Raw genomic sequence first — 144179 nt, forward strand, 5'->3', positions numbered from 1 at the left:
TATTAGCATACTCAATTGAGTCTACTTTCTTACATTTATTTGCATACTGAACTGCATGCACTTCCTTGCAAATATTTAACCATTTATAGCCACCTTTACACTTTGCAGTGACCATGTGATTATACTTGTGTGCAGCTGACTGAAAACAAGATGTGTGCTGAATGTCATGACAGCGGAAAAACGACTCTGACGCAGCATTCCATTTACACAGATCCAAATCTTAATATCTAAGCTTACCTAGAACTTTAACACTTCTTTTTTCCTGCCTTTTAAGCAATGCTAAATCCTTCAAGAAATGCAGATCTAGTTAAGATTATGAAGGCATGGTTATGATGCTTCATTCTAGCACAGGAACCCTTGCCCTGGTCCACCTCTCCCTCCCAAAGCAGCCATATTTATGGTCCACCTGGGATTCAGCAATGAGAGATGAAGTGGCCTCAACATGAATAAGGGATGGGCTTAAGACCTCTCCTTTTTCCAAGGTGATGCTTGCTTTCCCTCCTCATGGCTCCAATGACTCTCCTCTTGAGAAGTGGATGATTTGTTTAATCATCAACATATTTATTTGTCCGCTTGGACCCTTCGTGAAATTGATTCCCCCCAGGAGAGTGCTGGATTTGACCTATCAAGTGCTTCCAGAAAACCTCCTCTGCACTATCACTGGCATATCAGTTTCCTGGAGAGATCAGACCAGACATTGTGCTTGTGAGTCACAAGAGGCCTTGTCCAAAGCCCTGCCCCATTTCTTCCAAGTTCCTGCCAACCTGATCAGCCTCAAATCTGATAAACCTTAGCGAGAGGAAGAAATGACTCAGTGTTGTGTTCTTTATGGCTGGATAGGGAGTTCAACACTTTCCCTAAATCTATTAATTAATCTAAAGTCTGCAAGAGGTTTATAGAGTGGGGGTGATGGGGCTTAGGACTGAGCGGTACTGGCTCTTGCTCAGAAAACTGGACTTAAAGGTTGAATTAGGAGTTTGCTAAATACGTTGCTGGGAAAGGTAAAGAGATGTGTTATGCCAATGAGTGTCATGAATCCCGCCTCTGTAGTTCCTTCCACTCACCACCTGAGGGCTCCATCACCTGAATATTGACTTTCACACTCTGAACTCCATTTCCCATAACCCCCATACCAGGCATTGATTACCTGCTCACCTGTTCCTCATCTACTCTGCTACTTAAGTCTCATTCTCACTGTTATCACTCTCACTCGCTATATCGTTATTGCTAAGTCTTGTTTTGCCCTGGCTGACATCTCTGAGCATTATCTAAGTTTATTGTATTTACTGTGTATGACCCTGGACTGTTTACCCTGCTCTGACCCATTGCTGCCTGTCTACTATTACTGCCTTGTTTACCTGGATATAACCTGTGATTGTCTGCTGCCTGCCCTGAACTCTTGCCTGTTTATTGACTACCCCTCTGGATTATTTTGGATATTACTGTTGCTGGTGATTGACCCCTACCTTTCTACATTAACTGTTATTAAAGCTGCACATGGATCTCAACTCTGTTGACTCTTCATTACAATGAGCCTCTCACTTTTGCCATCTTGTACTAATTTGGGCCAGTTTTGCCATATCTATTTATAACAGTAGAAGTCAACATTTATTTAAAGACTTCACCTAGAAAAGCTAAAACTCTGTAATCTTCAAGTGCGAGTCACGCACCTTGGCAGTTTCATCTGCTAATAGTCATTGATGCAGAAGGTATGATTCAGCACCAGGGAAATAAAGTCCATCTGTATGGTTACTAGGGATCAGAGATGACTGGGTGAATCACAGAGAGGTGCATGCTTTAATTTCACTTTCTCATGCCACTGCGTGCCAACCAGCCCCTTGTTTTTCAGCTGACACACAGGAAAGGGTTACTGACTTCCCAAAAATGATGTGATTCTAGTCTGGCAGAATAGAGGAAAAAATAGCCTGTACAAGGACAATAACAACATTTTGTTCAAATCAATGAGTTATGATCTCAATCAGTTTAGCAAATAAAGGTTTTGGGCTAAAATGTTCTGTGATATGTTTGTAATAGTAAAATCTCCTCTTTGAGTTACAATTAATACTGAACATTAATAAAAAAAAAAAGCATTCAGAACATCTGAAAGTTAGGCCAAAATATAAAAAATCTAAGTGAAAATTCTGCTTGCTTATTCCAGCTGATTCAACACATTAAAAAAAAAGGAGAAAGAATAATGAAATGGTATATAATAAGTGTTACATTATAAATATAATTTGACTAATATTGGAATCTTTAGTATTGTTCTTTTATGTACATTCCAAAGTAATAAATAAAATGAAAAAAAGGTGAAATAAAAAAGACCAATATAGTCTCATGACAATTCGTAATAATTTGTATGAGATGGCAAAATCTTAAAATATCGTACGACTTGGCTCGTACGAATAGGTAAGACTTTTATTCCCATTGAGACCAACCAATCAACAAACAGAATTTAAAATTGATACAATACAGGCATTCAATTTTAGCAAGCCTCCAATCCATCACTTTTTAGACTTAGTGGTTAGGTTTAGGTTAGGGATTAAATTTAGGAAAAAAATGTAAGAGCATCATCCATTGGTTCGTTTATTATTCTCTATGGGTGTAAAAAGTCATACATGTTTGTTCAAGACAACTTTTACGATTTCGCCATCACAGACTTTGTCATTAGACCAGGTTGAAAAACATTTTATTTATTTTGACAATTGTAATTTTAACAGAGAAAGCTGAAAGTGACAGGAAACAAAAGGGGGAAGAGGAGGGAATGTACACTTCCCTTATGTAAAGTAAGTACTATGCCCACCAAGCCATCTCCAACATGAATGTTTTTTTTTTTTTTTTTTTTTTTTGGTGAAGTGGGTTTACAAAAATAAAAATGTCTGTAAATGAGAAGGAATATCCTATGTTGGGTTGCTGATATGGACCAAACCATGTGGTTCAGGGCCTCCAAAAACAAACATGATTAAAAATCATAAAACAACAGAAAAAAAATATCTGTGTCTGTTTATGAGATAGAGGGTGGACCTATCATCATAACGGCGGGGGTTGAATCTGTTCTGCACTGATTAATTTAGCAATGAGCATTAATATCAAGCAGAGGAAGGGGAAATTGTTTCTTTGATTTAAAGCATCATATAACTTTGAGAGGTTGGCTTGGTAAGTATTATTACACATATGTCTAAAATACTTCATTCTGATTAGTCAATTGAGGGACTCTGCGATCATATATTTTTATACAATGACCAAGCTAAACTTTATATTTGACTGTTGTCCCTGTCAGCAAATCTCCTACACTGTGCTATAATTATGTCTCTCTTATAGCACTCTGTGTTGTCTTTACTAAAATCAGTCAACACAGATCAGTATTTTATGTCCGTTTATTTACTTGTTTGGTAAGTAGTTGTGTATGAAGTGGGATAGTGTACAGCCATTCAGTCATTATAAAATAAACCACTTCAGGATGATTCAAGACCTCTACACTTCAGGTTGGGGTCCTGACAATATTTTACGAAAATAACCAGATGATCTGTGTGAGACTACCAGTCTGTAACTTAAAGCACTTTGGAACATATTAAGGATAAAACTTGAATGAAAAGGGGAAAGTTAGTGTAAATACGTTTTTGCTTTTAAGTATGCAATTTTTAGCTTTAATCAGACAGGTTTTTTTAAATGTGCCATACATGCATTGATACTGGCTGACCCAATAGACTCTGTCTCTCTCTCTTTCTGCCTATCTCTGGTCTAATCCAGTATACTGTATATCCCTTCTTTGAGGAGGTATTACTAGCTGGCAGGAGAGGAGAGAAAGAGATGGAATGCATTAAGAACATGGATGCAGTGTCCGGGAGACAAGCATAAACTCAAAACACGCAGTATCCTTATAAGGGCATCACCATTGTGATTATAGCTTTGCTAACACATTTGCTCAAGATATGAACTGAGCTGGGTTTTCCAGGATGGATTCCTCATGTGGAGCCCTGCATAATGACAGAGTGTGTCTTGACGGTTTATCCAAAGTGAATGCTAGAATGTTCTAGTGGTTTATAATTTGGGAACAGTCACAGTTTACACATGAGAGGTATTTTTGCATGTGCTTGGCATGTGTGTGGAGATTTTGACTGTCTATGCGAGCTACAACACCTTGTCTTTTTTAGAGTAATGTTAAAATTAAAGTGTGTAATTCAAACATTTTCAATGTTAAAATATTTCATTCTATGCCCAGTTCATTAGGCAGAGGCTATTTTAAATAAGTGATTTGTGATTTGTGCTTTGTGGTGCTATCAAAACATTGCTTCATTTGTTTTAGCCTCCCCTGTTTTAGCCACAGCAAGACTGGCTCAACCAATGGCGTTAGTTTAGGGTGGGAATGATCTGTTTGCCCAACCAATGGAAGACGAGGGGAGTGTTTTGGGAAACCTGAAAACCATTATTAATTTTTCAGTTCTGTTCAGTGATGCTAGTGGTGCAGAAATTATACACTTCAGTTTTAACTTAAATTAGTATTTCTGGTTCAATACAAATTAAGCTCAATCGACAGTATTTGTGACTTAATGTTATTACCACAAAAAATTATTTCAACTTGATTCTACTTTTCAATAATAAAAAATAAAATAAATAAATAATAATAATAATCTTGGATTCACTGAGGCCCTTGGAAGTGAATTGGGGCCAATCTGTAAATATTAAAATACTCACTGTTTCAAAGGTATAGCCACAAGGCATAAACACAATATGCGTGTTAACATGATTTTAGCATGATAAAATAGCTTACTAACCTTTTCTGTGTAAAGTTACTGTATATCCAATTTTGTTGCCATGAAGACATAACTCTGTAAACCTTAAAACTATGTAAAAATGACTAAACAACTATACAGCTCAAATAATACACAAGTTTTAAGTGAATAATTAATGTAAGTGCTTTATAAAATTATAAGTTTCACATTTATGCCTTTCAACCCTTAAAAAAACTGGTCCTATTCACTTGCATTGTAAGTGCCTAAGAAAAGGAGGGACGGTGATCAACATTATGCCACAAATGCTGTCGACTGAGCTCTCTTTTGAACCCTGAAATATTCCTTTAATAAATGTGGTTGTTTCACAAAAATTTTACTTGTCAATCATGATGTTGAGATGCAAAATAAAATAACGATAAGAGACGTACTGTATCTGTCTTTGTGAATACGACAGTAAAAAGCTTACACAGGCGTATGTACCCCATTCCCTCATGTTTTCAATGTCAAGCCACTGTTTGTAGCAATAGGTGCAGTAGACCAAACACTGTATTCTCAGTATTCAAAGTTAAACAATATGAAATAGATCCATCAAAGTCTACTTTACAAGCTGTTTCAAAGGCCTGTGAATAAACAGGGGGCCTATTATAAATGATCACTCAACAAACTTGTGTTTGGCCCGTAAAACTTAGCTTCACACAACAGTGGCTAGTTTTCCCGGAGTGTGCCCTTTTTATGATTGTCCATAAAGAGCAGGTGGGTTTAGGCAATGAGTGAATGCTGACTGGATGGGAAATGTCTAAATCTAGATGATTTATATACTCCGTGTTTAGGCGAATAGCTGTGGGTGCAAACAACCAAAGAGGCTAGCCATTATTCACTTACAGGTGTTCACACGTTATAAGAGAGGAACTTTGACTGACCTTATGGAGGCACTCAGGGCAGCATGCTGTGCCTCCCTTCAAAACCCAAATCACCGAGGGTCCCTGTAACTATTTGACTCCCTCACGGGTCAAAGTTCATCCCCTTGCATTTATTTATCCCTACATCTTTCAGAGCGCAGTTCCGGATCAAATGACACTGGAGAGGAGTGCTCTGGAATAGTTATTTGTTTTTGTGTGAGTGCGTGTTTTTTTAGAGAAAGAGGTTTGTCGTTTTAAGAGGGGCTAAGGGAATGTTTGCTCACCCTCTTAATGACTTTGTTAAGGTACACCATCCATCTTTTTCTCTGCATATTATACGACTGAACCCCAGGAGGTGATTGGCCTTCCAGATACACAGTTTGCTTGGAACAGTGCTGAAACAAGGTAAGGTAAAGTCAGAACATCACGTGTTTTTCTATCATGGCGGGGACTTCCTTTTGACTTCTACTGTTGTATATACAGAGCTAATAATATTTTCTACCCCCTACCCCTAAACCTCACAGAAACTTTTTTTTTTTTTTTAATTTGTGAAGTTGTGTCTCAATTAATGTCTGCCTGGTCTTGTAGAATTACGTTACTATACCTTCATTTTTGCAAAATACTTTTTACATGACTTGTACGTATCACTGCAATTTCCTGGTGAAATGAACACTTTACAGTCTACAACAACGACTTTTTTTCACATATTCCCTGTTGTTTGTTTTGACTTTTATGTTGAAATTCTGGTTTAGTTCCCTGTTCCTGTTTCCTGTTAGTTTTGTAGTCCTTTGTAGTTTCTTTTCATGATTGGTTTTCCCCTGATTGTTTCCTCAGATGTTCCTCATTCCCTTGTTTTCCCTTGTGTATTTAAGCCCTTGTTTTCCCCTGTTTTTTTTTTGTTTGTTTTTTTGTCTTCATCTGTATTATGCTGTGCTTTGTTCCCTGTGTTTTGTTTCATTATGTTTTGAGTTACCTGGTTTACTTTAGTTTTATTAAAAAAGGCTGCATTTAGATCCTCATTCCTCTCTTGTCTCGTCACAGAAAGACTGCACGAGAAATGGATCTAGCGGCCGTCAGGATTCTACTCCTTCAGCAAGGGGACCGTCCAGTTTAAGATCACGCCTGTGAGTTTTTAGAGCTGGCAAACGTAGGGCACTATCCAGACTGCTCTCTGGTGGTTTTCTTCCGGGCTGGTCTGAATAGTGTACTGAGGGAACTCATGCCTCCAGCTGATCCTCACTGGTCGCTTGTCGATTATGTGGAGAAGCCTCTGGAACTTAGCGGTTCCCCTTATACAGTGGATTATGGCGGGAACCCCGGGCCAAAACCTGCCTTCCACGGCCCCTGTCTCGAAGCCTTCCACAGCCCCTGTCTCAAAGCCGTATGATCTGCCACTGATGTCGGTGTGTAGGTCCATGAAGACCCTACCTCAAAAATTGTCTGCACCCACGCCTGCCACGGTCTGACTGGCACCAACTCCAAGAAGCGAAAATATGCCACTTAAACGTATATATCCTTCTTGTTGATGGAGCTTTAGCATTTAGAATAGTATCAACCACAGCGGTGGATAAACCATCATTCAAAAGATCGCCCCGTTGAGTGGAAACACCCATAACTTCCATAAACGCGCATCGATGCCTAGCAGTGCCAAAGGCGAGAGAGAAAACCATAGGGGACAGTGCGACGTCTTGCTCAAAGCGAACAGGTCCAATTCCGCTCTGCCAAACTTCCTCCAGATTTGTTCCACAATCTGAGGATGTACATCCAACAGCTATCTGAAAATAGTGATATCCATACTGTCATTGAAAAATCAAGCAAAGATAGCAGTGCATGTTTCTTCTCTTGCCAGAACACCCACGTGATCCATGAAACTGGCGAAAGAAAAAACGAGAGAATAATGGCACCGACGAAGCACTCCGCCCGTTGGTTCACCATCACTTAGTTGGGGAATATTCTCTTATTCCAGCCCCCTCGTTCTGTGGCAGGGCTCACCGGTCCATGCATGATCCCCTCCTCCACAAGCAGCATTTTTGATACAGCGCTTTTAATGGCGATGGCTCACAACACCCATGGTCTCACGCACGTTTTGTTCGTCAGAAAATGGCTGCCGAGCTTGGCCTCAGAGCATGTCCGATGAGACTCACGCTTTCAATCAGGGGGAGGGTGAGAAACACGAGGAGGATTCCAGTGTCCATTCGCATTCCTATCTTCTGTCACAAAACCAAAATCCCAAACGGCTCCAGCACGCGGACCTCCAAATCTGGAGGCCGTAGAACTAGAACAAGTGGTGAGAAATTGCGAGCCTCGACAAAGCACTGTTGTCCTCGTCGGCCCCTTGTAATGTTTGGAAAAAACACATTGAAATTGTTTTGAAATTTATGATGACGTCCTTACGCGTTTGCCACTCAAAAGGGAGAAAAATAATCCTCACTTCAACATGAGCCGCTAGAACAAGCATTGGCTTAGACAATTCGTGCACTGAAGAACAGAAAATCTGACTCAATGGCACGAAAGCAAGCGCCTTAATGGAGCCCGTGATGTAGCTCACTAGGGGGTGTCGCTTAAGCGCCATCAGCCAATAAACTGGTGTGATTGTATAAGGGCTTCAGACCACATGACACTCGGATGGTGTCGCATAGCGATCATATACAGTTCGAGATCCACGAAAGGGAACTAATGTTTTTTTAACAACACAAAAGCATTTGCTGTTTATCAGTTGAGAGAAATTACATTTCAAACACACGTCCTCCCATTAGCTTTAGCACATTAGCTAACCAGAGTCCAATTCGATTCAAGTGCCATGATATATAGTATATATGTACAGTATATAGTACAGACAAAGACACACAACATGGGATGATGGTAAAGCATCTACTCAAATTTGTGGTGCTGTCTTTTCAACATAAGTTCTGGTAGTTGCTACGTCTACTATCTTCACAACTTTGTCAGGCCAGCACTGCAGCAATGTGTAATGGCTGCAGGCCTGAACTTAACCCTTACAAAAATCGAGAGTTATGGCAAATTTGCAACAAACATGCCACAACTTCGCCACAGATTATTTTCACATATAAATGATCTTTGTGGCAAACTCTTCATTGTTGCCACAAATTTGCCACAGAAGTTTTTGTCGGTAGCAGCAAATTGTCTATTGTTACCTAAGGTTTGCTGCAGGTTCACCACGACAGGTGAAGAGCTGCAAACGTCTGGCAAACATTTGTGGCAAATCGCAATCTCATTTGCATGTGAAAATGAGTAGCAAATTTTCAACAAAAAAAAAAATTGTAAGGGTACAAAAACTTTTTACCACTTTTTACTTAACTTTCTCATTTGATTCATTTGAAATGATAATATAAGGATATGGCGATGCAATAATGCCTGATGGTAGATGCCGCTTGTCAGTGAGTCGACATAAATGTGGCTGATCCTAGGGTACTGAAACTCTTGGAAACAACATGCCGACAATTACCTTGTGATCATGGAAAGGATCAGGACAGGCTAGTAAGTTTTGATCATTTCACAGTATTACGAGGCTTTGCTAAAATGGCAATCCCACGTATTATGGCTTCAAAATCAGCAATTACACGGCTCTTGATTCTGATTGGTCAATTGCAGGATTCTGCACTCAAACATTTTTTGCACAATGACTGCTAAACAAAACTGACTGTTGTTTCAGGCAACCAATTTCCTAAACAGCTCTGCTAGTTTCATGTCCCTCACATCACTCCACAGTCTCTTTCTACTCGCATAATAATAAAATCAATTCAGCTTACTCAATATTTCATGTCATTTTATTTATTTATTTATTTATTTCATAAGTAGCCATGTAATAAGCAACATAATGTTTACTCTGCCACTTATTCACTAGTCATTACCACAAAATAATTACAGTACCTTAAGGGTGATACAAGACCATTATTTTTGAATATCAACCAGCTGACTGTACATTATCTTTTACATGCAAAACTCTCAGTAAGCATAAAAATGTAGATTTCAGATTTTGGTTTCAGCCTTAGGTCTTGATTGAAACTTCACTGAAAGTGAAATGGTAAAGTGATGTCAGACACAAAAACACACTAATCTTGTTTTCAGTGGCGAGGCCAGAAATCTCCAAGTAGGTGGACCAAGTGTTAATCTAATGAAGCTTTCCTCAGCCGTTATATATTCACTCATTTACACAGCTTAATACTCATAGTTTCATAATTACTGACAATAAAAATACTTAATTGTTTTTGAACAATTATTAAGTTTAAAAACAGTAATTTACCTTAATGGGTCATATTGATGCGATGAAAAATGAAACGGCCATAGAAAAAAATACACAAAATTAATATAAGAGATTAGATGCAATACACATTATATTAGCAATTAATATAATTTTATAATATTTTAATTTAATATAATTTGCTAATCATAATAATATAATTAGCAAAACTAATGTGTTCATTTCATTCCCTGCCCAAATGCCAAACCACAAAAACACACTCCCACGTAAAAAGAGATAATATGTAATAAACTATATTTTCAGTCCTCCTGCTGTGCAAAGGTGTTGGCTATTTCCACAAAGATTGAATCTTTAATTAAGCTGACAAACTCTCTCCTTTGGATGACGTTCTGAGCTTCGTGGAGCTGCTGCAGTGTCGGAAAATATAGTAGCCTATGTAAAATAAGAGGTCTGGGTGAGTTGTGAATCAGATGTTCTATTTAACAGCTGTCGTATGGAGTTGGGGAATGTTACATTATTTTGCTGCTGATAATTGTTAGATCATTACTTTGTATGGAAAACAGCACATCATTATTTGTTAAAATTGCTTTTTTCCTCACGATCACTGTACTTGGGTGGGAGCGCTCTCCTTTTCAGTGTTAGGTTCTTATCAAAGCATTGGCAGCTTAGAAAGGAATTGCATGCAAAGAAAACAGTGCAAAAACAAACACGGTGCAAAACAACATTCAGAAATTAAGAGAAATGTCAAGAGATAAAGCTCTCTCGCTCCTTCACACACTGTGCACATGAGAGATGCAACGTAAAGATGTTATGTATAGCTAGCGGAACAGAAGCACTAGGTTTAAATGGCTTTTAATGGCAATATGCAGACAGAGAATGTATCTACACTATATTGCCAAAAGTATTCGCTCATCTGCCTTTAGACGCATATGAACTTAAGTGACATCCCATTCTTAATCCATAGGGTTTAATATGACGTCGGCTCACCCTTTGCAGCTATAACAGCTTCAACTCTTCTGGGAAGGCTTTCCACAAGGTTTAGGAGTGTTTTTATGGGAATTTTTGACCATTCTTCCAGAAGCGCATTTGTGAGGTCAGACACTGATGTTGGACGAGAAGGCCTGGCTCGCAGTCTTCACTCTAATTCATCCCAAAGGTGCTCTATCGGGTTGAGGTCAGGACTCTGTGCAGGCCAGTCAAGTTATTCCACACCAAACTCGCTCATCCATGTCTTTATGGACCTTGCTTTGTGCACTGGTGCGCAGTCATGTTGGAACAGGATGGGGCCATCCCCAAACTGTTCCCACAAAGTTGGGAGCATGGAATTGTCCAAAATCTCTAGGTATGCTGAAGCATTCAGAGTTCCTTTCACTGGAACTAAGGGGCCAAGCCCAGCTCCTGAAAAACAACCCCACACCATAATCCCCCCTCCACCAAACTTCACAGTTGGCACAATTCAGTCAGACAAGTACCGTTCTCCTGGCAACTGCCAAACCCAGACTCGTCCATCAGATTGCCAGATGGAGAAGCGTGATTCGTCACTCCAGAGAACGCGTCTCCACTGCTCTAGAGTCCAGTGGCGGCGTGCTTTACACCACTGCATCCGACGCTTTGCATTGCACTTGGTGATGTATGGCTTGAATGCAGCTGCTCAGCCATGGAAACCCATTCCATGAAGCTCTCTACGCACTGTTCTTGAGCTAATCTGAAGGCCACATGAACTTTGGAGGTCTGTAGCGATTGACTCTGCAGAAAGTTGGCGACCTCTGCACACTATGCGCCTCAGCATCCGCTGACCCCGCTCTGTCATTTTACGTGGCCTACCACTTCGTGGCTGAGTTGCTGTCATTCCCAATTGCTTCCACTTTGTTATAATACCACTGACAGTTGACTGTGGAATATTTAGTAGCGAGGAAATTTCACGACTGGACTTGTTGCACAGGTGGCATCTTATCACAGTACCACGCTGGAATTCACTGAGCTCATGAGAGCGGCCCATTCTTTCACAAATGTTTGTAGAAGCAGTCTGCATGCCTAGGTGCTTCATTTTATACACCTGTGGCCATGGAAGTGATTGGAACACCTGAGTTCAATTATTTGGATGAGTGAGCGAATATTTTTTGCAATATAGTGTATATGAAAACTAAGCCAAATGAACCCCGGACATTTTAAGGCAATTTAGAAATCCCGGCCATATGCTCCAACAGAAGTCCGAAAAAGAAGGACCAGTTCAGGAAAAGACGATGCTTTTGTGGCTGTTTTTGTGAGTTGTGTTACCCCACATGCAGAGTATGAAATAAACTTTTTTGCCCACCAACCACATTGGCAGGGGTAACTGCCCAATTTCAATTTTCAATATATATATTTTAACAATGTTATTTTAGAATTAAAAATATAACATTTAATTCCAGGCTATTATTATTATCATTAAGATCATTTTCCAATATTCAAATGGAGTCTAAAGAGTGGACAAGCACAGAAGAGAAACTTCTTGTTCAAGAACCATTTCTGAGGTTGTACTGAATTCACCTGTAGTCCCGATGTTGTTGCATCCAAAGATGGTCTGAAATTACATGCAGCATTCTAATAGACGAAACTACATATTCTTGCAAATTGTTCCCAGATGACTGACAGAGCAGAAATAGTGAGAATTATATGTGCATGTTCGTGAAACATGCTCACGCTGCACGTGTGAGCACCAAAGCTCTAATAAATCTCTGAACACATGGCGAGTCAGACATGCACATTGACAGATTTTCTTTTGTCTGTCCTTGCAAATATAATCAAGTGTGCTTCTTCAAATGCTCGTCTTTGTGTCTAACGGCATTTCTTGTCATTTGTCACTCTGAGATGTCTTACAGGTAGCCTGCTACAGTGGCAGGTGGATGAGCAAATTGAATGTGCTAATTTCATACCCTGCCCGCATGCCAAACCACAGAAATACCACAGAAATCATCTACAGAAACATCTAACACACTCCCACATAAAATAATGATAATAATAATAATAAAATAAATTAAGTGAGGCAAAATGTGGATAAATTATCTTGGTGCTGAGCGGATCCGTTATAGGCATGACTGAAGCATTGCACAGACCAGAAAACATGAGCCAGAAAACAGGAGCCGTGACCCATTTCAATTCACCATAACCATATCAAAGTTTTCTTATTTGAAATAAAAACACATTTTTCTTATTATATTTATAACAGAAATATTATGATTATCTAGCATGTGAGCTATTTTGAGTGTGACAAAATGCAGTTTTGACTGGGTGGACCAGCCGTCAATCTGAGTGGACCAGTGTCACACTGGCCCTTATGTGGCCTCGCCCCTGTTTGCTTTCACTCAACCTTTTCATACTTGAGTGTCGAGAGACAATTTATTGATGGATCTCACAGGAAACTCCTATATTCACAGCTGTAAATCTGCTCTTACACACACCAAGGTTCTCACAGTACAAACAAATCACACCTACTATATGAATTCTTCCTTGTAGCATGCATGTGTGTGTTGTACAAAAATTAATTACAGATCTCTGATGGTAAAGACTTTTTGATGGTGAATTAAGTCATTTTGGACTTGATTTTGGTCTTTGGATATGGTAATTTAGGGGAAACAATTAGATTTCTTGGTCAGGAGAAACTCCATGGAGAAAACAAACAGGCTCGCTGCAGCTGGCCGCTGTGTTGCGTGTGAGCACTCTGTCACTAAGAAATCACTCACAAACACACACATGCATATATACACTACTTCTCCAGCTACGCTCACAGTGAGGAGCTCCATACTGAGGAGGGCGAAGCCACAGAGACTTTTACCCCATGGTGGTTGGAACAAAGCGAGAGTTCAGGGCTTCTAAGATACAACTGTTCTGTTACTGATTTAGCTTTGTGGTTTGAATGCCTTGGCAGTAGATTAGTGGCCTTTTTAACATATTTTGGCATCGGTTAGCCAACCAAGTCCCGTTAAATGTGTGAAAGTGAAAAATTTTCAAGCCATCCTTGTCACATTTGACATCAAACAGGGAATTGTAGGAAGGTGTGATTGCTAAATGGCCTCAGACTGATCACTCTGTGAATTCGATGACAAGATGGTCTGTGCTTACCAAAATTCAACCCCAGTCAGGGTCGTAACCAGGGTTTGAAAATGAGTGAGGTCCACAGTGAGGTGTCAAGACTTTTACCAGAATTACACCTACAAATGCAACATATTCTATATATAAAAATTAAATATAAAAATTAAAGGACAGAAACCAATAATAATACTGAAATTATTTTTTTATCTCAAATGCAGTTTCAATATTAATACTGAATTTTGTGATTTTTGTCACATAGAAATGCACATTTGACAATAAAGCATTGATTTTGAGTTAGGCAGCAAAATGTACTCATAATAACTACAGAAAAATCAGCAAAAGTTAATTAACAACTGATTTATCTAGGGCTATGTTAACTCTGTTACATATTAATATTATCCAAAACAATCAATTGCTTTCCTTTGCCAGACTCTTAATTATTTAAAGGTGCACTCAGTAATTTTTCCCCCTTTAAAAAGTTTTACTCCTAAAGAAATTAATTGTAATTTTGAAGCATATGTATAAAATCATGAGCACTAACATGAGATGAGGACTCTAGTTATATCAGTAACCTTATAAAAGCTGTTTTATTCTACATGGGGCAGGGGCACCCTCATGGGGGCTGCCATTTTAGAATCACATGACCAGCTGAGTACTGCTCACTTAATCTCACTAGCCATCTTGATATTGGACAATTTCACTCTTGGATTAAATTAATCATGGCTGATTGTGAATAGTGAATTTCTATAATGTCAACTGTAACCGAAAACTATTGATTTTGAATGATGCTGCATCCACACCACTAGGTGTCACTGTAAGTTCAAGATGACACAAACAAAAAGTTACTGAGTGTACCTTTAATTCAGTCCTTTTCAATTAAAGTCCATTAGAACTGAACATATTTACAAAGGAGAAAAAGTCATAACTTCATCCTTAATTCATGAGTGTCTAGGCTTTAAAGCTTTTTTGTTAAATTCTGCTTTGTAGTTGCCTTTATGACAATTTACAATTGTTTGTGCAAAGTATCCAGAGTTTAACTATGGTATTAGTAAGATCATGATAATTACAGGAAGAAAAAAAAGAAAGAAAAAAAAAAATCACCATGGTTAGATGTTGTTATGATTTGTAAACAATAAAATAAAAATAAAAATAAAACATCTATGGAATTTGTCATGAAAAACAATATCCTAATCACATGTAGAAGTAATAAAAACAACCTCCATAAAAGTGACTTTTATTGCCCTAATATGCAATATTTAATATTTTTTTAGGCTAATAATATTAACATTTATTATAAATATATACACTATTTCTGGCAAAATAGTTAATACTAGCATAGTTAATACTACAGTTAATGTTACTACAGTAACTGTCAGGTATATTTCTATAAGGGTGCTGATCTGTGGAATGAAAAGCCTGTAATTACCACTGTGAATGGAACAATGTTTTCCTGTTTACCTCGTCACTGTAGTTTAAAATGACGGGCTGTTTTTTGTTTTGTTTTTTTTAATCCCCTTTTCTCCCAGTGTTGGAATGCCCAATTCCCACTACTTTAGTAGGTCCTTGTGGTGGCGCAGTTACTCACCTCAATCCGGGTGGTGGAGGACAAGTCTCAGTTGCCTCCTCTTCTGAGCATGAGTCTCACAACATGTGGAGGCTCATGCTAAACTCTGCGATCCACGCACAAATTACCACGCACCCCATTGAGAGTGAGAACCACTTAATTGCGACCACGAGGAGGTTACCCCATGTGACTCTACCCTCCCTACATTTCCATTTCCACTTATTCATTTGGCAGACGCTTTTATCCAAAGCGACTTACAAAAGAAGTAAGACTCCCTAGCAACCAGGCTAATTTGGTTGCTTAGGAGACCTGGCTGGAGTCACTCAGCACACCCTGGATTCCAACTTGTGACTCCAGGGGTGGTAGTCAGCATCAATACTTGCTGAGCTACCCAATGACGGGCTGTTTAATCTTGTTTCAACTAGCTTCAGCACAGAGCCTTTAAGTGTCTCATATCAGATGGGTTCATAACAGAGAATTTTGTGTCAAATTCAAATTGGTCATACGTGACTCGCACTGTTAACCTCGGGACAGCACGTCACAAGCGGTCCCAGTCCCGCTTTTACTCTGCTCTGCCTGGCAAATGCGCTGCGCAGCTTCAGGTAGCGCCAATTCGTCACACTCTTGTAGTATTTGTGGACACTAAAGAATCCAGCCAACTGTCTAAACTAAATTATACATACATGCAGACACTCAAAGGAGTTTTCAACTGCTTATTTTTTTTATTCAATTTATTTTTGAATATGAAATATTTACCGAGGTCCAGACCTTGGTGACCTCATAGCTGGTTACGGCCATGCCCCCAGTGGCTGGAGCTGGAAGTATTGTTGACCAGTTTCCAGGTGCAATGTCCACAGGGTGGCACCAAAAGTGAACTGTATTTTCAGCTGCAAATTATGTTATACAAACAGAAATTTAAATTGTATTAATCCTACACCCTAACCCTAAATCTAATCATCAGTGGAGTAAAAATGTAATTTTAGAGCGAAAATGCAACTTTCGAATTGCGTTCATTATTTTTTTTTTATTTTTATTTTTTGTGAACGTGATTACTTCCTGGTTTCCACATGAACAAAACCCTTGTCTTGGTCAGTAGAACCATAGGGATAGGTAAACTCATCTGAATCGATGTAAAAATGTTGATGAAGGTTGGCATGTGCCAGTAATTCAGCTGAATGGGGTCGATTTCAGGGTAAATGAACATTCGGAAGCAACATGTTGATTTCCTGTGTGATCACATTGCAGATGTTAGATGCTGTAAATCAAATCTCAGGGTTTAGAGATTAAGTACATTTGATTATATTAATAATATACGGTATATACTAATCAAATATTTTTCAAAACTGATTCATTATCATCAGTTATTATTGTATTATTGTATTAGCAGCTCAGAACTTTTCGATATAATGTGGGCCAGAGAAATTAACCACAGGAGACTCATCGACGGCCGGCTCTGACTTATGAAGACAAACTGTTATTAAGCCTCTCAGGGGAGCTGGTTTGGATCAGTCAGCAGCCTCTGATGAACCATGTCTCTGTGCTCTCTGAAGGCTGATTTGGGCCAAGAGCGGTGGGCTGAGAGTATGGGGCTCATGCAGCTGCTTTTAGTTGTTTCTTTGTGCACATACATACACGTGTTCATGCACATAGAGTATGTACATAGCTTCTCTAAATGGCATCTGGTTCCTCGTGAAAGATATGGAGGTGGGATGTTGGGGTCATCTGTTTAGCTAGAAGTGCAGTTTGGTACTTAATCTCATAAACATGACTCTGGATTCTTCATGAGTGATGGCAGCATTCCAGAGCTGATCCCATAGGCTTCTGTAGTGCTCAGCATCCAAGAATCAGTCATCTGTCCTTTGGTCCAGACCCAAGTAACAAGAACCATTAGACATTAAAGGGGGATCCAGCACATCCACAAGGTTGCTTGTATTCTCTTGTGCTTTGCCCCTGTCTTTGTGCTGAACTGATACAAGTTTGTGCATGTAACAACAGTGTTTTCCTATTACACATACAAAAAAAAATGCTATTTATTCTCTGATAAACAAGATACTGTTCTGAAAAACAGTTGATGTCAACACAGAATCTTTTCATGCTGGCAAGCCAGTTGTACATCTCACGCAATAGTCTATCGCAGACAGTTAGTCAGGGCCAGAATCAGAATCAGGGGCTGTATTAATTTATTTTAAAGGGATAGTTCATACAAAAATGAAAATTCTGTCATCATTTACGTACCTTCATGTTGTTCCAAACACATTTGACATTTTCAAGTTCGACAAGTTCAAGTTAGGATCTAAACAGATTAGAAATGATTCAGAGTTAGAATGTTTGTGTAATACAGACTCAGGATCTCATCAGTGACCTTACTTTAAAACTGTTTTTTACCGAGTGCATTGATGAGAGAGTTAGTCCGAACCAGAGAGTTAATCAAAACCAGAGTATGTTCTATGTTGAAGCAATGGCTCTATCAGGATCTCATTAGAGAGCTTACATTAAAGCTGTTTTATTCGGAGTTTAATGATGAGAGACGTTAAGAATTTGGCAGTGTGAGAAGTACAAATCATGCAGTGCTTATGTGTAAGGGATATTGTAAGGACCGTTACGTGAAAAGGGTATTGTAAGCACTTTGTATGGGAACTGTAATGGACAGATTTTGCCTGCTATGACGTTCATACATCCGATCATTGACTAGCAAAAGTCAAACTCACGGACAAGTCACCCCTCTAGACAAATGTATCCACTTAAAAGTGAAAGAGTTACAGAGTGATGGTGTCCAGTTTTCCCTGTTACAGCTTTCAAAACAGCTCAGCATCCACCTTCCCATGCAATTGTTAAGACTCATCTTCAAAGGTAACAGCTCCATCAAGTGGTGCATGTGAGGGTTAATGACAAATAAAGATGTCTGAGAAAAAAAAAAATCATGAAGTTTTATTGGAGTTATACCAATTGACATTTGACAACTTGAACTAAACTTGCTATCTCATAAATGGTCAAATTATCTGATAATTTTAATATGTCAGATGTCCTCTGTAATAGTATCATTTCCTGTTTTAATGACTTTCTGCATGTCAGTTACACCATACTGACTTTGATTTGGTCGACAAAAGTTTTTAAAGGTATAACTAGAAGAATATACTAACCTTTTTAAACTAAATTCACTGTTACCTAATAAAGTAACTTCAAGAATTTCAGCCTTTTAATTAGACATTTTGTAACAACTAATAACTCTTTTGTAGCCTGTTTTATGTGTGTTTTGACTGTGGGTAGGTCAGTTTGCATATGAGCAATGTTTATAACACCACTGCATGTGCATATAGATTGTTAAAGGGATAGTTCACCCAAAAAATTTAAATTCTCATAGAATTTACTCACCCTCATGCCATCCCAGATGTGTATGACTTTCTTTCTTCTGCAGAACACATTTGAAGATTTTTAGAAGAATATTTCAGCTCTGTAGGTCCTCAAAATATAAGTGAATGGTGATCAGACCTTTGTAGCTCCAAAAATCACATAAAGGAAACATAAAAGTTATCCATATGACTCCAGTGGTTAAATCAATATCTTCTGAAGCAATATGATAGATGTGGGTGTGAAACAGAACAATATATAAGTCAATTTTTCTCTAAATCTCCACTTTAACTTTCATTTTCAGATGTGAAAGTGAAACTAAACAGGCACCACATGTGACTTTCAGATGTAAAAGTGAAAGTGGAGATTTATTGTATATATATATATATATATATATATATATATATATATATATATATATATATATATATATAAAGGATTACATTTTGATCTGTTTCTCACCCACACCTATCATATCACTTCTGAAGATGTGGATTTAACTACTGGAATCTTGTGGATTACTTCTACAGTACGATTCCTATATGTGATTTTTGGAGCTACAAAGGTCTGACCACCATTCACTTGCATTGTATGGACCTACAGAGCTGAAATATTCTTCTAAAAAAAAGAATTTTGTATTCTGCAGAAGAAAGAAAGTCATACACATCTGGGACGGCATGAGGGTGAGTAAATGATGAGAAAATTGTCATTTTTGGCTGAACTATCCCTTTAAGCACAAAGTCATACGTGCAAGCTCCACATTACAGAGCTGTTTCACCCCTTTTAAACTGCGGTGCTACATAAACTAACAAAATGTATAATAGGAAAAAGTAAAATAGTAAAAGCTCAAAATTGGCAGCTGAAGGAATCTTCCAAAACCCCTCGAAAGAATGGCAGGTTGTCCTGTTAACAGCCTTCACCTGCCAACTTAGGTAGCTGCTTTTAAAAAACACATTAGGAAATGCCTTTACATGTTGCTGTCAAGGCCAACAACTGTATATTGCATTAATAACCGTAAATATCCCTTTATGTTGTGGATGGCTGTTTCTAATTTGATTCAATCTGTGAAGTTAATATAAAATGCAGAGCTCCCCTGCTGAGATACTGAGGCAGCTGCGGACCACCATGAGGCTGCTAGCCTGAGGTTTGGTGACAAAATCTCATCATAAGGTCTGTTCCACAGAGGTTCTCACAGCACTTTGAGTGAGAAGCTGTGAGAAAGAGTGTGTGAATGAGTGAGCATGTGTATGTGTGAGATAATTGGAATGAGAAATAAGTGGGCATATAATGACAGTTTTAACATTCTGAGTGAAAGACTAAGTAAGAGCAAATTCGAATCTATATCTCATCAAAATCTATTTATGGAATTTATATTGCAAAGATACCACCCATAGCCATTCTAAAAGATGTGATTTTATTTTTTTATTTTTTTGCATCAGTTAAACAGAAAGCGGGTGCAGAGGTCAGAAGAAGAGAAGAGACAGGCATAAGTGGAGGAAGTGAGTTTCATGGAAGAGAATGTGAGGGGTGTCACAGCCAGAGAAAACTGTCCGCTTTTTCCAGAAAAGCTGATTAAATAACAGACCCTGGCTCCTTGCACCAGGGTAATTATGACTGTCCCAAAGTAGCCGGCTTTGTTTCATTGCTTCTGTGGGTGTAGATAGTTGAAGCCAACAAAAACTATTTAAAAAGTACTATAAATTCTCTCAAAAGAAAATAATTTGGTGAAAAAATATTATGTATCATTGTATTATATTATCAGTAATGAAAAAGAAACAGACTCGCTGTGCTTTATTAACCTATAAAGCCATTTTATCTAAACATCGTTGATATTAGGAATGTATCTATTTTGCTGATGCATTATGGTTTTAGATTACTTGCATAATACTTAGATAGGGGGCTCGTCCAAAAACCACGGACAGTGCAGTTTATTTCAGATGTAATATTAAGAGCAGAAAATCTAAATGAACGCCAGTGTCCTCATGACCACTCTGATAACAAACAAATTTGTATCGTTTGAAAACAGAGACTACAAAAGAATAAACTGAAACAAGTAAAGTTCAGACAGCAAAGCCTAAAATGTATTTGTTTTCTGATCGTCAAAAGTCAGAATGTCAAAATGATTGAGATGAGAGTATAGGGACCATCTGTGTCAGGCATCTTTGACTGGTTTGCTTTAAACTGACTCTTAGTCTTCACCCATTTTATTCAGTATATTGAGTATATGACTTGAGTTAATGAAATTTGCTTATCACCTCGCCCCGTCTTAAAAGGATAAATATTGCAAACTAAATAAACTTTGACTATGACTGTGCTTAAAACGATGTCTGAGTCAGTAAGTTAGTCTGAGACAAGGTAAGTTGTGGTCTGTGAGTAATATAAAGATCAAAGGTGTCAGGTTGTTTTAGTCTTACGAACATTTTGTTTTTCTTCATTCCTACTGCTTATAGTTATTGGAAGAAATGAGTCAAGAGACATTAACAGACTTTTACTAACTTTTGTTGTTGTGCAAAAAAATAAATAAAATAAAATAAAAAGTCCTGATACATTACATTTTGGATGAATAAGGTGTGTAATGTAACTGGCTGCTTTTAGGTATGAGTAGAAAAAATAAGGCTTTTCTTATATCATACTGCCACCCTCTGATCAACGGAGGGATTAGCAGTCCAAACCCTTAAAGGAATAGTTCACCAAAAAAATTTAAATTCTCTCATCATTTACTCACTCTCATGCCATCCCAGATGTGTATGACTTTTTTCTTCTTCTGAACACAAACAAAAATTTTTAGAAGCTCCAAAAATCACATTATGGCAGTATAAAATAATCCATAAAACGTATTCCATGTCTTCTAAAGTGATATGATAAGTGTGGGTGAGAAAAATATATATATATTTACTATAAATTCTCCTCCCTGCCCAGTAAGTGGCAATGTGCATAAATTATGTGAATCGTGTTTCTCAGCCACACCTATCATATCGTTTCTGAAGTCATGGATTTAACCACTGGGGTAGTATGCACTTTTGTATGCTGGGATAGTCTTTTAAAAATCTCAGGAGAAGAAAGTCATACACATCTTGGATGGCATGATGGTAGGTAAATTATGAGAAAATTTCAATATTATTGTGGAGGCGGGGGTGTGGTCAGCGCCGATCTGTGGAGAGTGAGGCCAGGAAAGCTGAGTGGTTAAGGATTTACACATGTGCTAACAGCTGTTTGTATTTTCAGTGAGCTGTGGTGGAGTTAAAAGGGGAGGAGATGGCGGCAGACGAGAGAGAGAGTCGCGCTTCAACCACCTGTGTGTGTGTGTGCGTGTTTTGAGTGTTTGCTGAAAAGCAACAAGCATTTTGTAAATAAAGACTTATTCATTTTTAAGGAGTACGCCACCTCCTGCTTCCTCATTCCCTGGAACGAAGGAATTTGCTACAGTGGTGCCGAAACCCGGGAATCGAGGGAGATCGCCATCATGGAGTCCTCGCCGCTGGCCGAAATCATCAAAACCCTCACCGGTATCCACCAAATGCAACATCAGGCCCTCCTGGAGCTGTTGTCGGAATAGGAGCAATGGTTCCAGGTCATGATGCAAGCTCAGGCGGAGGACTGACAGTTGATCCGGAGCTTGCTGCCACAGGCGGGTACTCCAGCAGCGACCCCGACCAAGCCCATTGTTCCTCAGATCACGTTGGTGAAAATGGGACAACAGGATGACCCCGAAGTCTTTATCAAACTTTTTGAGCATGCCGCAGAGGGGTCGGGGTGGTCCCGAGCGCAGTGGGCAGTCCGTTTATTGCCGCTGTTGTCTGGGAAGGCTCAGCTTGCGGCCCAACAGCTACCTGTCGCAAGTCTGCTGGAGTACTCAGACCTAAAATGATCTTTCCAGCAACGGGTCGGCCATAACCCAGAACAGCACCGTCAATGCTTCCGGGCGCTGACATTGGTTGAGTTCGGCCGCCCTTTCGCCTTCACCCAACAGCTCCGTGACGCCTGTCAGAGGTGGTTGCTGGCTGAGGACTGCAACGCCGATGGAGTCGTCAACCTGGTGGTACTGGAGCAGTTCATCGACCATCTGCCAAAGGGAACAGCGGAGTGGGTCCAGTGCCATTGTCCAGTGTCACTGGAAGAGGCAGTCCAGCTGGAAAAGGACCACTTGGCGGCATATCCAGGAGCCAGTGAATCCTTTTCTCTCTGTCCAGCTCTCTCTCTCCCTCTCTCTCTCTTCCCCTTCTCCATCCCATACTGTTCCTGTCCCTACCCCCCGGCGATGGGGGTTCATTTCCCCGAAACTTGCTCCCTAGACCCAGAGACCCAGGGCGTTTCTAGTGCTCCGACCCTCTGTTTCTCTGTTCCCATTTCTCGCCAGTTTGGTGAATCCAAGGCGGGTGATGGATGTGGGGGCGTGGGTCCGTTTCCCCGATGTGTCACAAGCCACCCCCGATCGAGCAGGGACATACCGTATACCAGTGAGTATCCAAGGTGGTACATACCAAGCCTCGGTGGATTCGGGTTGTAATCAAACTTCGATTTACCAAACTTGGTTCAAGGTGAGGCTTTGGGTACAACACGCCGGGTGAAGGTGAGATGTGTGCATGGGCATATACATGAATACCCTTTAGTGCCTGTTATTGTTCAGTTCCAGGGAAAAAACATAGAACAGAGACGGCGGTTAGTCCCTGCCTCACCCATCCACTGATTTTAGGTATGAATTGGCCAGCATTTCAGACATTATTGAGGGTAATGTATGCGGAAGGGTCCTGCAATAGTGTAATTCGGTGTGGAATTTGTGCAGCGCTGACTGGAGAAGCATTGCCTGAGCCATTGACGTCAGATCCATGTCGGAAAACCCAGAGGAAAGTGAGGGCTCCGCCCCTCCAGTCCTCCGGGAAATCCCCATGGGGGATTTCCTTCTGGAGCAGACAAGAGACGAGTCTCTCAGGCATGCCTTTGACCAAGTGAGAGTAATTGATGATCAAAAGCTTCAGCCTGGTGTTGCGCTCTCTTATCCCTACTTTCAATTATTAAAGATAGGTTGTATCAAGTGACGCAGGATGCTCAAACAAAAACAGATACAACCCAGTTGTTAATTCTGAAAAGCCGCCGGGAAATGGTCTTCCAGGTGGCACATTATAATCCGATAACGGGACATTTAGGGCAAGATAAGACACTGAACCATTTTATGGCCCGCTTGTTTTGGCCAGGCATTCATGGGGATGTACACAGTTGGTGTGCTACATGTCGTGAATGTCAGTTAGTGAATCCCCCGTCCACCCCAAAAGCGCCATTGTGCCCTCTTCCATAGATCGAGGTCCCCTTTGAAAGAATTGGCATGGACCTTGTCGGGCCATTAGAACGGACGGCACAGGGGCATCGCTTTGTATTTGTCTTGGTGGATTATTCAACGTGATACCCTGAAGCAGTGCCCCTGCACAACATTTCAGCACGCAGTGTTGCGGAGGCACTCTTCAAAATTATCTCCTGAGTTGGGATTCCAAAAGAGATCCTAACTGATCAGGGCTCCTCGTTTATGTCACGCATACTCCGCGAACTTTATGAACTATTGGGGATTAAGTCAATGGGGGTAATAGAGGAGTCCCACAGTGACTGGTCTAGTCCAGTGGTCTTGGTCCCTAAGGCCGACGGATCGGTCCGGTTTTGTGTGGACTACAGAAAAGTTAACGCGATGTCTAAATTCGATGCGTACCCAATACCTCGCATTGACGAACTGCTCAATCGGTTAGTTGTGGCTCGCATTTATTCGACACAGGATTTAATGAAAGGATATTGGCAGATCCCCTTGACTCCTATGTCCCGAGAAAAAAACAGCCTTTTCCACTCAGTTTGGCTTACACAAATTTGTTACCCTTCCATTCGGTTTGTTTGGGGCCCTGGCTACGTTTCAGTGACTCGTGGATTCTCCGCCCACATGCTGCGTATGTCGCTGCCTATCTGGACAATATTATCATTTATAGCAATGATTGGCTGAGGCATATCCAGCATCTGAGGGCTGTCCTGAGAGCACTGAGATGATCTAGACTCACAGCGAATCTGAGGAAGTGTGCAATTGGATGGGTGAAAGTATGGTATCTGGGTTTCCACTAGGGTCATGGACAAGTGCATCACCAAATTGATAAGACAGCAGCTATTGCGGCATGTCGGAGACCCAAGACCAAAAAGGAGGTGAGACAGTTTCTGGGGCTGGCTGGCAATTATCGTGGGTTTGTACCTAACTATTCAGATGGTACCAGCCCGCTGACTGATCTCACTAAAAAGGGAACACCAGATCCGGTCCAGTGGACGGAGCTGTGCCAACAGGCATTTACACAAGTAAAAGCTGCATTCTGTGGTGGGCCACTCTTGCAATCTCCTGACTTCTCTCTCCATTTTGTTACAGACGGAAGCATCGGACAGGGGGCTTGGGGGCCATATTATCCCAGGTACTGGAGGAGCACCCCATGCTGTACATTAGTCAGAAGCTCTTGGTGCAAGAGACGAAGTACAGCACGATAGAGAAGGAGTGTCTGGCCATCAAATGGGCAGTACTCACCCTCCGGTACTACCAAATTGGGTGGGCCTTCACCCTCTGTTCGGATCATGCCCCACTCCAATGGCTTCATGAAGGATACCAACGCACGGATCACTCTTTGGTATTTGGCATTTCAGCCCTTTAAGTTTGAGGTGGTCCACAGGCCGGGGGTGCAGATGGCTGTGTCCGATTTTCTCTCTCAGAATGGGGGGAGGGGGAAGTCGGTGGCAGGCCAGACAGCTCCCCGGCCTGAGTCGGCCAGTGTGAGTATGTGGAGGCGGGGGTGTTGTCGAGTGCCGATCTGTGGAGTGTGAGGCCGGGAAAGTTGAGTGGTTAAGGATTTACACCTGTGCTAACAGCTGTTTGTATTTTCAGTGAGCTGTGGTGGAGTTAAATGGCGAGGAGAGGGCGGCAGACGAGAGAGCGTCGCGCTTCATCCGCCTGTGTGTGTGTGCGTGTTTTGAGTATTTGCTGAAAAGCAACAAGCATTTTGTAAATAAAGGCTTATTCATTGTCAAGGAGTATGCCGTCTCCCGCTTACTCATTCCCTGGAATGAAGGGATTTGCTAAAATTATCAATAAAACAATATTATTGATTGCTATTATTGTAGCTTTTTGTGTGTGTGTGTGTGTGTGTGCTTAATTTGGTTCTACTGTAAAGAAATTAGTTTATTTTATTTTGTGGAATTTTAGTATTTTTTTCTCTCCCATTTTAACAAGTAGGGGATTACATTGCACACCAAAATTATTAAAGTAGCAGACAATATAACATTAGAAATGTATTACATACATTGAAAAAGAAGATCAGAAGAAATATTAAAAAATAAAAAAAATACATAATCTGTGAATCACCTGTCACGTTCTTGTCACACTTTCATAGTGCTTGTGCACGCGCTAAAACAATTAAAAGGCTCCATATAACAATATTTTAGGCATGTGTCAGAAAGCATATAGATAACCATAGTCTGAAAGATACCCTTAGGTGTTAAGCTACTGGTAGAGAATGGTGCTTGCAACACTAAAAGCTTGGTTTGATTCCCAGGAAACATATAAGCTAATGAAAATGTATCTTGGGTGCTCTGTAACTCGCATTGCCAAATGTAATTTTGCCAGAATGTTTTTACCTCTTTACATTATTATTATTATTGCCTTCTCTGTATTTTTATTTTTATTAATTGGGTCGTCTTCTCTTAGCTGATCGTACAGTGACAGGTGCATATCGGTTCCAGTTTTCCCTTCTCATCATGGCTTCATCCCCGCTCCAACTATGTATTCCACGTTGAACAGAGGAAGGTCGGCGCTTGTCGTCAGATCCGCACAGCATTTTGGTCTACAGGAGGCTGATTCGCCCAATAATACAAACAAGCCGCCGTTGGACATAGTGGCATTGGCTGAACACGCGAAAAGCCGCTTGTTAATAAATTAACATAAATTCAGTACCCATGCATGCATTCTTTTTTTATTTCCCCAATCGTTTCGAAGTGTCAATGTTTGAATGCGCATGAACTGGGATACAATAGCCTGCACGCTTGTCAGAAAGCTAATCCTAGAATAGGAAACGGCACAGGTAAGATAAACATTTATAATTCTTGATCTTTTTTTTAACATGCAATCCGTCTCGCTCTTAGCAAACGTTGAAATAAGAGTTTATAATGTGCATAATGGTAAAATACAAAACGGTAAACAATTACTCTTTTTCTTTTACTAGCGAGCATACTGGCCAAGTGTGTTGTGTACGTCCCGATGCACGAAAAGCGATTTTTTTTTTTATGAAAGGCCCTTAGGTGAAATGGACCGTCACTTGGACCTTTAATGCTCGAGCCAACCGACTGTACATTATGACTGTAAACATTATGTGAAATAAAATGCCTACGCGCTTCAAGGTTGAATGAGAATAAGGTCAGTAATGTGATACGATCTAATTCAGAAGTAAATATGAAGTAAATATCGTGTGCTTTTTATGAAAAGACGGTAGGGGTTTTATTTCCCCGAGGTTGCACAGTAAAATGTGTTGTAGGTAAAATGGCACGAACCCACAGTCACCTGTCGTACCTGTTTTGTTGCGACACCACATTCCGCCAGTGCACACATATAAGAAATACTCTAAATTCTGAATAGGCTCTTGGTGGCTGTTTTGTTACAAACAGCCTCTTGTTTTCATGTCTATCCCTTGAGACTTTTCTAGCCATCTTAGGAAGGAGCATGATGAAGAAACATCACCTAACCCACCTTTTGTAACTCGTGACGTGTACTTTTGACTGTGGTTGTCATAGATGCAGCCTTGGTAAAATGGCATGCGGTCTCTTCAAATCCAGTGAAAAATCAGGGAATAAAAGGCCAAGGTCATTGATGCACGTTGTGGCTAACAAATTACTGGCCTGTCTGTTTTTTTCCTTCAGATGACTTATTAAAACCATTTGTAAAATCACATCTACTGCAAGGATATGGATTAAAGGAATATTCCGTGTTCGTTGCAAGTTAAGCTCAATCGACAGCATTTTTGGCATAATGTTGATAACCATAAAAATCTATCTCAACTTGTCCCTCCTTTTCTTTAAAGGAAAAGTTTATTCTAAAAAAAAAAAAAAAAACTAATAATTTACTCACCCTCATGCCATCCCAGATGTGTATGACTTTCTTTCTTCTGCTGAGCACAAAGAATTTTGAAGCATGTTTCAGCTCTGTTGGTCCATAAAATGCAAGTGAATGGTGACCAAAATTTTGAAGCACCATAAGCACATAACGGCAGCATAAATGTAATCCATTAGACTCCAGTGGTTAAATCCATGTCTTCAGAAGTGATGTGATAGTAGTAGGTGAGAAACAGATACATTTTTAAGTCCCTTTTTACAATAAATCTCCACTTTCACATTCTTCTTTTGTTGATCACATTCTTCGTGCATATCGCCACCTACTGGGCAGAAAGGTGAATTTTTAGTAAACTTAAAATATTTAATAAAGACTTAAATATTGCTCAGTTTCTCACCCACACCTATCATATTTCTTCAGAAAACATGGATTTAACAACTGGAGTCATATGAGTAACTTTTATAATGCCTTTGTGCTTTTTAGAGCTTCAAAAGTACCCATTCATTTGCATTCAATGGACCAACAGAGCTGAGAAATTCTTCTAAAAATCAGTGTTTGTGTTCAGCAGAAGAAAGTCATACACATCTGGAATGGTATGAAGGTGAGAAAATGATAAGAAAATTTTAATTTTGGGGTTCATTTTTAACTTTTCCTTAAAAAAAAAAAATCAAAGTTACGGTTAGGCGCTTGCAATGAAAGTAGATGGGGCCAATTTTTAGATGGTTCAATGGCATTTATAATGCATTTGTAGCCTACAGTTTTGCAAAAGCACTGACATTATTTCTTCTGTTAACTGTATTGTTTGAACTTTAAAGTTGTTTAAATCTATGTTTTTGCAGCAGACTAATGACAACGAAGTCGTAAAATTGGATAGGAACTTCGAAAAATTTAGTAAGGGGTTTAATTACAACAGAAACATGTTAACACACGCATAACGTTTACGTCTAGTAGCTATACTTGTGAAACAGTGAGAATTTAAACATTAAGAAATGGCCCCTTTCACATCCATTGTAAGTGCCTCACTGTACCCCAGATTTTTGCTTTTTTAAAGAAAAGGTCTTTTTCTTTATTTTTTGTGGAAATCAACATTATGCCACAAATGCTGTTGATTGAGTTTACCTTATACTGAACCTGGAAAATTCCTTTAATGTAGTGAAATACTGTAATATCATCTCTTGTTTGACCCAGAGGTTGTGTTGTCTGTCCATCTATTCAATCATCAGATGGGATATAACCAAGGATTAGCCTATATGGTGACAATTTATCAAAAACCCAGAATCCTTCTGAATTATTGCATTTTTGTGGATAGTTTCCATCATTCCTTCTTCACAACCCTACATTGCTTGCATGCATCTTATTGTAGATGTTGTTTTGTAGATATTGACCACCGTGTTCTTTACGCACAAAGTAATAAATCCAGTATGTCATTCACATCAACAGGTGGCTGATAAATTAAAGGTGAATGTTGCAGGCCAACACCCACCATTGTGAACTGCCTTGAAGAAACATTGTTTTCTCTCTTCAAGGACTTTGCCACAGTGTAGTTAAGCAATGTACATACTGTTCGTTTTAGTTTTAATGCCTTCAATGAGGTTACAGCATCCCAAAAGCCATGACCCGTCCCCCTTTATTCCATTATTACAGCAAAGAGCACTTGCACTGGCTCGCCACTATCACCACTACTTACAGAGTGCAAATTTATTAATGCTGGTTTTTCATTCCTGTTTCATTCACAGATAAGACCTGAACCATAAGCTTATATCCTGTGTAAATTTTATCCTCTAGCACTGAGAAGAATTAATGGGATCTTATGTGAATACAGGCTATGATGCCGCTCCGGTCAGATCAGTCCTCTGAGCAATGAGCCTCCCTCTCTGAGTGCCTGTCTAGCTGAAGCTTATACCCACATGCATGAGTCACATGATTGTTACATACAGTAGTTCTCAGCATTCCTGTATTTTCTCTACCCATTGAAAAGGCTGAGCCAGGGAGCTTTATGAGAGCTAACAATGAAAGCCCACTTCAGGGCAAGTTACGCACTAATGTATGTGAAGCCCCTCCCGGAGGTGTGAGAGGATTTGGTCCTGTAGAGGTAAACAAAGCACATGGTCTTCTTTGAGCTTGGATCCCTGAATGTTTCCGTTCAGAAATATCAATAGTAATATCTAGAAACTCGGGGTTTAGGAGGGGTTCCTAACTAGGTTAATTGGTTTGGAGTGAAAGATCGTTTCCTTGAACTCTGTCCATTCCTTTCATGGTAAGAACAGGGTTAGGCACGTTCAGATCTGATAACGACTGCTTTTGAACTGTACATTCCAGAGTAGGCAGTTTAATGAGAAATATAGAAGAGCTTCTATGTTTTGAATGGAATTGTCTCTAAAGACAAAATGTCATGTGAAGATTGTAGGGCTGCAACAACATGTCACTATTGCCCTCTGCTGGGCTGATTTTTTTTGTCCCACTCCATGCCTGATGGATAATTTTACTACTTTAATGATGAGCATTTTTTAAGTTTTACAAGTAAATAACTGTTTCGCATATGTCCTGAAAGTAATAATAATTACTTTAATAAAATACAGGAAATAAAATTTCATTTTTATCCGATTAATCGTAGAAATAATCGAAGATTAATCGATTATCAAAATAATTGTTAGTTGCAGCCCTAAAAGATTGCAACGTTGAAAAAACGATCAACGTTTAAAAAGTTCAAGGCCAGACCTCGTGAGTTAGCTTGCTTTGCCTTGATAATGTTACCTATCAGCCAGTAATAATCATGGTCTTGTGGTCTGAAGCCTTCATTGTTAATTATCAGCCCTGCATATGTGAATACATTATGCAGTAATGTCACAAACCTAACAACCTTTTTTAATATTAGAATCACTGTCTTTTTCTCTCTCTTTTTTTTTGTTTTCTTTGCTTTTATCTTTTTGAAATCTCATTCTCTCTTTCAGTAACACTCCAGTATGGCGGACAGTATGATGAGTAAAGCAGCCACAATGGAGATCCCCATTAACAGTAATGGGGACTCTAGGACCCTGGCAGAAGATGACGGCTTGGAGCAGGTGAGAGATATATGGTAGTAGGTTTGGTTTTGATTCAGGTTCATTGAGCAACTTTTTGACACTGAGCGTGTTTACATGCATGGTCTTACACCAATTATGGTTAATATACCGACAACGTTTAAGGTCATGTAAACACTTTGAGCAGCTTTATCGGGGTATGGTCATGAACAGTTAGCAAAAACCAATCAGCACAGGTAGAATTAAGCCCATTATCCCGATTTTGCATGCCTCTTTATGTTTTGATGTCGAAAGCAGAAAATATCCAGATGACTTCAAGTCTCATGTAAAAGCCATTTCCTTGCGTTGTCCAATTTTTGTAATAATCTGATTTTTGGTAGTTTTCAGCATATTGGAATTATCTAATGCACTCATTGAGAAGAGTGTCTAAAAGTGACCCAATTTACCTGAATTTGCCATACTGTATTTGACAGTTTATGTTTTGATATTTTGTTATTTTAAGTATCAAATTGTGGCAAGTTGTAGGTTTGCTGCAAAGTTTAAGTGTTCAGTTTTAGTTCATACGTCAGAGTCGTAATTCTAGGGTTCACCCGCTTTGTTTAGTGTTGCCACCTGAAGAGTTTCACACTATCACCCATGAGAAAAGAAATCAAGGTAACAGCTGGTGCAGGCAGTTATCCTGTTGCAATATGCATGGGCACTTTTCTAATTGTTAGGTTTGTTTTTACAGATTTCAGAAGTAAGGAATTTAAGTGCTCCATTAGAAATTAAAGTTGTTAAGCAAGTTAATAAGTAATAGTAATATTGTATGACTAGTTAAAGGTTTGTTTCATAGGAATGGCTTATGGCAGTACTTCAGTGGAAATCTTGCATGTGTCTTGATTGCAAGGTCTTTGTGGTTTCTGAAGTCACTGGCTAATTCACCAAAGCAAAAAGTGTTCAGATCTTTTGCCATTGTTGAAGCCATTGTACAGAAAAGGTTAAGTGCTAATGTTGTCATAAGCCACACCTCTTTCAGATAACTAAACTGTGGCACCGGATCCGGGAGAAGACAGTGTTGAGCAAACACAAGTGATATATTTGCTAACCAGAGAAACGTAGGTAATTCCTACAAGGAACTAAAGTTTCATAGTTCTGTTTTATTATTCTAATTGGTCAAACTTTTTTTTTTTTCATTCTCATGTTATATCCATTTAAAAAGCTCATCCATGAGCGGTCCAATTGATAATGTTCACAGATGCAGTAATGGCTAAGCTGAAGGCGGATGACAATATGTCTTTAAATAGATCGGAAGCATGCGAGCCAGAATGTGAGAATAGACTTGTAATGTATTCTAGGTGTTCTTGTCTTTCTTTACTGAGAAAGAGAAGTTTCTTCTCCCCTCTCTGTTCTCACTTGAGAGGTGATTGGAGTGACAGGGGATCTTTTATGACTCATAGAATCCATAAAGGAGGCTTATTGGTTGCTTAATGAGGGCTGAAATTAAACAGATTATTGTAGCTCAGATGCATTTCCTTGTTATCTTAAATTGAAATTTTAGTTACATATCTTTTTTTTTTTTTTTTTTGCTTGTTTGATGCACCATCCAAGTTCATGAAACCTTATGTGCTAATATTCCCTAAAATATGGATTTTCATAGCATTTGAATAGACTACACCATCATCATTTTCATGTCTGATTCTTTTTTACATTGTGCTGCTTCATTTTTTTTGTTATTATCTTTTTGTTGCCATGTTCTCCCTTGATGTCTGTGCAGGCTGCAAAGAATCAGTGGAGCTTAAAAGAGAAGGTAGGGATCCCTCGGGCCACAGGGTGAGAAGGGATGAGGGGACAGGGCTGTGTGTGTGTGTGTGTGTGTGTGTGTGTGTGTGTGTGTGCATGTGTTTGTCTTTCCTGCAGAAAATGATTTTAGTTCTCTCCATAACATTGTCACAATGGACAGGATGTTTTTCTCTGTCACTCATTACAAAAATCAGTGTTTGAGGACAGAAACAAATCCAGCTGATACAAAATTTGTTTGTTTGCTTTGAAAAGCATCCTGTTTTTTTTTAATCCCTCTGTACTATTAACCATTGCCTATAGACTGTTTTAGCACCCATTAACTCCATATCTCTAATGTATTAACCTTAATAATAATTTACTCTTTTGTTATTTAAAGGGAGTACTGCATTCGGAACACTGCATATGTATCCCATGAGCCTTTTTTTGTTGTGGCTATAACAGCAAAATATGCATGAGGCATGTAGGTTCTACATGACGATGAATAAATTAGACCCCTTGAGAGAATTACGATCTGTACTAGTGGTCGACCGATATGGGTTTTTTAATTGCCGATGCTGATATCCAGAGAACAGGGTGGCCGATAGGCCGAGACAATGCCGATATATCACACAGTTTAATATAGTAAATAACAAACATAACACTGCAAAAATAAATAAATAAATATATATATATATAACAAACTCTTATTCAGCACTACATTTACTCAATTTCACACAAAACAAAAAATGTATATTGTATTTTAAATGGTAAATAGCAGTTCCTTCAGATTTCTGTTTAGTCATCAAATTTTAGTAATTTATTTGCACATAAAGAAATATATTATGAAGAAGGAAATAACAGTACACACAGTAGTCCAGCAACCATGGATTGCATGTCCACGTTAGCTATCGCATTTTCTCAAAAAATATCAAATCAAACCAATTGTACATACAGTGCATAGTGAATAAGACATTTACTTATAGTACATGTGAAGCACTTTTACCTTGGGCTGCATCTGAAAATGTAGGCAGCTGACTTGCTGCCTAATCAGTTAATGGCTTAACTGATAGCTGTTTTGAATGAATGGAACTCTTAAAGCTACACTATGTAACTTTTGGCCCTCTAGCGGTTAAAAAATAAAACTGCATGTGTCTTGCGGAAGAACATTGTTTTTGGTAATGACATAAGTTGTGCTTCGGCTCTGCTCCTGAGCACGGATGAATGTGGTTTGAGGCATCGGTGTACACATGGATACAGGACATCTTATCACTGCGAATGGACAAATAAATAACAAAAGAAAGGAAAAGACGGATATCCGAAAACATGTCATCTGAGCAGATAAGTGCCATATCTTATACTGTTGTTTTGACTTATTGGAAACATTGATGTTTTGAAATAAATGACGTTAAAAAAGTTAGGCAACGTTTGATAAGGTCAACCTTGTACATTTTTTATAACTGCTGGATAGTCTGGCCAAATAGACCACGGTAGTAACTAATTTATAGATAGTCATTGTTACCAACCAGTGGTCAACATCATTTCAAGACTCACATGTCTTTGGCAAGCCTCGGACTAAAGGATTTATTTATATAAATGATTGCCGTTATAAAGAAAAATACACATGTGTGCTAGCAAGTGAAAAGTTCTGCACCGATTACAGTATAATTTTTGTATTTCACTTCACACGTGTGTGTGTGTGATTACACAATTGTACATAAACCATATCAATAAAATATCTTACCTGTTGAAAAATAAAAAAAATCCATCCCTGGGTCGCTTTTAAATCCTTTCAGATCTCTGAGTTGTCGTCATCTCTGAATAGCCAAGCCAAAAAAAAAGATACATAGTGTAGCTTTAAGGAAACTGGTCTCCGAAGAGTTTGAAAAGCACCTTATTTTCATTGTACCTTCGTATACAGCCCCGTAGGCAGCATTTTCCTGGTTTCAGACGCAGCCTTGAAGATGCACTCAAGCGCTCATGCGGATTCCAGCGCGAGCAACAATCTCCTGACAGTTTAAACGACCTGGATCGCCTACTTGGACTGACACGGACTGACCGTCATGATTTGTGAATAAAAGTAACTTTTGATCCTGATCCCAAAGTTTTTGATTCTGGCTGATAGAATACACGCTTCAGACTAAGATATTAGATGAGCGCTCGACGGGAAGAAAACGTGAGGTTCGTGAATGACATCTTTTTAAACGAGATATCTGCATATTTGCAGATGGTATATAATAGAAGTTTTATTGATATTTGCCTTTTATCATTAGAAAAGTTACAGGGAACCGTTGAGGAGAGACTGTTAGAATACGTGCTTCAGAGGAAGATTTATGATCGTTCCACAGGACGCTGGATCTGCTGAAGTTGTGTGAGGTTGGTTTATTACATCTGTTTAAACGAGATGTGCACATATTTGCCGAAGGTATATGATATTAGTTTTATTGATTTTTAACAGTTTTGACAGTTAAAAGTTACAGGGAATTGTTGAGGAGAGAGAGGGATAATGAAACAGGCAAGCACTTTAACATTATGAGCTCAAACGCGTCTGCCTCAGCTCTGATATTTAGACTGTTTGAATGACACTGTGTTGCACACTGGTCTATTATTGTTGTAACACGATGGCACATAACAACAAAACGAACCGTGACTGGTCATCTACATGTCTCAGACACTTAACATGCAAGCAGGCGAAAATCGGCCAAACGGGAAAATTTATCGGCCAATGCCGATAATTAAAAAAGTCTGAATATCGTCCGATTTATCGGCCCCTGCGATATATTGGTCGACCACTAATCTGTACATTTGTTTAGTTTGATCAAGCCATTTAGATTGTTTACAGGCATTGTTTGTATGGGTGGGTGTATATCCTGCCCTTTTTTACTTGTGTGGTCTCCGATAGCATTTACAGCTGTGTTGATGACTGTTTATTTAGCCACTAATGTGGCTTATTTTAGATAGCAGACTATTTGCTTCAGCTGTAATTGCCTGGTAAGCTTTGGTTTCAAATTCCTTTACACTCCCAAGGAAACAAAAGACCTGGAGCTTTCCAGAAATAAACCCAGACAGATTGATCAGGTACCCAACATGAAGCGGAGGCTTATTACATGGCTACTAACCAAATAAATAAATACATGGACATAAAATGTTGATTTGTGTTGAAATTACGGAATTATATGACAAGAAATCGCTGAATAGCTCAAATCCACCTCCGGTTTCCATCTGTTGAGTTCGGTTGGTGTTTATTTTTTGAAAATGACCATCTGACTCCTCATTATCTTGGGCTGGATTCAAGAAACGTTCTTAAGAAGAAATTTCTTCTTAACTACCATTTTCTTCATAATTTGTAACTTAAGAAAAAAGTAAAAAAAGTTAAAATTCTTAAGAAAGTTCTTATCTTTTTCTTAAAGGTGCAGTATGTAAGATTCAGAAACCCTTGTTATTAATGACACCTGTGGCCGTTAAGTGAACTGCAGCCTGTAGCTCATGATCGTGATTCACCGGCTTCATGGTGGCAGATGAGGTAGCATAATTAAAATTACACAGTTATGATTGTTTTACTACGAACTTTGAGACTGTATATTATATTTGACTCTTCAGTGCTGGAACAGGGCTAAAACAAAGTGTGGATATAGGTCTGACTATGCGAGACTGTAGATTGAAATAATCACTTTTGTTTGCATGATACATAGGCTATCCAATAAATGCAGTTAATGTCAGCGTTAGCTAGCTTAGCGGAAGCACTGAGGCAAGGCTCTCGGGAGCGCGCATAAACGTCACATCCTTCGGATTTTCCCAGCAAAAGTGACCCGCTCCCTTTGCATGAAAATCAGTCTACAGGCTTTAATAGGCAACCTAGGAAGTCTGGGAAGGGCTCATTTTTTAAGTTGCGTTACAAGCCGTTCACACATTGGCAAAAAAGGCAAATATTACATGAAAAAAGTTACATATTGCATCTTTGTGATTATTCTGAAGAAAAAACTTAAGCATTCAAATTCTCGAAGAAAATGTTCTTAAATATCGTCGTAAATAACATCTTAAAGTTAGGATGACCTCACAGTTGTCTTAAATTCTAAAAGGTAAGATGTTTAATTAATTTACTGGGTTTTTCATGTTGAGTCTGAAGTCACAGTGGGCTGTTTATGTAGAAATGCTGTTTTAGACCGAAAAACGTTTTTGACTGTTTTGTGTTTAATTATATTTTTATTTTCAGCTTGTAAACCATGTAAATGTTATCACCAAATTAGCCAATTAGCGATTGCTACAAGTAATTATTTAACTTGTAGCAATCGCACAGTGATCCAAGTAGTAGTAAAGATGGCTTGCAATACCTGGATGAGCAGTCTGATACGTGGATGTGCAGTTGTTACTCAGAAATATCAGACCGCTAGATGGCGCCATTGACCAATCAAAATTGATTGTTTCATTGTGCTGTGTAATAAATAGAAATTATTCAAGGCATTATCACTTTACAGGATGTTTCAATTTTCACCGATATCTAAAACTTTTGCACTGTACTAAAAGTAAAAATACATATGTTACAAAGATAACATTTTTAGTGTCTCACAAACTCATGATTCTTGTTTAATTCTGGGTCTAATGTGATACTAACCCTAAACATCTTCCTATAACAATGTACGACTTTTGCAGATATGTGAATATGTGTGTAGGACTTGCAGAATTAACAGACTACATGAATAATGATGTCAATGTTGTAATGTTATAAGACCCTTTCCTCTTTCTCATTCTGTGTCTGTAGGACTTGCAGCAGGTCATGGTGTCCGGGCCCAACCTAAATGAAACCAACATTGTATCAGGTGGTTATGGAGGCACAACAGAAGGCATGATTTCAACCAGCTCCATCAAAGGTACAGCTCACTCTTTCATTCTTTAACCCTTCTGTGTTCTTAACATCTTTTGCTACTTTTTTTTATCACACTGTAAAGTGAACAGCCATCCTGCCCAATCTTTATTTGAAGAACAGCATTTGGGATTTAAAAATATTACACATCAGTATCTTTTTGAAATAACTTCAAATCTTTAACCACATGCTTGTTCCTTATTCTTTACCTGTTTTAAACACATTGCCCACATACTTTTCATTATAATGATGTTACTTCACATGATGGAAAGTATTTGGATGACTTGTCACTTCTTCCTTGTCCTTTTTATTTTGCATCAGTTAAAGAGATCTGATTTGGTGTCTGGTAAAGTAAGGGAATGCCTGGGAAGTACAACACACACAAACAAACTGACCTGATTTTTTAAAGATGAAGTTTGAATTGTCCCGATTGCATAATTTCCTCAGTGACTTAATTTTTTTATTTTATTTTTTCCCACTCCTTCCCCTTCCTATGGTGATATACAAATGAGAGCCAGGGCCCCCAGAGGAATTCTGCACTGTGTATCGGTAGTGTGTGAGTCATGCTTAATGGCTGTAAAGTTTGACATTAAGCAGAGTGAAAAGGAGCATAGAATGAGTTTCTATGGACTTTTTTTTAATATCCCCTGTAATTAAAACCTAAATAAAAAAACAAAATATGAGTTTTGCAACGTAACCCAACCATAATTGACCCCGCTTTTGATGTAAATGTATTTCACTACTGTATATCTAACATATGAATCTGAAGTGTAATCTGATCTGAATGGAAGTGTAAATATATTCCTTTCCTCCTCTGCTGGCTGATTAATTTAGGGCTTTCTGTATTTTTACTCCTCCTCAGGCCCTTCCATCCATCTTAACACTAACTTTCTGGGCAGCAGACGCATTCCAAACGAAGGACAAGGTCATTCATCCCTCATTCACACCGCATCTCTCTTCTTTGTCTTTCTTCACCTCCCTATGGTGCCTTGAATTATTGTCTTTTCAAAGTCGTTTTCTTCTTTCCCAGGGCAAGGGATGCCATTCTACGGGAACAAATTTTATCACGTCTCCATCTCTGTTTTCCTGGCTTTCATTTTTCTCTTGTAGCAGATTGGAACGGGTTGCATTTCACTTTCTCTTCTTTCTAGCAGGGTTGAGGTTTGCTTTTCTACTAGCAGAAATGCTGCCTGTGATGAGGAGCCTTTTGTCTTAATTTTGTTTCGGAAATCAATTTGAAACTTGAATCTGCTATTAAACTTGCTTGCTTTTGTTTAGGAAATGTTTAGAGAAATCTACTGCAGAATGGCTGGGCGTATGCATGTCTGGTCATCAAAGATCAGATCAGGACAAGAAAACTGATTTTCTTATTTTAGACCAATACTGTCTGATACAGTACTCCCAGTCACTGTTTCTTTGGAAATTACCTATAGTTGTAAAAATAAATGATTGCACTTATTAGGGCTTAGAATAACAGTTATGTGATCTTAAAGGGTTCACCCAAAAATGAAAATTCTCTCATCATTCACTCACCCTCATACCATCCCAGATGTGTATTAATCTTTTTTCTCTGCAGAACACAAATGTAGATTTTTAGAAGCGTATCTCAGCTCTGTAGGTCAATGCAATGCAAGTGAATGGTGGCCAGAACTTTGAAGCTCAAAAAAGAACATAAAGGCAGCATAAAAGTAATCTGTACAACTCCAGTGGATTAATCCATGTCTTCAGTAGTGATATGATAATTGTTGGTGAGAAACATATCAATATTTAAGTCCTTATTATTATAAATCGCCACTTTGACTTTCACGTTCACATTCTTCTTCTTTTGTTTATTCGCATTCTTCGTGCATATTGCCACCTACTGGTCGGGGCTGGTCAAAGATGGAGATTTAGGTGGAGATTTTTGGGTTAACTTTCCCTTTAAGTGAACTTTAAAGTGTGTCTCCATCTGTTTGTCATCATGCAGCAGATTTAACAAAATATCCATCATATGCTCATGTTTTTAATTTGTTCTCACTACATTATAACATTCTCTCTTTTTCCATCCCTTTTCCCCTTTCGCTGTCCTCTCCCTTTGCCCTCCCTGCTCTCTCCCTTTGCCCTCCCTGCTATTCCTATAATATCTGCACACACAAACGCACTTTCACTGCCATTTTTCCATACATTTAACCTCTCATGTTGTACAACACACTTCCCAATTGCCTAAATCATTTTTCACCACTAACATATCCACCACCTACTCCACATTCCCCAAACATCTCCTACTATCCCTGGCCATGACCCCCTCCAGACCTTCGAATGAAGTCCAGGGGTGTTAGCGTTGCCCCAAGCCAGACTGCAGCCTGCCGAATAGCCAGCCAATCAGCAGACATCCCAGGTATCCCAAAGACTGATGAAAGATCCCTTCATTTAAGTGCTCTTTGACAACTTTCCTCCACTTATTAACACTTATTCATTTATTCACTCATTCACAATTATCTCCTGTCTCACATACAGCTGATGGCCACAATAAGCTGAAAATGTGTAGGTTCTTGTGGATGAACAGACATTTGTATTATTAAAATATGTATTTGTCTGTTGGAGACTGTAATTAGAGACTTACAGTGAGTGTTTTCTGTGTATCAGGATCCAACATGCATCACACCAGTAGCAGTTCCTCCATGACAGCAGATGAGGCATCAAGAGGTGTTGCTGTGGAAAAGTTTGACATAGTGAAGAAGTGGGGTCTGAACACTTACAAGGTTTGTCAACGAGCTAAATCTGTACCATATTTTTGGCATTTTATCCTACTTAAAGTTTAATGTGGAGCATTGTGCATTGTTTTTTTTTTGGGGGGGGGGGGATTTTTCCCCTTTTCTCTCAATTTGGAATGCCCAATTCCCAATGTGCTTTTAGGTCCTCGTGGTCGCGTAGTGATTCACCTCAATCCAGGTGGCGGAGGACGAATCTCAGTTGCCTCCGCATCTGAGACCGTCAACCCGCGCATCTAATCACGTGGCTCGTTGAGCGCGTTGCCACGGAGACATAGCACGTGTGGAGGCTTCACACCATCCACCGCGGCATCCACGCTCAACTCACCACGCGCCCCACCGAGAGCGAACCACATTATAGCGACCACGAGGAGGTTATCTCATGTGACTCTACCCTTCCTAGCAACCAGGCCAATTTGGTTGCTTAGGAGACCTGGGCATTGTGCATTGTTTGACTGCTTGCATTTCTTTTAAAGTTATTATTTTTTAATTAGAGGTTATGTGCTGTTATCTGCTATTTTTAAGCCATTTGTGTTCGTTACCTATCTCTCTTTTAGTGTACCAAACAGATGATCTCTGAGAGGTTTGGCCGTGGCTCACGTACTGTGGACTTGGAGTTGGAGGCTCAGATCGAGGTTCTACGGGAAACCAAACGGAAGTATGAGAATGTGCTGCATTTAGCACGAGCGCTAACCAGCCACTTTTACAGCATGGTGCAGACGCAGAACGCCCTCGGGGACACTTTTGCCGACCTCAGTCAGAAGTCTCCAGAGCTTCGGGTGAGATGCTACAGCCATTGTAATATTGAAGATGACATTTGTTGTGACTGCAGTGCAACGTAATGGGGCTGGTGTAAACTTGGCTCATGTACTTTAAGCTATTCCTAAGTGTATTATTCAAGTTGTGCCACTGGAAACGTAAAGCAAGATTGTATAATGAAATGCTAAAAGGCCACCGTTTTTGTTTTGTTTTACCGTACATGTTGCTATTGAGACCAGTCAGGGATATTTCTAATATTGTAGATGGATTGTCTAAAAATGTAAACATCAAAGGGGTCACGACATGCCTTTTTTATTATTTTAATATGTTGCTTGAGGTTCACTTATAAAATTAGTAAAGTTTTTGTGCACAAAAACCAGTCTTATATTTTTAAAACATGATTATTTTCCACCCTTATTCTGACCCTTTGTCAGAAACGCTCAGTTTTGGTGCTGCTGCTCTTTTAAGACTTGACAGTAAACACCCACTGTTATGATTGGCTCTCTGCTCTTGACTGACCTGCTCTCTCATTGCCGTCTCACTGCTCAACACTACTGGGCGGGGCTACGGAAGTGATAAGGTAAAGTAGCCATTGATGTGTTGTTTTGAAAGTGGACGTATGCAAATGTCTACCAAAGTGTTTAACATCCCAATGTGAAGGAAAAAGAGAACGAGTCGTTTTGGTAGCTGCTCTTTTTACAGCGTGGAGGAAGTTTTGCGTTCTGAAACTTACAGTATGTTTTTACATTACAATGAACTCTTACATGTCAAAAGATCAAGGAAAATTCAGTTCCTCATGTCATGACCCCTTTAAAGCTGATTGTTATAATGTAGAGTTAGATTAAGAAACAAACAGATCTATTGCTGGCTTTTTTACTCATCATAAAAGAGTACAATATTTATCAATGTTTTTGGTAATATGTACAAACAGGATGAGTTTGGCTACAATGCAGAAACACAGAAGCTGTTGTGCAAGAATGGAGAGACTCTGCTGGGTGCCATCAACTTCTTTGTGTCCAGCATCAACACACTGGTGAACAAGACAATGGAAGACACGCTGATGACCATCAAGATGTATGAGAATGCCAGGTAAATGCTGAAGCCTGTTGCTTTACACTTTTGCACTTGATTCTGATTTTCAAAGGTGCTCCAAGGCTTTGTTCACACTGCAGGAAAAATCCAAATTTTTCTCAAATTTGATTTTTTTTTTTTTAGACTGACTGTTCAAACTGGAAGTTATGTGTGTCTTTTTGCTCAGACTGAAGTCTGTTTTGCTGGCATGTCCACATTAGTTGATATATTAACGGTGTAAAACACTGTGAGTTCAACATGCATGAGAGTTTAGCAATGGTGATGTTTTGACATCGTTTATACACCAATCAGCTACAACATTAAAACCACCTGCCTAATATTGTGTAGGTCCCCCTTGTGCTGTCAAAACATCGCCAACCCACATCTCAGAATAGCATTCTGAGATGCCATTCTTCTCGCCATAATTGTACAGAGCGGTTATCTGAGTTACCGTAGACTTTGTCAGTTCAAACTAGTCTGGCCATTCTCTGTTGACCTCTGTTGAACAAGGCATTTCCATCTGCAGAACTGTCCCTCGCTGGATGGTTTTCTGTTTTTGGCACCATTATGAGTAAATTCTAGAGACTGTTGTGTGTGAAAATCCCAGGAGATCAGCAGTTACAGAAATACGCAAATCAGCCCATCTGGCACAAACAATCATCCATGCAATTATCTAATCAGTCAATCGTGTGGCAGCAGTGCAGTTCAAAAAATCATGCAGATACGGGTCAGGAGCTTCAGTTAATGTTCACATCAACCATCAGAATGGGAAAATTATCTCAATGATTTGGACCGTGACATTTTTGGTGCCAGATGGGCTGGTTTGAGTATTTCTGTAACTGCTGATCTCCTGGGATTTTCACGCACAACAATCTCTATAATTTATTCAGAATGGTGCCAAAAACAAAAAACATCCAGTGAGCGGCAGTTCTGTGGACGGAAATGCCTTGTTGATGAGAGAGGTCAACCAGACTGGTTCAAACTGATAAAGTCTACGGTAACTCAGAATGCTATTCTACACAATATTAGGTAGGTGGTTTTAATGTTGTGGCTGATCGGTGTATATTTCAAGAGGGCAGTATCCAAGTATGAACACATTCGTCACAGACAACGGCAAAAAAATGGAGAGGTGGCATATTCAGTGTTTGTTGCAGCTAGGGTTTACAGCTGTCCCGTATTAGCCAGGACGTCCCGTAATTTGGCCGAAATTACGACGTCCCATACAGAACGCCTATTTTCCTATATTTTAGTGGGCAGCGAAACATCCCGTATTGAAGGCTTTGTGTCCTGTATTGAAGGATAAAAGGGATGGAAAGTGTGACCCTTGAAAAGGACCCCCGTCCTGTATTGAAGCGCTCAAAATGCTCAATCATCCTTTACTCGTGTGAGACATTAAACATTATTGTGTTGTGGTGAGTAAAGCCAATGTATCATTTTAAAAGAGGTTTGCACTGATTTGGCTGTCCCGTAACATACGTGATATATGGGTACGTTCCAGGCGTGGCTCGTCTGTAGGGCAGAGCCCCACCTAAATATTCATTCACTTCTAAACATAGATCCATACTTTAAACTGCTAATAATGTAATTTGTTAACCAGTAAATATGTTCAAAATGCTGACATATGGATTTAAAAGTAGGCATAGTGTAGGTTTGTATTCTATTTTTAATTCGTAATGTAACCAAAACCTCCGTTACACTGTGTTTGATATAGATATACTGTACTTGCATGTGGGCCCTCCCGAACTCCACAGCGCCCCTCTTTTTTCCAATGGAAATCTGTGGTTAAATATGGTACTGCAACGAGCCTTCATTGAGATCCATTGGGGCAGGAATTAATCTGCCCATAAACATAGAACCAAACCAAAGGCAACTTTATTATTAGTGTGCTCCAGCAGTGTGACAGATTGCAGATGTGTGTGTAACTGCGATTCTTTGCAAATTCATACAAATTGGCCATCAAACAACTTGGTCCTGACAAGCCAGACATAAAAATAGTTTGGAAATCAAAAGAGATGAGTAGATGATAAAAATCTTTATGTATTGTATGATGAAAAATTTTATGTCAAAAAGCCTTGGCTCTGTGTACATTGAATAAAATTGTATGTTTCCCATATTTACTTTTTCGTTCTTATTTTGTAAGGGGACCGTAGCGTAGATGTATAACAGTGGTTATAAATTACCTATAGCGCTCATTGCAAGATTTGCCCTGCCTATATCTGTGGTCACGAGCCGCTACTGGTGCGTTCCATTCAGAAGTGATCACCCCTCGCCCCTGTTCCCCTCAAAGACTTTACCTTCTGTCGAAGGGCTGAAAGGTATAATAAAATGGTCACGGAACTCATTCTGTTTGTAACAGTCCTACAATGTGGCCATTACTATTGTTTTCCCTTTGAAGTCTCTTGTGAACAGATCATTTATTCCATTTGGAAAGCAGTACATGTCTTCTTGTCGCTACACCTGACGTAAAATGCCGCGCACAACGAATGGTGAAAAAAACAAAAAAACCCACATGAAATCTGATCTGACCGTTCAGACTAAGATGTATTAACAAAAAACAGATTTTTATCCAATTCCAAACCACATCCGAATATAGTTTGAATTGGGCTTATAAAAATTTTAGACTACTAAAACTTACACAAATTTAAGTCAGATGGACCAAAAACTGTGTGAACAGCCCAAGTGTTCTACTTCTCTGCAATATAAACAGGCTCTGACCCCTGCTTTCTGTCAGGACTGGAAATTCCAGCCCTTGAATTGTTCTAGGTTAATTAGCCTGTAATACTACTGGACGTTTGAGAGGGTCATTGTGCGTTACAGTTGTCTGGCTGAGTATCAAATATTGCTGCACGTGCAGACGAGATGGTATTGAATGAACTGAAAGTGAGGCCCCAACAGGTCGGATTGGCACTGGCTGCATTGAAGGACTCTTGCTCAGTCCTTAGATGGAAAAGAAAAAAGGCAGTAGCATATCCTCTATTACAGTTCATTATTTCATGAGGTACAGTATATGCTGAGAGGGTTAGTCCCCTTTGTGCCGTATCCTGAATTTACCTTCGTCCCCAAAGATCTAGGTAGCCTTATTTGTGTAACGTCTACCATATATCCTTCAATGTTCAGCTATCTTTAGTAGAGGTAGACCGATATATCGGTTCACCGATTAATCGGTGCCGATAGTTGCTTTTTGGCACTATCGGTACTCTGCAAAAATCTATGTCGATTAGTTTTATTTTTTTGACAATTTTTTTTTTTTTTATTCCTTATCAATAACCTCATCTGGTGTAATATATACATTCAAAACTCATATATATATATATATATATATATATATATGCTATAAAAAGCTTAATTTGATCAATATTTACATATAGACATTGTAACGAAGCCAAGTCTCTTTTATTTCAAAATAAGAGTCCTCTGTGTATTTCGGGCTTGTTTATAGGTAAGTCCTGCGTTATGCACCAAGTCAAAAATTATTACTGGGATTTTGGTTGCACAATAAACTGCTTTTGGGATTTTATTAATTTTGGACTCTTGTAGCCTCAGTGTCTGTGCCTGTCATAGTAAGGAAAGCCTAAGAGTTTTTTAATATTTCTATAAATCGGTTTTAAAAAACTATTAATAACCGATTAATCAGTTATCAGCCTTTTGAGCAGTTTCAGTTATTGCTGTGGATATTTTATGGAAATACAGGGAAGAATTTAATGCAGATGATTTTTTTCCCCCTGATGTTCTGTAGGCTAGAGTTTGATGCGTACAGGGCAGATCTGGAGGAGTTGAACTTGGGCCCGCGGGATGCTGTTACTATCACTCGTATTGAGGCTGCTCAACAGCAGTACCAAATCCACAAGGACAAATATGAACGTCTCCGTAGTGACGTCACCATCAAGCTCAAGTTCCTGGAAGAAAATAAGGTGCTCGAACTACCCTCATTTCCTTCTTTATGTTAGTCAAAGTTATTGAATGGATCATTCTGCTGTTAAGATTGTTCAACAAAAGGAATAGCTCCTAACTTGCGACTTTTGCTGTTTTCGATATCTAGTTTAGAAACATGAACTTTGTCTTTAATTAGCATACAGTATTGCGGTTGCATGTTTTTTAGTAAGTGTGAGTGCATTTTGTTTGGTTTACTTAGATTTGTATCTTGTTTTATTCGAGTGGACAGAGAAAATGTTGTTTATCAGTGTTGTTCTGTGTCTTTAGCTTGTCTGTGTTAGCTCAGTGGCACATCTGACACCATGTGCGTCTCTTTCTCACAGGTCAAAGTGATGCACAAACAACTTCTGCTGTTCCATAATGCCATCTCAGCCTACTTTGCTGGAAACCAGCAGCAGCTGGAACAGACCCTCAAGCAGTTCAACATTAAACTCAAACCACCAGGAGCTGACAAGCCTTCTTGGCTGGAGGAGCAGTGAAAGTGCCCACCCCTGATATCCAGTTATTTGTCTTTAGTCACACAGAGCAACCAGAGATCTGAGATGCTAGCAGAGACAGAGACTCTTTTTCAATAACTCTCTCTAGCTTTCCCTTAACCCATACTTCTCTTCTTTGATTTTCCTCTTATTTTTGCACCAAGACTGTTTTCAAGTGTCGCCTCTGGTGTGTAACCAGTCCCAAAATCTTCATCCCTATAAACATCATTAAACCAACTGAAACAATCCTGTCTGATATGTGAGTCAGAACAGATGTTTTTTTTTCTAGACTATTCTCTCTGTCAGTCTTTCACACACACTCTCTCTGTGATCACATTATTGAGGATCTTTTTTCCTGTGTTTCCCCATGAAAATGGTTTTATTTTACTATTATCTTTTTTTTTTCTTTCTTTTTTTGTATTGTATTGTAGATGAAGAGGGTGGAAAAACAAGCATTCCAATCACAGAGCTCTTAGTATTCAACATTGGTGGTTCTGTTTATCTGATATTGAAGATGTTGGTATTGCATCTTTAAACCTTAACCAGGCCATCAGTGTACTGTTGTTTCATGAGTCTCTCATTTTATGTTTTTAACATCAAATTAATAATGCTGGAATGGACTGATGCTGTGGTCATGAAATTCACCAGGCATGAATGCATGGTTGTCTGTGGAAATTCCCAGACATCATTGTCTCTAGCCCCAAATCACTGTCTCTAGTCCTTATTCAGTCGGTTTTCAGGAGTTTGCATATCAGCCTTGAACACATAAAACATTATGATTGTTTTCTCTAATGGAGAAGAGTGTAATTGTGTTATTTTGACAGTTGTTGTTATTTCCTGTAGTATTATGTACTAACACATATAGCTGTAGGATGTTCAGTTTTGTATAACTATTTGGAGTTAATAATCAGATATTGGTCAAGGATTGTGGATGTATAAGTTCTGTTTTTGATTGTTTAGCTGAACACTGGCCAGTGATTAAGGCCCAGCATTATCTGCCTCTTTATCTACCAAAGCATGCACTAGAAGTTATGTACTGACTTGCTTTGTTATCAGCAGTGCCCTAATTACCTTCCGTTCTCCATTCAAAAGCCACTTCTGCCCTGTGTAGTACTGTGCATCCGGTTTTTATCCCCTCTATCTGTCTTTGTAGAAAAAAACGTTATTTTTTTCCACAATTAAATATGCTGAAAAGGTAGTACAATATCAGTGAGAGAAGGAAGTGATCAAATATTAAATATATGTATATTCAGATTGATATAATTGAGTCTTACTGAGTATATAACATAAAACTTCCCTCACATAAAATGTCAAATATCTATATTCACTGCGGTAACCTTTTCCCAAATTATTTTACATTTTTATTTTTAAAGTGGGCTCCAAATACACATGGACATTTGTTGCTTTTGCTCTAAATACAGACTTGAAATGATACAGTGAATTTGGGGTTAAAGTGCAGACTGTCAGACTCACCACGTCGGTCTTGATAAGAAAATAAATATCTTAATCACATTTTGTTGGTCCAAAATAATGACTATGATCTAATGTTCAACATTTTTGGAACATTGCACTAAATCTTTCTATGTTTAAAACGAAGCAATACTGAAGATGTTACTTTGAAAGTGTATTTTCATGTATGCCTGTATTGGCTGTACCCTTGTGTGTTTTTGCATGGCAGGTCTGATTATATTAGTTGTACTTTTCCATGCATTGTGATTGAATTCTGTTCAGTGCTTCAGTAAAACACAAAATGGGTAAGAATGTTTCTAGAAAAAACGTCACCTGTTGAATATTAAGAAGTGTAATGGCATGCTATCTGGAAGCCTCTTTTGCCTTCAGGTTTTGTTTTTTGTTTTTTTCTGTAAAGATGAGTCATTTACCCTAGAAAAGGAATTCAAGAAAAGAAAACAACGGGACTTTTTGTCAGATTTTTATACCAAGTATTTTGTTTTTACATTCTGACAGCAGAGACTGTGATCTGTGGTGTGTGGTATTATTTTAATGGAGAAAGCTGCTGGAGAAACGGATATGTCCATCTTATACTGCAGAGACTGAAACATTCCATGAAGTGATGGACTTTTGTTCCAGACCTCCTTAACAATAAATCCAAAAACAGAAACCTTTCCCCAATGAGTTCTATTTCCTGCATCCATAAAGATATTTTTGTTTTTGTATTTTTTGATTACTGTTAACAGAAGTGTTGGTATTGAAATGCTTACTCCACCAGTAGTCCTAGTTTTAGAGCTTAGCAGAATGAAAGGGTTATAAATATTATTACCATTTTTATGTACAATCAATATTTTAGGCTGCTTTGTGGCATTGTTGTGTATGAATGATTTATGTATGTATGTATGTATGTAAAGATAATTTGTATGTATAGATGAGACAGGTTTTCAAACTGGAAACCCATGATGTTAGCCTTTGGTCCTGGCTTTGACCAAAACCTTCTGGAATACAACAATGACGTACAAGAACCCACATGATAAATTTTAGAAGTTTGCAAAAAAATATGGTCTTCGTTTCATTTGTTCTTAGTTTATGCCCTTTAAGCTTCCAACAGAGAAACTAGATGTAGGCATACAAAATTAATGCAGACCACTAGATGGCAATATTGAAAGATTATTCTATATACTCTTAGAGTCTCAGAGTATGTTAGGGCCAGTGGGAAAACTGGTGGACTGTTTATCTGTTTGTCGGATCGGGCCATCGGGGTGCTCCTCCTTGATAATTTCTCTTGGGTTGGTCCCAGAAGTTATAATGATAACTTCATTAAAAAAAAAAAATACAGTTTTAGCATACAGAATGCTACAAGTTATAAGAAAGATACGACTTGCCTGAACACAAGTCAGTTGTGATTTTAAAGGAATAGTTCACCCAAAAATAAAAATTATCTCATTTTCTCACCTTCATGCCATCCTAGATGTGTATGACTTTCTTTCTTCTGAAGAAAACAAACAAAATTTTTTAGAAGAATATATCAGCTCTGTTGGTCCATCCAATGCAAGTGAATGGTGACCAAAACTTTGAAGGTCCAAAAAAGGACAGGCAGCGTAAAAGTCATCCGTATGACTCCAGTGGTTTAATCCATGTCTTCAAAAGCTATATGAGAGGTGTGGGTGAGAAACAGATCCATGTTTAAGTCCATTTTTACTATAAATCATTACTTTCACTTCCACATTCTTCTTATTTTGTTCTTGGGCGATTCGCATTCTTTGTGCTTATTGGGGATGGTCAAAGGTGGAGATTTATAGTTAAAAAAGAATTACATATCGATCTGTTCCTCACCCACACCTATCATATAGCTTCAGAATACATGGATTTAACCACTGGAGTCTTATGGACTACTTTTATGCTGCCTTTATGTGCTTTTTGGATCTTCAAAGATTTGGTACCCATTCACTTGCATTGTAAGGACCTACAGAGCTGAGATATTCTTCTTAAAATCTTCGTTTGTTTTCTGCAGAAGAAAGAAAGTCATACACTCCTGGGATGGCATGAGGGTGAGTAAATGATGAGAGAATTTTCTTTTTTGGGTGAACTATCCCTTTAACTGTTGTCGCGAGGACTTATTGACCCAACTTGCTGGGTTCTTATTACTAAAATTAACTAAAATATTAATGAATAAATATGTGAAACCTAGTGGCTTTGCTTTCTTGTTCATTTATGTATAGTGTTATTTCTAAAGAAGCAATAGTATTTTAAAGCCGCAGAGAAGGGCAGGTGAGAATTGCTCAGGTGGGAGGATGCGCATCCTGGGCGCGTGTGAGGGGGTGTGTCTTCTCTCATCCATTAATTAAAGAGCTCGTGCTAGGAGTTGATGGCGTTAGACATGTAGGTAGTCTGATAACTTCCATTAGCAATGGACGTCAGTTAACTGAGTTCCTGAGAAACATCTTGGACTTATCTTGTTACTGGTACGTACATCCAAAAAAAAGTGCCTTTTTGGTCAATATCGTTTTATAATTTACGTAGCACTCCGATTTTCGCTCTTGTCTGATTTTAGTAACTCGGTTACTATAAGGTTTGATATCATCTTTGGAACTCTGTCGATATATAGTTACCATAAACTGAACAATTTAGAAGTCATTAAAAGTAAAACACGTACGTTGATGTGATCTCTGTTATTGCTGAATGTTTTCACAGTCGCTTTTGTAAACATACTAGAAGAGCAGTTGTGTCCATGGGCCCATGCAATGCCATTTCAGATAGAATAATGCTCAAAAATTGTCAACAAAATAGTGTTTTGTTTAGCTTTGGAGGCAATCCTGATATGGATATTGCTTTTATATATTGTTAAAGATTGCCACATCAAAAGCGTTACTTTAAATGTTAAGATTGTTTACATTTAAACAGTAAATTGATTTGCATGTAAAGTCGTTCTGTTCATGAAGAGAGAGACCAAAGTATGTATGATATGCAAACTAGCCTTTATACATGATAATCTTATTTAAATAGTTTGTTTGACTCTACCTGTTGAAGTGCCAGGGCAAACTGGTCTTGTAAAGCATTATCTGAATTTGTGGTTGGCTCACATGGCTATCTTTTTCAAATAGGCAGCTTGCTTTTCCAGTCACAGTGTTGGCATTGGAAATGCATATATTTGCTGTAATTAATTCTAAACTTCTGAGCTTGTTTGCAAGAAACAACTTAAGACAACCCTTAGTATAATTACAAGGATATTGTAAGGTTGGGTTTTTTTTTTTCCTCCCCCTTTTGCAACCGGGCCCTGGATCTTAGTTGCTTTTCATGTCTCTTTTTGATAGCTGACAAGCACAAAATGTTCCCCAACATTGACACAAACTCAGTTGGCTTAAAAGTCCCATATGTGGACATATGAAGCCCACTTTGTACATTTTAAAGGAATAATTCACCCAAAAATGAACATTTTCTCCTCATTTACTCACCCTCATGCCATCCCAGATGTATATGACTTTGGTCTTCAGAAATCAAATGAAGATTTTTTAGAAGAATATCTCAGCTCTGTAGGTTCATTCAATGCAAGTGAATGGTGACTAAAATTTGAAGCTCCAAGAAGTACATAAAGGCAGCATAAAAGTAATCCATACGACTCCAGTGGTTTAATCCATGTCTTCTGAAGCAAACTAATCCGTTTTGGGTGAGAACACAACAAAATATAACTCCTTTTTCACTGTACATTTTGATGATGATTTCACACTCTGTTTAACTCCCTAGTGCTTGATGCATGCGAAGAGCGTTAGATGGTGCTAGGAAGTGTAAGCAAGCTTGAAATCATGATCACCAAGGAGACCGCTGATGTCAAGATTTATAGTGAAATAAGAGGTATATTTTGGCCTGTTTTCACCCCAAAACCGATTTGATTGCTTCTGAAGACATGGATTAAACCACTGGAGTCTTATGGATTACGTTTATGATGCCTTTATGTGCTTTTTGGAGCTTCAAAGTTTTGGTACCCATTCGCTTGCATTGTGTGGACTTGTAGAGCACAGAAATTCTTCTAAAAATCTTAATTTGTGTTCTGCAGAATAAAGTAAGTCACATACATCTGTGATGGCATGAGGGTGAGTAAATGAGGAGAGAATTTTCATTTTTGGGTGAACTGTTCCTTTATATATTCTTGCTTGTTTACAATTGCCAAGTTTAGACACCCATTACTTTTTTTTTTTTTTTTGTCTGAAAATCTATCAGATCCCTCCAATTAGTGAACTGGATTTGAGGCCACTGAACGCCCACTCTGCATCTGCCAATGGATGGAGCTTCAGTTGTAACAACAGCACCTCTACCTCCTGTTCTTCCTGATCCAACCAGCTGCTTTCAAAATGCAACCTCACCCTTTAGACGTACTGTACAACCCCCACCCCTGGTCCCTCTCCCACCACCACCTCCTCCACCACCTCCACCAGCCCTACCACCTCCACCACCCCTGCCACCACTTATGGGGGACCCCTTCACACGGACTGTCCACCGGCGCTCCAAAATGCGTAACTTCAACTGGGACGCCATCCCCAGACACAGCGTGTTGGGCAAGCGCAATGTGTGGACGGCCCAGCGCAACCTTGAGAACTTTGAGCTGGACACTAAGCGCATAGAAGAGCTTTTCAGCCACAACGAGCACCACGGTTTGGTCCGGAAGGGTGGGACAGTCAGAAAAAGTGTGTGGGGAATTTCTCAAACCATCACAGAATCGGAGAATGTAAGTGGTATTGCTTAAATTAAAGGAGTAGTTTGCCTATAATTATGAAAATTCTGTCAATATTTACTCCTCCTCATGTTTTTCCAAACCCATTTGATTTTCTCTCTGCTGTAAACTACTAAAGGAGAAGTGAGGCAGGTTGTTCACTCTGCTCTTTTCTATTCAATGAATGTGAGTGGTGACCAGGGGCTAGCAAGCACCAAAAACTACACATCTTGACATGCCATATTTAAATGTACACAAAGTAAATTTTTTTGTGAAAAATGACAGTTTTAGTCTTGACTCACTTAAAAGTATCATATGACTTCAGAAGAAATGGAATATAGCACACAAGTCTCAAGGACTGCTTTTATGGTACAGTATTTTTGACATTTTTTGGAGCTTGAGAGTTCCTGGTCACCATTCACTTTTCTCAGCATAAGAAAAAAAGAGCAGCATCAACATTATGCTAAACTTCTTTTGTGCTCCACGGATGAAAAAAATTATGCAGGTTTTTGAAGACATGAGGGTGAGTAAATGAAGACAGAATTTTCATTTTTGGGTGAACTATTTCTTTAAAAGTTGATCTAAGCTTAACTGTGTTGTGAAGCAGAAGGAACTGTCATAGAAAACCTAGTCATGTATACCTAGAACTGTACTTTCCAGTGAGGCCCTTTAGCCGGGACGGTACAAGTCCTTCTGCATTGAAAGGCAGCTCAGATGTCATCTCTTGTGTATCAAGATTCAAAGTGCAGAACCAGAGTAAGTGGGTGTATTAAACATGACATCTCATACTCATTATTGGCCAACATCAACCCAATCTACAGTATAGCTCAACTGAATCGCATCATTTAAACATTCAGGTTAATGAACTTGAGAGGTGACTCCTGTACTGATCCTCTGATAAAGCTTCAGCATTGAACATACTGAATCTGAGACCATCAGACAGGAAAATACAACTACATTTATCTTGTCTTAAAAGATCTCTAGCTTTGCTTGTTTTCCAGTGAGTTCATGTTTGCAAGGAAAAGCTGAGCATTCAAAAGTATTTGGGTATCATATTTTATAGAAGTAAATGTTGTATGACTGATCCTTTAGGGCAGGTGTTCTCAACCTTTTTTTTTTTTCCCCAGCTGAACCCCTTTGACCTAAATGATTTACTTGAAGTGCCTCCTCATATTTTAAGTAATGAAGAGTAGCATGTACAGAAATTTGCTTTAAAAAGTGCCATTTTCACACAATCATATATTTTTGCTACGCAATCTCTTCACACCCTCGTGAGCCCCACTTGGGAAACCTGCGTTAGGGTATGATCAGTTTTATTTTCTGTCAAGCCCAGTATTTTGCAGAGAGAGCATTTGTACATATTTAAAGTCTATGAAATACTTCAGAGGTATTTTATATTTGACTATTTACAGATATTAACTCACTCTAGGTTTGCCTTCAAGATTATGTACTGTGGCAGATCTATTATTCTATCTTTTTTTTTTTTTTTTTTTCTCCTAAATTTTAGGAAGTTAATGTTGAACTATTCAGAACAATGTACCTCTAGGTACATTGGTTGGAATATGCTCATTATCCCCTTTTGATACCACTTCCATCTTCTCTCATGCAATGATTGAAGCATGTTCAACATTGTGATTCATAGATTTAATTTAGTTGTTTTTCACTGAATATAAATATGCTATCTATTTATGTCTTTCAGGTCTCAATCCTCAACTCAAAGAAAAGTATGAATATTGGGATTCTTCTAAAGCAGTTTAAAAGGTAAGGCCACAAAGTAGAAATGATATTACATTTAGGTTATCTTATTAGCGTTCAAGATCCCGGATGAATACAGCACAGCAAATGAACTGTTTGTCACCTAACCCTTGTGAGGTGTTATAAATCAAATTTAAAAAAAATTGATAAGCAGTATTATAAAAAAAAAAAAATGGCAGACAAACAGATTTCTCTGGTAGTTTCCATAGTCCATTAAATGTTACCAGATTATTCACATGCTCATTAGGACATTATCATCTGTTCTGAAAATGTCCCTTAAATTATTGTTTCACAATCATTTATTTAAAAGCCTGTCCTGTACTCAATTTCTTATTCCTTACCACTTTTTTATGAATTAAAAACATTTAAGAATGTCCTGCCCTTTTAAGCGTTTTGTGCGCTTTTGAAAATATAAATTCTTGGCAGGCAGGCCTGATTCAGTTCTAGAATTTTTAGCGGAAAAATATCTTAACCTTATGTAGGTTTTTCGATCAGTATACCATTTTATTACATTAGTACTTGTTTTTCACCATTAAAATAGCCATGGAAGCTGGCATGGCATTAAATCACTAACTAACAAACAAACAAAGATTCTTTGCTGGCTCTTTCATTTACAAAGGCTTTTAGTGTGCCAATAGAAAACATGCCCTGAGCACAAAATATTATGCATAGTGCTATCTGTGAAAAGAGAAAGTTGTTGGGTAGTTTTTTCAGTGCTTGAGGTGATGAACTGCCATAAAAGTTATGTCATGAATATGTCAAGGTCTTCATGTTTTCAAGAGTTTCTAGAAGAACATTACACTAGAGTTACATCCCTTTTACATCATTTGGATAATGAATTACTGTAAGCTCGCAAAATACATCTTTAAGTAGGGAAACATCTTGTATGTGATTTGGTGCACTTCTCAGGTCGACAAAGGACATTGTGGAAGCTGTCAGGCACGGTAACCTGTGCTTTGCCTCTGGGAAACTGAAGGAGCTCAGTAAACTGCTGCCCGATGACATGGAGGTAAGCTGATTCTCTCTATGGCCATGTTTGCTGTACTATTATCAACTGATCAGCAGTGCTGTTCTCAATGTTGCTCTTGTATTGACACTTTCCAGTCAAAGAAGCTGATGTCATTCAATGGGGATTTATCTCAGTTAAATGAGGCTGACCGTTTCATGGTGATGCTGGTTCAAGTGCCAGGGTGAGTTTTTCAAACTGTAAGCAAAAAAAATGTACATTAAAGGTTTTAACCAAGTAGGAAGACTTCTTGACAGTTGTGTTCAGCTCCATATTAAATCAGTCAGCTCAACATGTGTATTAAAAATGTCTTTTTAAAGTGATAGTTCGGTTATAAATGAACTTTCTGTCATCATTTACTCACCCTTATGTTGTTCCATATCCGTATGACTTCTTTCCTCTGAAACTTGAAAAGAGACTACACTTTCATTGTATGGGAAAATTGTGCCGCTAATGTGCCTTGCATCTCATTTTGTGTTCCATGAAAGAAAGTCATTAAGGTTTGGAACAATATGAGGGTGAGGAAATTATTAAATATTTTTAATTTTGGCTGAACTATTACTTTAAATGACCAACTGAAACAGCTAAATGTAATGTTGATGAATTCTGTTTTTTTTTTTTTTCTTTCAGTTATAAATTAAGATTAAAGAGCCTGCTTCTCAGAGAGGAATTTGTCCCGTTTATAGAGGAAATCAAACACTCCATCGCTGTCATGACGACAGCTGCTAATGGTACTTTTCTCCATCTAGCTGTCTGTCTATTTGTACAGTTCTTTATACTGTATGGATTGTAAAGCCCTCTAACTTTGTTTTTATAGATTTATCTATATATAGCCTACTTTTGCAAAGCTTTATGAAACTGTATTGTCACACAACCAGGGCCTTAAGAAATGTATTAACAGTAATGTTATTTTTATCTCCTCCTAACAGAATTGCTGGCATGTGATGACTTGCATTCAGTCATCAGACTGGTGCTGAAGGCTGGTAACTACATGAATGCTGTGAGTGTCAACTGTTTTGGTCACTATAAATACAATATTCCTGAGTGTGAACTACAGCTTGAGCAGATAAATAGTGACTGTGGCTGAATCTTGTGCAGGGTGGCTACGCAGGAAGTGCTATTGGCTTCAGGATGACGTCATTGCTCAAATTGGTGGACACCAAAGCAAATAAACCTGGAATGAACCTTATGCACTATGTAGCTATGGTGAGCTAAGCTATCAGAAGGTCTTCACATTTATCTTATTTCTGAACAAACTACATTAAGTCGAATACAATTTCCTATCCATCACAGCAAGCCCAACAGATTGATGAAGCTTTGCTGCGGTTCCCTGAACAGCTTCAACACATTGGGATTGCTGCAAGGTAGATCAATAGTTTCATTCAGTAGTTTCATTGTTTTTTAATATTCCGATTCAAGAGATCAAATTCCACTCTGTTCATAAATGCATCACAGGATCCAAAAACAGGAGGTGGAGGTGGACTTTCAAAGGGAATTTGACAAAATCAGGGAAGCAAAGATGGACGTTAGTAAACAGCCAGATCTGCAACATCAGATGGAAGCATTTCTTCTTGTGAGATATTTTCGTTTTACATGTAGACTACAACGAAATGCAATGACAAGAAGGGTGTGTTCAAAATCTGAAAAATGCTGCCCCTCTAGGCAGTTTATGAAAGGTGGATGGCATCAAGGTATGTCCAAATCCAATATTTGCGTAATATCTAGTCTACTGAGATGCCTACATCTGCTTGTTCTCTAAAGGCAGTACAGATGTTTCCTTAACTGCCTTTGATATACCTCAATCCTGGTTTGGTGGTTGGTTGAATGGAAAAAAAAAATGTCTGAAGAAGCAGTTGAAAGCAGTAAATTATTTATTTTTTTGTAATGTGAGACTAACTTTCTACCAAGAAATAAGCATTAGTTACTACATTTTTGCTTGGCTATCTCAGTTCTTTACGCTGTACCTTCATACACAAAACGCTTCCTGAGAAATCGTTAACTGACTGTCCGATGAGGCAGTAAGGAAACTGCCTTAGCTTTCGGACACTGTCAGATAAACGTATTGTTTTTTTTAATTCCATATTGGACAAAAATCTTTGTATTCCAAGATATTTGGGAATAATAGATGTCTACTCTTGCACAGATGGCAGACATTCGGCTTGCAGATGTGGAAGCCTCCCTTCGGGAACTTGACATCATTGGTAACTCTGTGGCAGAGTACTTCTGTGAAGACCCAGCCACATTTAAACTAGAGGAGTGCTGCTCAATCTTTCATTCCTTCTGTGAGAGGTTTGAGAGAGCTATACAGGTAAATGTCAAGAAATTAAAACCTTATGAAGCTTAAGACATTTTATCTCACAATGGTCTCAGTTGCTGTGCTGTTGTATAAAGCCAAGCGCACACTGCAACCACTACACAGTGGGCGCCCTGCACGCACTGAAAGATTCTTTTTGTTTTTGGTCATGTTGGTGCGCACACTAATCGCTGACTGGATGCGTCAACTAAAAATACATTCATACATGACTGAAGCTACGATCCTGGGATTCATTCTCACACAAACTCACTCGCATGGCAACGGGAGAGTTTATTCATGATAACATGTCAACAAACATGAAAGAAAGGCTTGTGGCCATTTTTGCACTGATTTGCACAGAACAGGTAAAATCTAAGAAAAAGACCTGGAAATATTGATGTTACAGCATGTCGGTAGACGTGGGCAGCAGTTTTTTTTTTCGTTTTTTTTTTCTGGCTCCTGCTTACCAATGCATTGCTCTTCTCTAGTGCTCTGTCTATGGGTGCATCTCAATCAACTGCCTAGCTCCCTATGTCGTAAATCAGTATATCGGAACATAAATTCAGGCATTGGCAAGGGTGTTCATCCACTGAATATTGGGCCACTCCTGATTCAGTCACCTCCGACATGATAGCGAGCTCGCGCATTCAAGCGCAGCTGTTATTAATCAGCACCATCGCTGTATAAATGGACACTATCATTCATTTTCATTGAAGATATTCAAACGTACAGTGTAATTATTACTGATAAATAAAACCTTAATTTTAACAACTCTAATATTTAAAAGATTGTTTCCCTTTCATTGTACTTCTGGATGAAAGACATTACAAGCAACATCTCTTTTTAAGGGAAAATAAGGCTTTGCCTTCATATTGTTTTGCTTGTCGTCTTATGGCTTGAGAGACTTAGAAGACATGATGACGTATCCGGTAAGGGAACATAGTGAGCTACGATGCTCCCTGGTTTTCACGGTGCATTGTGGGATATATATATATATATATATATATATATATATATATATATATATATATATATATATATTATATAATATTTATTTATTCATTTTTGTTTTTTTTGTGAGTGAACGTTTCAATGCACTGGAACGATTTTGTGATTGAGACGCACCTTGTATTGCATTGGCTGTTTTTCTTTACAAGTCTCGCTCGTCAGGACAGTTTGCACACATGACAACTCGTCGGACAGATTTTAAACGAGTTTGAAATCCATTGTAGCATCTGCAACTAGTCGGAGCAAGTCTTAGAAGTGCGCAATTTACACAACCATCAGCGACAGGCACCTACTATGTTCTGAGACTTATAATTGCAGACTAGTCACTGACTGAAACAGTACCGCCGCTCCCTATATGCATATTATGCATTCTGCGTAGGGCACCAACTCCCTAGGGAGGCACCATCTTACCCGGCTGCCCTTACTCGCATGTTCTACGTTATTGAAGCACCTGATACCTCACGCTCGCACTTTCTCGTGCACCGTGCACCCCCACCCCCCAACCCCCGTCCGACGATCACGAAGCTCTGTGTAGGGCAGCGGCGGCCCTGGACTGAAAACATCAAAAGCGATGGGCTTGTGTCATGTGCGCTAGGATTCATACAACTAGTATAGCTAGTATAACATCTGCTTGAGTGTTATTGCAGACACATTTGTTCTGTGCCTGCAGGAGAACCGGGAGCGAGAGGCTGCTGAGAATCGCAAGCGACTACAAAGAGACCGGGAGAAGCTTACCAGATCAGTCAAGCGTCGATCCACCGGCTCTTGCTCTGGTCAGGATGTGACTGTGGATGCTTCAGCACTTGAATCTGTCCTGACAAGCTTCCTCAGCCAACATCGTCCTCGCAGGAGGCCCGGTGGGGTCACATCTGTTGTGGACCCCTTTGAGTTTGGCAAGAACAACAGCCCTGAGTTCGGGGAGCGTCAGGGCGGGGGGGATCAGGACAGCCCTGCAGAAACCAAGGAGGAGCAAACCATCTGTGACTCAGGAAGCTCAAGTTTTCAAGAACCAGAGGATAGCTGCAAGACAGAGGAGGTTGCACCCTGTGACGTCAGTGATGTTCAGCAGCCACGTGCTGCATCTAAGAGAGGACAGTGCATTGTTGACAATCTTATTCTTGAAAGCAGTGACTGCAAGCAAGGTAAGTGCACTGACACCTCAACCAGACAAGATTTTGTGACTTCTGAGATCAAGAGAGTGGTGAAGGAGATTAAAGACATGGATAAAGGAGAGGTGAAGAAAAAAGTGGATGAGGAAGAAGTTGAGAAAAAAGAGGGGGCAGACAAAATGCCTGAGCTCTCTAGGATGGTCCACTTTGAGGATCGCAGTGGAGGCCTAAATGGAAATTCTACACCTGATCGTTACAAAGCTTCTGGCGTGTGCACCTCCACCCCTCGACAAAGGGATGTAAGAGAGGTGGATCTGGCCTTGCAGAATGGGCTTGGAGGTCTGGGATCACCATGGACCATTCTCAGCCCCCGAATCTCTCCCCGCAATACGCCCCACCGCAGACACTCCTTCTCCATCTCTAGGGTGGATATCCTTGATGATGGGGTTTGGGCTTTACCTGACACTCCTGTTCGCAGCAAAACCCCACACTTGGCACATATTGGCAAGATAAACACTTCAGAAAACCTGTCTGCTTCTCTGGTAAACCAGAATGCTGGCTTGGGGACTTCTTCCTCACTACCAGACTGTCCTTCAAAGCGAACCCCAGCACAGGGAACTTTTGTGAGGTCTGTCTCACTTCCTGATGAAAAAGAACCAATGGCCAACTTCAAGTTGGGGCAGTTCTTGCAGAAACGCAAAGGACAGGACCTTCCTTCGGATAAACGACCTCTGGAAACCTCTGCACTTGTGACTTTCTTTCGACGCTTCGGAGAACGAAACAGGGCTGGAACTGTCGGTTAAGAAGAAGCGGCATTTCCTTTTAAGGGAATTAATTTGGTTCATACTTTAACAGATTTAAATAATGCTCTTTTATTTTAACTTTTCTCTGCCATTGCAAAGAACTTTGTTTCCCTCAAAGGATATGATGAATGTTGACAAATGGGAACTTGTCTCGTAACACTCTTGATGTCTTTTGGGTTGTTATCAAAGTTACATGATAATTGCATGCAGATGTCATCTAATTCTTTTTTTTTTTAATTATTATTTGAAGACTGCATTTTTTTTTTTTTAGTAGATTTTATTGTTTTACAATATTGACATTCAGGACTGAAACACATTTTATTTTTGTTCGTTGTCTTTTAAAGTCTGTCTTTAATTTTATGTAATAAAATGTGGATTCCACCTTAACTTATCTTTTGTGTCTTTTGACCCCTCAGCTACATACTTGTATTTACTGTATCTGCTACCAATATATTCCAACCAAACTTGAAAACCTTTGTTTTTGTTCCATTTATTCTTTTTCACTGATAGAATTAGTTTAGCATTGACTGAGTAAGCAATGCAATGTCTCCTCTGTAAAGGTATAGTTCACCCAAAAAATGACAATTCTCTTTCATTTACTCACTCATGCCATCTCAGATGTTTGACTTTCTTCTACAGAACACAAATGAGGATTTCTAGAAGAATATCTCAGCTCTGTAGGTCCATACAACGCAAGTGAATGGGGACCAAAATTTTCAAGCTCCAAAAAGCACCTAAAGGCAGCATAAAAGTAATCTGTGACTCCAGTTGTTAAATCCATATATTCTGAAGCAGTATGATAGGTGTGGGTGAGAAACAGATCAATCCTTAAGTCAGAAAGTATATAGTGTGTGTGTATGTATGTATGTATGTATGTATGTGTGTATATATATATATATATATATATATATATATAAAATAATAATTCTTTTTTTTTTTTTTACTATAAATTCGCCATAATGTGAATCGGCAAAAACAAAAGAATGTGAAAGTGGAGCTCGATAGTAAAAAAAAAAAAAAAAAGGTCTTGAATATTGATCTGTTTCTTACCCACACCTATCATATTGCTACTGAAGACATGGATTTAACTACTGGAGTCTTAAGGATTACTTTTATGATTTACAGAGCTGAAATATTCTTCTAGAAATCCTCATTTGTGTTCTGTAGAAGAAAGAAAGTCATACACATCTGGGATGGCAGGAGGGTGAATGATGAGAGAATTTTCATTTTTGGATGAACCATTCCTGGCCAAGCTGTGGATTACAAAATTGCCCGCCCCTGACAGAATGATGTTGATATCACCATTCAGCCATGTCTTGTAAATTTTGCGTGCTTTCCTTCTCCTACATGCTTGTGCTGAAGTCTAAACTTCAAAACTTTCTCGCTCTTTTTCTGCTCTTAACTATCGAGATAAGAGACATTGAAAAGGGAAATGAGGCTAATTTCTACGTTGTCTAGGTGATGGTGTTTGTTTACAGTCTGATGTTCTGTGGCTGGTGTCACAGTGAAATAATACTCCCTGGGAAAAAAACAGCAGAGTACAGACTCTTCTTTCATACTGTACCAGAGGCACCCGTTCTCTCACAATGAAGGCTAAATTTGTTCCTGAAAAAGGAACTAATACAGAACTTTAAAAACAAAGTTTTGTAGACTTATGACTCTGCTGAAGCCCTAAAAATAAAATTCCCATTTAACCATTTAGACAACTCTGAAACATGAACTTAAAAAAAAAAAAAAAACTTAACGGTGTCTGTATTGTGCAGGGCCTCTGAAAGCATCGTGTGTGTGTGTGTGTGGGCAGGTTTAAGTGGTTTACGAGGAAAACAATTTTTAGAGCACAAACTGGTAATTACAAGGGTATTAAGCTATAAATGTGGTTTATGAGGACATTTCTAGTGTCCCCATAATTCAAATCGCTTAAAAAACATATTAAACGATGTTTTTTTGAAAATGTAAAAATGCAGAAAGTTTTTTGTGAGGTTTAGGGGATAGAATCTATAGTTCATACAGTATAAAAATCATTATGTCTCTGGAGAGTCCTCATAATGATAGCTGCACCAACGTGTGTGTGCGTGTGTGTTAGAGAGGGAGAAACTCGAGCTGAAAAGAAGGAAAGGAGGAACACAGTATCACTTGTTGTCAGAGGGACTTGAGAACAGAGAATTCTCTCACTATACACTTGCAGACTGAACAGTACAAACTCTCTTGGGGTATGCTATATATCTATGTATCACTTTTTCAAATAACAAACTTATTTTGCATGATTAATGTAAATAGAGACATTCTGCCAATTAAATTAAGATGTTTAATATGTTTGCGCGTGCTGTGTAAATATCGTTGGGATTAGGGAGGACTGAGTTTACTACTGCCTTGTAAAATAGTAGAATTAGCTATGATATATTGACTTTATGGGATATATATATATATATATATATATATATATATATATATATATATATATATATATATATATCGTTTTAACAAGGTATTCATATGCTTGTTGTTTGCATGTTTGCAAGCATCTCTCTTTCATAAGCTGCTAAAGCAGTGGGTTGTTAAACAATTAAATAGTATATTACTTCTATTTACGTTTGAAATTAAATGTTAGCTTAGTCAACTCCGCTGGGCTTTTCCCATTCAAGTGTGTAACAAAAGTGTCCACTAGATGTCACTATATTTTAGTAATAGACGCTAGCTGTGTTCTAGGTATGGGAATTTTTGAACATTGTCACAATGTAAAAATAATAATAACAATAATCCAAAAATAGGCTTAATTTTCTATTTGTAATGTATACTTTATTTGTTTCATTTTGTTTTTGGAGTAAAATAGGACAAGGACATTTTCTTGACAGGTTTCGTAAGAATCATCCTACATGTACACTAACGTTCCAAAGTTTGGGGTCACTTGCCTGAAAAGATTCTCATGATCTTAAAAATCTTTTGATCTGAAGGCGTATGCTTACATTTTTCAAATTAGTTTTGTAGACAAAAATATAATTGTGCCAACATATTCATTTATTTCATTATAAAACTACAATTTATTTAAAAAAAATAAAAATTGTTTTTTAAATGGATGACTTGGACCGAATAATAAAGAAAAGCAGCCAATAAGTGCCCAACATAGATGGGAACTCCTTCAAAACTGTTTAAAAAGCATCCCAGGGTGATACCTCAAGAAGCTGGTTGAGAAAATGTCAAGAGTACATGTCTGCAAATTCTAGGCAAAGGGTGACTACTTTGAAGATGCTAAAATATAACACAGTTTTGATTTATTTTGGATTTTGTTTAGTCACAACATAATTCCCATAGTTCCATTTATGTTATTCCATAGTTTTGATGACTTTACTATTATTCTAAAATGTGTAAAAATAAATAAATAAAGAATGATTAAGTGACCCTAAACTTTTGAACGGTAGTGTGCATATTTCTAGATCTTCTCTTTGAAACCCTGGTGAAGAGTCAATATGCTGTCTAAGGAGCTAAATTTCCTATCTTTCTCTATAGATCACACCGAGTTTGAAGAATGTCTCATTCCAATTCAGCATGATTTTTGAAATCATTCACAAAATGTTACGGTAAGTTGTTAATTCATTATAATCACTCCCAAGATGTAGACTTTAACAGCTAAACCCTGAAGTGATGAAAGTGATACACGAGTTTATTTTTGCAGAATATTTTGCATTGTAGTGCTAAAAATCTGTAATCGTGATGCATAATAATTAATCACTAACTTTATCAGTATCTTTTTCTAAATAGCACTATTAAATATTGAATGACTCAGCATACATTATGTTGTCCAAAAGACACGCATGAGAGGAAGCTGGGTTAGTTTGATTAGCAGGACAATAGCATTTGATAGCAGGACAATAGTAGATATGCATTTGGCCACAGAGAACCGAGTCATTTCCTGGTTCACATTTGCCTGGAAAGTGTGACGAGTCTACGTAACCCTTTGAAGCCAGACATATTACATCAGTCGTTTCTCAGCAAAGTCACGTGTAACACCGGATATCACCTGTATTCAACCTCCTTGACAGTTAAATACAGAGACTTACTCATTCTTTAACTAACAATTGTGACTGAATGATTCACATTACTTGCTTTCATCCTGTTAAATAAAGAACAGGTATTGTATGCACTTTGAATGCCCATTTTTTTGTTGTCACAAATTCCTTCTGCACATACTGTGCTGACATTAGTTTTGTGCTATACATAGTAACAAACACATAGCTGAGTAAGAAAAGCTTGTAGTGCAGTTGTTCTGTTGTAGGTGAACTTTGTTCCTTAGTTGATTAAGAAGGACTGAGCTTTAAAATGGTTTTAAATCCCTCCGGTTCATTCCTAATAAAATACTCTCATTAGTGCAGACACAGGCAGCAGGGAGTTAAACCTCTTTAACTCAAGTGACTATTTAAACTCTTTCAGACCAGGCAGTTATTAAGTAATTAAGCACAGGCATTCCCTTTTTGCATATATGAGGATATTGAATATAATAAAGGATCTATGGCTAAATGCTGATTCATAACATCATCTCAGCACCTTATTGCATTTTATGGCCATTTTGTGGAACTACACTTGCTTTACACAGGTGAGATAAATTAGGTGAGATAATCAAAAAGGGAAAAAATGTCCTATTCCTACAAATATTTTTGCCTTTTATTTTGCCTGGAAAAATATCTAGAAATAAATGCATCTGGCTGTTCAAGCCACATATGTAAACTTTACTCCGCCCAAACAGCGCCACATCAGCACTGGGAAAATATGCATCAAAAAAGAAGAAGAAAAAAAAAAAACACCTGGGCTTAGGTTACATTCACTAGTTCCGAAACTTAAGTGTGGATAAGAAATAAATGCGTAATGCATTGTGTTGAACGGAAGAATGCACAACTGTAAGAAGATTCAAAATCTTTTCCGAACATTCTTTGTTTTTATGGAGTACAGGGAGGTTTGGTTCATAATAAAAAAAGAAAAACAATAATGTTGCTATAACGTTAATTGCTGAACCAATTTGAATAAATGATAAAAATATGTCTGACTTTATGCAAACGGTAGAATGCTGGTTGTGCATAACAGATTTGCATATCATCACGAGAACATTTACTGAACCAGTAATTGAAATATAAATTAAATCTGCCATCTATACTGGCAGATAAGACTGATCTTAAAACCAATCAGGCTCACATAATTAAACACTTAACTTTCTTAAGGTAGATGACATCATCATAGCTTGTAATGTAAAATAATGAGATCTTTATAATGACAGAGCAGGCTGCATATATGAAAATACACAGAAATATTAGTTCACACTTTAAATATATCTTATAAAAAGTATATGTCAGAATTTTCAAAGCTCTGTTTTTTTTTTTTTTTCTTTTTTATAGTGGACATGAATGGAATGTAATGATGATTGAGAGATATACCTCAAAAACCCATTGTATCATATTTGATACATGTAATTTCAACATGCTTTTTCAATAAAATAATATACAAACTTTTAACCATGCATAAGTTGACTATATTCAGCAAATACTAATTTTACAATATCAGTAACAATATAATCATTACTGTCACTTTCACTTTATTAAAATAAGCTGTCATTTATCCCAACATAAGAGTAATTTTAAACAGATCGATATTAACATTGAAACCACTTTTTTCACAAATAACCACTAGATGGTGCTATAAACATGTGAAACTTACATACCATGTTTTGTTTTTTTGTTGTTGTTTTTTTTTTTTTGTGCTTTTCAGCTTGAACAGAGAGTGAGACAGGAGCCGTCAAACGTTGTGTATCATATTTGATACATACGGCATTATAGGGTTAATTTAAAGTGCACATTTGTTTCCTCAGTCACGCACCCCGCTTGCAATCTGAGACAACTTCTGTATCACATTGTGTATTATTATAGTGATTATAATTGATTATTAAATTCCGTAATCGATGGATCAAAATTTCAGCATAATATTACATTAATATTACTACATTAAGCATAAAAAAAGTAATTTAATTTGAGTGTGCAAGCTTTCATTTTGGGTGGCATATTGCACATACCCTTGGCTATGCCATTGCACCATCAGAGGGGCACCTCAGCAAAAGGGCAGGGGCTCGAGCCCCTAGAGCCACCTCCTCTGCACATGCCTGTCATGCAGTTAATTATAACAAATTATTAAACGGATACACGGTGTAGGAGAGACAGAACTTTTTCTTAATATATTTGATGGAAATCACTGATGATACTAAAACTTAACACTGACATTGTGAGTGCAGCCGACACGCATGATGCATCTTACCTACATGAAGCCCCGGGGAGGAAAATACACAGCACGTGCACACACAGATACCCACGTGTGGGGCAAAGTCACTTGGAATCAAAAAATAAATCACATCTTTTAAATTCGCTGCCCTGCTTTAGCATAATCACAGAAGTGAACTCTGTTTTATTGTATATAGCATGGTATAAGAAAAAGAAAACACAAAAAAGGATGTAAAGGATGTCTTGGTCTTTGGCTGAAGATGCTGAAGTCTTTATTGCAGTGTAGCAGTGACAAAGCACCTTGGATTCAGCGGAGTCAGACTGAACAACGAACATTGTAAACTCAAACCTTTTAACTAGTTTGTGAAATAGTTTAACACCCACAATGTATATGAAGTTGTGCTCTTCATGTAAATTAAAATCCCTAAAAGATATGGTCTGTATGTTAATTAAGCTTTGGCACCCCATGTCTGAGATGGTTCTCCATGGCCCATTCCCACGCCCATTCTACAATTGATGATGACCATTTGGTCAGGGTGGTATCACCCTGTGGTGTGACAGCATCAAATTGGAAACATTTCTTTGTTTTCATAATAAACAAGCCATTTAGATGAAGCAGCCATTCTGAGATCAGGTCAAGTGGAACTCATATTTTAGGCCAGAATACTGTAATTCCTTACAATGGGAATTGAAGATCAGATTTATATCCATTTGGCGGAGACACATTGTGTAAATGAAATGTGCTTACTCAAGTAAAAATGCATGAAGTGATACATATATGACTATATGCAGATTCGTAGTGTGTGAAATTTTATTTTATAAATAATTTTTCATAATTTTAATCATATTTTAGCTTTTTAAAAATGTTTATTTCAATGTAATTCCATTCTTTCAAATTGTATGATGGCATGAAATTGCATTTATAATAATTATACAAGCTGTCACTGTTTGAGATTTCATGTCAACTGAACAGTTTTAATACAAAATGTTCTAATATTTACAGTAAGTGCTGCTATGTTAAAAGTACTATGCAAAAAAAATAAAATAAAAATAAAAATAGGTTTATTGACCAAGTTTCACCAAACCCCTGCATAGATGTTGTAGGAGCCTATTTGTTATATTCTTCAATAATACAGTGTTTTTTAAAGTAAAATGTTTCATAATGTATGGTTTCCCTTTAAATATTTATATATTTACATATTTATTGCACATTTTGTTGCATGTTTGTTGTTTATATGCATAGTTTGTACTATTTACATGTATTTACATTGAGCTTATTGATTACAAATACTTGCTAAAGTGATACTATCTCTTCGAGAAAAGCGGCAGTTCAGTGAGCGTCTAACAGAAGATTCGGTTGAGTGGTTTCTTTACCACAACTCTGCTGTGTGTGTTTAGACTACATTTTTCTTTTTACTTTTTGATCAACAATTGATTATAAAGAACAGAAAGGGTATTAAAAGAGATATTCAATGAAAATGGGTTGCATGGATCACATCTTTGGATGCATATTAGGCTACATGGAACAAGTCAAACCATAATGTGTATTCTCATAATTTGTATTAATATTTATCGTACAAGTTCTCAAATTCAAATCTGCAAGCTCTCAAAGTTTTGCAGCACTTTTAACTTCATGGAAATCCAACAAACACTTTACACTGCTTTGTAAAGTCATGCCGCGAAACGGAGAATGTTGTGAGAACAGTCAGTGAAAAAGTTTACCCAAAATCAGTGTTGACCTCTTTAAATCCAATGTAAATGTCAATATAGGATATCATGGCTCTACTAAAGCGATGGTGACATCCGTGACAACTCCAGACCCACTACAGCCAAATAAGGTCAATTTCCTTTAAAAGCACTAATGCAACATAACACGCAGTAAAAGGATCTCTGTGCTAAACTTCTTCACTACTTCACAACTCAATCAAGTACCGGCAAGTATCATCTGAACATTTTCTAACCAGTGGCTAGTAACAGGCATTTTGTAATCGCCTTTTGCCAAATTTGGTCGCATATTTGAGTGATTTATTACATTGTAGAGGGTTTAATACTATGTCAGGCTGTAATGTTAAGCATAGAGTTTGTTTAGTCCCTTTGGAGGGGTCTGTGTACAACAGTGGCGAATACTCAGGGCCAGCAAAGCCTTCTCTGCTAGCCTAACATGCCAAATAAATAAATATTTTTCATCCTTTCATTCTCAATCACCTTTTTGCCTATGTATTTTTAATCGCTTTCCACTCTTAATTAATCTACAAACAAACAGAGAAAAACAAAAAGTTTACCCAGTCAGAATTTATTCCTTGATGCTTACAAATGAAAGCGTGACAACTGTTTCACAAATCACATGCCCAAAGCAGCGCGTGAGTTTGAGCTCCACAGCATCAGGCCTTCAGAATTTCCACAGAATCCCTCAACAGTGCAAATTAATGTGCAACTAAAGTCAGATTGTCAGATTCATGAGCCAATCAGATTGATTTATTTGTTCTTGGTTGGTGTGATCTTTAGGATATGTCCCGGTCAAGGCCTTCTAGCTGGCCTTGAATGACGCAATCACGCTTTAAGTGATGTACTGCCAATAACGCCATAGAGAAAGTGATCCTTATGGATTTACAAACCTGAGATGACCATGTTCTGCATGACCGTGTGATTGCTTAATTTATTAATCATGAAAGGAGGACTGATAGTATTGATTGATGATTCAAGTAGATTAGTAAGTGGTTTTTGCATTGTTATAGCAACATCAGGAGTTTTCTAAGTGTAAATTAGGCTGCTTGAGCATTCAGTGTCGGCAGGGTTTGGGAGTAATGAAATACAAGTAACGGGAATACGTATTTAAAATACAAAATATAAGTAACTGTATTCCACTACATTTACAATTTAAATCATTGGTAATCAGAATACAGTTACATTCAAAAAGTATTTTGATTACTGAAGAGATTACTTTGCATTTTATTGTCATTTGTTTCATTTAATATTTAGTCATTTCAGATGGAAAACATTTATATATATAAATGATGCGATCCAAAGTGCATTTGAACAGCAGAGAAACACTTTCTTATGATGTGTTACATTCATACGAGCAGACAGAGAAGTAAGTTTGGAGCAGAAGAAAGAGAAATAAACCTTGTGTAAATTATCAGCTTTATGCTAAGCTAAAATGCTATTTCTAGCCATTTTACATGCACGTTACTAGACACGATCATATTGTTTTATCAAGAAAATTCACGTTGGATCATAATTTCTTTTTTCTAGTAAGACCTTTGATATTAGGGCAAAAATCATATTCTTGATAATAATTTTTGTATTGTTTTCCTGTAAAAATATCTAAAAATCCTTAAAACAAGATCAATTTGATTAATCTTGTTTTAGAAACAACAGTGCATAAGATATTTAGGTTTTTCAGAGAATGTATTTTTAACGTGTATTTTGTCTTACTGTACTGGCAGAGGTTTTATAGTCAAAACAAGTGAAAAAATCTACCAGTGCTGAAGTAGTAATGCAAAGTATTTAGAATACGTTACTGACCTTGAGTAATCTAACTGAATATGTTACAAATTACATTTTACAGCATGTATTCTGTAATCTGTAGTGGAATACATTTCAGAAGTAACCCTCCCAACCCTGAGTGTCGGATCAAGTTTTGAAAAGTTTTGAAAAGGCTGCGTTCCATTCAACTCGGAAAGTCGGATTTTACAACTTCCTACTAGGAAAAGTGCAATGGAATGCATCTTGAAGTCAGAATTACAATTTGTTGGCTCATGCAGAAATTCTCAACTCTGATATCGCCGAGATGCAGGTGCATGATGTCACACAAACTTTTCGACACTCAGGGAGATATACAGAGTAAGTGATAAACATTCACTTTATTAAGTAATATCAATAAATGAGTTTGTTTCCACATTACATGATATTAAAGCTTGTTTAACAAATGCCTGCAGAACCATTATAATCTCTTTTGATAATCGTAAACCTGAAGCACAAATGCTAGCGCTGCAGCATTGTTTATCAGTTGGGTTGCTAGGAGACATCTGTAATGAGAGTCAAACCCCTGCTAAGCTAACGGGAGCGTTGCAGTTCCGAATATATCAGGGAATGGAATGCATTTATGGTCGGAGATATCAAGTAGGAATATCCCACATTCAACTTGCATGGAACGCAGCATAACCGTGTTCACTGACGAAATGAAATTTATTGCAAGCAACATTTAAATCGCAAAAATATTATTAGATAGATTTTTCCAGGTATTGTAAACCTCCTTGGTAGATTCATATGAAAAATTATGATTTTTTGAATGTCTGTTCGGGAGACGTTCATTTAAAAAAACAGTCATGCTGCAGTTAAAATTAGGCTTGCTTGAGCACTAAGTGTCGTTTCAAGTTCTGGCTTTCGTGCGTGAACGTGTTTTTTAAATGTCAATTGGTATTACTAGTTAGCTGTGGCATAATGTATGATGCCCAAAGGCATAGGGTGTCTTATTCATTGTGAAACTGTGTTTTCTTAATGGCATGAATCACACTGAAGGCCTAGACTTTTAATGCACAGCCCACCACTGGTATACAAGAACACTACGTGGGGAAACTGCAGCATCACATGTGATGGCATCACCACCCTAAGGCTTACTGGAGAGGTCTGCATTCATACCAAAAATTAAACACAAACACATTCTATGCTGATGCTGACTGCTTGCTTTGTGTTCCAGTCACATGCAATTTACATTATGGATCCTGCAGGTCTGTGTTCTTTCTGTATGAGCCCACTCCAGGCTGCTGAGAGAGAGAGAGAGAGAGAGAGAGAGGACAGCCTGCCATCTGGGTTCTGCTGCACTGGATGCAGTCTCCATGGCAACATTGCTCTCTCGTGCAATCCAGTCAAGGGATGAGATCGGGCCCCGCCCACCCCCCTCAGTGTGTGTGCAGTTGTTGCTTTTTTCAGCTAAACCACGCCCCTTTAAATAGACCCCTCCCCCTGCTTTTTTGCTCTCTGCCCATTCTGACCCATGGGTTGACATTTAGTCATGGATTGAACCCAATTTGTGTCTTAGGTTGGGGTGACTTGCTTGTAGTTTTTCTCCTTCACTTGACAGAACCAAGACAAGCTAAAAAATAGCTTGTCTTGGTTCTGTCAAGTGAAGGGGAAACATTGCAAGAAGGCTGATGTAATTCAAGTGACCCCTGCTGCCCATCTCCTGCAAGCTGGATTATTGTTCAATTCTGCTCTGTTTGGTCTTGTGATACGTTTTAGTTTTTTGTGCTTCCACAGTTGTGGCTGGTCTCTCTCTTTATGCCGCCTTATTCATTTATCTTCATTAGCTCTCATGCAATTACTTACTCATTATCTTGTTTCCCCATGATCTTTCTCCTATTATGGTGTTTCCTCCTTTCACTTCTTCTCGTAATCTATTTCTCCCGATTTTGAATGCAAGCAAGCCCTCCCCCTCCAGCGCCCTGAGAAACCAAACAAAAGAGCTTTTCAGAGTGATGCCTGTGTGCCCACAGTAAATACGCAATCAACCATTTTGAACACGCATGACATTGGGCTGTGCCTCAAAACCTAGTGAGCTGCCTACTTAGCATTTATGGATTGCGAACTTGCCTATAATGCTCAAAAATACTTTCTAGGTAGTGCAGCTCACTAGGATTGGAGACCCAGCTGAGGAGCAGTCATATATTTACTTGCAGATTCAACTCTCAGCAGGGTCAGACTGATCTCACAGTGAATTCAGAAACAGGAGGTGGACTTTTCTTGAGCTGAACTCCATCTGTGCTTACCTAAATTCAAAGCATTGCCTCCAGTGGCCGAAGCGGGAATTGTTTTTGAACAAAAGGGCACATTTGAGCTTCAGTTTCCGAGTGAAATGCCCACAGAGGGGTACCAAAAGTGAGTTGTTTTTAGCTGTAATTTATGAAATACAGTGAAGAGGAATGCATATTTTATTAACTCTATACCCCCATCCCTAATCCTCACCATCAGTGGCGGTAAATGTTTTCTTAGAGGTAAAAATAGAACCTCCAATTTGTGCTCGTCACTGATTATATGACCATGATTACTTCCTGGTTTCAACACAGGATGAAGATGTGCCCTTGAAGTGGACTCAGAAATATCGTAATTACGAGTTCCAAGCACATGAATGACCCAGCGAAGCTGGAAGTTCAAGTGGGAAACTCTGAATTCTAGATGATACTCGAGTTGCCGAGATGGGAGGAGTCCTAAACTTTCAACATGGCGGAGGAGAGTACAGTTTCTGTAGTGAATGACAGGTTTTGTTCATTTTTCTAAATAGAGCTAATTGTTAGAGCTTGCCATTTTGGTCATATTAATTTATGTATATCAGCAACAATTCTATGCATGTTGTGCATTTTTACATCGTGAAAATAGCTTATATTTGACCAAAATTCCATTATCGTCAGCAAGCTAACTGAGTGATTTGTATTATGGTGTCAAAATAAAAGTTCCTCAAGAAATATGAATGAATGAACCTGCCGTCATCCATGTTTCCTGTTCTTTCCGACAACAAAGCACATGAACATGAAGTACTCGTAATTGCCACTTCAGCAGTGGGAGGTAGGAAATTTCCAATAGCACATGAAGGCAGCACTGAGTTCGGAATTGTATACTACCATACTACTCATACTATATTTGCCATAGACACATATGGCAGAAGCAGTAGGAATAGTATGGGTAGTATGCCATTCCGAACTCAGCCTGTGTCTCCCATGCGGCTGACGCAACACGCTTCGAGTTACACCACAGGAGCAGGTTAAAATGCTTGAACTGATACAAAAATGTCTGATGGGAGATGCTGCTAGTCAGTAACTCAGCATGATGGGTCCGATGTCAGGGTACTGGAACATTCAGAAGCAACATTCCGACTTTCTGGGTGATCATGATGGCATGGCTTCCACAGTGACATGAATGAAAAACCTGTTAATTTCACCGAATTTTTTAATTATTGGAAAAGTCATGGGAATTAATACAATCGTAAAAAGTAATTTTTATAAATTTTATAATAAATATAAACTTTTCTAGTTATGCTCAACTCTAAAACATTTAATCGCTCAAAACTGCTCTTTGTTAGTGCAATCTCAATCATTTTTACATTATTTAAAAAAAAATCCTTATGCAGTAATTACGAACAATTGGAAAAATCTTTGCTCTTTTCTGATGGAAATTCATCAGTTTAAAGTTGTGGGAACCAATCCGGTCTCATGACAATCGTAAAAATAGTAAGAGATGGTGAAATCATTAGAAATCATATGAGTTAGCTCGTACAACAGCATATGAATTTTACTCCTATAGAGATAAATAAATTAACCAAATAACGATATTAAGTTTTTTTTTTTCTTTTTTTTTACCCAAACCCTAAACCTAACCATAATTTTAATAGGAAAATACATTTTGTACAACTGAAACAAGAAAACATCATTGTTTAGAATGAGATGAGGGAAGGGTTATTGACACACATCAGTCATTTGTATTGCCTAAATAAATATAGAATTAAGAACTAAATGTGTTCCCAGATGTTTTCTTTCAAATAAGGTGTTGGATAGGAGGCCAGCTAAAATGTAATGTCTGTATCATATCAATATGAATTTCAGTTTGTTTATTGGATGGTCCCTAAGTTAATAAAAGTAGATAAGCCAAGTCATAATTATAATTATAATAATAATTTTCTTTATTCATCACACATTTGCACATATACAGTGAAATTCTTCTTTTTCACATATCCCAGCTAGGCTGGGGTCAGAGTGCAGGGTCAGCCATGATACGGCGCCCCTGGAGCAGATAGGGTCAAGGGCCTTGCTCAAGGGCCCAACAGTGGCATCTTGGCAGTGCTGGGGCTTGAACCCCCGACCTTCTGATCAGTAACCCAGAGCCTTAACCGCTGAGCTACCACTGCCCCTATCAAGATAAGTCCTACGATATCTTGTGATTTCGCCATCTCGTATGAATTATTACGAGTTGTCATGAGACTATGTTGATGGAAACCCTGTCTCTGGACATTCCCAATAGACAGTCCCAGAGCAAAAGGAAGCATTGCTTCTATTGTTTCAAAATGGGATTCTTCCTTTTGCCTTATTTTTTATTTGTAAGGGCATTCATAGGCTATGTTTCAATGCCACCCCTTAGAGAGTGAAAAATAGAGATTCCTCTGTATCTATAATGGATGTGTCCTCTCACTCTCTCTTCCATTTTCCTGTTGCCTTGCATCTTCACTCAGAGCATTGGCTAAACTCATCCCCACCTCTCTTCCTTTCAGCCAATACCTTCCACTATCTCCCCTTCCCCTCCCTTATATGAGTCTCTCTGCTTCTCTCTCACGCACGCATTTTATGCCCTCGCTTGCTCACGCCCTGCCGCTTGTACTTTCTCTGCTTTCTTTCCTGCTTTCTGGATTGTTCATTTTAACTCGCTGTTTCTTCTTCTTTGGGATGAGGGGCTGTAAAGTCGGATGTGCTTCAGTGCTTCGCTGAGACCTTTCTTTCTCTTTTTCTGTCCTTTTTATCCCTCTCTTTCTGTCAGCTGCAAGAACTCGCGTGAGTACGGAAACAGGGAGCTCCTGCCTTTTTTCTCCTTTACTGCTGTCTGCATCCTTCTTTTCATTAACCTCTCCATCTATACATCCATCCATCTTTCTTGCTTTCTGTTGTGGATTTTATCATGCACTTATTTCAGTAGGTTTGAGAAGGACTGTGATGAATAATTTACTGCAGTGTCTGGCCTCTCCCTTTCAGTCAGCTGGGCTTCTATGATACACACACGCATGCAAAAACACACATGAGTGAAACGGACGCCGTGTAGATACAGAATCACTAATATCTCATCACCCTGCATGCATTTCTTCACTTGTGTGAAACGACAGTGTGCGTGTGTAGAGAGTGTGTATCGGGGTGGATGTGCACATAGGTGAGTGTGTGTGTAAACAAAGTATGTAAATTCAAAGGCATGTGGGATCAGTGTTTTTCTGTCTCTCCTTGATATCACCAGCTTTGCTGTAATTGGTAATAATCTGTGCAATGCAGGAAAATACTACAAATTGATGGCGTAAATAAAAGTGAATTGCATCTACTGGAATATTTGCATGTGAATCGTTTTACCTGGAGTGTATTCGCCAAACAAGAACTAATACATTATCAGAGATTAAGATTCTCTAAAGTGTCTCCCAGGTGTTATCTTGATAAAACAGTGTGAATTCATGAAAAGTGTGTTCGCAGAAAGTGCTGTTAATAGCTGGGTTTTGTTTTGTCTGATATCATAGTGGCTTCCTGTCTCTTTGCAATGGTATGAACTGTCTGTAGACAGAAGATGTGAGATACATCTTAATGATGCAGCATCTGATCACAGTGAGTTCTGTGAAATCCATTAGAAACACCTTTCTAAGGGATGTATTCAAGAATAAAATATTGATTGATTTTTATAAATTGCACCCCCTGTTGTGGCAAAATGACGTTATGTGTAAATTCTTTAGTGCACAATTTTTCTTTAAAGCTACTAAAATACAGTTATTGATTGGCTATATTTATATACAGTATACAAACAAATATGTGTGTGATTGATTGGGCATATTTATCCCCAGAGGAAAATTGTATTGCTCAGAGGTTGCACTTTCATAACTCAAGAGACTTAATGGAGTAATCAGATGTCTTTCATTTACCACCTTTGTCTCTGAGGTTTCTCTTAAAAGGATAGTTCACCGAAAAATGAAATTTCTCTCATCATTTACTCACCCTCATGTCATCCTGGATGTGTATGGCTTTCTTTCTTCTGAAGAACACAAACAAAAATTCTTAGAAGAATATCTCAGCTCTGTAGGTCCATCAGTGATCAGATCTTTGTAGCTCCAAAAATCACATATAGGAAAAGTCTCCAGTGGTTAAATCCATATCTTCAGACGCGATATAATAGGTGTGCATGAGAAACAGATCAAAATGTATTTCATATTTTCTAATCTAAATCTCCACTTTCACTTTTACATCTGAAAGTGAAAGTGGAGATTTAGAGTAAAAAAGGACTTAAATATTGTTCTGTTTCTCACCCACACCTATTATATCGCGTCTGAAGATATGGATTTAACCACTGGAGTCATATGCATTACTTTTGTTTCCTTTATGTGTCTGGTCACCATTCACTTGCATTGTACAGATCTACAGAGCTGTATTCTGCTGAAGAAACAAAGTCATACACATCTTAGATGGCATGAGGGTGAGATAATTTTCATTTAGGGTGAACTATCCCTTTAAACTTCTTTAGGAGAAAAAAAAAAAGATGTCAACTGTTGACAGAGTATAGAGCTATAAAATTATTGGGAATATTATAGGTCACATAATTTGCTGTATTTGATGGGATAATGCTTAAATTCATATTGAAACTATATTCATATAATACTTTCATATTGAATTGACATTTTATTGCAGACTTTGGCACATCTGAGCACAATTTGTGACATTATCGAGTTCTCTTCTGAAACTCTTGAGGAGGCATGTGTTTGTTTGTTTTTTAACACTTTACAAAAAGGTGGTATTTGTTAACACAAGGTAATTCATTAGGTATCATGAACTAAAAGTAAACAATATTTTTACAGAATTGATTAATCTTGATAAATGTAAATTTTTGAAAACTCATTGTTCATTGTTAGTTCATATGTTCATAATGCATTATTTAATATTAAATAATATTAGTTTGTGTTGGAATTAACATTTACCAAGATTAATAAGTGCTGTAAAAGCATTGTTCATTGCTAGTTAATGTTAACTAATGTAGTGAACTACTGTTAACGAATACAACCTTATTTTAAAGTGTTACCAAAATATTTTTTACAGGTTGACTCAAAAGATTTCATGGTCACAAATGACATTTGATGTCCTTCTTTTGGAGTTGGAGTTTAATAGAGATTATGATGTATGGAGAGGCATTGAGATGGAACTCAGCTGACAGATGTCTCTGCTTTAGTGTAGTGATGTGAATTGCTGTCTATAGGCGTTGTTCATGTATGTGTGTGCTCTTGCTCAACCCCCTGAAGGATTACATTAAAGGCCATTGCCAGTGACATACAGTCCTTACTGTGATAGTTCTGGCTGCCTGGGTGAACATTATTCTGTTAAACCTTCCTCTGCAGGGTATCCTTTATGTATTTTTGTTTGTGTGTGTGCATGAAATAGTGCAAGTCACGTGTGATAAGCATTGTAACTGTGATGTCACAGTTACTACGGTCAATAGAACCAGTTTAACCCATTTCGCCCTATTTATGTAGATGCAAGCAGTCATTCAAGTTTAAGTCTTTCAAGCACACATAACCACACCTGAAATAAAAGCCTTTGCAGATTGTTGCCTCTACTTGCAGCTCTATAAACCCACAATCTATAATGCTCACAAAGCACAATCTTTGTTCTTATGCAAAGAGAGATCTATTGCAGATCCAGTGGTGTATTGACACAATCCTTTGGCAGTTGTTTTATTTGGTTTTGATGGTTTTTCCACTGTCACGCTATTGTTACGAGTGTCTGTCACCCAGCTGACAACAGTAAAATAAAGATTGTTTGTGCATTCCAGAATATAACGAAACATTGGTGATATGCCTTATGGCTGTGTGATCACAATGGCTTTGAAAAGAAATGTGTAACACAGTTTAGTGAGCAGAAGTCCTCAGAGCTAGCAGTTTGATTGACAGGGAGGAAAGAGATCACTGTCTGAACTTGTTAGCTATAAATCGGACATCTTTAGCTTAAAGATGTATACCTGCTGTTTAAAATAGACCTACTCAGTCCTGTGAATTCTGTGGGGTTCTGTTAGTTTTGATTTGCATGTCTCTTGCACAAAACTCATTTTGTCATTTTGCCAACACAGTTAAAAATTTGCCTCCCATTTGTAAGGGAAATGAAACAAAGGCAGTTCGTGAGTAGACGACTATTACACACTTATTACCAGAACAGTTACTTGTGAAATATTGAACTTACAGACATATCTAACTACTATAGCTACTTTCTAATGCCACATCCACACTAATCTGTTTTTAGTTCCCTAACATAGTTTTTCAAAGTATGCGGTAATGAGAGCTTTTTTTGGGTGAGGGAAAACGCCGTTCTAGTGTCGATGAGAGGCATGAATGTTGTGAAATCACTGCTTTTCAACGAAAAAGTATTAGTGTGCAGCGTGTCCTAAAGCAGTGGTTGTTAAATGGTTTTGCTTCAGGACATTTGCATTTGGATAACAAGTGATAACCCAACAGAGTGCCAAAGTTGTTTAACCCACCAAAGTAACAAGAATGTCCTCAGTTACATTTATTAATATATTAATTAATGGTAGTTTATTAATATTTCTATGAAAACATTTTAACAGGCTAGTCTTTATAGTGTTTGGTTTCTAAATACATTGTCTCTTGAATTTTGATGGTCTCATGCAGCCAATAATTCACTGCAAATGCATGTTGAGTTTGATAGTTTCCAAACTGGTTTCCCAAACATTTCTACAGTCCCTTCCACCTGCCACCATCTTTCATCATTCAGCCAATCAGGTAGTCCCGCCCAAACTCATTCTAATGGTTGAGCCAGAAGTTGACATGTTTTGAAGGCACCACAGTGTGTAAACTTATAGTTGTCTTTCCACATTAAGCCGGGATGGGAGTTGGTATTTTAACATCAAAATAATTACACACTTAATTTTAATTCGTATTAATACAAAGATTAATAAAACTTAAAGCCTAATGAAAGTGTAATATTAATCATCTAATATGACTTGTAATGCCATTGGGTGTCTTTTAGTATTCTGTGTTTGCTCTGGTTATTTTTGAGAGATGCGTTATAGGCCTCCAGAACCATAACCCCTCTGAACTCTCAAGGGTCTTGTCCTCTGCTCACTATTCAGAAAACTTGCTCGGTCCTGAACCGCAGAATCAGGACACCTCTGCATAATTTATATTTCTAAACTGATAAACATACTGAGTGTGAGAGAGTTTTTTCCTCTGAAACACCAGAGGCTGATCAGCCATCTGCAGAGAGACTCAACAAGCCCATGTGTGAAAAGCACATGTGTATTACCTTACCTTATTTAACACAGTGGGGTCCAAAAGTCTGGGACCACTAGTGGAAATTTTGTTTTGCATTTTTCTAATTGAATACATTATTTTCCATTACAAATTTTATTGTCAGCATGACAATTTGAGTAAGAAGTTAAATTGAAATAGTGAATTTCAGAATTCATTAGTATTTGATATGTCCCACTTTTGCTTTGACAACTTGCATTCGAAGTTTGTGCAAATCCTGATGATCCATGTTATCTCAGCATGATTTAAGAATGTTCCAAAGTCCATCTTGTGTGCTTCAAGGGAACCAAGGAAATCTGACCTAGAAATAGTGCAGAATCTTAAAAAGTTATTTTAAATTTTTCAAAAGCCTTAAACTTTTTGTTTATTTTCCGGTTTAAGTGAGATTTCAGATCCCACATTTTCAGTGTAGTTTCAGGCTTTTGGACCATACTATTTTTCAAGACCTTTATTGATCTCAGAAGTCCTGAGTCTTTTAGTTGGTATTCTATTTATATGTTTAAGGCATTATTTGTTCTCAAAACACACACAAAAAGTAGTTAGTTGAAGGTTCAGATTATTTCTGGACTGTCTTATTTACCCAGCAATGCATGCATTCCCTCCAGGAATATTCCCACAGTGGAGAAAGAGAGAGAGAGAAAGCAAGAAATGATTATGACATGCGGATAAGCCACACTATTCATGGTCCGCTGTCTGAATCAGGCCCAATAAGGAGCCCCACTCACACACTAGAGTCACTTGCACTTTGTGTCCCACTATTTCACTAGCTAACACCCCACCCCCGTCAACCCTCATCTTAAGTTTTCATTGATTTTGGACAGTGATGCTCAATGTTGTGGAATTTCAATACCTCACCTTCCTTGTTGCAGAGGAAGTTCTGTACTGATGCTGTTTGTAGAGCAAAAATATAAATGGACACTCGACATTACATTTTCAGGATATTAAGTTTCATTTTAAAATTTTTAAAGATTACAGACTCCTCAGTTAAACAGTGTAGCAGTGACACTATCTTTAAAATGTATGATTTAAAGTGGTCATATAGTGACACATCAACTTTTCCTTGATCATTTGAAATAAGACTAACTAATGTACTGTGAAAACATGCTGTAATGTTTAAATAAAAAATAAAAAATCCCCCCCAAGTCCAAAAAGACCATCTATTAAAACATGACTTCAAAAACACCTTATTCTGAACTTCTGCAAACTGAGTGATGTTAGATCAATTGCATTAATACATTACCGCCCACATTTACATGCCAACAACATCTATTTGGTGTTTGGAAATTTGGCCCATTACAGTCATATACAGTCAGTAACATTATTCTATTAATATTATTATTCCATTATTTAGCACCAGAAGAAGAGTAAAATGTACAAGAATCCGCCAAACCTTGTGCTGTTCCTGGCTATGTGCAGCTCTGCATATCCTTGCAAAGGATCCCAATGTTAGGACACAGTGACTGAAGTTTACTTTTAACAATGTCATTGATCATTTCAGTGTGACCCTAATAGTATGAATGGGGTGTAAACCTGTCCCAGTATAATGAAGGGGATGCATATATGCTTTTATCCACCTTTTTCCTGATTATGGAAGTGTTCCATGACTTATAACAGAAGCCTTTTTTCAATTTCCGGTCTCCAGTGTTTACACTCTCATCGGCATATTTTCTTAGTGGATAATGTGATATTTAGCATATTAAATTTGTAAAAATTGTCCAAAAAAAAAAAAAAGCATGTGGCTCCAATGTGCCGATACTATAGAAATTCGCGATGACCGTTTTTTGACAGTGCCTCACCCATCAATTTTTAAGGAGAGGGTAGATGATATGAAGTGATAGCCTGAGGTGAGTTACGTTTATTTCATGAACCACTTTGAGTTGTTACAACAACCAATGACTGCACAAGTTGAGCCTGAACTCATTTTTACTGCACTTTGTTATACACAAATCATTACTGTTCTATGTCTGAAATGCTTGTATTGGTAGTTTTTGCCTTGCTTCTTAGAGACCAGAGCCAAAAAACAGTCTAGCTGTGATTTGAATCATCATGGTGGAATCCAGTGTTTGGTCAGGAAAACTTTTGATTGAAGCATGAAACAGAACAAACAATATTGGATGCAACAGCAAACCTGCATGCGAGTATATGTTCACAATATGTGTTCTTACTCATTTTGCATGCAACGAGGGCATTTAGAAAGATGTCTTGAAGGAATATTCGGGGTTCAATACAAGTTAAGCTCAATCGACAGGATTTGTGGCATAATGTTGATTACCACAAAAATTGATTTCAACTCGTCCCTCCTATTCTATAAAAATTGAGGTTACAGTGAAGTGCTTACAATGGAAGTGAATGCGGCAAATTTTTGGAGGGTTTAAAGGCAGAAATGTGAAGCTTATTATTTCATAAAACACTTACATTCATAATTCTGTTAAAACTTGTGATTTATTTGTGCTGGAAAGTTGATACTGTCGTTTTAGGGTTTGTTGGCATTATATCGTCATGGCAACAAAAGTTTAAAATTGGCTATAACTTTACACAGAAAAGGCTAGTAAGTGATTTTATCTCACTAAAATCATGTTAACACGCATGTTGTTTATGTCTTGTGGCTATTTGAAATAGTGAGTATTTTATTGTTTAAAAATTGGTCCCATTCACGTCCATTCTAAGTCTGTAACCTCGATTTTTGCATTTTTTTTAAGAAATGGAGGGGGAAGTGAAAAACAAATTTTTGTGGTAATCAGTATTATGCCACAAACCAAGCTGTCGATTGAGCTTAACTTGTATTGAACCCAAAATATTCCTTTAAAGGCACAACAGATGTGGTTCTAAGAGTTAGATAGAGGGTGGAATATGGTCATGAAAAACTAAATTCTGTCGAATTTTGGCATTAAAATTCCATGACTGACATTATAAGTTGATCTCAAGCAAAAGTTTTTTATATGAGGCTATGAACATGGTAGAGGTGGAGGCCTTTAAAACCACAAAATCTCTGTAATGTCCTGTACAAGACCGTGAAACAAGTAGAGCAAAATCTCTCACTCTCTCTATACACATCTTTTTCCCATCATCCTATCTTTTGCTCTCTCCAATCCTTCTCTCTCCCATGCCCTGTGGTATCCTGAGAGCATTCCATTGAGTCATGCGGCAAGAATACCTCTCCCCCTTTGCGATTGCAGTGACATGCTTGATTACATAACTGGACACAGTAAGAGGACGATGCCTGGGGACTCCATCTGAGCAGAATGAACCAGACATACCATTTTGTTGCCCTTAATGTAAAGATTAATTAATGCAGGCACCAGGAAACCTTTATTACACCACTGTTTGTGTTGCATTTTAAAATCGCGCACTAATTATTGTCTTGCACAGCTCTGTTGACTTGCTGCACTACAAAAAGCAAGTATATTCTGAATGTGTGTGAATAAATGGTTGTTTCATGTACATTTTGGTATACTACATCTTTTTTTAAATCATAGTGTCCAAAAAAGTTTGAAATGTATCCTCTCCAATTAAAAATTCCACTCCTCCCAAATATATTTTGCATTGCATTGTAAGGTCAAAGAAATTGAATGATTGACATTCCAGAATGGAATCAATCCTACTTTGGGACAGCGCTGTCACTTTCCCACAGCACTATCTTCTATTTCCTTGCTGCTTGAGTAAGTACAGCCAGTTACTGATCTATAAGCTTTGAATTAGATATGGACATCATTGCAAAACTCCAGACAGCTGGAATTAAGCCTGTTTAGTAGGTCAGATTTTGAATTTGCTTTTAATATGATTTCCAGTATTTTCATTTTAGGGATGTACGGTCCCCTGTTACAACTGGATTCTGCATGCCTCTACTTTAGAGCAAATTGGCATTTTTTTGTATTGTTAGCCCACATCTGTAACCACAGAAACAGACTCTTTTCCTTACTCACTTGGTAAGTCTTGAATTTAATTACTACACACATTCTCACATAACCAAATATACATGATTGTGAAGTCACGATCTAATTGGGCAAAACATCTACGATGTGCTTGTCTGTGGACATCTTTCTGGTGTGTCTTTTCGAGTTTGGGGCTGTGGCGTCAGTGAAAAGTGTGGGTGTTATCTGAAAGCCGAATGCAAATCAATGTCAATCCTTCTAGATTAATGGCAGACTGATGTTTTCTGTCTAATCTCTACCAGCTCCACTGATGTTGTCCTCTTAGGACTTCTTTAAATCGATAAAAATGAGTGAATGCATACATATACAAGCATGTGTGTCTGTATATTTTGAAACATACATGAAAATATGGCTCATCCAGTTGTATATAGATTATAATTTTTGTCTGAAAACAGACATTGAAATTCATAATCCAACAGTCTGGAGTCATTCCACCCAAAAGTGATGACATCATCTCTTATATAACCATCAGACTCATCATACTAAGCAATTGTTTAACTTTATATGTCACTCAGTTCACAAGAAAGCAAAACCAGGGCAATTTCCAGAGCTAAACCCAGATTAACATTGATTGATGGTCAGTGTTGGGTAAATTACTCTAAAAAAAAGTCATTAATTACTAACTACTAATTACATCTTCTACAGTGTAATTAGATTACTAATTACTCTGTCTCAAAAGTAATTGCATTACTTATTACTAATTACTTTCTTAAACGCTTATCAACCTCGACCAGATGAAAAATACAAGGATAGACATGAAACTGTTCTTTTAATTCTTTCAAATAAATCATATCAAATCAAATAAATTATTCATGAACTGGCCAAAGAATTTAAGGGGGCAGCGTTAAATTCAAAAACATATATTTTAACATTAGACATTAAATTTCGATTTTAAATTCACTATTGTTTTTTATATAAAATTGTTCTATAGTCTATAAAGTATTTAACACAATTACATCAGAAGTAACTGCAATTAAATTACTGAAAAATTAAGAGTAATCCCTTTACTTTTTTCAATGAAAGTAATTTACAGTAATTAATTACTTAGTAATGCATTACACCTGACACTGCTGATGGTAAACTTCAGTTTAATAATGTTAAAATATTTTTAAAATAAAGGGCACGCTAATGATCTTGCACGGATATTACACAATAACCTCGTTATGACAGAAAATACTATTTTTATTATTTTTTTATTTTTTTAGTGAAATAAACTCACACTTTAAATTCTTCATTTGGTTTAAAAAGTGCATTTTATAAGCATTACATTCATTTACTTAGGTACTTTTATTTAGGTGCAAAGTCTACTATCTAAGGTAGGGCAAGTGTAGTGGACTGGGTGACTGGCACACTGGTCTTTGCAGTGAATAGTGCATACTATTTTAAGTCTATTATTAAGATTTACACATTATAATTGTATGACAAATTTCCATTAATCAAAATGCACATGTTATGAGCATAATGTAAGTATGTAATTAAACTTAAATACTTCACATGTATGCTCAATTTATAATAATAATAATAATAATAATAATAATGTGGGTTTTTTAAAGATTACTGAGTGCTGAACATATCTTTGTGGCATAATGCAATTCTGAGGTGTTTTCTTGTCAAACTAGGTCCTTTTTATATTACGATTATTGTTTATTGTGCTTCATAAACCCTCAAACACACACACTACAGTGCAGATTTAAAAAGCTGGCATACAACTCAAATCCTTCCTCTCTTTTCCCTGTCCCAACTACCAATCCACCCAATCTGTCAATAGGAATTGTTCCTCTCAGGCAATCCATGCTTTTGGAAAGGTACATGCAACAGCCTATCCCAGCAGAGGTTGTGGGAGGAATTTAGGATGTGCATTCAGCACCAACCAATGGCATATTGACGTGGGCGTGGCTTGGCGTTAGTACTCCGCCTATTTGTGACATCACAGCTGTTGCTCGGGAAGGAGAGTGTGCTAGGCGTTGGGACGACTAGTAGTGCGTTTATCTGGGGAGGGGGGCAAGAGACAGTGGAAAAAGTTATATGTTGGGCTTTTCAGCCACTAGGCCCAGCTGAAATTACAAAAGCAACAATGGAACCTGCATGAGAAACTACACTTTGCGTGCGTGTGTGTGTAAGTGTGTTCCCTTTCTTTGCGGTCTTGTGCGCACGTGAATGAGCATGTTTGCATGGTATTGCGTGTTCACTAGAGCAGTGAAGAGCTGCGACTTAAGAATAGAGGAATGCTTTTGTTGCTGTCTGCTTTTTCTTTCCTACGACAGCTGCTCAGAAGAGGTATAGGAGTGATTGGAGCCTGATTTACCAACAGAGTTTGAGAACTGCATGTATGTAGTAATGTAATGTTTGTTTAACTTTTTGAGAAATGACATTATCATTCTGGATGTCTTAGAGCTCAGGTTTTCATGTAAGGTTTTGGGGATGTCTAAAGCAGTTTTATGTGCTTTGAGTGTGTATTTAAAGGTCTTTCTACAGTATGTGTATATGCATGTGTCATTCACACAGTGACGGGTGGGAGTGTATTGTGGGGTAATGTTGTAAGAGGCAGCATGAAACAATTGCTGATTGTTGTTGGGTTCTCTTATTTTTGAACAATGACACAGTGTTTGATTTCTCAATTGTGACTCTATCTGGGTCAGGGTTGCTGACCGGTGGCGTGACCTGTAAGTTCTCAAAATGCTTTAAAAAAATGTTTTGTAAAAAATTGGAACAGGTGGATTCAGGTCAGTTTTACACCTTTAGATCAGATCATATAATTTTTACTGTTTGTTGGCATTGCATGCATGTCAGACTTCCCACAGTCATGGAAAACCTGGAAATATCAGGAAATTTAAAAATTGAGAGTTCCAGGTCTGGTAAAGTCATGAAAATTAAAAAGATATTTATAAAAAAAAAAAAAGCATGGAAACAGCAGAAATTTCCATAGCAAATATTAATTTTTCTTATGTTATGTTCTAAAATATTTTGACTAGATTTTGCTTGTGTGTAGCAAACTACTATTTTTTTTTTTTTTTTTATTGTCATGGAATGTGATCAAACATACACTTATCAATACAGTATACACCGATCAGCCACAACATTAAAACCACCTGCCTAATATTGTGTAGGTCCCCCCAAAACAGCGCCAAACCAAATCTCAGAATAGCATTTTGAGATGCTATTCTTCTCACCACAATTGTACAGAGTGGTTATCTGAGTTACCGTAGACTGTCAGTTTGAACCAGTCTGGCCATTCTCTGTTGACTTCTCTCATCAACAATGAGTTTCCATCCATAGAACTGCCGCATACTGGATGTTTTTTGTTTTTGGCACCATTCGGAGTAAATTCTAGAGACTGTTGTGTGTGAAAATCCCAGGAGATCAGCAGTTACAGAAATACTCAAACCAGCCCATCTGGAACCAACAATCATCCATGCGATTATCTAATCAGCCAATCGTATGGAGGCAGTGCAGTGCATAAAATCATGCAGATATGGGTCAGGAGCTTCATTTAATGTTCACATCAACCATCAGAAAAGGGAAAAAATGTGATATCAGTGATTTGGATCGTGGCATGATTGTTGGTGCCAGATGGGCTGGTTTGAGTATTTCTGTAACTGCTGATCTCCTGGGATTTTCACACACGACAGTCTCCAGAATTTACTCAGAATGGTGCCAAAACAAAAAAAACATCCAGTGAGCGGCAGTTCTGCAGATGGAAATGCCTTGTGACCTGAGAGAGGTCAATAGAGAATGGCCAGACTGGTTTGAACTTACAAATTCTACGGTAACTCAGATAACCGCTCTGTACAATTGTGGTGAGAAGAATATCATCTCAGAATGCTGTTCTGAGATGCGGGTTGGCACTGTTTTGGTGGCATGAGGGGGACCTACACAATATTAAGCAGGTGGTTTTAATGTTGTGGCTGATTGGTGTATATATAACATGGTTTATAGGGGATTCAGAAATAATTTTATAGTATCAAGCAGAAGTGTTTATTTTCTTTTATTATTGTTTAGAAGTCTAAAAGATTGTAAAATTATCATTTTAAATGGAAAATCTAGATAGTAAGGTTTAAATGGGTAATATTTTGCTTAAGAATATACAATTTAGCTAACAGAATAAATTGGTTGATGATGAATTCAAGACACTTATTTCCTGTTTTCAAAAAACAAACAAGTCTTTCAATTTTATATATATATATATATATATATATATATATATATATATATATATATATATATATATATATCATTAATTGTACTAAATATAAAATGTGAAAGTTCTGTCCAAAAATCTCCAATTGCTTCTGCATTCAGTAAAACATAGGTCATTGACAAATAAGGTTGTCCAAAGGGGATACAAATTAGAAATCTTTTAAAAATCTAGTTTAAAACACACACGTCATATTCATAGAAATGTAATCTTTGTGTTTAATTTGGTTTTATACATTTTTGAAAAAAACTTACAGTTGTGCTCAAAAGTTTGCATACCCTGGCAGAAATTGTGAAATTTTGGCATTGATTTTGAAAATATGACTGATCGTGCAAAAAAACTGTCTATTTAAGGATAGTGATCATATGAAGCCATTTATTATCACATAGTTGTTTGGCTCCTTTTTAAATCATAATGATAACAGAAATCACCCAAATGGCCCTAATCAAAAGTTTACATACCCTTGAATGTTTGGCCTTGTTACAGACACACAAGGTGACACACACAGGTTTACATGGCAATTAAAGGTTAATTTCCCACACCTGTGGCTTTTTAAATTGTAATTAGTGCCTGTGTATAAATAGTCAATGAGTTTGTTAGATCTCACATGGATGCACTGAGCAGGCTAGATACTGAGCCATGGGGAGCAGAAAAGAACTGTCAAAAGACCTGCGTAACAAGGTAATGGAACTTTATAAAGATGGAAAAGGATATAAAAAGATATCCAAAGCCTTGAAAATGCCAGTCAGTACTGTTAAATCACTTTATTAAGAAGTGGAAAATTCTGGGATCTCTTGATACCAAGCCAAGGTCAGGTAGACCAAGAAAGATTTCAGCCACAAATGCCAGAAGAATTGTTCAGGATACAAAGAAAAACCCACAGGTAACCTCAGGAGAAATACAGGCTGCTCTGGAAAAAGACGGTGTGGTTGTTTCAAGGAGCACAATACGACGATACTTGAACAAAAATGAACTGCATGGTCGAGTTGCCAGAAGAAGCCTTTACTGCACCAATGCCACAAAAAAGCCCGGTTACAATATGCCAGACAACACCTTGACACGCCTCACAGCTTCTGGCACACTGTAATTTGGATTGACTAGACCAAAATGGAGCTTTATGGTCACAACCATAAGCGCTATGTTTGGAGAGGGGTCAACAAGACCTATAGTGAAAAGAATACCATCCCCACTGTGAAGCATGGTGGTGGCTCACTGATGTTTTGGGGGTGTGTGAGCTCTAAAGGCACGGGGAATCTTGTGAAAATTGATGGCAAGATTAATTCAGCATGTTATCAGAAAATACTGGCAGACAATTTGCATTCTTCTGCACGAAAGCTGCGCATGGGACGCTCTTGGACTTTCCAGCACGACAATGACCCTAAGCACAAGGCCAAGTTGACCCTCCAGTGGTTACAGCAGAAAAAGGTGAAGGTTCTGGAGTGGCCATCACAGTCTCCTGACCTTAATATCATCGAGCCACTCTGGGGAAATCTCAAATATGCGGTTCATGCAAGACGACCAAAGACTTTGCATGACCTGGAGGCATTTTGCCAAGACGAATGGGCAGCTATACCACCTGCAAGAATTTGGGGCCTCATAGACAACTATTACAAAAGACTGCACACTGTCATTGATGCTAAAGGGGGCAATACACAGTATTAAGAACTAAGGGTATGCAGACTTTTGAACAGGGGTCATTTCATTTTTTTTCTTTGTTGCCATGTTTTGTTATGATTGTGCCATTCTGTTATAACCTACAGTTGAATATGAATCCCATAAGAAATAAAAGAAATGTGTTTTGCCTGCTCACTCATGTTTTCTTTAAAAATGGTACATATATTACCAATTCTCCAAGGGTATACAAACTTTTGAGCACAACTGTATATTTTCTACAAATAATAAATAATAATAATAATAATAATAATATTAATTACTTTTAAAATGTCATGTGATGTAGACATCAAGTAAAAGGTAAAGTACTTTCCTTGCACCTTGAATACTGTGCATAAGTATACAAAATGTAATTATTCATTTCAAACATTTTCAAACATATTTTTCAAGGTAAAATGTTTTTTTTTACAAATATCATGAATTTGAGTCGAGAATTTCAAGACGTTTTCATTGGATTACTCCATTTGACCTTAACAAAATGTGCCTTTTCATATAAATATCCAAATAGCTTAATTTATTTTTTGTAAACTTAACAGTCTTGAGGGTTTAAAGAGGTTCTCTGTTTTGTTTTTTGTCAACAGATACAACAAAATGTCTACCTACATGTTGGTTACTGAACCTGACTTTGAATTGGCGGACAAAGATTTTTTTTTCAAATAAGGCTTTTTAATTAGACACCACATGACAATTTCTAACTCTAAGCCCCAGGGAGAAATATCAAAATGAACTCTGAAAACATGTTCAGAATAGAAGAGGTGTTTTCAAGTAATTATTTTTGCGTGAATTGCATTTATGTATTTTGGAATAACTTAAAATAAATAAGCATCACGTCATTGACCCACTTGCTTGCAAGCATTGTTCTTTTTAATCCGTTCTTGTCAATAAATTAGTTGAACTTATTCACAATCTGTTCTGTATGATTAATCTGCAAATCATTCTGAATTTAAAAGATTTTATCCAGTAATCACAAACAACTGGATAGGTCATGGAAATTCAAAAACTGTGGGAAGCCTGGTGCATGCAACGCATGTATGCAACAACTACAGAAAAGATTTGTGCACTTATTTTCAGATGTGTTTCTCATTTCAGACCAGTTAATCCTCTGTTTATATACAGTATATATGTTTAGAAAATACTTTGTTTCATGTGCATAAATTCGACATGTCAGTGTGTACTGTAGTATTTGAGATGCAGCCTAATTCAGATACCTGCTCTCACCACGACTGACTGCTCTTTCTGTGTTGTGCCACAGAAACCTTAGCCATTTGTTGCTGTACGTGACCCCTTATTAAGCCTACTACCCTAGTGAGACATAAGTCTTAAAATAGACTGCAAACATCAACACATCAAATCGGTGAGGGGGGTTTGGGTGAGAGCTTGAGAGAAGAGGATTAGAGAGAGTGGGTGAAGGCAACTGATATCAGCCCTGTTTGAAGCTCCCATGTTTCCATCACTCAGATTTCCGTGAGAGCACATGCAGGTCCTGCAGAAGTATCAGGGCTCACATGAGCTGCTATTAAAACAGCACTGAGACTAGAAGCACTAGAGTAAACAGAGAATAAAATAAAATAGTTTTCACCCACTGTTGCACTTGTGTATATGGTTGTGTGACAATAAAAGTGATTTGATTTGATTTTGAGATGGCGAGACATTCACTGTCAATATATGGCAAAAAGGAGCAAGTGAAATCGTAAGTGAGAGACTCAAACTTCATGAAAGATTCTAGTTCCCCAAATATGACAGTTTTGTTACATTTTGTTGATTTGGCGAGAGATTCAGAGGGAAAACAGTGTAATTCAGCACTGCTCACGGCAGGCAAATAGTGCTTTACTCAGTACTCGAGTATTATTTATGTGTCGAACTATACATATGCTGTTGTATCAAGAGCATCGTATCATACGATATGCAATTTTTTACATCCCTAGTTTACTCACCCTCATGTCGTTCCAAACTTGTATGACTTTCTTTCTTTTGTGGAAAACAAAACAGGGTATTAGGTAGTATGACAGCCTCAGTCACCATTTACTTTTATTATTAAAATGAATGGTGACTGAGGCTAACATTCTGCCTAACATCTCATTCTGTGTTCCACAGAAGAAGGAAAGTTATATGGGTTTGGAACAATATGAGGGTGAGTAAATGATGACAGAATTTTTATTTTTGGGTGGACTATTTTTTTAAGTTGTTATTCACTGAAAATCTTCTGCCATAAACTATGTGCTATTGCTCCCAAATCTCATTCAAGCTTCGAAGAAAGACAGTCTTAGGGTTTGAAATGACATAAGGGTGAGTAAGTGATGACAGAATTTTAGTTTTTTGGTGAACCTGTTCTTGAATGGCCTTATTTGCACATAGTGTGACAGATGCAGGTCTGTTTGTTTGTTTATATTAGGAAGGAATGTTAAATCTTACTTGTACACACATTATAGGACCTTGAAATTGCCACAGCAGTTTCTAATTTTTCTTGTATCGTTACATATCAGTCTCTCCGCTGTTGATGGATCTCATCTGGTAAAGTGGCATGAAAATGATTTTTTTTTTGCCTCCACAACTGCACTCAACAATCCAATTTTCTGTGCACTAATCATCTTATGAAATATTATGTCACTTATTGTCTTATTAAATAATTGTATTATGTGCACTGCAGAATAATCGTTATTTTCCTGTTAATGTTGCTGGTTTTGTAGCTGCTCAGAAGACACCTGCTGCCTCACACTCACCATCATATTCTCTTGTTTACATCCAACCCTAATAGTGTTAAATGTGCCTGAAGAGGAGTTAAATGTGCCCTTTAAGGGGGACTGGTGAATTTTAAATCCAAACTACAGAATGTTTATGAGCATATGTATGTATGACAACATTTTGCAATATACCAAAGACAACTGTGGTCAGATTTTTTGGAATGATTTTTTTTTTTTTTTTTTGGTAGCATTAAACCATATTCTGTAGGGTTTAGCTTGCTGTTTGTGAGTCTAGGCTGCAAGGAAAAGGAAAAGTACATGGAAGAATTCAGTGTCAGTACCTTGTGATTTTGTCCCTCATAAAGATGGTTGTGCCATCTAAGCCCAAATCTATTCTCCATTTAAAGGGATAGTTCACACAAAAATAGAAATTCCCTTATTTACTCACCCTCATGTTGTTCCAAACCTCAATGACTTTCTTCTGAGGAAAACAAAACTGAATGTTAGTCAGAATGTCTAACCTCAGTCACCATTTATTTTCACTGTATGGAAAAAATGATGCAATAGAAGTGAATGGTGACTGAGGCTGTCATTCTGCAGAACATCTCCTTTTGTGTTCCACAGAAGAACTGGTTTGAAAAAAAAAAACATAATTTTTGGATGAACTATCCCTTTAAACCAAGTTTATGTGCTGCTTTTGTGTTTATTGAAGAAAAAAAGCCCTGAGCATAATTAATATGTGGCTCCAAATGAAGATTGGAATTTTAGGGGGAAAAAACAACTTGAGCATAAAGAGGGCAAAGAAATGTTCACCTACAAAACATAATCTCATTCCCTCTTTAAGACAAACAACTCCCTCATTTCAAAGCTCAAACAATGAAATATTGCACTGTTTTTTGACTAGAAGACTTTTAATGACAATGGCCCTTTCTTCTTTATTTCAGGGAAAGGTGTGTCCTGGCCCCCGGCCCCCTCTGTGGATGTCTGTTACCATGGCAAAGTTTGAGACAGGCCGCACAAGCCCAGTGGTCCGGCAAATAGACAAGCAGTTCCTGGTGTGCAGCATCTGTCTGGACCACTACCACAACCCCAAAGTCCTGCCCTGCCTACACACCTTCTGCGAAAGGTCTGTACTGAAGTATTCTGAATGGAATTTTCAGCCTTTTTGACAGCTATTCATAGTTTTAGTAGACCGAGGACAGGAATTGATGGGAAGGGAAGGATAACTGCATCAGGAAATAGCGGAAGCCAGACTCAAACTCACCTTGCTCAAATGAGCACCATGGATCAATGTTTTGGAAAGTGTGAGCTAACCACTTGGCCACGGCTCTGACCATGCATGTTATATTTGTTGTTCAGGGTTTTAATAACATGCTCAATGATTGAAACATGCCATAGTTGAAAACATTTTTACTGTGAACAGTGAACTTTGACTTATCGCTAATAGTGATTGGCATGGATGGTCTGTCTCTTTGCCAGAAGCTGACAGCATGAGTGCAGTATGGCAATGAGACTCTCTCGATGTCCCTTTGAATATTTTGTACCCTGTTTTTGTTGTAAGGAGGGAGCACAATGATTGTTCATGTTGTGACTACAATTTCAGCAACACTTGCCCTCTTGGTCCTCTCTCTCACTCACTATGAAGAGTGTACCATTTATGAAATTTGAGGCTGATATGCTAACAATTGCCAGTATTTATTATTTTTATTTTCAGTATTGTTTTATTTAATTTTTTTTTTTAGTTGTGTATGTGTGGGTGCCATGCAATTCTTGTGTGCATCAATTTAAAAAAATTGCAGCTGATATTTTAAGGAATAAAATAAAGTTTTCAGTGCAATACAAGTTAAGCTTGTTTATTTAAAGTAAAAGCAACAATAGTGGTTACAGTGAAGAGAATGGGTCCAGCTCTTCCATGTGTTAACATGATTTCAGTTTGAAAAAAGATAACTTGGTTTACCAGAGTTACATCTTCATGACAGTGAAGTTATAATGTTGAATATAACTTTACACAGAAATGATTTTACCATCCTAAAATCATGTTAACACACATATTGTTTATGTTTTGTGTCTATACTTTTGAAACGGTATTTTAACATTTACAGATTAGCCCCATTCACTTCCATTGTAAATGCCTCACTGTAACCCAGATTTTTGCTTTTATTATAATTATTATTATTATTATTAATGAGGGACGAGTCCAAGTAAAGACACTGACTACCACACCTGGAGTTACAAGTTCGAATCCAGGGCATGCTTAGTGACTCCAGCCAGGTCTCCTAAGCAACCAAATTGGCCCGATTGCTAGGGCGGGTAGAGTCACGTTGGGGTAACCTCCTCGTGGTCACTATAATGTGGTTCTTGCTCTCGGTGGGGCGTGTGGTGAGTTGTGCGTGAATGCTGCGGAGAATAGCGTGAGCCTCTACACACACTAGGTCTCTGCGGTAACGCACTCAAGCCACGTGATAAGACGATAAGGGGTGGAGATTAAGGGGCGGAGAGGTGGCCTTGGAGATAATTGGCCCCGGGGCCTTTGCAAGTCATAATCCATCTCTGGATTGAGGCGAGTCACTACGCCACCAAGAGGGCCTAGAGCGCTTTGGGAATTGGACATACCAAATTTGGGAGAACATTTATTTATTTTAAAATAAATAAAAAATGAATGAGGGACGAGTCAAAATATTTTTTTGTGGTAATCAACATTATGCCACAAATGCTGTTAATTGAGCTTGACTTGTATTGAACTCTACCCATTTCTTTAAAGCTACTGTAAGTGATTTCTGCGACTCTAGCAGTACCAGACGGAATAGAAAAAGTAATGGCTGTGTCCAAACCGGTTTCCAAAACATTCCCCCCATGTGCCATTGTTTAGAAATCAGGTAGCCCTGCCCCAAACTCACACTATGGGCAGAGCCGCCTCCAAGTTTTCTGACTGGCTGACTGGCTAACGTGCAGGTCATGGTCAGATTTTTCTGTTTACAAAGCCAAGGGCTGTCACAGAGACAATAGTTTTTTTAACTCAGGACATTCATTTCAGTGAGATCTGTCAGGTTGGTACATATTATGCATGTTGTTGTTGTTTTTTTTTTGTTGTTGTTTTTTTTTAAACCCTTTCAGCAGCTTTAAAGCCTACTTGATTTATCTTCAGTCATAAGTTTAAGACAAATATGCCTGCTTTCTCTCTCCATTTTACTTGTGCTCACTCTTTTTCTCTTTAATCACATCTCTCCTTTTTCTCTCTTTATCTCACAGGTGCTTACAGAACTACATTCCTCCTCAGTCCCTAACGCTGTCCTGCCCGGTGTGCAGACAGACCTCCATCTTGCCGGAGAAAGGTGTGGCGGCACTGCAGAACAACTTCTTCATCACAAACCTTATGGAGGTGCTGCAGAGAGATCCAGAATGTTCTCGGCCAGAGGCCTGCAGCGTGTTGGAGTCCGTCAGTGCTGCAGCCGCTGGGATACCGCTCTCCTGCCCCAATCACGAGGGCAAGGTAAGCCTCTTACCACCTGATGATGAAAACCACATTTGGTAACACTTGGTCGGAACACGAGGGAGAAAACATTAAATGCAAAACCGCTTTGCTGTGGCTGCCAATGTGGTATTTGCATCAATTCTCAGAAGTGATGATTAAAGGGATAGTTCACTGTAAAATTAAATTTGTCATCATGTTGTTCCAGACCCACATTACTTTTTATGCAGAACACAAAAGGAGATTGTGGCATGGGGGGTGTGGTCATGTGTCAGTCTGCGGGAGAGGGAGAGCGGTAAGGCTCGTCACCTGGCTCATAATTATTTCTAACACCTTTCTCTCATTAGAGTGAGGCGGAGGGAGGCTTAAAAGGCACGCTGAAGCATCAGAGGGTGTTCGCCAAGCATGACAGCCCATACTCAGAGAGAGAGAGATATTGTGTTTGTTTATGTTTAGATTGCTTTCAGTTATTAGAGTTCCTATTCCTTTGTTATCGATGGTTACCGTCGATTGTGTGTGTACAGTGCAGAAGGACAATAAAAAGTCTGACCTTGAACCTGCTTCATTGTCTCCTGACTCCTCCATTGCCCCGAACTAAGAGCTTGTTACAGAGATGTGTGTTTTTTTTTGTTTTTTGGGGGGGGGGGGATTTTTCCCCTTTTTCTCCCAATTTGGAATGCCCAATTCCCAATGCGCTCTAAGTCCTCGTGGTCACATAGTGATTCGCCTCAGTCCGGGTGGCGGAGGAAGAATCCCAGTTGCCTCCGCGTCTGAGACAGTCAACCCGCGCATCTTATCACATGGCTTGTTGAGCGCATTGCCACAGAGACATAGCGCGTGTGGAGGCTTCACGCCATCCACCGCGGCAACCACGCTCTATTCACCATGCGCCCCACCGAGAACGAACCACATTATAGCGACCACGAGGAGGTTACCCTATGTGACTCTACCCTCCCTAGCAACCGGGCCAATTTGGTTGCTTACGAGACCTGGCTGGAGTCACTCAGCACGCCCTGGGATTCGAACTAGCGAACTAGCGAACTCCAGGGGTGGTAGCCAATTTTACCACTGAGCTACCCAGGCCCCGTTACAGAGATGTTTTAATGAACGTTGCAGTCCATCTTGTCAGTACAATGGCAGTTGATAGTGACTCACTTTAGAGCTTAAAAAGGACCTAAAATAATTATAAAAGTATCCCATGCAGCTTGTGTTCCAAGTCTTCTGAAGACAGATGATAAGTTTTGATTCGAAACAACCTGAAATTGAAGGCATTATTGCGATTGTTGATCTTGACGTCCATTGCGCATTCATGAGTGCATGAGAGAAGTTTGTTTACAATGGTGCGTTCACAAAAACTTGTGTTATTTATGAGGTCACTGACATGAAGATTTCCACTAAAAAATGATAGGTTGCTTCTCATCAAATTTGTAAGTTGTCAGAAGATTTGAAACATGGCGCATGAGTTGCTTGGACTACTTTTATGATACTTTTGGGTGCTTTTTTTAAAGGAAAAGGTTAAGCTCAATCAACAGCATTTGTAGCATAATGTTTATTACCACAAAAAATAATTTTGACTCGTTCCTCCTTTACTTTAAAAAAAGCAAAAATCTGGGTTCTTTACAATGGAAGTGAGTGGGGGCCAATTTTTGTACATTAAAATACTCAGTTTCAAAAGTATAGACACAAGACATAAAGGATGTGCATGTAGACATGATTTTAGTGTGATAAAATCACTTACTAACCTATTCTGTGTAAAGTTATAGCCAATTTTACAACTTCATTACCATGACGATGTAATATCAACAAACCCTAAAACATTAAAATGATGATTTAAAGAACTCTACAGCTCAAATAATACATGAGTTTTAACAGAAGAATCAATGCAAGTGCGTTTATAAAATTATACTGTAAGCTTCACATTTCTGTTTAAACCCTCCAAAAACTGACCACATTTACTTTCATTGGTCCCATTCACTTCTATTGTAAGTGCCTCTCTGTAACTTCGATTTTTGCTTTTTTTAAAGAAAAGGAGGGACGAGTTGAAATGTTTTTTTGTGGTAATCAACATTATGCCACAAATGCTGTCGATTGAGCTTAATTTGTATTAAACCCGGAATATTCCTTTAAGATTTAAAGTGAGTCACTATCAACTTCCATTGTTTTGAAAAGCCTGAGGGCGATCTTCATTAGAACATCTCCTTTTCTGTTCTACATAAGAGAATGTTTTATGGGTGTGGAACGACATGAAAGTGAGTAAATTAAGATGGAATTTTCATTTTGAAGTGAACTGTTCCTTTAACTAATTGCACAATTGGTATCAGATAAATCCTAAGGTAGATATAGAGCAGGGGTGGGGAATCTTTTTCCTATTAAGTACCATTAGAGTATTTACAAAAATGTTTGCAGGCTATACAATTGCTGATTGTTGGTTGAAATTAACGTACGCTTTGTTACGTGCTCGCGCACCAAGAAAAAAAATGAAAAGGTCTTTCTTTTATGCAATATTTTGTGTTATTATTTTAAATCATTTTTAAGCATAATTAAAAAAAAAAAAAAATATATATATATATATATATATATATATATATATATATATATATATATATATATATATATATATATATATATTTTTTTTTTTTTTTTTTTTTTTTATTATTATTTATTTTTTTATACAGTTAATGGAATCAAGGACGTTTTTTTGGCTTTTCAAATTATTTCCCGAATGGCCTCGCAGATCTTATATGGCCCTGAGGCCTGACATTCCCCACCCCTGGTATAGTGTCTTTCATACACATACTGTACATATTAACCTTATCGGCACTAGAATGAGACTTCTACCCTTAACTCCTGATACCAAGGCTCGTAAAACCACCAAGTTCAACATGTATTGTAAAATCACTTCAGGATATCGTAATTTCATGAAAGCTTTGGCCAAAGATGTTAGATATAGGCATTAAAGACCAAAACCATATGTTAAAAAGCTGCCAGATTATTTATTTTATGTGTTTTTAAAGTAAAAATGTGTGTGTATTCAGTTCAGGCCTGTTAGCATACTTCAGTAGCCTTTGATCCATTAGGATGATGATCGAATGAGTTTCTCACTGGTGCCCTCTGTAGGTGATGGAGTTTTACTGCGAGTCGTGTGAGACAGCCATGTGCCTGGACTGCACGGAGGGAGAACACCGGGAGCATGTGACCGTTCCACTGCTGGATGTTTTGGAACAGCACAAAGCAGTGCTGAAGAACCAGCTGGATGCCATACGTAACAGGTTCACATGCTCAGTGCATAACAATCAACTGCTATACAGTTCATTACTGATGTAATAACATATTGCTTGGGGGGGGGGACCCCTCTGTGGCTAAAACAAGTACAGATTAATCTCCTTTGTCGTAACTACATTCAGAACATGACTTCACTATTTTATGAACATTTGTGTGTCTTATGTTTAAAGGTGATTAATTGGGTGTAAAAGGTGTGTAATTTTCCTCTATAAAAATACTTTCTGCTATTCCAGTTTATTATGCAGAGACAACTATAAGTAAGCCATTCATAGGCTGATTCCCTTGAAAAGTGTAAACACTGTGTCTCTGTGGAACTATCAAAACATTGCTCTGTTTGCTTGAGCATCCCGACCAGCCAGACACAGCCACGCTGGCTCAACCAATGGCTTGAGTTTGGAGCGGGACTATCTGTTTCCGAACAAAGGTGGACGGGGGAAGTGATCGGAAAAACTGTCAGCATTTTTACATTTACATTTGGTTACGCTGTGGTGCTACAATTAACCACTTTATCTTTAAAGGTGCTTGATAGCACAATATCATTTTGAATGTTTATAATAGAATAATATACCTGACTACCATTTAAAAAAAAATCTTAGTAATGTAGCTTTTTATCCACAATCATTATTAAAGGGATGGTACACCCAAAAATGAAAATTCTCTCATCATTTACTCACCCTTGTGCCAGCCCAGATGTGACTTTCTTTCATCTGCTGAACTCAAATGAAGATGTTTAGAAGAATTTCTCAGCTCTTTTGGTCCGTACAATATAAGGAGAATTTCAATCAAAAATTGACTTACATATTGATCTGTTTCTCACCCACACCTATCAGATCAATTCCGAAGCATTGATTTAACCACTGGAGTCAACTGGATTAGTTTGATGCTGACTTGTGTGATTTTTGGAGCTTAAATGTTTTTGCACATATTCACTTGCATTGTATGGACCAAAAGAGCTGAGAAATTCTTCCAAAAATCTTCATTTGTGTTCTGCAGAATTCATACACATCTGAGATTAATTGAGGGTGAGTAAATAATGAGAGAATTTTCATTTTTGGGTGAACTATTCCTTTAAAGATATTGTTCTACATGGGACCTACATTAAAACCTGCATTTATCCTCTTGCCTTGATCAGGCTGCCCCAGCTAACAGCAGCCATTGAGCTGGTGAATGAGATCTCTAAACAGCTGATAGAGAGGAAGAACGATGCCGTCAATGAGATCAATGTGACATTTGAGGAGCTGGAGAGAGCACTACACCAACGCAAAGCTGCACTCATCACAGACCTGGAGAACATCTGCAGCACCAAGCAGAAGGTCAGAAATCACTTAATAGGATCAATTTGAAGGCTGTCAGTTTAATTTGTTATATTAGTTAATGATACAAAAAATTTGGAAGTTGGAAAGCAAGGGAAGTTGATAGTGACTCACTTTAAATCTTAAAGGAATATTCCATGTTCAATAAAAGTTAAGCTCAGTCGACAGCATTTGTGGCATAATGTTGATTACCACAAAAACTATTTTCGACTCATCCCTCCTTTTCTTTAAAAAAAGCAAAATTACATGTTAAAGAATTAAAACATTCAATAATACCCTCTGGTTGTACATAAATGCAAAAATAAGGGCATTTCTCACTAAAAGCAATTCAAGAGCAATTCAAGCTTTAAGTACCACCTAAATAATTTTTAGTTTTTTGAGAGTCCACAAGCATCCCTGCTACTACAGTCAACAAATATGCCAAACCACACTTAAGCCAAATTTATACAATGGAAGAAGCCAAACTTCTATTGTCTTTTAATTAACTAAAGCAACCCTAGGCAAATGAAGCCTGCATTTATACTACATACGCCGTCATTTTAAAATGATTTGTTAAGGAAAATAAAGAACGTCACGTCCAAACCACACCCACGATTTGTTTTAACAGTCATCAACGCTTCGACTAGCCTGGTTCTCCAAGGTCAAGAATTTCAAGGATGTGTGCAAATGGGAAAATATCACCCAATGAACACCTTAGCAGAACAAAAAAACATTGCATTTTGTCATAATTTTTAGGCAAATTAAAAGCCTGTTCACCCAGTAAGTTTAAATTAACTTTACAGAGAGACGGCACCACACTTAGAGCAAGGAACCGTTCACACAGGACACATACTTGCGTTCAAAAACAGCTGGATTAATCACAACGAGTCTCAGTTTAAGTTAAACTGTTTTAAAAATGCGACTCATTGCGCAATACTTAACAATGTTTAAAGACGCACGTCTGACACATTTGTACAGACCAGCAAATAAAAAAAATAAAAAACAGTGCAGACAAAACGCAAGGATGTGCCTTTTGTGAACGCCCCTTGGACAAATAACCGGATGTAGACAGACTACTCGAATGCAAAATGGATTGCTGTGAGCTGTAGGCCAATAATAAGATTGTTTAATTATATGAAAACAATATACTGACTTCTAAAGCCACTTTTTGTAATGTTCGTTTACTCTTCATTTGGGTGCAATGTTGATAGGCGATTCATTTGATTAATTAATCAGCATTTGAAAATTTTAATCAACTGACAGCCCTAATAAATTCACATATTGTCCTCCCACTGGCTTTTCTGTTGTTCTCTGCAGGTTTTGCAGGCGCAGTTATCCTCCCTTCTGCAGGGAAAGGAGCACATCCAGAGCAGCTGCAGTTTCACCGAGCAAGCCATGAACCATGGCAGCGCCACCGAAGTCCTGCTGGTCCAAAAACAGATGAGTGAGCGTGTTGGCGCCCTCGCCTGCCACGACTTCCCTGAATGGCCTCACGAGAACGCCCACTTGGACTGCCAGATAGAAACAGAAGGTCTACGACGCTCCATTCAGAACCTGGGCGTGCTGTTGACGACGGGTGCTGTGGGACACACGAGTGTAGCCACGGGCGAAGGGCTCAGACATGCCCTGGTGGGTCAACACGTGACCGTAACTGTTACCACGAAGGATAAGGACAGCGAACTTGTGCGAAATGGTAACGCGGTGCTCCGAGCAGAGATAACGGGGCAAGACGGAGTGCGGGTGACGGAAGTAGAGGTTGTGGACAATAAAAATGGAACTTATGAGGTAGGGTACACACTTAAAAGTGAAGGAGAGTTCTCGTTTTCTCTGATGCTCTACGGACAGCCTGTGAGGGGCAGTCCGTTCAGGCTGCGGGCGATAAAGCCGTCCGATGTGCCTCAGTCTCCGGACGATGTGAAGAGGAGGGTAAAATCACCCAGCGGGACAGGAGGGCACATCAGGCAGAAAGCAGTGCGGAGACCCAACAGCATGTACAGCACCACTAAGAAGAAGGAAAATCCTATTGAAGATGAGCTGATTTACAGAGTAGGTATGTAAATGCATAGCCATGATGGAGAAATCTTACGCTGGGTCCACACATCCTCCGTGAGCGGGGTGTGAGCGGCGCTTTTTTGTTTCGGCGCCCATATTAACAGATTACACTGTTCCCACTGCAAGCGTGAGTCGCGAGGTGACGCATCCCAGAAGCGTTCCAGACGCGGCAGTGAGCGGATAGTTTCGGCGTTGAGCCTATTTTTGCCACTCGGATCACGCTGAGCTCAGCGGCTCTGGGTGCAGTACAACACAAAAATAATCAGGAGATTATAGAAAAGACACAAAAGCAAATCAAAATTATTCAAACCAAACCTGTAGTGCACTACAATTTATGTCTGCATGCAAGTAAATAAAATAATTTAATAAAGGAAAGAATTAATAAACTGCCGGACCTTTAGCCATTCTGTGTATATAAGTGTACAGTATAGACACAACATTAACTAATCACAACCAAGTGTGCTGATAAAGATGAAGTCATGTAACTGCCCACTGTTGGCCTTGAAGCAGCCAAGCCTCAGCTTATTATGACCTTATTAAAGCAAAAAGTTGCCGTAGGACCCCATAGATAACTTTATTTTCTGAGCAGAGGCGCTGCTGTTTCTCATGGATGTGAACATCCAACTAGATAGCCCTGCTCACAAAGGATGTGTGAACCCAGCGTACGTTTGACAAAACAAAACGCTCATTACACGCAAGTCAGATCTAGTGTGATCAGTGTGCGGTTGATCACTCACTTCTTTTGGGGTTGTTTACAAATTTGTGAATGACTGATTAATATGAATCTGTGCAGAACAGTTAGTTCTGGTCCTCTAATCTGATTTGACATTGATCTACATTGAAAAACAAAACTGAAAAAAGAAAAAACTGGCCATATTATGTCTAAAATGTAAGTTGCTCAATATTAACTTCTTGTTTGTTTTTTATAACAGAAGTATAAAAACGATGTTATATTGAGCTATATTATAATATTGAGCAATGGTTCTCATATCGGAAATGTGGGTTCGAATCAGGCTTGCATCTTGTCCTGATCCTGTTACCTTTCCTTCTTCCCATCACATCTGGTTATCTCTCCACTATGACTATTTGTGAAAAAATGGCAAAATAAAAACCCTGAAACAAATATACTATTGTAGGCTACGGCATGTCACTGGAGTTATTCACTGGCCTTATTGTAATTTTTATTTTAGTAGTAGATTTCCTTTAAATCTTTGTCTGGCCCCTCAGGCTCTCGGGGAAGGGAGAAGGGAGAGTTCACTAATCTACAAGGCATCTCTGCCTCCACCAGCGGGAGGGTTATTGTAGCAGACAGCAACAACCAGTGTATACAGGTTAGTCATCTGGCAATGCATGTCAATATTGTAAAAAATATTTTGTCTATACCAATTTAGCAGACATTAAAATAATGATCCAATACGTCAGTCACTGTAATTTGTCTTGCATCAACACAGAAATATAGAAAGAACTTTGTAAAGAATGAGTGTAAAATCTGATCATCTATTTTTATGAAGGTGTTTACAAATGATGGCCTGTTCAAAGCACGCTTTGGGGTTAGAGGTCGCTCACCGGGTCAGCTGCAGAGGCCAACAGGAGTGGCAGTTGACACAAATGGAGACATTATAGTAGCTGATTATGATAACAGATGGATCAGCATCTTCTCTCCTGATGGGAAATTCAAGGTGATGTTTTAAGTCCTAATCGGTTATACAGTAAATGGGTCTTCCACAATTAAGGTTGTCTGAGGTGATGAAAATGAGAAAATCTAGTTTAAAACACATCAAGTTTGTAGAAATGTTATTTTTGTGTCCATAAATTATTTAAAAAAACATTTCTAGCATTTTCTACTAAAATAAAATGAATCACTTTAAAAATGTAAAGTGGTGTAACCATCAAGTAAAACGTATTAAAATTAGGGCTGTGAATTAAACATTAATTCAGTGGGATTTATTATATAAAAGATTATGTGTTCAAAAAAAAAATTATGCAATTAATCACGCACCCAGACCATAATAGAGCAATTCAAGCTTGAAGTACTTTACCACTGTTCTGCCACAATAATGTGATATATATTTGAACCATCTGAATTCTGTACATAATTAAATAGAATATAATTAGTTAATCATATATTACTTTTATTTGGGGGCCTGAAATTAATTATTTTAATTAATCTGCATTTTAAGAATGTAAAGCTCTAATTAAAATACGTTCTTTGCACGTTGAATACATGTGTGTACACAACTTGGTTTTCAGACATAGGTAAAAGATTTTTATAAAAAGGTTTTCGTAGGGTTACTCCTTTTGACCAGAACAAAATGAGCCTTTTCATAGAAATATATACAAAACAGATTACATAGTCATGAGGGTCTAAAGGGGTCCTCCTTTTTTTTTATGTTCCTATCTGCAATTTGGTAACACCACCTGGTTTTTTCAAATATGACTAATATTTTTGTACAAAATTGTTTCACTGCTTATTTGTTTTAAAAGAAAAACATTCCAAGCTACTTGTATTTTTCAAGAGTTTCAGCTATTTAATTTTAGAATGAAATAACCAGTTTTTTTTTTACTGTCTCCGGACAATTACACCACTTACAAATTTTTGACTTTAAGCCCAAGAAAAATATCAAAATTACTTTGAACTCAGAAAACCTATGTTACAACATACCAGGTGTTTAAGTAATAATCAACTTAAAAGATACAGACAAAAAAAAATTAAAAATTATCTCGTCCTTAACTCAATGTTCAACATGTTGTACGTTAAGAAATGCTTTTTTGCATAGCACTGTTGTAACGCACATTTATTTGGGTTACTGTTACCTTCCTGTCAGCTTGAACCAGTCTGGCCATTCTCCTCTGACCTCTGTCATTAACAAGCTGTTTTCACCCACAGAACTGTCGCTCGCTGGATGTCTTTTGTTTTTCGCACCATTCTCTTTACACTCTAGAGACTGTTGTGCGTGAAAATTGCAAGAGATCAGCAGTTACAGAAATACTCAAACCAGCCCGTCTGGCACCAACAATCATGCCACGATCTAAATAACTGAGATCACATTTTTCCCCCATTCTAATGGTTGATGTGAACATTAACTGAAGTTCCTGACCCATATCTGCATGATTTTATACATTACAATGCTGCATGAATATGTAGATGTACAGGTGTACCTAATAAAGTGGCAAGTGAGTCTATGTGTGTGTGTGTGTGTGTGTGTGTATATATGTATGTGTGTGTGTGTGTGTGTGTGTGTGTGTGTGTGTGTATGTATATATATATATATATATATATATATATATATATATATGTATGTATATGTATGTACAGTTGTGCTCAAAAGTTTGCATACCCTGGCAGAAATTGTGAAATTTTGGCATTGATTTTGAAAATATGAATGATCATGTCTTTTATTTAAGGATAGTGATCATATGAAGCCATTTATCATCACATAGTTGTTTGGCTCCTTTTTAAATCATAATGATAACAGAAATCACCCAAATGGCCCTGATCAAAAGTTTACATTCCCTTGAATGTTTGGCCTTGTTACAGACACACAAGGTGACACACACAGGTTTAAATGGCAATTAAAGGTTAATTTCCCACACCTGTGGCTTTTTAAATTGCAATTAGTGTCTGTGTATAAATAGTCAATGAGTTTGTTAGCTCTCACGTGGATGCACTGGGCAGGCTATATACTGAGCCATGGGAAGCAGAAATGAACTGTCAAAAGACCTGTGTAACAAGGTATTGGAACTTTATAAAGATGGAAAAGGATATAAAAAGATATCCAAAGCCGTGAAAATGCCAGTCAGTACTGTTCAGTGACTTATTAAGAAGTGGAAAATTCGGGGATCTCTTGATACCAAGCCAAGGTCAGGCATACCAAGAAAGATTTCAGCCACAACTGCCAGAAGAATTGTTCGGGATACAAAGAAAAACCCACAGGTAACCTCAGGAGAAATACAGGCTGCTCTGGAAAAAGACGGTGTGGTTGTTTCAAGGAGCCTTGTGTGTCTGTAACAAGGCCAAACATTCAAGGGTATGTAAACTTTTGATCAGGGCCATTTGGGTGATTTCTGTTATCATTATGATTTAAAAAGAAGCCAAACAACTATGTGATAATAAATGGCTTCATATGATCACTATCCTTAAATAAAAGATAGTGGTTTTTTTTTTTTTTTTGCATTATCAGTCTTATTTTCAAAATCAATGCCAAAATGTCACAATTTCTGCCAGGATATGCAAACTTTTGAGCACAACATACACTACCGGTCAAAGGTTTTGAAACACTCATTCTTTATTATTTTTTTTTTCTTCATATTTTAGAATAATAGTAAAGTCATCAAAACTATGGAATAACATAAATGGAACTATGGGAATTATTTTGTGACTAAGCAAAATCCAAAATAAATCAAAACTGTGTTATATTTTAGCATCTTCAAAGTAGTCACCCTTTGCCTAGAAGTCATCAATTTCAAAAACTTTTTTTTTTTTTATTAAATTTTAGTTTTATAATTAAATTAATATGGTGGCACAATTATATTTTTGTCTACAAAACGAATTTCAAACATTTAAGCATATGCCCTCAGATCAAAAGATTTTTAAGATCATGAGAAACATTTCAGTCAAGTGTTTCAAAACTTTTGACCGGTAGTGTATGTATGTATATATATATATATATATATGTATATATATTATACTGTGTATATGGCCTTCTCATCTTTTTTTTTTTTTCTTGTCCCATGCAGAATAAGATTGGAGCTGGCCGTTTGATGGGACCTAAGGGTGTGGCTGTGGACAGGAATGGTCATATCATTGCAGTAGATAACAAAGCCTGCTGTGTTTTCATCTTTCAATCCAACGGCAAACTAGTGACCAAGTTCGGAGCCAGAGGCACTGCAGACAGACAGTTTGCAGGTGAAATCACCATTAAAATGTCAATAGATATGGCACTTTTTTGTCATGCAGTTCTCAAATTGTGTATAACCTGTCTGGGTTTGAACAAGTTTGGGTTATAAATGTGGATGGTTTGTGATGCACAGCTGCATACGTTTTGACACTTAACCACAAGTGAAGCCTTTTCCAACTCAATCACCACATTTTATGTGTTTTGACTACTTGACCTCCTCCTGTTACTTAACATACCTCATTTAAAGTGTTAGTTCAGTTCAGGAACTCTGGTAGCGCTTTTCCACCGATTATTGTTCGGGGGCGGGTTCCTGGGCTAGTGCGGATTCTTGAACTGTTCCATGCATTTCCAGCGCAGAAAAGGCCGTTCCAGGGCTGAAAACCTGGTTCGGCACCGGCCCCAAAAGCTTGCTGGTCTCCACGCAGGAACCAATTACGTCACGGGCGGAGGGCGGGATAATGTTTCGTCAACAAATTTTTCATGAACAACAAAAGTAGCTCTCGTCTGCAGCAAAGAGTACTTCTTCACTCAATTAAAAAACTCACAAAATGATCAGACATCAAAAGCGTTCAGGTAACGCGGATGAAACGAGCACTCTACTTGCGATATGGTCTTTACGAAGATCTGAGATTAACTATTGAGATTGCAAAGGGGAAAAAATTTGTCTACGAGAAGTTCCAGCACAAAATGATGCATGCTGGCTTGAATCAGACAATTGACCAAATAATAAACAAATTGAAAAACACTTAAGGGAGTGCAGGGACCATGAGAAGGACCTAAACAAAAGCGACAGTGGACGGAGCAACAATGTTTTGGACTCGGCCTACTATCTATCTGGGACATTAAATTCTGCCAGTCGACTGTGTCCTTTGCTGCTGATCTCAGTAAGTTATTATATTTGTCAACTTTGTTAGATTTCCTTACACTGTTGTCCTCTTATTTTGTGCATTGTTTTGTTCAGTAAGGGCATTTTAAACTAGCTACTCTAACTTAGGAAGATCGCAGCCATCTGTCAAGTAAACTAAGGGATTCTCAATCAAGACGAAAACATAATATTATATGCTATGGCAAAACTCCAGATATTTTTAATATATTTTTACCATTTGGTACCTTGATAAAGGCTTGTTGCCAAAACGTTGGTAATGAAATAAACTTGTTAGAGAGTGTGCAGTTATATATTTTTCTTTTGAAAGTTTTTGTCCTAACTTGCACCTCCGAACTTAAGGTGTGCATTTGCGTATTGACGCTGACTACCACCCCTGGAGTCGCGAGTTCGAAGCCAGGGTGTGCTGAGTGACTCCAGCCAGGTCTCCTAAAGCAACCAAATTGGCCCGGTTGCTAGGGAGGGTAGAGTCACATGGTGTAACCTCCTCGTGGTCATGATTTAGTGGTTCTCGCTCTCAATGGGGCGCGTGGTAAGTTGTGCGTGGATTGCGGAGAGTAGCATGAGTCTCCACGTGCTGTGAGTCTCCACGGTGTCATGCACAACGAGCCACGTGATAAGATGCGCGGATTGGCTGTCTCAGAAGCGGAGGCAACTGAAACTTTTCCTCCGCCGCCCGGATTGAGGTGAGTAACCGCGCCACTACGAGGACCTACTAAATAGTGGGAGTTGGGCATTCCAAATTGGGAGAAAAGGGGATAAAAAAACAAAACAAAAGGTGCATTTTCTCCAGTGCCTCTCTAAAACTCCAAATATAACCATCTGCTACACCAATTTTAATAATGAGTCCACTGTTACAGTTTACAGAATTTAGCAAGTTAAGCCATAGTTCACACAAAATAATTCCTGTCGTCTTTAGCGTTGGTATTGTTTCTGACAGTTTTGTTAAGCAATGTAATAATGTTGGATTGCATTACTCCGTATATTGAAATATGTCCTCAAAAACAGGAGTAAAAGTTGTGAAACAAACACTGTTGTGACGTGCCATGTTTGTTTATGGTCAGGTAGTCGCGTAACCCATTACGTCACCGTTTGGTTCTGAAGTCAGTGGAAAAGCGCGGCTGGCTTACGAAAGGCTCAAGATTGCTCCGGCCTTGAACCAGTGGAGCACAGGCTTGGCACGAGAACCATCGCCATTTCAGTGAAAAGGACTATGGTTGTGGCCTAAAATGTCAGCAATGAACAAAGAGTGTGAAACAGGATAGAAAGAGGGTTCCACTACAACTACAGAAATTATTGCTGTTTGCAACTGAGAACCATTCTGGGAAAACAAACATGCTGTCTACAGGCTGGAGTGTTTTAGAACACAAAAATGGCCAGATTTACCCAGGCTTCGGTTCCAGTGTTTAAAGAGATGTAAACTCGTATATCTCCCCTGCCTCAGTTCTGTTCTTGTGTTTTCTGCTTAGTTTTATTTTTCAGTTGCATTATATGTCTTTTATGATAAATAATGAAAGCCGGTGCATGCATGTACTGTATGTATGAACCTGTATGTTCTTTTGGAGATTGACAGAAAATAAATTCTGATAGATACATGCATTAATCATGCTTTTATCATTTATCCATCACTTTATCCTCTCCTGCTTATTTAAACTGTTTTTGAATATGGCAACCAACTTTTACTAACCCCTATTTTTTGCATGTGATCTTAGTAAGTTATGTCTTGGATTGAGATGTGATGTCTTCTTGTGCATCCCTGCATCACCTGAAATGTTTTTGAAGTAGCTTGTGCTTCTTTTATTTGTGTAAACCCCATCTGCTCTATCATTTATTTGTTTCAGCTTACCATTGTTTGTGTTTTTCCCATTCCTTTGTAGAAAAAAGTGGTGCAAAGTTTGCACTGGAGCAAAAGTTTAGTAAATCTGGTCCTGTTTTCAGTAAGTATTGAGTGAATTCTCATCCCAGAAATCTGGTGTATTGTCTAATTGATATTCTTGATACCTAAATTGATAGACATTTATTTGATTAATCTGGGAGAAAATACTGTATTTACAATGATTAAACTCCATGGGAGTTTTACTCGACTAATCAAGTTTAATTCCAGAATGAAATTTAAACGAATGATGATAAAAAAAAATTAAAAAAAATCAAATCAGAATGTAGCCTTTAAAAAATCAAATCACTCAGCAAGCAGTCCAATGAGAATGGATGGATGAAGGCTTCCATACACATTTGATCACCTGTGGGATCTTCTATCTAGATCACAAGACATCCCTTTGCTCTTCTCCTTCCTCTATTGTCTCTCAACTCTCCATTTCTCTTCTTCTTGATCTCTTTGTTTTCTCATAATCAGGTCCACACTTTGTTGCTGTCAACAACAAGAATGAAATAGTGGTGACGGACTTCCATAACCACTCTGTTAAGGTGAGTGTGTCTCATTTATATAGATAAATGTACAATGTTATTGTTAAAAAAAAAAAAAAAGTTTAATATAAAATATTTGTAAGTGGTTAAATAATAAGAATTATTATAAGTTATTCATTGAATATGTCATATTATTAAAAATCCAGTTAGTAGCTAAAGGTGAAGTACTGTATTTTCCTAAAATAATTTCGCACCTGAATAGTCGCAGCTGGTCAAAATTGTGTTGAGGGGGGCGGGAAAAACATAGGTAAGTCGCACTGATAGAGGTTGTATACTGCAGGCACTAGGACTGCAGCCGCCTAACTTCCCTTCAGCCGCTCAACTTGTCAAATGCACACTGTGAAGATTTCTTCATCGTATCATGCAGAATTCGGCCTCGTCTTAATTGAGTGCATTTTCTTCAAGTAATCGTGTGTAACCAGTTTATCATATTCAGTTGATATTTAATGAAAACATATGTAACTCTATGCTATATACAAATAACCACTGCATTTTTAGACCGTGTCACATTAAAGAGAACTTAGAAACTTAGACCATTCGTTGCACTGCATCTAGCTTTTTAGAGTAGGTGTCACCAAGATTTCAACATTCTGGAGATCACGTTGCAAAGAGGACTTCATGTGACTGTTACACTGTTGCACATGATTCCACATTGCTATTCACTTGGCAAAGTTTCAGAGCTTGATAAATAGTAAACCTATGTTTTTCCCTACAAGACAATAATTTTACAAGCTCAAAAATAAAAAATGAAAGCATCCCCAAGAGGCTAATAAACTGCAGCAGTGTAACTCCATGCACGACAATACTAGCGTTCGATTCCTCAAGGAAATGTGAACCTGCCCGGGCAGAACAAACATCAGATTTAGCACTTAAATTACGTATTACGTATACATTGGTAAAGAACACTGTTGCAGACAGTACCAGTTTGATTATTTTAGCTGTGTGCGGGATCTTTTCTTGTTTATTTAATATAGGTGGTTAAAATTGGTATCTTCTTAGGTCTACAGTGCAGATGGGGAGTTTTTGTTTAAATTTGGCTCCCATGGAGAGGGAAATGGCCAGTTTAATGCTCCCACAGGGGTAGCTGTTGATGTTAATGGCAACATCATCGTAGCAGACTGGGGCAACAGCAGAATACAGGTAGGAAATTCTCTAAACACATTTCTCTCCAAAACAAGTCATTTTACAAGCAGGTGTTATAGAGGATAATCTTTAAAGAACATTTTCTTTCTGTAGCACTAAATCTGTTTGCCTAACCCCCCCAGGTGTTTGACAGCTCAGGCTCATTTCTCTCCTACATCAACACAAGTGCTGATCCCCTGTATGGCCCGCAGGGTCTTGCATTAACCTCTGATGGGCATGTTGTGGTGGCTGACTCTGGTAACCATTGCTTCAAAGTCTATCGGTACCTGCAGTAATGCACGGGTAATGCACAGGGCCTTCTCCACCTCAAGCCCTTCCACAGGGTGCCACAGCCTCTCCAACGATTTCATCAATGTTTGGAAACTTTTATCAGCAAAGTCCTCCACCAAACCTGAGAGGATGAATCAAATGAACAAAAGCACTTTTCTTTTCTCTTCTATTAAATTTCATGTTTAAAAAAGGACTACTGCTCTACTAAACCAGGAATGTAGATTGTAAATAACAGAAACCATATCAATAAGCACAGATTCTTACTGGACATCAATATGTAAGTACAAGTTGTGTATAAATAAAAAAAATATATATATAGCAAAACATTTTATCCATGTTCTTTAACCCTTCCAGAAAAGTCAGGAAACTTTATTTTCAAGATTATGAAATTGGAGCCAAAACCATCAAATCAGTTCCTCCTCAGTGATGCTGAGTAAAAAGAAATAAAAATAATCTTAATGGTTGAGTAGTGATTATTTGTCTTGTTTTCCAGTAAACAATATCTAAAAATCCTAAGATAAACTGTATGTACTTTTGTAGAGAATAAGACTTGTTTTCAGAGAATTATACACCGATCAGCCACAACATTAAAACCACCTGCCTAATATTGTGTAGGTCCCCCTCGTTCCACCTAAACAGCACCAACTAGGGATGGGCGGATCGATCCTAAAGGATTGATACTTCCGATACTGATGTTGTATCAAAAATATAGATCCTCACAAAAAATATCGATTCTAACATTTTTGTTTTTTAACAAGGGATATTATTATTTGACCATGAACAATAATCAGAAGCGTCAAAGTGAAATATAAAGGATTAGGCTATATTAGCAAATACTTGTGACGGATGGGAACTATTTCTTTTTTTTCCCTTTTTTTTGCCAATGCAAAATGTAGGATGTAGGCATGGGCAGGGGTGGGCTGAGCCCACCCAAACGTGAGCCTTGCCCATCCAATCAAATATTTTGGAAACATGGTTTATATAAATGAATATATATATATATATATAAGATTCTGTCCTGTCCTGTATCAGGCTTCTCTTTTTTTTTTTTTTTTTTTTTTTTTATACAATTCCCACCCGGAAAAAAAACAAACGCATATTGTTATAACTCTAACGTTGCCAAATATCTGATTGACCTTTGGTTGGTTTCTTTAATAAAGCGTTAACATCCATAGCACTTTCCACCGCATGGAGCACAAGGGATAATTTGCATGAATTAGCCACCAACACCGTGCCTGTTTTGTTGGTCTTGCGCAATACACGAATAACATTCTGTACCTTAAATACATTAAATAAATTTGAGGAACATCTATTTTGTTATTTAGATATTTATATTTTGCGGGAGTCGCACGAGTCATTTCTTTCTCCCGCTCCCACGCACACATCATCCTGCGCCGCACTCTGTTGCGCCGCGTCCCATTGATTCCGCGGCCAATATTAGCTGATAGTACTGTACTTGATCATGACTCATAGCTGGATACAGTGTTTTGTAGGACATGTGCTTCTGTTTCCCCTGTTGTTAATTCAGTGTCGATGAGAGATGCTGTCTGTCTCCTTGTGTCTTACATCTCTTTTGTATACACATTTTTACAATGCTGTGATGAGTTTTTTGTTTATTGTTTGTCATTGCGCTTTAAACTACTCTGTTTGCCATGAAAATAACCTTTGGTGCTTACATGGCATTACTTTCCATTCATCCATCCATCCATCCAAATTCCTGTGTTCGCTAAATTACTTTACACATATAGTTTCACTGGTAAAAATATCAGTACCCTTTGCTACCCTACAAAGGCCATACTCATTAACTAACATTGAAACTGAGAAAAATTGCTTGAATTATTCTGATGTGGATTTTGTTGTTACTGCATTTTCACACAATAGTTTCTCTGAATTTCAGCATGTGAGACAAACTCGTCTGTCACCGGACAAATCATAAGAGACCTGTTTCATTCATAACTCTATTTTGTGTTTTGCCTTTGTAGGGCAGTATCATTGCTTATTACATTTCTGTCAAACAGAAAGAATTTTCATCATTTAATATTATATAATTACTTCTTTAAGCAGTTCCTATCTGTCAAATTTTAGGTTCTTAATCTTGATCTCTCCATCTAATATATTTCCTTTCACTCCATCATTATTTTCCTTCTTGATATTATTTCTCTCCACTCCATCCTTGCATTCGTGGGGACTCTAATTTGTCTTTGTAATTTGCTTTAAGGCTGTAATTCTAATTACTCTAAAAGTGTAAAGTTGTCAGGGCCGACTTCAGTCTTATGATTATATGCAATAATTCATATATTCATAAGTGTAAAATATAGTTATATTGGGCCTTGAGATCTTGACAGTTACGCCATGTTACGCCAGTTAAAGTCATTAAATTAGTAGTCTGAGTAAAGTAGTCAGTTCGAACTTCTCTATTGACCTCTCTCATCAACAAGGCATTTCTGTCCACAGAACTGCCCCTCACTGGATGTTTTTTGTTTTTGGCACCATTCGGAGTAAATTCTAGAGACTGTTGTGTGTGAAAATCCCAGGAGATCAGCAGTTACAGAAATACTCAAACCAGCCTGTCTGGCACCAACAATCATCCATGAGATTATCTAATCAACCAATCGTGTGGCTGCAGTGCATAAAATCAGCAGATACAGGTCAGGAGCTTCAGTTAATGTTCACATCAACCATCAGAACAGGGAAAAATGTGATCTCAGTGATTTGGACCGTGGCATGATTGTTGGTGCCAGATGGGCTGGTTTGAGTATTTCTGTAACTGCTGATCTCCTGGGATTTTCACACACAACAGTCTCTAGAATTTACTCCAAATGGTGCCAAAAACAAAAAACATCCAGTGAGCGGCAGTTCTGTGGATGGAAACGCCTTGTTGATGAGAGAGGTCAACTGAGAATGGCCAGACTGGTTTGACTGACAAATTCTACGGTAACTCAGATAACTGCTCTGTACAATTGTGGTGAGAAGAATATCATCTCAGAATGCTATTCTGAGATGCGGGTTGGCACTGTTTTGAGGACACGAGGGGGACATACACAATATTAGGCAGGTGGTTTTAATGTTGTGGCTGATCGGTGTGTGTGTGTGTGTGTGTGTGTGTGTGTGTGTGTGTGTGTGTGTGTGTGTGTGTGTGTGTGTGTGTGTGTGTGTGTGTGTGTGTATGTATGTATGTATGTATGTGTGTGTGTATATATATATATATATATATATATATATATATATATATATAAAATAACATTTTAAATAAGTTTCTTAAAGTAAATAATTATTCTTAAATTGCAGGGAAAAATCTTGGCATAAACCTCACTAAATTTAGGTAGATTTATGCTTTTATAGTGAGGTAAAGCCAAAAATAAATCATAAGTCATAGTAGCATATACAGTTTTGCTTTTACTGGAAAACAAGACAAAAACAATAATTTGTATAATAATTTTAAATAATGATTTAAAAATATTTTTTCGGTGAATACCCCATGACTGCAAAATCAAGTGTGAATTTTGTTATTGCTGTTATGTTCTGCATTTGTAAATACTAATTTGTGTACATATGAACATATTTGTTGTATGTAACCTGTAAATGATACTGGTTTATTGTATTGTCCTAACTATGACAGCATTTACCACTAAGATTTCATTATACCTGAGCTGATTAGAGTGAGCACTCAGAAGCACTCACGCCAGATATCAACAGCACCGAAAGTGATGCGCATCCCTACTGTGTGCTCTTAAAATGATCAACCCAATAAAAGGAGTCAAAAAGGAAATATTTATTTTTTCTTTTCCATTCCAAAATATTTATTTTTCTAAAGCTCAAGGTTACTTTGAGTAAAAAAAAAAGAAATACATGCACCTAGAGGAAACATAAAAATAGAATAGGCAAACCCAACTATTTAAAGTATATTGCCTCTGATTTTTCATGTTCTATAAGCTGATTACCTACATGGAATTATATATCTCTGTAAATAATCATTCAGATGCATTTATCATTCTGTTCTCAGTGTAGCAACCAAATGTTGTCTTTAGTCAGTATTACAGTTTTTGCTTCATTTGTTTTTTCTATTTATTTAATGTTTATATATATATATATATATAAATTTGGGGGGGGGGGGAAATGTCATGCCCCACACCTTCATCACCAGCCAAAGATATCAAAATTTCACCTTTTAATTTTGTGAACATTTCCTTTGTCTGTTTGAAGATTGTGGCGCTACGTCTCCTTAAAGGAATAGGTCACCTAAAAATGAAAATTCTATCACTCACCCTCATGTCACTCCAAACTCATGTGACTTCCTTGATGACTCACTAGGGAACTTATTTAGCAATATTTAGTGCTAAAAACATACAAGTTCTCAGGTGAACACGCATGTCACTGTGAACGAGCAATGGAAAATCACTTACATTTTGTGTTGTTTCTCACCAAAAGTCATTGTATGGCTTCAGAAGACTTGGAATAAGACGCATGAGTTGCATTAACTTCTTTTATGGTACTTTTGGGACATTTTTTTTTTTTTTTTTTAAGCTTTAAGTGAGTCACTATCCACTTCCATTGTATTGAAAAGACTGACTAGGAAAATAATAAAAAAAATATTTTCCTTTTGTGGTCCACATAAGAGATTGGAAGAATATGAGGGCAATTAAATGACATTTTCATTTTTAGGTGAACTATTTCTTTAATAATCTGTTTTCTATGTGTTGCTGTACAAGGTTTATGAAAGGTGGATCACAGTTGAAACAGTGAACATATCTTTTTGCATGTTAACAATGATTTTACCAGCAGTCTAAATATGGATTCTGCAGCAGTGAAATGCCTATATTTACTATTGCCAGGCTGGAATAAAAAATAAACAAATTAATAAACAAATATTCCATATATTGATACATAAAATATGCGAGTTGCAAGTTGGTATAATTTGTTGCTTCCGTTTTTGCAGGTTCTTTTGAAAGGAACTCTATCCAATGCATGATCTAGTGCTTGGACAGAAGATTTAGTAACTGTGCTTCATGGGTAACAGCGTATAATGAAGATCTTGTATAACGTGAAGAATCAAGTGTGTTCAATTTACTGGTCAGTTTCTGCAGTTTGAAATAAAACTGTAAATACAAGTCACTCAAAACCCAAAGTTTGTCTTTTATTTTATTTTTTTAAAGAAAACCAAGGACTAAAACTATTCACGTAGACACACAAAACTACACACCATGTTGTGCAGAAAAGGTTTGGAACATCTAATCACACTATGCATCTTTTTCCATATTATCTGGATATAAAATGGATTAGCGAAGGTAATTGTTTCAAAGATAAAATACTTTTTCTTATCCCAGCTCCATATGCAGATAATTGCATGTAAGCTATTCGTAGGATGATTTCTCCAGAAAGTTTAAACACTGGTACTATCGAAACATTTCTCTGTTTGTTTAGTCAAAATGAAATGGAAATTGCGACCGACTTCCGCTTTGATGAATTTCTGAGTGAGGCGGCACAGTCGAACAAGGAAAAAAAGTAGGGTCAGGCTTGATTTTATCCATAGTTAGTTGACAGGATGGTTAAAAGTATACCATATATTTTGTAGCTTTGTAGAGGTATTCTTTAGTGAAAAGAACCGCTCCCCCCCTCACACCCCTTCCCCACCCAACACAAACGCACTACAGTGGTCACTTACAATTATAATATATATATATATATATATATATATATATATATATATATATATATATAATTTATTTTTTAACCTAAAAAAATATACTTTCAAAAAACAAGAATGCACATACACATCAAACTAAAAATTAAAAATCCGTCTCCACTGACCCTGCACTAGAACCCTCCAAAAAAGCCAAATATCCACCCCACTTCCTATCAAACAAATCCCATTTTACCAGCCTTCTAAAAATCACCTCCTCAAATGCTGCCACCCCGCCCATCTCCCTGCACCACTCCCAAAATGAGGGTGCCCCAGCCGTCTTCCACCCCCTAAGGATAATTTGTCTGCCAACCATAACTCTGGCTAGGACCCAACTTTTTAAGTGACTATCCCCAAAATGAATGACCACCTCATCGCCTAAGATGCAGAGTCTGGGGCAAAATGAAAACTGTGTGTCCAATACGTCACACATAAATCTCTGAACCCTCAACCAAAATTCTTGTATCCTAACACATCCCCAAAAAACATGGGTTGTGTCCCCATCTTCTGAATTGCATTGCCAGTAGGTGGGTGTGTCTTTAAAACCAAGTCTATACAATCTAGAAGGTGTCCAATATAATTGATGCAAAATCTTAAATTGCATCAGATGCACCCTTGAATCTCTAAATGTAGACTTGACGTTTTTTTAGAATCCTAGCCCACTCTCCCTCCTCCAATACCAAGTTTAAATCTTTCTCCAAAAGCAGTAATCACCACTTCTAGAGTATCTGCCCCTTTAGGGGGGTGTAAGCTACTCCCAAAAATAATACAGAGCAGGTTGCGCAGCTGTAAATACTTAAAGAACTGAGATCTGGGAATCCTGAAATGTTGAACCATATTTTCAAACGATCTCAACACTCCACTCTCATGTAGGTCACCAAGCGTATTAATCTCCCTCACAATCCATTCTGACCAGCAGAAAGGGGACTTATTAAACATAACTTTGGGTTTAGCCATATGCTCGAGGCAACATTTAAATAAATGTCCGAATTAAACACTCTGGACACTTTTGTTCATACCGCGTGCAAATGCGAGATAACGGGGTGTGACTTAACTTCTCCGGTTAGTTTGATAGAAAGGCTTTGCAATGGCAAAATAGGGGCAAGAACTTCCTGTTCAATACAAAACCAGGGAGGGTCTCTCTCAGGTGGAAGTGACCAGTGAGCCAGATGTCTGAGACCGAATGCATAATAATAAAATAAAATCTTGGGTGGGCCTAGCCCACCTTTGTCAATCGGCCTATGTAACTTATTGAAATGTAATCTGGGACATTTACCATTCCAAATGAAGGACTTTGCTAAGCTATCAAATTGCTTGAAATAAGAGAGGGGGACATCTACAGGGAGAGATTGTACCAGATAGTTAAATTTTGGAATACAGTTCATTTTAATAACATTAACCTTCCCAATCATAGGTAAATGTAATGAAGCCCACCTACCAACATCGTTCGAAAACCTTTTTATTAAGGGGTCAAAATTAACTCTAAATAAATCACACAAATTTGCTGGGTATAAAATGCCCAAATATTGAATGCCCTGTTTGGGCCACTGAAAAGCTGATACTGGGCAGTATGCTGTCAGAGCCAAAGCTTCGGATTTAGACCAATTTACTCTGTATCCTGAGAACTTGGAAAAGGAATTAATAATTCTGTGGAGGCAAGGCATAGATCTAGTGGGGTCGGAGACGAATAATAAAATATCATCTGCGTAAAGCAAAAGCTTATGTGCCACACCTCCCGCCACCACCCCTGGAAAATCATCTTCCTTTCTTATCATGGCTGCTAATGGTTCCAGGGCAAAACAGAACAATAATGGGGAAAGAGGGCAGCCCTGCCGAGTGCCCCTATCCAGAGTAAAATAATCTGAAATTAATCCATTTGTTTGTACTGCCGCTACCGGGTGTCTATAAAGTAATCCAATAAAAGTCTTCCCAAACCCATATATTTCCAAAATCTTAAAAAGAGAATCCCATTCTACCATATCAAACACCTTTTCGGCATCAAGTGAGATGGCAGCGACCGGAGTCTGATCATTTACCACTGACCACATGATAATGATTAGACACCTGATGTTATCAGAAGAGCTGCGGCCCCGAATAAACCCCACCTGATCTATATGTATAAGAGATGTCATAACTTTATTTAATCGGTTAGCCAAAATTTTTGACAGAATTTTAACGTCTAGCTGGATCAGGGAAATTGGACGGTAACTCTTACACTCACTTGGATCTTTTTCCTTTTAAAGAATCAGACTGATCAGGGCTTGTGTCATGGTTGGCGGAAGCTTTCCATTATTTAATAATTTCGTATAAACTTCTAACAAAAGTGGAGCCAGTTCTGTAGCATAAGATCTAAAAAACTAAGCGGCAAAGCCATCTGGCCCCATTACCTCGCCAAGCTCCTCCAAGGTTATCTCAGGATCAAGAGAATTTTTTTGCTCAGTTGTCAGTTTAGGGAGTTCTAATGGTTCCACAAAGTTTCTAATATCTTCATCGGTGGACGAAGATGTGGAACTATAAAGATCAAGATAGAATTCTTTAAAAGCATTATTAATATCAATGGCTGAGGTAAATATATCACCACCAGCAGATTTCACTGAGGGAATGGTAGAAAAAGACTCTCTCTGCTTTATATATCTAGCCAAAAGCTTCCCTGCTTTGTCCCCCGACTCAAAGTATGACTGTCTTGCCCTGAATAGCCAAGCCTCCACCTTCCGCGACAAAATTGTATTATATCTGTATTTTAGTCAGATTTTTTGATGAATGAGGCATACTGTATGATACGACCCCTAAGAACCACCTTAAGTGCCTCCCAAGCGACGCCCACAGAGGGTACTGAGGACCAGATGGTCTACATATAAACACTGATTTCGGCTTTTAACATTTGTTGGAAATCAGGATTTTGCAAAAGGGATACATTAAAGCACCAACTATATGATTTCTTTTTCTCTGTATGTGGCAACACCTCTAAACTCATCAGGGCATGATCTGAGACTAAGATGTTTCCAATTGAGCAATCCACAACAGATGAAATGAGGGACTTCGATATCAAGAAAAAATCTATTCTAGAATAAATCTTATGGAAAAAATGTATAGTCCCTCCCAGATTGGTTTAAAAGTCTCCAAATATCTGTAAGACCAAGATTTTTACACATTCTGTGAAACGTCAGTGTTGCTCTAGGGGGCTTATACACTTTTGCTTCACTATGATTAATGACTGAGTCCATCAAAAGATTAAAGTCTCCTCCCAATATTATATCATGAGGGGTGCCAGCAGCTTGCAACATCCCTTCAAGATTTATAAAAAAGCCCTGATCATCAGCATTAGGTGCATAAATATTAGCCAAAATCAACCTTGCCCCACAATTTCTGCTAAAACAGTAATGACTCTTCCTAATTTATCGTTAATCTGTTTGAGACATTTGAATTGTAGATGCTTACTTCTCAATGTAATGACTCCCCTGCTCTTACTTGAGCCAGCACTAAAGAAAACATGTCCACCCCATATCTTCCCAAATTTTTCAGCTTCCTGCGGGGGAAGATGCGTTTCTTGAAGAAACACTATATCAAATTTCATTCGTTTAAGAAAAGAAATAACCTTCCTTCTTTTTATAGGGTGCCCCAGCCCATTCACATTCCATGTGGAGAGAGATAATCCACTCATATTAACATCTGACATTTTGACTTAAATAGATTGTGTGTCAAAAATAAAATTATAAAGACCATATTCCAACATCAGTGCAACAATCAAACCCCGAACCTCACCCCGAACCAACAGAAAAAAGAAAAACGTGCGCATTAACCCCGTGCACGACAGCGCCAACTGGCGTTCATCCCTCTAAACTCAAACAGTCCATGTCGGATTGCTCAAGTCCGGTGTTTCTATACAAATTTTCTGAGACAGAATTACATAACAGAAAATAATCTATAAAACAAACTCCAGCCAATAGGCAGAATAAACACAAATAACGTGTAGATTCATTCACAGAACTGTATCAAAGGTATGTTCCTCCACAAAACAAGCTCCAGCCTCTAGCGGAACCAGCACAAAAAAAATAAAAAATTCCGTTCAGTTTCCTCGGACAGTCAAACGAATGTTCAGTGAGCCGGCTGTTCAGTTCAGACATTGTTTCATCGATTACGATTCTCAAGGTCTTCCAGTTTTTCCCAAACGTGCTGCAAATCTGCCTTGGTCGCTAGCGGATTAGCAGCTAATTCCCTCTCCGATGACTCCAGATAATCGATTTGTTTCTCGACGTCCCTGATTCTTGTAACCAACTCAGAGAATTTCACCTCCATCACCATAGTCAATCGACATATTACAGCCAGATCTTCCAGGTCCGCTGCGACTTTTGGCAGCATTACAGACATGTTGCACCGTCCAAACTGTGTCCCTAGTCTGCGGGCCCCTCTGAGGTATCAGCTTGAGCATGTGTCTTTTAATATCTCCAGAGCCCATGTTGACTTCTTAAAACAGTTATGTAGCAGGGTGTATCGAATCTCACCGGTTTATGACATAAAGTGCAGAGAGCTCTTCATTCACACATCCAACCCCCACATGGCACCACACGACTCCCCCTATCTGTTCTCTTAATGATAACTGTTTTTTTGTTTTTTACTAATTCCAGATTAATATAATACAAAGAATACTGCAATAAATTTACACTAAATAATAAAAACAATTGCAAATATAAAAGTTTGCTAGTTACACTGCTAAATAAGGCAGAAATGCACCATCACAATCTGTGAAAAGGGTCCATTGAATAGACCTTATTCATGCTAGCACCATCTTTGATTTTTATTAGGAATGACAACGAGGCTGTGAGGGATAGACTTACCATCTCTTCAATGGCACGAATGGTATAAAGCTCCTTGATCACATCTGATTTTCCACAACTCATGCTGCCTGGAGTTCTTTGTATACTGAATGTTCTTGGACAGATATTTTATCAATGTTTTGTCCGTGGAACAATCCAAAAACACTTTAAACTGCAGTACAGCCCATTCAAGAGACTGTAAGTCTTTCCCTTACAGTCTCGTTGTCATTACCATTAAAAATCAAAGATGGCGCTAGCGTGAATAAGGACGTTTTAGCGCAGTGAGTGGACTTTTTAGACGGTCCCTTTTGCCAAAGAAGTAACTATATCCCGCTCATTTCCCATGCATAATATCAAAATAATGTAAACCTGAGAACACCTATATAAAACACATTTCATGGCACTCCAAAATCTAGATAGCTAGAGGGCAGGTAACCACTTCTGTTGTGCAAGTGTGCTTGTTGCAATCTATTCCTTTAGAAAACATACTAATGACTGCTTACATCCGACCACCGATATTGACTTACTTTCCAAAGCCCTCTTGAGTGATTTCAGGCACATAGGTGTAATCTGTCGGTTCTTGTTTTATGGTGCTCGATGAGTTCTGGTAGATCTCAATGCTTTCTTCCCTTTTAATCAGTTTTAATGTGAGTACTGGAGGTTTGAGGCTGGTGCCAAAATTCGTTGTGACGTCAACAGAGTACTCCAAGTTTTTCACTTGAATCGCTGATATTTCACCACAAAAAAGAAAACAAAAGTGAAACGCACACACAAAAACTTTATTCGCAATTAACACAACCATAGCTAAGAATCTGTAGTTTTGGCTTCGAAGTTGAGTGTGACACTTGAACCGAAACACTCTTCCTAGGAGTCTTCTGAGCAGGACATTGGCAACCCACATCTCTTGTCAGCGGCTGTTGGACGGATGCAAATATTCGATCAGTAGCTCTGGTCATAAGATATATACTTTTTTCTTTTTAATATTTATCTATTTTTTATTCAGTTTTAATTATTTTTTGTTTTTATTTTTGTTGCTGTTTTTGTATTGCAGTACACTGGAAACTCCTGTCACCAAGACAAATTCCTTGTATGTGAATTAAAGCCAACTGATGGCACAGCTGTATCTTTCAGGCACAAAACTTTAGCGAACCCCATTTCGTGTTGCGTAAGATTCTGGAAGAAATCAGAAGTGAAATGCCTCGAACACAACCGCAAATTCTCCATTATACCATGTTCTTCAAAATGTAAAAATTCAAGCCAGCTGGCCTGGAACCAGGGAAGTTTGGGAACAGGGTACAGGGATTTAGGAGGGAAACAACCAAAAATACACCTCAGCCTCATCACTGCGTTTGCTGCAGCGCTTCCAAGCCTATGACACTAGGTTTGAGCCATTTTGTTATACGACGGGCTGTTGAAAGGGTGGGGTTAAAACCAACTAAAAACGTTAGGACTGGTTTACCTGGCGTACGACCTTGCATACGTCAGCAGAGAAGTCGTTTCAGTGGAAGAGTGAGTTATTACATTTTGGTTACGGATTACCTGGGGGGAAAAAAATTGAAAAAAATATATCCACAATAGTTCTGAGTCCCATGATGCTTTGTGAGCGATGTGGGCGGAACTTCCGGTTAAGTGTAAACAATCGTTGTTTTGTACTAACACAGCATTAAAACTGACAGAAACTTGAGAACAAATGATCACAGAATTATAGCGAGGCTATATTGTTCTTCCCCACCTATCTGTTAATGATCATGGGTTTCAGAATGATAGCCAAATATTGCAAATAGAAGCATTTTAGTTATTTTGTTGAGTCTTTATCCGTCGATGGAAGAACCTGAGCAGACTAAGCTGAAAAGCTATGTAGCCTATTAGTACCTTCAGAGCTGAAATGTTGGACATGTTTTGAGAACTGTAGATAATTATGGATATTTTAAAGCATAGTCTAGTCTATGAAGGTAAAATAGTGCCTAAATGATTTGCATATGCAGAATAAGATTTGTAAAAGCATAAATGAAGTTACAAGCATGATAAACTAGGTCAAAAATATTGCAAACCTGCAATCAGCGATATGCAAGCAAAGAAAGGGAGTCATGAACAGCAAAATGGATTGACCGCATAGAATCAGTCTGTACGTGTAAAATAAAGTACAGCAAATGTGCATCCGTGCATCGGATCACGTGGCTCGTTGTGCATGACACCGTGAAGACTCCACATGTGGAGGGTCATGCTACTCTCCACGATCCACGCACAACTTACCACGCGCCCCATTGAGAGTGAGAACCACTAATCGCGACCACGGGGAGGTTACACCATGTGACTCTACCCTCCCTAGCAACCAGGCCAATTGGAGACCTGGCTCATTTTTATGTGAATAGCGCCTTTCACAACACACATCATTTCAAAGCAGCTTTACAGAAAATCAAAAAATTTACAGAATTTTAAAATTAATACAAATTTAGCAGGTAGCCAATGTAATGATGATAATATGATCATATTTATTGGTTCTAGTCAGCACTCTGGCTGCTGCATTTTGAACCAGTTGAAGTTTATTTATTGAACTTGCAGGACATCCTCCCAGTAATGCATTACAATAATCTAGTCTTGAGGTCATGAAGGCATGAATTAGTTTATCGGCATCAGCAACAGAGAGCATATGTCATAATTTAGCAATATTTCTTAGGTGGAAGAATGCTGTTCTACAAACATTGGTAATTTGATTTTCAAAGGACAGATTGGTATCAAATATAACACCTAAGTTCTTCGCTGTTGAAGACGATGTAACAGTACATCCACTGAGAGTCAAATTATATTTTAGCGGCTTGTTTTTAGAGTTTTTTAGTCCAATAATTAGTACCTCTTTTTTATCACAATTGAGTAGAAGGATATTTCTGGCCGTCCAATCTTTGATTTCATTGATACACTCTGCTAATTTGGAGAACTGTGTAATTTCGTCAGGTTTTGAAGAAATATATTGTTGGGTATCATCGGCATAAAAGTGGAAACTTATTCCACAATTCCTGATAATATCTCCAAGGGGAAGCATATACAAGGAGAAAAGCAGAGGCCCTAAAACTGATCCCTGTGGCACTCCATATGTAACTTTTGTTTGGTTTGACAATTCCTTATTTACATAGACAAAGTGGTAGCGTTCTGCTAAATAGGACATAAACCATGCTAATGCAAGTCCACAAATACCAACATAATTCTCTAGCCTATTCAAGAGAATGTCGTGATCTATCGTGTCGAAGGCAGCACTAAGATCTAAAAGCACTAGAAGTGAAATGCAGCCGCGATCAGATGATAAGAGCAAGTCATTTGTAACTCTGATAAGTGCAGTATCTGTACTGTGATGGGGCCTAAATCCTGACAGAAATTGTTCATATATACTATTTCTCTGTAGAAATGAACATAGTTGGGAGGACACTACCTTTTCTAGTATTTTCGACATAAACGGGAGATTGAAATTGGTCTATAATTAGCAAGTTCCCCAGGATCAAGTTGTGGCTTCTTAATAAGAGGTTTGATAACTGCCATTTTAAAGTTTCTTGGTACATGTCCTAAGGATAGAGAGAAGTTAATAGTATTAAGAAGAGGTTCTGAAATTACAGGGAATACCTCTTTTAAGAGCTTAGTTGGTATTGGATCTAACATACATGTTGTGGCTTTTGATGTTTCGATAGGTTTTGTTAGCTCTTCATGACCTATGACAGCGAAGGATTGAAGTTGCACGTGATAAAAATGATGAGACACTGTTTTCTGAGGTACTGTGACAGATGATTGCATAATTCCAATTTTATTTCTGATTATTTCAATTTTATCAGTAAAGAAATTCATGAAATCATTACTTTTATGCTGCGACGGAATATCTGGTTCTGTTGAGGCTTTATTCTTAACCAATTTAGCCACAGTACTGAATAAACACCTAGGATTGTTGTGGTTATTTTCTATGAATTTGCTAAAATATGCTGACCTGACAGCTTTTAGTGCCTGTCTGTAGCTACAGACACTATCCTTCCATGCACCGTGAAATACCTCTAATTTTGTATTCTTCCACTTGCGTTCCATTTTCCCTGCTGCTCTCTTGAGAGCATGAGTGTGATCATTGTACCATGGTGCGGGGATTTTTTCTTTTATTTTCTTTAATTGAAGGGGGTCGACATTATCAAGAGTGCTAGGGAAGACTGTATTTATATTTTCTGTTATTTCATCAAGTTCTTTTAGACATTGGCTTATTGAGTGTATGAGATAGAGCTGGAAGATTATTAGTGAAGCTATCTTTAGTGGTCGAAAGAATAGTTCTATCTGAACGATAGCGTGGTGTAGATTGAGTAACATTAGCTGATCGCAGCATACAAGAGATGAGGTAACGATCTGAGATATCATCACTCTGCAGAATAATTTCTATAGTATCAACATCAACTCCATATGACAGAATTAAATCTAGTGTATGATTTTGGCGATGAGTTGGTCCTGTCACGTTTTGTATGACTCCAAAAGAGTTGAGAATATCGATAAATGCTAATCCTAATGTGTCATTTTCATTATTTATGCGAATGTGGAAGTCACCAACAATTAAAGCTCTATCTAAAGTAACTACAAGATCTGCTAAAAAATTTGCAAATTCACCAAGGAAATCAGAATAAGGTCCAGGTGATCTATATGCTGTAGCAAGGGCAAAAGATGACAGAGTTTTTTTTATTTATATCCAATGGTGTCACATTAAGCATTATTAGTACAAAAGACTTAAACTTATATCCTGTCCTCTGAGTAACACCAAAAACATCACTGTAAATTGTAGCAACACCTCCTCGACCCTTCAGATGAGGCTCATGTTTATAACAATAACCTGGGGAGCAGATTCATTTAAACTAATATATTCATCCGGTTTAAGCCAGATTTCGGTCAAACAGAGCACATCCAAACTATGATCTGTAATAATTTAATTTACAATTAGTGCTTTGGTAGAAAGAGATCTAATGTTTAGTCTTCCTACCTTCATATGTTGTTTATCTTTAAAAAAAAGTTTTGTTTTTGTTTTTTCAATTTTTACCTTAATAAAAAAATGTCTAAATTAATTAGTGAGAGTTTTGTGTTTGGTAGTTCGGGGAACACACACAGTCTCTATGAGATATCTAGATGATACAGTCTCTATGTGTTGTAGTTTATGTGACCTGTGTGACGTCTCAAGGCAGCTAGCAGACGTTCGGATTAACCAGTTCATCAATTAAATCCATGTAATTGATACTGAATTAATGTCCACAGTGTTTTCCAAATCACCTTTTCTCTTTAAGGGAAGACAAGCACATTCTGCAAAGACACTCAAAAGTGAATTGCAGGCAGGAAAAATGCAGGAAAATTTCAAACGTGATAAAACATCTCACTACTGTACTAATCTAATAATTATGGTCTTCCACTATAGAATTTATTCATTCAGCATCACAACATGAAAACAGTTGAAAACATCGTTACTACTCACAGACAGTTCAGGAAAAACACAGATCCTTTTTATACTCAGTAATAATGGATAAATCATTCACAGTAAGACCAGTGACATGCATTAATGAAATAAAAGCAACATTGACTTGAACAATGGTGTAATTTTTTTTTTTTTAATAATTTTATTTATCACACATTTGCACATGTACAGTGAAATTCTTTTTTTTCCACATATCCCAGCTAAGCTGGGGTCAGAGTGCAGGGTCAGCCATGATACAGTGCCCCTGGAGCAGATAAGGTCAAGGGCCTTGTTCAAGGGGCCCAACAGTGGGATCTTGGCAGTGCTGGGGCTTGAACCCCCAACCTTCTGATCAGTAACCCAGGGCCTTAACTGCTGAGCCACCACTGCCCTTGTGTAATGTTGGGGTGGGACTATCTGTTTGTAAAAAACAATGGTAAATTAGGGAATTCCCTTATGACTCAGTACATTTGACATTGCGTTTATTAACATATGGGGAGTGCCTTCTTACACAACCTAGTTGAAACCTTTCTACAATAACGTCAATATTCTAATATTGGCTATGGTGTTTGAGCCCTGCCTGTTTTGGCACGAAACTGTCCGCTATAAAAACAGGTGCACAAACACCATTTCCTCAAAATTTCATCCTTCAAGACAGCAATCATCTCTTGTCTAGAAGCCCTCTACTTTTGCCGTCGATATACATGAGTCAGCGGGCGGAATCTTTGCGGGAAGACTTTCCGCTCCCCTGCAGTGCTCTTGCAAACATCACACAGCCTTGCCGATTGATGCTTCGCTGATGAACGGTCCTCAGCATCCTTATTCCCCGCAGCGCTTCAGCAGGGTTTGTGTATCCTTACAAGCAATTGTACATTGTGTATTGTATAATGTGTGATATAAATATATATTTATTTATATATTTATATATCTAAAAGAGTCACTTAAGTGTTTGCTTCTTTTTAAAGCTGTCGTTCCGTAAGTGTTCCTTGTGCGAGAGGCACATACTGCCGTCAGATCAGCATAAGAGCTGCGTTTATTTTCTGGGCTGTGCCCACGTAGAGACAGCTCTCATGGAGACAGACTGTCCTCACTGTGAGGGCATGAGTCTGAAGACTCTTCACTCATGAATCACTCTCGTTCTGAGGAACGATTCAGCCTCATGCGCCCTCCCAGCTGCCTCTTCTGTGATACCCGAGGATTCACACAAGGAGGCATGGCAGGGCCACGAGGTCGAGCAGGATGTCTTTGAGGTGGTCTTTGTGCCGACACACACCCTGCGAGCCCCTCAATCTCCACAAAGCGCATGTAATGTCCTCCAATGACGATGTAATGTCTCTTGCCACATCGGGCAAGTGGTCAGTGGATGATGCTGCCGCCCCTCCCCCCAGCGAGGGCAAGGAATGTGCAAGTGCCACTGACAGGGAGATGCTCCACGTCCTTACAAGGGCGGTCGAAGAGCTTCATCTTGAGTGGTCTCCCCCAGAGGAACCTGAACAGTCTTGCCACGATGAATGGTTCCTGCAGTCCGGATGCCATCAAACGGCAGCGTCCCGCAAATCTGCCCCATTCATCCCCAAAGTTTATAATGAACTAAGTACTGGTGCGCGCACTTCTCGGTGTGCTCGCACAGTGACGGCATCCTCTTTAATGTGGATCACGGGGAATAAAACGGTTATGCCCAATTACCCCCTGTGGAGGAGGCGGTAGCGGCACACCTCTGCCCAGCGAGTAACAGTAATCACGCCACATACATCCTTCCAAACCATGTCGACAAACGTCCGCACTGCTTACTCAGTGGCAGGACAAGCTGGATCAGCACTCCACGCAATGGCAGTGCTCCAGGTATTTCAAGCCAAGCTCCTCAGGCAAATGGACGAGCATGGCTTCGATCCAGAGACATTCAAAGAGCTCCGCACCGCTACAGACTTAGCGCTGCATACCACGAAAGTCACTGTGCAGGCCATCGGCAAGTCCATGGGCAACCTGGCAGTTCTGGATTGACATATATGGCTGACCATAACAGAAATGAGTGATAAGGAAAAAGCCACTCTTTTGGATGCTCCATGTCTCTAGCTGGCCTCTTTGGCGGCTCTGTGAATAAGTTTACTGAGTATTATGTCGCGACTCAGCAGCAGACACAGGCTATGAGACACTTTATGCCCAAATGGAGTATATCACAGCCGGTTCGCCCTTGCTCTGTTTTGAGCCAGCGCCCGACAAAAAGCCCCATACATACTGCCTCACCAGCACCTGCGTATCAGCATGTGCAGCAAAAGCACTCCTGAAGCGGAAAGCAGAGCCCGCGTTTCCCTCCGGGTCTGCTCCAAAAAAAGGCTTGATTGGAGACACAAAACACTGTTCCCCATCTCCCCACTACTGGTTGTCGGGAAAGGAATATTGTTGTTCACAATATTGTTCAAAATGTTGTTTCTGTCTCTTGCACTCAAATAAATGCACTAAAAAAATGCAATAAGTGCAAAAAAGAATACAGCACTCATTGCAAATGCAAGAGATGCTCACACATTCTCAAAAAAGAGCCCTTTTCCTCTTCAAAGCACACAAATTATGCGCAACCGCTTCCCTATAGTGAGTGTCGCATCATATCATACAGTGAGCAAACCAAATTGCCCTCTGTCCTATTACGCGGACGTGTGGCGAGCCCTAACGGGTATTTTAGAATGGGTGCAAAAAACGATCGAACATGGTTATACGATCCAATTTGCACGCCGGCCACCCCGTTTCAACAGCGTTCTGTCTTCAATGTTTCACCCGAAGACACGCCAATGTTACGAGCCGAAATACACAATGTCATCGTGAAAAATGCAATAGAGCTTGTGCCAAATTGTCAAGCACAAAACGGGCTTTACAGCCGTTATTTTCTTGTTCCAAAGAAAGACGGCAGACTTCGGCCGATCCTGGATCTGAGACATTTGAATCGCGCACTCACAAAGCGCCCATTCAAAATGATTACTCAGAAACGGACCTTATTGCATGTACGCCTACACGATTAGTTTGCATCGATAGATCTGAAGAATGCGTACTTTCATATCCAAATTGTACGGCATCACAGGATGTTTTGAACTGTCAGTGGTATTATAACAAAGTGGAAGCGATTGGGAATGACAGCAACTCAGCCACGAAGTGGTAGGCCACTTAAAATGATAGAGCGGGGTCAGCGGATGCTGAGGCGCATAGTGCGCAGATGTCGCCAACTTTCGCTACAGACCTCCAAAGTTCATGTGGCCTTCAGATTAGCTCAAGAACAGTGCGTAGAGAGCTTCATGGAATGGGTTTCCATGGCCGAGCAGCTGCATCCAAGCCATACATCACCAAGTGCAATGCAAAGCGTCGGATGCAGTGGTGTAAAGCACGCCGCCACTGGACTCTAGAGCAGTGGAGACGCGTTCTCTGGAGTGACGAATCACGCTTCTCCATCTGGCAATCTGATGGACGAGTCTGGGTTTGGCGGTTGCCAGGAGAACGGTACTTGTCTGACTGCATTGTGCCAGCTGTGAAGTTTGGTGGAGGGGGGATTATGGTGTGGGGTTGTTTTTCAGGAGCTGGGCTTGGCCCCTTAGTTCCAGTGAAAGGAACTCTGAATGCTTCAGCATACCAAGAGATTTTGGACAATTCCATGCTCCCAACTTTGTGGGAACAGTTTGGGGATGGCCCCTTCCTGTTCCAACATGACTGTGCACCAGTGCACAAAGCAAGGTCTATAAAGACATGGATGAGCGAGTTTGGTGTGGAAGAACTTGACTGGCCTGAACAGAGTCCTGACCTCAACCCGATAGAGCACCTTTGGGATGAATTAGAGCGAAGACTGCGAGCCAGGCCTTCTCGTCCAACATCAGTGTCTGACCTCACAAATGCGCTTCTGGAAGAATGGTCAAAAATTCCCATAAACACACTCCTAAACCTTGTGGAAAGCCTTCCCAGAAGAGTTGAAGCTGTTATAGCTGCAAAGGGTGGGCCGACGTCATATTAAACCCTATGGATTAAGAATGGGATGTCACTTAAGTTCATATGCGTCTAAAGGCAGATGAGCGAATACTTTTGGCAATATAGTGTATATTCATCCTGAGTGCTCCCCTCCTGGCCCAACACAAGGGTCACTCACTGCGGCATACTCTTGTCGGACACCATCCCTCGAGACTGCGGCGTCATGCTTCCTTTCTGGGAGATTATGTCGTGTAGTGTGGTGTGATGGGATTCTGTTCCCCATATGAGTTAATAAATGCACTGTTAAGTGTACTGAGTCGTATGGGAATGTCTCGGTTACGTACATAACCTCGGGTCCCTGAGACGAAGGGAACGAGACATTGCGAACTCTAGCTGCACTACAAGACTCTGAGTTCTTGAGGTACGAGCGATGCGCTCGTTTCTGTCTCAGTCAGAAATTCTGAGGAAATGGTGTTTGTGCACCTGTTTTTATAGCAGACAGTTTTGCACCAAAACAGGCGGGTCTCAAACACCATAGTCAATATTAGAATATTGCCGTTATTGTAGAGAGGTTTCAACTAGGTAGTGTAAGAAGGCACTCCCCATATGCATTAATAAACGCAATGTCTCGTTCCCTTCGTCTCAGGGAACCGAGGTTATGTACGTAAACAATACATTTTCTGGAAACTTTGTACAATTGCATTGGGTGATGCTAGTGTTGTATAAATTACACACTCCAACTTTTTATGTTATTGCAAAATGTTAAAGTGCACTAGGTAACAGTAGCTCATTTTTGCGATTGTGTTTGGCAACGCGAGTTGCACACGTTTCTGCTTTATTTAGCAGCTTAAATTTAGCAAACATTTTTTTATTTGCAATTTTTAAATTTAATGTCAATTTATAACATTATACTTTGTATTATATTACCCTGGATTTAGTTTTAAAAAAAACAACTAATTATCACATTAGGTTTCTAATACAGCTATGAGTGATCATAAATTTGCCATCGTTCTGCTGATGGTTGTAATAAACCGCTCTTGTTTTATTCTTCATTTTAAAAAAAATATTTTGCTGTTAGATCAAGTGGGTAAACAAAAATTATATTTGCCGTGGTCTCCCATTCACCACTATTGAAGTTCACCTGTAATCGTTTACTTCCAAGTTACAAAACCCAGAAGTGTGAAAAGGTTCCATTCCGCACTTCTTTTAAACTACAAATACTATGCTTCCTGGCTGTTACAAATTAAATAATACAAAAGATATCCATATTTGAATATTTCATATTTTATTTTCCAAATGTCTGTATTACTGCAGAGAAAATAAGTTTAACACATATTGCAGTGGTTTTAAGTCACACATAAATAAAATGTACCCATGGTGGTATCCAGCAGTTAGGCTCAATGGTGATGTAACAGTTCTTACATCAGTGATTAAAAGGAATAAAAATAAAATCAGATCACACCTACAGAGATTACACTCAATGTCTTCAATCTGAACTCATTAGAAAGTAGACAATGATTAATAAAGTACTCTAAATGTTAACACTTTGTCCCAGAGTTGGACAAAAGAAAGTGAACAGCACTGATTGTATTGTGAGTGTATCAGAGCTGGAAAACTGATTGTTGTAGAGCAAATGGTTGTAACGTACAAAACATCATTAGATCTAGAAGTAATTACTTCAGGTGTTCTCCTCATTAACATTTTGGTCCATCAGCACTCATTTTGTACATATAATTATGGCACTAGTTCTTTAAATATTACCGTGCCAAGAACAACCCATCTGAGCTCCAGTCAAAAGGTGAGAATTGAGACTGATTCTTTGCGCTCATTCCAGTAGGAAGTGTTTATGACCATACCAGTATCTATCCTGCTCAGCCAGGATTTTATTTTTGTTGTTTTTTGTAGTAATGGAAAATAAAATTGTAAATATGTAATACAATGGACCTTGAAATTTGTTTTAAAAAATGACAATGGAACAAGAATGGCACACAGCTTTAGGACTCAATTCTAAAAATGAATCTCTACGTAATTAAATGAACAAAGGGATACTCCTCACAGGATATCTGACCTACTTTTTTGTCGAAAACTCTCCACACGTACTCAAAAGTTGCATAGCACCTATTACAGTCTGAGCTATTAAGATATTAGGATGTGTTCATACAACGTAAAACCTTTTATGTAACTCATTACATACACTGTGATGGGGTAATTTGTCTAACAAATATACCTCTTGCAAATAAAGACAAAAAGAATTAAGTTAAAAAAACAAAAACAACAAATGTCTGAATATATGCCATATAATGGGATACAGAGTGATCAGAAAAAGTTGTCTATGCTAAAAAAGCAAAAGTTATCACTTGGTGATTTTCTCTGTTGATTTAAATGTAGTTCATATCAACCACCAATAAATTTTTGACCTGACAGACATTGGGTTCAAGTTCTTATTTTCACCTGTACATTGATGCACAATAGACAACACTGAGGTCAAAGACTAGAGACTACACGGAGCAGCTAAAGTTGACATGTGAAAACCTGCAATGCCTCTCTACCTGAATTTCAGTGGGGCTACATCATAATTCAATTCACTCCTTCGGCTTATGGTGCATCAAAGCTCTACACTGGTTCTTAATTCAGATCAGCTGAATCCAAAGAGCTTAAGAAGCTTGAACAATCCACTCCCTCCCTACGTTCAGGAGGAAAATGCCCTGAAATGTTTCCTTAGCATAGATGCAACAACAGGAGCGTTTGTTTGGTTTTTTCCTTGCTGCTTCCTACGATTTTCAGTAGAAATGGCATATCTGTAGTCGGCTGCCTGGGTCGTTTTTCCCAGGGCTAAAGAAGGGCGACACAGGCTCATCAAAGTACGTGACAAAGTTATAGATGCGTTTCATAGTGACGGCATCGAAGAAAGTAACGTGACCCCTGTCGTAATCCAGGAAGACTCCGACACGAGGGGAGTTCCAATAGTCTGCTACGGGCACGCGGGAGTCCTCCTCATTGGCGTACAGTCGGTCTTGGAGACACAAGCTCCAGTAGCCGGCAGACGGTGAAAGATTAACGAAACCTTTGCGGTTGCTGTACTCGGTAGTGACGCCCAGATACCAGACCCCCTTGTCCCGAACGTCCACCTCCCAATAGTGCTGCCCGCTGGAATACTGGGCGGTGGCGAGCACCCCAAAGAAACGGGTGAAACGCTGTGGCATGTCGGGCTCTTGGGACCGAACACGTCCCTCCTCTACTTTGGTGTCAAAGTCACTGATGGCCAAGGAGGGGTGGGCAGTGTCTAAATCTAGAGTCAGATTCTGAGGCACTGGATGACAGGGAAAAATTGGTTAGTTAAATGAATCACCTTATATTTATAAGCGTCTTTGACAATGTCTGAGGTGATACAAATCTACAACCCCACTCCCGAAAAAGTTGGGACAGTGTGGAAAATGCTAATATAAAAAAGTGATTTGTAAATTATATTCACCCTGTGACATATTGAAAGCACTTATTTGATGTTTTACCTTGTGAATTTAATAGTTTTTTTTATTTTTATATATACACAAAACCACATACTGCCCGGATAACAAGTGCATGGCTGTGTAAGCAGAGAGTGCAGGTGCTAGATTGGCCTGCCTGCAGTCCTGACCTGTCTCCAATTAAGAATGTGTAGTGCATTATGAAGCAAAACATACGACAACGAAGGCCCTGTACAATTGCGCAACTGATGACTTGCATAATGGTTGATGGGAGATAATTCTTCTTGCTAAAATTAACAAACTTGTCTTCAGTGCCCAAACGCTTAAGTGTTATTAGAAGAAATGGTGATGATATCCAGTGGTAAACAACTTTTTTGAAGCGTGCTGCAGTCATCCGATTTGAAATTCAAAAAGGTAAAACATCAAATAATGTGTTGTTGTCGTGCTTTTAATGTAACAGGGTGAATAGAACTTACAAATCACTCCTTTATGTTTTTATGACCAATAAAATTATTTGTTTTCCATACTGTCCCAATTTTTTCATAATTAATGAATTTTTCCATAATTTTCATAATGCAAGTAGTTTAAAACACATGTCAAGTTCATATGATAAAAATGAAATCTTTGTCCCCAATTTGGTTTTATACATTTTTGAAAAACATTTATAGCATTTTCCTAAAAAAAAAAAAAAAAAGATTTAATAAATTAAAAAATGTCAAGTAGTGTAACCAAGGTTTATTTATTTATTTAAATTATCATGATTTTACTTTACACATTTTTTTTTTATTAAGTTTTATTATAAGGGGGGGTTAAAGTAACTATTTGACCTGAACATTATTTTATTTTTTTCAGAATTTTTTTAAATATAAAATGTCGAAGTATTTTATATTCTTAAAACTTACAGTCATAAGGGTCTTCTCTGTTTTGTTTTTTTGTAACAACAATAGAATCCTGCATGATTGTTACACCACCTGACTTCGATTTGGTGGATAAACATTTTTCATTTAATAATAATAATAATAATAATATTATATATATATATATATATATATATATATATATATATATATATATATATATATATATATATATATATATATATATATATTTTTTTTTTCTTTTTTTTAAATTCACTGCTTATTTTTAAGAAGTAATAATAAAAGATTTTACAAACTACTTATGCCACCCATTTCAGGTTTTAATGAAACTTTTAGTATTATTATTTGATCATTTCCAGACTATTACTCCACTTAGACATTTGACACTTTAGCACAAGGAAAAAGATCAAAATGGCTTTGAACTCATAAACTGAAATCATCATCATAGTACAGGAGAATACAAGTAACTTCCTTGTCTGTAATGCATTTTTAGTGTATTTCTGAATAACTGGTTATTCATGATTATTAATTTTTATTTTAAATCATAATGTAAATCGTAATTATATACATTCGTGTATATATCTTCAATTAGACAAAAACTGCAATATCTAGCCAATGAAGAGCAGAACATAACTAGAAAACTTATACTCACACTCACTGTAGAAATTTTCATGACTTTTGTATGATTAAGATTTGATTAATTTTCATGACTTTTCCCAGCCTGAAAATCACAATTCCAGGTTATCCATGAGCGTGATAACCCTGCTACATTCCAGTGTATTTTCACTTAAATCACATGACTAGGCACCAGATATCTGAATCATGTGAGCCAATCATTTGCTTATCATTTAGGTCATTAGGGACAACAGCTGTCACACCACCAAACAAAAACACCCACATGTTACAGCTGATGTATGAGCCGAGTAATGAGTTAATGGCACTCACTTGTGTGCAACACATGCATCATTTTCTTCCACATGATGAGCTGAAAGGGACCTGTGAACTCTGAGAAATCTGGAGGGCTATTAGATGCTTGAACACCGAGGTTGATATGGCATTGGCTATGGGGAAGACAAACACATTATGAGAAACAAAATACCCCAAATTTCCACAATAGGCTATAGGTTAAGGAATGAACTTTTATTTGATATAATACAGATCCACATACCTTGAGTATGAATTTCTAATACTCTGGAAAAAGAACACAGCAATGTTCAGTTCAACAGGATTAACAAATAAGACAATAACATTCTACAGCATTTGTTTCAATGTCTAAAGGGTAATGTACAAGCCCAAACATAATCTGAAAAGGTTTGAATATGAATGTATTAATTACATAGTTTTCAGATACCCTACACCATACGTGTTTGTTTATTAATGGATAGATCACCAAAAAATGAACACTCTCATCATTTACTCAGCCTCGTGCCATTCCAGATGTGTATGACATTCTTTCATCTGCTGAACACAAAATAATAATATCTCAGCTTTGTTGGTCCTCACAATGCATGAATTATGACCAAAGCTTTTATGCTGCCTTTGTTATTTTTGGAGAATCAAATAATCCATACGACTACAGGGGATAAATCCCTGGGTGCGAGTGAGAAACAGATCAATATTAAAGTATTTTACAATAATTTTTTCTACCTGCCCAGTAGATGGCGATATGCACGAAGAATGCAAATCTAAAAAAACTAAATACGAACTCTTAGAAGAGAAGATGGCACTAAAGAGGGCTGGTGAAAGTAGACATTAGGGATGCACCGATACCACTTTTTCTCTTCCGATCCGATTCCAATATTGGGAATCTCAGTATCGGCCGATACCGATCCCAAGCCGATACCAGTGTTATTTTTTTGCATAATCAGTTTAAAATATCTTTACATTATTGTGTGGAATTAATTGGGAGTACTCTTTAATATGTAAAGAAACACAAACCTCTAACTGCACATTATTTCAATATAAATGTATGCAGTAGCTTATTAAAAAACTTTATTGTTAACTAGTATACTGGATAATGTAGCAGCAAAATTAACAGTAATTCCAGTATAAGTCATCAGAAGAAAAGAAGCCCTTTTATTTATTTTTTTTTTTCAACTTGCATCTGGACTTTAAAGGATTCAGATCTCTTTTTTGTTCAATTTAGTTGTAAGACATCAGTCCACTTTTCATTCACACAGTTATTTTTTGGAACCCATTCAACTTACATATGTTATAAACTGTAAACAAATACTAATGATGACAATAATAATAATAAATTGTTATTAATATTATTATTTTCTTTTAATTTTAAATACAACAGTAATATATTTAAATCATGCACTTTTTAAACCCTCACGCTTTTATTTTGACATTCTAAACTCTCCAGGAAGCCCTGTATGTGTCTGTTTGTAGGAAAGTTCACAGCAGTTTAATTTGCTTCTTATTCAAATTCTGGTACCGGAGGTGCATTTTACCATTCTAAATGCATATTATAAGTGAACCGAACTATTGAGCATCTACATCCGAGATGCTGTTCTTGAGTGGCGCTCAAATATTGCGCACTGCTGTGAAGGCTAAAAATAGCCACGAGTGCATCACCAGTCTGTGCGTGAGTTTGTGTCAACAGAGCAGCACCATTCACTAACGTGCAGGCGCTGCGCATACTATATATTTACTTATTAAACACAGCCTTATGTGATTCACAGAGCTATCGCACGTCTTCAAGTGGCTTTGAATAAAATGCACGAGTCATATGAACTTCTTTAATGGTGTTTTTATGGTTCTTTTATGTCATTTTTGGAGCTTGACAGTAACGAAAATGACTAATACACAGTATCGGATTTGGATCGGGCTCGTTGGACCGATACCCGATCCATCAAAAAGCTTCAGTATCGGAGCCGATACCGATCCAGGTATCGGATCGGTGCATCCCTAGTGAACATGTATAGTAAAAAAAATACTCAAAAATGTATCTGTTTCTCACCCACACTTATAATCGCTTCTGGAGACATGGATTAAACCACTGGAGTCATATGGATTACATTTATGCTGCCTTTGTGCTTTTTTGAGCTTCAAAGTTCTGGCCATCATTCACTTGCACTGTATGGACCTACAAAGCTGAGATATTCTAAAACTCTTTGTGTTCAGCAGAAGAAAGTAAAACACATATGAGATGGCATGAGGGTGAGTGAATGATGAGAATTTTAACTTTTGGGTGAACTATCCCTTTAACTAAAGATAGATTTCAGGAGAGTTCTTCACCTCAAAGTTAGTGCTGTCACTCAGCTGGTTCTGAATTTCAGTGATGGCTTTGTCCACTTTGGCTGCCTCACTCTCCACACACTTCAGATTTTCATCAATCAGCCCAATAGTGGCCACCGCTTCAAACTCCAACCTTTCCAAGAGATCATCCTTCTCATCCAACAGAAACTGAACCAGGGCACCAACGTCTTCCTCGATCTTCTCCTTCAGGGCTTGTTTCTTGAGCTATTGTTAAGTAAATTTAAAAAATACGTTTATTTCAGCATTAGGCGCTCTTCTTGGATCATAAAATTCAAATTGTATTGTATAACCAGCTATTTATTTTAATTTGTATGCATGCAAAGTCGGTGTGAGAACTAAGAGCCTGTCATACCTTAACGTCGGCTTTGGCCTGCTCATCTGTGCTCTTTACTCTGGCACACATGGACTTCTGCCAGTTGAGCTTGATCAACCTTAGCTTGAGCTCACTCTGCATATGAAAATAAGTCATTAAGTATTATAGCATCTATCCATCTTGCTGTCTGTCTATTCATCCATCTTTCTAAAAAAACAATCTGATGATGATAACATAAGATTTACACAAAATTGCAGAGTATGAAAATGCATTATCCATTGACAAGTCAAATGCAATGAGAGCTTGTGTTAATCGGTCAATCGGACAGTTATTTAAAATATTTTACCTCTCAAGTTTTGAATTACATATACACTCATGGACCACTTTATTAGGTACACCTGTACATCTACATATTTATTCAATTATCTAATCAGCCAATCGTGTGGCAGCAGTGCAGTGCATAAAATCATGCAGATACGGGTCAGAAACATCAGTTAATGTTCACATTAATCATCAGAATGGGGAAAAAATGTGACTGTGCCACACGGGCTGGTTTGAGTATTTCTGTAACTGCTGATCTCCTGGGATTTTCACGTACAACAGTCTCTAGAGTTTACCCAGAATGGTGCCAAAAACAAAAAAACATCCAGTGAGCGGCAGTTCTGTGGACGAAAATGCCTTGTTGATGACAGATGTCAACAGTGAATGGCCAGACTGGTTTGAGCTGACAGAAAGGCTACGATAACTCAGATATCCACTCTGTCCGAGTGAAGTGAGCAGATTATCATCTCAGAATGCACAACATGTCCAACCTAGAGAAGGATGGGCTACAACACTAGAAGAACACACTAGGCACTTTACCATAGTGCTCGGTTACTGTACATGTTTATACAGTAAAATGGTATATATGCGAGACAAAATACTTCGAAAATCTTTTAACTTTGCCATTTTTATTTCTAAGTACAAGTAACCCAAATGAAACTGGACACTAGATTATGTGGGAGTATAGGATTGCAGGTTTCAATAGCCTTAGGAATGTGTAGGAGAGCTGCTTTACCTTATAATAGATGTGTAGATTTACCATACCATTTTCCTATTCTCTCGACACAACGACATGTTGCAAACAAAGAGCATTTCTTCTCCTGATATGCTCTCCAGTTGCTTTGCGCTTGCATAAGAACCACCATCAAATATCTAAACACGTCTGCCCTTGGGATTTGAACTAGTATCACTATGAGCCAGAAGAATAGATACTGCTGTGTGTATCAAAGATGTCACACTTTCGAGAAAACCTAGAATTAGTCATCACAATGGAAAAAAACTGGAAGGAAAAAAAAAAGCAATCTGGAACTAACCTTCATGTCTTCAACAACCTCTGGAACAGGAGCAACATCATGGTGTCTAAAGAAAAAAAAAGAAAATTTAATTTTTTAGAACAATTTCAATATATTGCCACAATGGTGTAGATCTGGTCTTCTAGACAGTGGATGTGGCACAAATCCCAGACAGTCAAATCAAATCAAATCAAATCACTTTATTGTCACACAGCCATAAACACAAGTGCAATGGTGTGTGAAATTCTTGGGTGCAGTTCCGATCAACATAGCAGTCGTGACAGTCACCTACCTAGACTGGGTTTTGGGCATCATAGATGCATTTTATGCATGGAAAAGCTGTCTAGGTAGGCAGTACACCAGATTTCGAGATATTTTAAATTGATCATGATGGAAATATGACATTAGTGAATGTGTTAAAAGCACAGTGTCATTCAGTCACACCTATGGGCTCTAGATTCCCGGCACACCACACAGATGGGCTTTCTGTCTGTGTGGCAGTACAGTTTGAGCTCCTCGTGGTGTCGCTCACATTTTCCATCCATTTTCACGGGTTTGGCGGGTGCAGAGGGCCTACATGTCTTCAGATAATCGAAGTCGCTCAGTTTATCCACCAAGTTCTTCACCAGGTAATTCTTGGTAAAACTCATTTTAGCAAACACCTGCAAAACAAGGGGCAGAGCTGCATGCATAATGCTGCAAAGTACTCTTTCTGTAGGGTCATCACTACAATTCGGAGCCTTTTAAGTCTCCAGTACAAGTTATGATATTTATTATGTTTAATTTCAACCAATAACCCTTTTAATAGTCTTGTTAAAAAAAAGAATAGACTGTTTATATAATCTTAAACACTGCTGTGGACCTAAAAGTCAAATTTTATATAATTGCAATCATTTCAATTGATCGTACTAGTGTCATTTCCTCATGTCACTAGAGCTGCACGTCAAAAATCTTTGACAAAAATAAGTGCTAGGCTAAATAATTGGTTTTCTAAATGTTTTTTTTTTTTAATACAGCTACAGGTTTAGTATTACATTTTCTCAATAACTTGCATTCATTTGGTAAATGTGTAACTTTAACACTGAAGACATTTAATTGCTGATCAATGTTACTTGTGAACTTATAATGTTGGGAGATATTTTAAGTGCATGATGCTTCTAATTTATTTATTTTCCCCCCTTATTTCTCTTTATTTTGTGATGTCAGTCATATGAGGTCAGCATAACATCCATTCTGTTATGGGAAGATATGGGAAAAATGTAAGTTGTTTTTTAAATTTCAATATATTTATGTTAAAAGAAATAAAATCATCTTCAAATATGTTAGCTAGATATCATTCACAGACTATGCAGTGGCTTATTTTTCCCACTGAATGTCCACCCTCACCCCGCCCACTTATCAGTATGGACATTTTAAAATTATTTTAAACGTTTTATATTATTTTATTATTTTTAAATATTCTGGGTAAAAATAATTTAATTGCTGCTTACCACAAAAAAAAAAAAAAACTCTCTCAACTCGTCCCTCCTTTAAAAAGAAGAAGAAAAAAACAGCAAAAATCAAGGTTACAGTGAGGCACTTACAGTGGAAGTGAATGGGGCCAATTTCCAAAGGGTTTAAAAGCAGAAGCTTATATTTTTATAAAAGCACTTACATTAAATATTCTGCTTATTTAAAGTGTAAAATTGTTTAAATCAACATTTTTACAGCCCTTGGGCTTTACGGCGAAGCGTCGTCATGGCAACGAAGTTGTTAAATTGCATATAACTTTATACAGAAAAGGTTAGTAAACGATGTAGTCACATTAAAAAAAAATGTAAACACGCAACAGTGAGTATTTTAATGTTTACTGATTGGTCCCATTCACTTCCATTAGAAGTGCCTCACTGTAACACAGATGTGTATTTTTTTAAAGAAAATGAGAGAAAAGTCAAATATTATTATTATTATTATTATTATTATTATTATTATTTTGTGGTAATCAACATTATGCCACCAATGCTTAATCTTAACTTGTATTGAATCCGTAATATTCCTTTTAAATCATTTATCTTGGCCTGTTTAAAAACGTATTTAAAACAACCTTTAATATGCCCCGTTAATGGTTAACCATATAGATACGTATAATAGAAGTACCGCAATGTTTCAATTCTCCAAGCGTTTCAAAGCCGAAAAGGCCATTATAGAAATGAACCTTTACTGACTAAAGGCCCCCACTGCTTTTAGTAAACGTGGTCGCAGGAATCAGTCGCTGCTGTCTCGTCCCGACTGCACAATGTCTCATATAATCAACAATACAGTCAAGTCTGATGACTATTAGACCGTTAAGAATAGTTAGCACTGAGCAGACACAAAATGCTCATAATGTCGTTATCTGCGTTCAAACAACTATGTAACTACCTAACCCTGCATCTAGCAACGTTTATAAAAACAAGCCACACACCATCCTGCACTCCGGACACTGGTAACCAACATCGTCGTCTCCATTTTCCTCCCAGTGCATCAAAATGCACATGCGGCAGAAATTGTGGCCGCATTTTAAAATCACAGGATCGTCGAAATAATCGAGGCAAATGGCGCACACTAATTCCTTCTGCAGTTCGACCCTTGAGTCTCCGGCGGTGGCCATGTTTCACAGAGCAACTGTGCGGCAAACTGTTTCAACGGGGCCAAAGAGATTTTCGATGGGAGGGAGAGAAACCACTCTGCATTTACTTTCTGCTCCGGTCATGTGGTGCTCACAGTGGCGAATCAGATTGATGTGTATGATCGAGGCTTTCCAGATGTTTTTTTGTTTTTGTTTTGCCTCCTGGTCCTTCAATTTTAATTGACTTATTTATTGGTCTGGACGCCCACT

At 38.2% G+C, this 144179-nt stretch overlaps 4 protein-coding genes across 16 annotated transcripts; 3 read left to right on the forward strand and 1 right to left on the reverse strand.

The window, feature by feature from the left end:
• The first annotated feature begins 26676 nt into the window (after window positions 1-26676).
• Window positions 26677-48692, forward strand: LOC127432857 (arfaptin-2-like). Of its 7 annotated transcripts, XM_051684327.1 has the most exons (11): window positions 26677-26918; window positions 30892-31002; window positions 32717-32749; window positions 37478-37586; window positions 38442-38504; window positions 39870-39956; window positions 40205-40320; window positions 40887-41108; window positions 42020-42177; window positions 45896-46070; window positions 46416-48692. In XM_051684327.1, the coding sequence occupies exons 2-11, from the start codon at window positions 30904-30906 to the stop codon at window positions 46569-46571; spliced, it is 1218 nt and encodes a 405-aa protein (XP_051540287.1). In that variant the 5' UTR covers window positions 26677-26918; window positions 30892-30903; the 3' UTR covers window positions 46572-48692. The 7 variants fall into 7 exon arrangements, with proteins under 7 accessions (XP_051540287.1, XP_051540289.1, XP_051540288.1 ...); XM_051684329.1 differs by lacking the exon at window positions 39870-39956; XM_051684328.1 differs by lacking the exon at window positions 38442-38504.
• Window positions 48693-50405: 1713 nt separating this feature from the next.
• On the forward strand, window positions 50406-60998 carry LOC127432829 (FH2 domain-containing protein 1-like). Its single transcript, XM_051684264.1, has 12 exons — window positions 50406-50482; window positions 52236-52740; window positions 54425-54486; window positions 55390-55489; window positions 55585-55670; window positions 56117-56217; window positions 56416-56486; window positions 56585-56692; window positions 56780-56850; window positions 56942-57059; window positions 57630-57794; window positions 59458-60998. Exons 2-12 carry the CDS (start codon window positions 52294-52296, stop codon window positions 60697-60699), a joined length of 2571 nt encoding a protein of 856 aa, XP_051540224.1. The 5' UTR covers window positions 50406-50482; window positions 52236-52293; the 3' UTR covers window positions 60700-60998.
• A 1849-nt stretch (window positions 60999-62847) lies between these two features.
• Window positions 62848-114977, forward strand: LOC127432868 (tripartite motif-containing protein 3-like). Of its 7 annotated transcripts, XM_051684354.1 has the most exons (14): window positions 62848-62909; window positions 64204-64274; window positions 93413-93594; window positions 95718-95958; window positions 99055-99206; window positions 100352-100532; window positions 101829-102561; window positions 103791-103894; window positions 104075-104242; window positions 107301-107469; window positions 110222-110281; window positions 110698-110768; window positions 111768-111908; window positions 112034-114977. In XM_051684354.1, exons 3-14 carry the CDS (start codon window positions 93449-93451, stop codon window positions 112184-112186), a joined length of 2319 nt encoding a protein of 772 aa, XP_051540314.1. In that variant the 5' UTR covers window positions 62848-62909; window positions 64204-64274; window positions 93413-93448; the 3' UTR covers window positions 112187-114977. The 7 variants fall into 7 exon arrangements, with proteins under 7 accessions (XP_051540314.1, XP_051540313.1, XP_051540315.1 ...); XM_051684353.1 differs by lacking the exons at window positions 62848-62909; window positions 64204-64274 and adding an exon at window positions 75297-75487; XM_051684355.1 differs by lacking the exons at window positions 62848-62909; window positions 64204-64274 and adding an exon at window positions 75582-75857.
• An 18354-nt stretch (window positions 114978-133331) lies between these two features.
• Window positions 133332-143997, reverse strand: LOC127432995 (zinc-binding protein A33-like). Its single transcript, XM_051684572.1, has 8 exons — window positions 143766-143997; window positions 141767-141984; window positions 141344-141389; window positions 140028-140123; window positions 139655-139879; window positions 137580-137602; window positions 137357-137472; window positions 133332-135379 (listed from the first exon to the last, which is right to left on the reverse strand). Exons 1-8 carry the CDS (start codon window positions 143949-143951, stop codon window positions 134850-134852), a joined length of 1440 nt encoding a protein of 479 aa, XP_051540532.1. The 5' UTR covers window positions 143952-143997; the 3' UTR covers window positions 133332-134849.
• Window positions 143998-144179: the final 182 nt, after the last annotated feature.

This window comes from Myxocyprinus asiaticus, chromosome 42 (genome assembly GCF_019703515.2).
Source record: "Myxocyprinus asiaticus isolate MX2 ecotype Aquarium Trade chromosome 42, UBuf_Myxa_2, whole genome shotgun sequence".
Lineage (NCBI taxonomy): Eukaryota > Metazoa > Chordata > Actinopteri > Cypriniformes > Catostomidae > Myxocyprinus > Myxocyprinus asiaticus.

Excerpts from the sequence above, each read along its gene's own strand:
- LOC127432857 (XM_051684327.1), top strand. The coding sequence starts at position 30,904 with ATGGCGGACAGTATGATGAGTAAAGCAGCCACAATGGAGATCCCCATT. Across the intron at positions 37,587-38,441 it reads TTCAACCAGCTCCATCAAAG|GCCCTTCCATCCATCTTAAC; the intron begins GTACAGCTCACT and ends ACTCCTCCTCAG. Across the intron at positions 46,071-46,415 it reads AGTTCCTGGAAGAAAATAAG|GTCAAAGTGATGCACAAACA; the intron begins GTGCTCGAACTA and ends TCTTTCTCACAG.
- LOC127432829 (XM_051684264.1), top strand. The coding sequence starts at position 52,294 with ATGGATGGAGCTTCAGTTGTAACAACAGCACCTCTACCTCCTGTTCTT. Across the intron at positions 55,490-55,584 it reads TGCTGCCCGATGACATGGAG|TCAAAGAAGCTGATGTCATT; the intron begins GTAAGCTGATTC and ends GACACTTTCCAG. Across the intron at positions 56,851-56,941 it reads CACATTGGGATTGCTGCAAG|GATCCAAAAACAGGAGGTGG; the intron begins GTAGATCAATAG and ends AATGCATCACAG.
- LOC127432868 (XM_051684354.1), top strand. The coding sequence starts at position 93,449 with ATGTCTGTTACCATGGCAAAGTTTGAGACAGGCCGCACAAGCCCAGTG. Across the intron at positions 99,207-100,351 it reads CTGGATGCCATACGTAACAG|GCTGCCCCAGCTAACAGCAG; the intron begins GTTCACATGCTC and ends TGCCTTGATCAG. Across the intron at positions 111,909-112,033 it reads GGGGCAACAGCAGAATACAG|GTGTTTGACAGCTCAGGCTC; the intron begins GTAGGAAATTCT and ends TAACCCCCCCAG.
- LOC127432995 (XM_051684572.1), bottom strand. The coding sequence starts at position 143,951 with ATGGCCACCGCCGGAGACTCAAGGGTCGAACTGCAGAAGGAATTAGTG. Across the intron at positions 141,985-143,765 it reads AGTGTCCGGAGTGCAGGATG|GTGTTTGCTAAAATGAGTTT; the intron begins GTGTGTGGCTTG and ends CTTGTTTTGCAG. Across the intron at positions 140,124-141,343 it reads AGGTTGTTGAAGACATGAAG|AGTGAGCTCAAGCTAAGGTT; the intron begins GTTAGTTCCAGA and ends TTTCATATGCAG.